The sequence below is a fragment of the Crassostrea angulata genome, chromosome 5 (genome assembly GCF_025612915.1).
Source record: "Crassostrea angulata isolate pt1a10 chromosome 5, ASM2561291v2, whole genome shotgun sequence".
In the NCBI taxonomy this organism is placed as follows: Eukaryota; Metazoa; Mollusca; class Bivalvia; order Ostreida; family Ostreidae; genus Magallana; species Magallana angulata.
In genome coordinates this window covers 25,336,634-25,451,039 of record NC_069115.1, presented here as the reverse complement: position 1 = coordinate 25,451,039, position 114,406 = coordinate 25,336,634, and the positions used below count along the sequence as shown (strand labels likewise).

Sequence of the window (114,406 nt, the reverse complement as noted above, 5' to 3'; positions counted from 1 at the left end):
GGGACTCAACGTTATGCAGGCAGAGATAACCGCACATCTACGCAACTCAACAGGTACCAACGTTAATGCAAGCAGAGGTAACGCAAGCAGGGATGACCTCACACTTGCGCCAACAGCTCAACCTAACGCAGGGAGTGCCGCACACTTGCGCTAGAAAGGCCAGAACACCAGCAGGGATGACCATACACTAGTGCTCCGCCGCAACCACCACCAATACAAGCAGGTATGACCGCACACTTGTATTAATGCAATACAGGGCAGAAATGACCGCACATTCTGTATCGTTGGTTAGAATAACACGAAGATTAGAAAGAGCAGGGATGTCAACACCCTCAATCTCTTCATACCTGTTCAAGTTTAACCCCAAACAGTCGCTCTTTGCAATGCTGTAGACACTGTCGCTATATATGTGACCAGCCTAAAATAATTCATAGTATCTAAAAATTGGAAATCAAAAATAAACAAACTAATCCAGCCTAACCCAAAACTACTTATGCAGAACAACTTATATACATTGAATATTTATTATTGTATAAAAATAATCATCACAATAATTGGTTAACAGTGGATGCATTAATTAAAATAATCAAGAATCAATAAATCAAGGGCAATGACCCAAAACAGTAATACAAAAAGATTCTAATGAAAAAATAGCTGCCTGCTTCAATTTTATAGTCATATCACATGTTGAGTATTGCAGTTCTCAAAAAGATCCTTTACAATTGTTTATATATGGGATATTTAGCTACATCAAACTCTGAACCTTCTTAGGAGGCCGAAGAATTGTCCTGGAGCCAAAGTCTTAACAATTATAAAGAATCATCTTGCTGATTAGTTTCTGAGAAGAAGATTTTTAAAGATTTACTCTTTATTCCTATGTAAAACTTTAACACACACCCCCATGTGGCCTCACCCTACCCCCAGGGGTCATGATTTTCACAACTTTGAATCTACACTACCTGAGGATGCTTCCACACAAGTTTCAGCTTTCCTGGCTGATTAGTTTCTGAGAAGAAGATTTTTAAAGATTTACTCTATATATTCCTATGTAAAACTTTAACACCCCCCCCCCCCAATGTGGCCTCACCCTACCCCCAGGGATCATGATTTTCACAACTTTGAATCTACACTACCTGAGGATGCTTCCACACAAGTTTCAGCTTTCCTGGCTGTTTAGTTTCTGAGAAGAAGATTTTTAAAGATTTACTCTATATATTCCTATGTAAAACTTCGACCCCCCATTGTGGCCCCAACCTAACCCCAGGGATCATGATTTTCATAACTTTGAATCTACACTACCTGAGGATGCTTCCACACAAGTTTCAGCTTTCCTGGCTGATTAGTTTCTGAGAAGAAGATTTTTAAAGATTTATTCTATATATTCCTATGTAAAACTTCGACCCCCCATTGTGGCCTCACCCTACACCGGGGGGTCATGATTTTCACAACTTTTAATCTACACTACCTGAGGATGCTTCCACACAAGTTTCAGCTTTCCTGGCTGATTAGTTTCTGAGAAGAAGATTTTTAAAGATTTACTCTTTATTCCTATGTAAAACTTTAACACACACCCCCATGTGGCCTCACCCTACCCCCAGGGGTCATGATTTTCACAACTTTGAATCTACACTACCTGAGGATGCTTCCACACAAGTTTCAGCTTTCCTGGCTGATTAGTTTCTGAGAAGAAGATTTTTAAAGATTTACTCTATATATTCCTATGTAAAACTTTAACACCCCCCCCCCCCAATGTGGCCTCACCCTACCCCCAGGGATCATGATTTTCACAACTTTGAATCTACACTACCTGAGGATGCTTCCACACAAGTTTCAGCTTTCCTGGCTGTTTAGTTTCTGAGAAGAAGATTTTTAAAGATTTACTCTATATATTCCTATGTAAAACTTCGACCCCCCATTGTGGCCCCAACCTAACCCCAGGGATCATGATTTTCACAACTTTGAATCTACACTACCTGAGGATGCTTCCACACAAGTTTCAGCTTTCCTGGCTGATTAGTTTCTGAGAAGAAGATTTTTAAAGATTTATTCTATATATTCCTATGTAAAACTTCGACCCCCCATTGTGGCCCCACCCTACACCGGGGGGTCATGATTTTCACAACTTTTAATCTACACTACCTGAGGATGCTTCCACACAAGTTTCAGCTTTCCTGGCTGATTAGTTTCTGAGAAGAAGATTTTTAAAGATTTATTCTATATATTCCTATGTAAAACTTCGACCCCCCATTGTGGCCCCACCCTACACCCGGGGGTCATGATTTTCACAACTTTTAATCTACACTACCTGAGGATGCTTCCACACAAGTTTCAGCTTTCCTGGCTGATTAGTTTCTGAGAAGAAGATTTTTAAAGATGTACTCTATATATTCCTATGTAAAACTTCAACCCCCCATTGTGGCCCCACCCTACCCCCGGGGGTCATGAATTTCACAACTTTGAATCTACACTACCTGAGGATGCTTCCACACAAGTTTCAGCTTTCCTGGCTTTCTGGTTCTTGAGAAGAAGGTTTTTGAAAATTTCTCGAAATTTTTCATTAATTTCTAATTATCTCCCCTTGAAAACAAGTGTGACCCTTAATTTTCACAACTTTGAATCCCCTTTGCCTAAGGATGATTTGTGCCAAGTTTGGTTGAAATTGGCCTAGTAGTTCTTGAGAAGATGTTGAAAATGTGAAAAGTTTACGGACAGACAGACAGACGGACGGACAGACGGACAGACGGACGACAGACAAAATGTGATCAGAATAGCTCACTTGAGCTTTCACCTCAGGTGAGCTAAAAAACGACGTTCGCGTTTCTATTCGAAAATTATACGGTTACTAGCTGAAAAAGATGTCCGACACAGTAAGTATTTTTCTTTTAAGATTGAACAAAATGCTCATTTTCTCAAAGATTTTAATTAACCTGCAAACTTGACAACCCTTACGGAACGTAACACACATTTCAACACTAAAATATCCAGCTACCTACATACAAGATGAAGAATTGACTTAAAACTTCGTGAATAACTGTCGTTGATTTCGGCACATGTGCAGTCGAATTAAGTTTTTGGACATGATTGCGCCAAAATCAAAGTTTTTTTTTTAAAATTGAAGCGACTGATTTCTTAATATTTGTACACAGAATAGTTTGATTGCAAGAATTATCCATTTTCTATGTTTGTATAAAAACTATGACGATTTTACTCGATAAGCCGTATGTTACGGCTACTATTAGACAACGACACCGGTTTCTATTGGATATGTGCACTTTCTAACCTCAATGAAATAACATCCATGTATATGCATTGAATCATACAGTTGAAATATGTTATTCTATAGTAACCGTTTAAAAATACGACTTTCGCAACTCTCCGACCTTTCCAACAGAGCTCGAAACCACCTCGAATGTATCACAGGTGCTTGGGGACGGGACCCCCCCCCCCCCCCCCCATATTCCCCCCCCCCCCCAAATTCCCGAGTTATTTTTTTATCAATTATTTTTTTAATTATAAGTTGATGTATGCTGCACTAGAAAAAAAATCACAATTAATGCGAAATAAGCTATGTATAAAAAAATTTGTTTTGCCTCGGACTAGAATGTCGCGACGTCATTGGATGAAAAGCGTCACGTGGCTGCCTTACAAATTTCTTTAAAAGGCAAGCGTCAAAATTTATAGCGCAACATGGCGGACGTAACGTTATTTGAACTGATTTTCTACACAAACGTTTGTTTACATATCAAACTTTAGGTCCTCGACAAAACAAAACCCTTATTAGGTTTGTTACTGACTGTTTAAAGAAATTTGTGGGGTCGGTAAAGTCCATAGAAGGCGAGGCGGAGGTCGGTAAAGTTCATAGAAGGCTCGGCTCCGCCTCGCCTTCTATGGACTTTACCGACCCCACAAATTTCTTTAAACAGTCAGTAACAAACCTAATAAGTAATAATATACCGGTACCACTGGTATATTTTTTATATATAGCTTGTTTCGCGTTAATTTTGAATTTTTAGTGTAGCATACAATACATCAACATATAATTCAAAAAAAATAAATGATGAAAAAATAACTGGGGAATGTGGGGTGAATGTTGTTGTGGGTGGGGGGTTCCCGTCCTCATGCACCTGTGGAATGTATTACATAGTCGTTCATGACACCCCCCCCCCTTTTTATTTATTTTTATAGAATTTGATTTAAATACATTATGTTTTACTATCCGTCGTGATGTGAGCTAGCAGTGCCCGAGAAGTTGAGACTGTTTACCTGTATGACCTACCTATAAATGTACACATTTCATCCTTTATCAATTTTTTACATTTCATGAAAATAATATCGTTCCGCATGAGGTTAGTTAATGTTTGCGCAGTACTTGCCCGCTGACAAAAGAGGCGAAAGGGACGAAAATAAAACGGGAGAATATTTCCCTGTATACAGTAGTACATCATAAATTTTTGCGAGTAACAAAAATTTTAACTTTGCAATTTGGAAATTCTAACTTGCATTTTTTGAGATGTATACCGGTATATATAGTGAATTTTGAACTCTGATACCCATATGATATCAAAAGAAAATCATGTTAAGGTGTTCTGAGACTCTTCCGAATGGGAAAAAGATATCAGATTTTCCAATTACAAATCTCCATTAGAAATCTGTTTTTATTCCTGTGAAAATCTCCCGGTAAAAAAGGGATACCCTCCATAAACAAATATTCAATATTTTTCTTTTAATTGATTTTAAATTTTCTAATTCTCTTTATGTGTAATTTGTAAAAAAAAAAAAAATATGGCTCAAAGGTGAAAGAAACAGTAACTTTGGACAGACTTAATATGTCATAGGTTACTGTGGAATCATGGCTTTTAAGGGTGCATTTCGTAGATTAGAGCTGCATGGTTGAACGCGAATTGGTGGAGTTGAAATCGTTAAAGCACTTGATGCTTCACATTCTGTGTGATGTGTTTTAGATTTTTTAGGCTTGTGCAGCCATAAGTTTGATTTTCTTTTTCTAGCTGGAAAAGAAATTTAAGTTTCATATAGTAGCCGGTACATCGTATTCAGTTTATAGCCGGTGCGAACATATCAGTATTTCAAATAGCAACCGTTACTTTAAAAAATCATTTGATGTCAAATTATTTCGATCAAAATATACTTTCTTGTTTATTTTGTATTACTTAATGAATCAGAATAGATAAATGCTTTTTTTCATAATATAGAACAAACAAACTATGATTTGTAGATGAAAATATCAGCTTAAAACTTGGTTGTAACAGCCTTTTAGTTCGTCACCGACCTAGGAAATTTCTCTATTTCTGGTTATTCATAGGACTATTTTCCAAACTACATTTATAAAATATTATAATAATACCTTACTTGTTCCGTGCACACGGATTATTCAAACACTTACATGGTTTGGGTACATTTTTCGTCAATTTTGTGGCTTGACCCATGCGTTTCGTGCATGCTTTTTTTCAACTAGCAACCGTTCAATTTTCGAATAGAAACACCGAACGCTGTTTTTTTACTGATAGCAGCCGTTTAGGTACTACACCGTGATTCTCTCACCAGAGATCGTGTTTGGCAAATGTTCCATCCCATGTATCCATCAAAATTAAAATCGCTCATTCACGAAACGAATTGGCTCATTTCATTTGTTCAACATTTGTCAAATCTTAACTTCTATGTATACTCTAAATAAGTTACCAATAAAAATATTCGTTCTTTACATAATCATTGAATATCATTTCATTGCAAGTATATATTTTGATGCAAACTATCGCGAACTTGGATCCGCCAAAGCGTGTCTACCACCTTACTCTCATTTTTGCTATTTCGGGCTCGTTTATCGAAAATGAAAGTAAGTATTAGATTAATTCCATATTAATTCCAAGATTATCAGTTAAAATTCAATTATAGCTTACGGACATCATCTCGCACGTGTTGAAATACCACAGGTGTAAGCAGTTACTCTGGTGCATGCATTTTGTAGTTATTTGCAAAATGTCTTAATTTATAAGTATGAATTAGCCAAAAAGGACTAAGTGGAAAGTGTGTGTATTCTCTTAAAAACAGGACTTTTCTTTGATCTGATATGATAGTGACACTTGATCTACTAACATCATTCAATGTCACTGCATACCCTTTGATCAAAGGCATCATGTGGGTGATGTATGAGCCAGATTGGAGCAAAGAAAGAGAAGATATGCTCCAAACAAGGATTTTTCATATCACTCTGCTAAGACCTTCACAATTGACTTTAAAAATTGGTTCAAGGTCACTACACACTCGTTATTCATAAGCTCTGTTTATGTGAAGTATGAGCAAAATAGGGCTAAGTGGAAAGCATATATGCTCTGAATTTTTTTTTTGCTTGGTTCGATATGACCTTGATCCTTAGCCTACAAACTTTATTCAAGGTCACTGAACACCCTTTGACTACAGACACTCTGTGAGTGAAGTACGAGCTAGATTGGACCAAGGCGAGAGAAGACACGCGCTTTAGACAAGATTTTATGTAAAATTCTGCTATGACCTTAACCTTGGACCTACAAACAATATTTAATATCACTGCACACCCTTAAAGGCCGAGAGTGACGTAGAAAATTTTACACCCCTACAGCAATTAAGCCGATATGGCAAGAGGGGCAGGGCTTACTCAGAAGCAGTTTAAATTTAGAACTTGTTATCAGCATTGCTTGCATCCTACACGTGCTCCTTTGTAGCAGACGAAACTGATAAGATTTCAGTGCAGTGATTGTTTAATACACTCTACAATTATACATATTATTTTAAAGAGAAAACAAAAACTTTTAAAGTTTGTTAATTTTTAAATACACAGAGCTCTCAGGACACAAATTTTAATATAGAACAGCCATTTGTCTCTTCCATATCCCCTCTCTATAATGATATGTTGCAGCCTTATAAACCTTTTTTCCCTTTCTACTGCGTGGTGCATTTGGTCTCACTGGATTCCAAACGGAAGTAAAGGCTCTCTCCACATTTTCATTCCAGTGACAGACAGCCAGAAATGATCTTGTTCTGTAGGCTTGGTCACCGAATGCTATCCTCTTATCTTGGAACATATTCATAGTATTATTAAAACTTTCTACATAGTATGTGTCCTTAGCTAAAACATAATCCTCTGGATATTTGTAGAGGTTGGAACCTGTTATGACACCTAGCAGTAATTTTTCTGAGAATTTGTCTGCAATGACCAGTCTTGATGGTTCGTAATTTTTGTCCTTCTTACATCTCGAAGAATGATGACACTCAGAATGGTTATTTTTGTAGTGTTCAACTATGTTCACTAAGAGCTTTTTCAGTTTTTCTGGATTTTGCTCACAGTTTCTTAGTGCCCAGTGGCAGTGGGTTGCAACAGGTTCTATTTTGTCGTAAAGGTGTTCAGACCAATTTTTACCTTTTAAATACGCTGGTCCACTTGAAATTTTTTTCATTTTTTCTTTGATTGGTTTCACTCCGTGCCAGGAATCGTTCTGATTAACCGGGCCTCGCAAATCTTTGACAAATTTGTTAATGGATAGGTTTCTGTCATGAATATGGACGTTGATGGCTATTCCTTGATCTTCTAGATATTTATAAATTCTCTCTGTTCCAATTTTTTCATGTCTCTGTGAGACGATGTCATCTTGTTTTGTCACATTTTCACACTTGATGACTCTGTGTGTCTTTTCACCAATTGCAACCACACTTGAATCTTTTGCGTTTTTACGCCATCCATGTCGGGCATCGGTCATTATGGTGATTCCATCTTCATCCTCACCTTGACATCCTACTTCTCCCCACAGAGCAAGGTCAATGCTTTCCTTATATTCTTCTTCTATTTCAGTGTTGATACTTTGCATACACTTATCTCTATTCTTTTGGTGTATAATGCCAATTTTTGCTCCTTTGACAAATCTGGTATAATGAACGGGTAACATACCACTGCAAGCAAAGCCATGCATCACTCTTCTGTTCACAAGGTATTCATTATTAGGAAGGTAGGGTGAAGAGGACCACAGCAAACTGTGAGTTTTGTTGGAACTGCAGTTGAATCTCACTGCTGCAACATGTCCTTTTTCATTCACTTTTTTACAGGCAAGACTCCCATCACAAACTTTGGCGTGATTTTCCACAACTTTCACTAAACGTTTAAGTGACGTTTCAGCTGTCAAAAATATTTTCTGTTCAGTCCCCTTTTCTGGAACTTGGATGTAGGTGTTAAAATCCAGTGGTTCGTGGTGTGCTTCATTTCTTATTTCAAACTTCTCCAAAACTAGTTTCAATGATTTTTCAATAATATCCGCATTATTTACAGGATGATCTAATTGCCTGACTAATACCTCTCGAACATCATTGAGTAGTCCAAGTATCAAAGTTTTCCTTTCTTCATCTCCAGGAATGGATATTTTAAATGATGGTGGTCGTTTTTTCGTAGTAGCTTCCATGCTCAGAACTTTACAGAGAGAAAATAATTCATGTAATGTTGTGTTTGGGGACCATTATGGAATGTTCCAATTCAACGGACAAGGGGTCAGATTATAAACTTATATTTTTTTGTGGAATCTTTTTAGTGTTTTTCAAGGCCAAAAATTTATTTGTTTAATATCAGATTAGTATTTCCCTTCAAATTTTGTTTTTCAGTAGGAAAACAGAAATAATCACTGGTTTTTCAAATTGATACATGTAAATGTCCCTGGATCATATAATGAAATAGCCCAAAACTGACATCAGTGCGGGAAATCTCTCTCAGGAACTAATGAGGTCCAGACAGGGGTACTTAAATTTAAATGGATAAGTCTACTTTTCAGCAGGTATCTCTTAATATTTAGAATATTTTTCAATATTTCTGATCAATGTCAAAGTGTCAATTTTGATTCCATTTATTTGAAAAATGAGATAAATGTACCAAGTCACAAACCTTGCTGCGCCCCTCTGACATTTGAGGGAGATAGAGGTGTAATGAAGTATTTTCTAAATTTTGCATCAAATTGATAAATCTTCATTTGCAAAAAAAATAAAGATCAAAATATTTACCTATTTATTTTATGAAATTAAATAAATTTAATTATATTTTCTCTTCATTTTTGTTGGTATTACAATGTGTATGAGTATAAACCTCAATCTCAATCTCAGTAAGGCATCTGTACCAGCAAAAGCTGCTAATGGGCATTAAATCACATTGGTTTGGCATTTACCCGCCAAATGTCCTATCTCAACTCTTGAAATTGACATATGGAATGGAAATAAGAAAATGACACAGGCAAAAGAAATAACTTTACAATTAAGTGATGACCAATTGGATAATTTAAGAGGTGTTTTCTATCATTTTGGTTGGGATTTTGATAGTGTGGTTGTTAATGAGAACAGTTCCTCTGTGGATGCTGAAACACAAACAACAGCAATATGTAAACCTGATGAAGTATCTGATAACACTGAGGAAAACCATGAAGATTATGAACCTTTTAAAATTCAACAAGACGAGAACTTTGATGAGTGCCCGCACTGCTTTTGCAAACCATGCATTACTGATGTAGTAAACAAACAACTTTGGTGGGAAGATGAACCCCATCCAGGTCATGCACGTAATAAAAATTTACGTAAAGAAACGTACAAAAGGTTTTGGACTATGATGTACCATCGGAATGTTTGGAACCATCCTACTTATATTCAGAAAAAAATAAGCGCACTTCAGAGAGACCCTAGATATAGAAACTTTGTATATCATCGTAGAGACATCATGCCAAATTGTGTTTTAAAATGTGTCAGAGCTTGGTTTCCAAATCCAGAAAATGTGCCCTACATGGGCCACCTTTGGGAGTGAAGAATAATCAAGTTCAAAGTGATTATTTATATGCCTCCATTAATGTTTTTTAATGTGCTCAAAGGAAGTGTAAATTAATTGTTTTAATTTTGAATGCTTCAAGCATTCTCACATTAAAATATTAAAAGTTGTGTTACAAAATCAATTAAGTTCACAATTTTACTTCATTGAGGTCAACTTTATGATCAATCACCCTATGTTGGTTTCAGCTGCACATGGTTTGTGGGGAGTCCCTCCCGCCAAATGTCAATAAATCAGACACCAAGTCTGGGAACTTGTGAAAGAGGTTCCATAGAGGTTTATGTTATTTACCTCATTTATATACTCTGAAGTTTTTAAACTTTTGCATAGAAATATTTTCTTTATCCAATTTTTTTTTATTAGTTTGTTTAATAATACACGATATAACTATTTTATGATTGTTGTACATGCAATAGTTGCATGTTTATATAACGAGTTTCCTTTTGAATTGCCTCGGTCCCGATAAAGTTCCCTCCAAAATGAAATTATGGCGGAAAAACATCGAAAGGAGTGATTAACATGGAGGATATTGAAGCAATTACAAAGTTATCGACATTTTGATTGGAATATAGAAGAAATGCTGATTAACCAACAAAAGTGATGACTCGCAAGAAAAGTTTGAAGAAATATTTCAGTCATTCCAAGACAGGTCGCGGCTCTGTAATGTTGAGGAATATGTTACGTCTCCATTGTTTACACAGACCCAGCATTACAAATCTGGACAATGCTGTGCCACAGATGGGTTTTTCTGATACTAATATAAATTTTACCCAAGTTAAAGATTGAGTGCCTATATCATTTGCAGTGATGGGATGGTCCACTATTTATACGAAGATTATGACCTGCTAATCCAAAATAATGTGCCGTGCATAGATCATCTATTACTGGAAGTAATCCCAGTGTTTTTGAAAACGATTTTATTCTAAATTATTGTGAATTGTTTGTCTGTGAAAGTTAACAAAGGCCGGCTTTTATATAGTTCAGAGAGAAACTTGATACTATCAGTATGGGAGTAAATCCGCGGGGATAACTATCATTGGAGCATGTGTATGTTCCTCGTGTTCTCTTTATTTATGATCAGCAGAGTGATATCATAGCAATAAACCAATAAAACGGATTATCTTGTGTTACATGTATTTAGTTTTAAGGTAAGATATGCTGTCAGCCATTTTTATGCGTCTATAGCAATGAGCATTTCCGGTAGAAATGTAAACATAATGCCGGTTCTCGCATCTGTCAATCATTCTCAGGAAATTTGAATTTCTTGATCACTTCATAATTTTAAATGAAAATTTCAAAAGAAATATAATATCAATAATTGATTTTTTTCTACCAAAAGATGCCTTTCAGTGGACTTTAGCTCTGTAGCAAAATTTATTTATTGCTTTTTGTTGATTAAAGTTTAAATTCAAGAATGTCTTCTCTGAAGTGAAAGGTGGCAAAGAAAATTGAAATTTCCTCCATTTTCGTGATTGGCTGCTATTTATACCTAAGGTCCGGTCTTTAACCCAAAGGCTCTCTGTGGGTGAAGTATGAACGAGATTAGGCCAAGGGGAGAGAAGATATGCAAAGACTGAACACTTTAGGGCGCATAGCGGGACCCTAATTATTCATATATAAAGAAAACATGTGCAACCCTTAGACTTGTTTCAGTTTAAATTGAAAAGTGGAATGGGGGTCCGTGCCCAGAGTGGCTGCGACTGGAAATGTTTTTGGAAAAAAGAATTCGAAACAGGCAATGTTTTTGGTTCAGAACCCACTGGTATTTTCGTATTTCTATTTTTTAACTCTGTATTTCGTTTGTATGCGTTATAAGTTACAATAGTAATAAAAAGCAAAAATTATTTTTATATTCACATTTTACACGTTTTTGGTGCTTCTCAGGAGATTCGGGAGATGTGTTAAAAATAAATTCTTCCTAAAAAATCTTCAAAATTTTTATCTGTTTTTTGTTTATTGTATTCAATTTTATAAATGATATCGAAAAAAATTCATTATAAGTACATGTATATATACACTGCTTTTTACTAAAATGCGCAAAAACCGTGCGCAATGAAAACTAAAGTCGGCCTCATACACCATACAGTCATAAAATCTTGATTTATTTTGTAATGTTAACTTTCCGCTGTTCCAGTGTGTCAAGCAAATGTAGCTCAGGGAGACTTATATCTAATAGTTTTAAACCAATATCAGTCCTCACAAAATGACAGAAAAAGCAGATGAAATAAATATATATTGTAAAGAATTTTTTATTTCAACAGAGGTACATGTAAACATTAACATATATTAACATAATTTGCATAAATGCAAACTTTATATATTGCACTAAGTTGTATTGAAATAATAATACATAACATAACATAACAAAAACTGTCATATTCGTATTGTTTACACTCAATTCTGGATTGTAGAGTGCAATGTCTATCTTTAAACAGAGCATGTCCTAATAAAACTTGTTAAGGTATTTATTGTAGAACTGGGCCTCCTTCTTACTTGGTTCTATGGGGCCACGGTGACCCACGGAGACATAATGGTGGTAGATATCCTGGTCCTGTTTATTGACAGGGGGAGGTTCCACTCCATAGCTACTGCCTAGCTTAAACACACTCTTTGGAAACCTATAAATCAAACATATAAGTCAATATACATGGTCATTATTTTCTGTTTTAAATGTCGGTGCAATGAAAACTTTTTTTAAAATTAAATGGTGGTTATCACTCAAAGGATAAATTTTTGATATTATACTGTGATTTCTTATCAAACATGACATCATGACTAACATTAGGCAGTTGATTGACGTAGAATGAAAAAGTAAGAAAAAAAATAATTCTGTTGAAGAGTGTGGAGTTGTAAATGTGAAGTTTAATGTGAAGTTTAATGCCATTTTATTTTTTTCAACAAAAAACGTAGTAAAACAAGTGATAAGAATCTCTCATGGTTTGCTATAATATATGATTGTTATCCGACTTGTCACGTTTTTTTTCTATCCCCACGCTAAGGCTCAGGGATAGAAAACACACGACAAGTTGGAAGAAAATTCATATACCTGTACCATTGCAAACCATAAGAGATCCTATATTTCGTTGTCTACAACCTTGTAATACTTACACCAGATTCTCGATAATTTTGCCCCGTGTTACTGCTTTATCTTCTTTTCTTGGAGGGGTTTGACAAACATCACTTATACGCACATACCTGTTTAAAAAGAAATCAATTAGTTTAAACTTGTATTTTAGATCATAAGCAAATATTTTCTTTCAATTAATGTTTAGGTTAACAACCTAATATAACAATACGAATCCAACTGCTAATTTTTAAGTAAAGTATTTTTACTACAGTATTTGCAGTAACTGTTATATTCACAAACTATATAGACATCATTGAGATGGTGACCATTTCAAAGGGCCCTGCTTAAATAATGGAAATTAGGATGAAACGCAATTCAGAAGACTTGCTTAACCTATGAATCAGAAATTTTTCAATTTGCATAGACCTTTGTTCAAACTCATCGCAAACCACTTACATGTAGGCATTTGTTTGGTTTAATCTGAGCAAGATTGAGCTACAGGGAAAGAATTTATGGTCCAAAACTGGATTTTAAGATATCAGTTATGACCATATTTGACCTAAATATATGGTTCATGGTCACTACAAACCCTTTATCTAAATGCTCTGTTAATGTGAACTATGCCCCAGATAGGGCACACTTCAATAGAAAATATATAATCTTGAGAGCATTTTTTTTTAATGTTACCCAAAATGACCTTGACCCTTGACCTAGAAACTTTGTTCAAGGTTACTGCACACCCTTTATCCAATGGCACTCTCTGGGTTAAGTATGAATTAAATTGGGCCAATGAGAGAGTGACAAGTTGTCTCGGATGGACAGATGGACAGAAGTATGGACAGTTGGAGAGACTAATCACTATAGGACAACCGCTGAGCAGGGCCCTTATTAAAATAAGAAATTTTCAATAGCATAAAAATAAGCAAACTAGCATCTGCTGTAAACGTCAAGTTTTGGTTAAATGTTAAAATTGTTCCTTATGTTGAACTAAGTGGCAGTTGAGAAGCCTTCATAGCTCATGAGTTATTGCATAATAGTACTAGTTTTGATTGAAATCATGACATACCTTTCATACATCCATGTGTCTTTGTGATTTGGGGAGTACTTGTGAAGCCCTGGCCCATACATATGACTGACACCACCTTTTTGTTGACTCGCACTCCAGTCTTTACCCTATGGAACACAGAGATATGGAAGACAGCTAATAATATGCTTGTAACACTATCATCTGAACATTGAACAAGCTTGTCTTTGCAAAATAACTTAAAATTAGGTTGGATATGTGAGCTATGAATGTCTATTTTATCTTATGTTAAATGGTTTAAAAAAATTGATCAGACCATTACAAAAATTTTGAGTCTTATATAAACAACAGCACAAAATTAAATGTATCTAAGGATTAAAAGATGACATTTAAAGGGAAGTTGACATCCAATTTGAAATCCCACCATAAGGCATTCTAAACAAAGAGTGTTAAAATTTCAAGCATCTGCTATGAATAGTTGATAAAATATTTTTGACGAAATTGTGTTTGAAAATTTTGGCTAAAAATAAACAAAGTTTTCATTTTACAGAAAGTACAAAAAAATTACCCCCCCCCCCCCCCCAATATGGCTTTCACAAACAAAGATGCATTATTATATCAAGCATCTCTATTTGATAAATGCCAAGAAAAATACAACAGAAAGAATCCTTTGATATGGACACACAGACGAGCACACAAAAAACAACAGTATATCCCCCTCTCCTCTGGAGCGGGGGCATAATAACAGTGATGCTTAATAACAGTTTAAGTCATGAATTTTGTATTTAAGTCTTAATTAACTCTAACATCATCACTGTCAATTTTCAAAGTTTTACCTTTGATTTGACCATGCTAGTTGAATCCTCTGATGTGTCCGATACACTTGTTCCATCCACATCTGAACTTTCACTTTCACTCTCACTAGAGCATGTAGATGTCTGAGATGATGTTGAGTCTTTTCCCGAGATATTGGGATTTGTCTCTTGGCTGAAAAAAAAATCTGTCACATTTAAAGGTTGTAATTTTTAGTCTTGTTATAGAGAATTTTTATTTTTTTCACATATCATCAGTATAATTGAGAAAACTCCACATGGGTTGATGGTGCTTTGATCACTTTAACAACTTTGGTTAAAAGATGAGTGATTGTTAGTCACAGTGTGATGGAGGCAAAGGTAGAGCAAACAAGAGGCCCATGGGGCCACATCGCTCACCTGAGCAACAATGACTTTATATGGGTGTTCAAAGGATATTGTGCCATATGGTCCCTCGGTAGAATAACAAAAAATAAATACTGTTTTAGTGGTGTCGTTATTATTCATTCGTGTCTGAAAAACGATCAAAATTGATGTAGATGTATATATACATATGTAATTCATCGTACAGGGAGGGGGCCCAAGAAAGCAGTTGCAGCATATCATCCTTTTAACTTTTTTGTACAAGTATTGCAGCATATCATCCTTTTAAATTTTTTGTACAAGTATTGAAAGCTGAAATGGTCCGATTTTTTTACTCTTACAATATCAAATAACTTTCCATACAAATCAATTATCTTAGAAAGTTATTAATAGACTTTTGTCAATATACACAAGCAGAATTGGTTTACTTTCAAAGCTAGATAAATTCAAAGTAAAAAAAATAATTTCTCTATGGGCATCCAAAAAAAAACATAACAAGCTGCATCATGTGAATGTTTAGAAAAGGAAACCGTTTGGTTTCGTCCTTCTGAATAATGGGTTTATTCAACCCGCATGTTATGGATTGAGTGTTAACAAAGCAAACTTTAGAATATTAGCGAACAAAATGTACACAGTTTATTTTTGATTTGCAAAAACATCATAACCTTTTAACTCTTTTCCCCTTAGAGGTTAAATTATATCCTTTAACCCTTAATAACGCGTTTTGACGACCCTGGCCATATCCTTAATGACGACTTTTGACGCACCCTATATACAGCTCTTAATTAGACCCCTCAACACCTGTTGTTAATATAAACATTGACTGGTATACAACCTGGCCATGTATACGGATGGTTGTTCACTCATTCTAAATAAAGATATCACGTGATTTACCTGTGTATGGTGGCGTGATGCATTACTACAATAAACAAAGATGGCGGACTACGATGCGGACATCGCACATGTTTTCACTTATTGTTTATAATCAAGTTTAGAGGCAGAATTTTCTAGATTTATTGGTAGTGAGATTGAAAAATGAAAGCCATATGTCAAATTCATGCAAAATTTTGTGGAAAAATCTGTGTAGTTACAGAAAACGGAACACAAGGTGTGCATTACCTGCAACCCCTAAATACACGAATATACCGGTAAATTTGTATTTTTTCAAAACATCAACACACTTATTTAGTTAACATGCTAGATTTATCAAATCCTCTTACACCATTTATCATGTTCATTGAAAAAAACCCGCAAATATAAGTCTGAAAACGATAGACATGAATTGAAAAGTCAGCCATAGGTACATTTAATTATTTACTATCAAAAAACGAATTCCATGATGATTATAGAATCTTTCTATAAAAATTATTAAATAATTATTTGTAATACATACAGTTTTAAATATGTTTATCAAGTATCTGTTGTGAAATTATTCTTAATAAAGCTTTAATGTAGAACACTCAGTTTTATTTTCATATACCTGTTAGCACCTGTATTGCTTTATTAGTGACTTAAATTTTTTTTTTTCCATGAATATTAAAATTTTAATTTATTACAAATCCATTGATATATAATTTTCTATGTGTTTGATTTGCTAAGTCCTGTAATAAGTCTATTCAAAAACACACACCAGCTGTTTTCAGTTCATCTGAAAATGTCTAAGGGTAGCCCAGGGTAGAGTGTTAAGGATATGGCCTATGCGTCAAAAGGTGGCATTAAGGGGCAAAGAGTTAATGATATATAGCATTGTCAAAATCCTAAGGCCAGCATTTTTTGAAATTTCGGTTTACAAACTGGCCGACCAAATTTTATTAAAAAATTGTAATAAAAATAATAGGTCCTGTACTAGCTTATAATTTTATTTTTTCCTCTGACCCAAAATTTTCTTTCTGGTAAAAATAAAAAAAAATGTTGATAGACTCACCTACAAGTCTAAATTATTGTTGTTAATGTATTGATTAAACAGACCGACTTCTTTTCGATCAAGTCACGGGCACTAGAAGTTACCAAAAAAAATTATAGGGCCTACTCCTGTTTGCTTTCGCCCAACCCTACAGTTGAAGACCGTATTAAATTTTGTGATCGGCAAATTTGCCAGAATTTCCTCAAGAAAGAGAAGTTGAAATCTTTTTCTGAGTTCACAATTCCGTAAATTAACCTCATAAGCAACTGGCAAGATAAGTTATACTAAAGTTATACTAAAATTATCATAATTTAATTGTTTGGAAATAGATCCTCTATGAACAGTTGTAAGTGGGTCATAAGGTTGGACTAATAACCCTAAACACACTGAAGCACAGGAGTCCTATGACTGAGGTAAAGAGAAGGAGTTTATTTGTCATTAACCCAACATGATAAGAAACATTTCCTTTTTGAAGGGATAATTACATTAAATAAATTAAATTTTAGATTAAATAAGATCAGCTTTTATTTCTATTTTTTAGTGAAATTTATTGACATTCTTCTAATCCAATTTATATTTCCGTAACAATATTCAAAAATAATCAGCAGTTTTGAATTTGTCAATAGAATTGTTAACTTAATCAAATAAATGATTTCTCATACTTTCCCCTATTTTTTTTGCAAGGAGAAATGAAAACTTAATTTTCTTGGCCTTAATGTAAAATATGTACAATATGTGCTTGTATTAAAAAAAAACCCCTTTTTTATACATGCATATATGCTATATTAAGTTTATGTGAATGCAAATTTGAAACAAAACTAGCACTTGATTTTTGCAATTTATATTTTCCTTTTCATAAGGATGATTAATGCTAATTCACGTTGAATTTGACTCTTCCCATTAGGATGCTTTGTGCCAAATTGGGTTCAAACTGGCCGCGCAGTTTCAGAGTAGAAGTTAAAAATGTAAAAAGTTTACAGACGGACAGACAGATCGATGGACGGGCAGATTGGATCAGAAAAGCTCACTTGAGCTTTCAGCTCAGGTGAGCAAAAAAGGTAGCAATCATCAAGGAAACTGGTTGATCTTTAAAATTTCAGTGTATCCTGATCAGTGCAATTCAACCCTTTCCACTTCCAGCATGCATGTTTACAGAGTATAAGAGGAACAGTAGCAGGATTTTAGGACAATAGGGTTAAAACAAGGTGACTGCTTCATGCGTCTCGAAGGCAAATGCACAGCAGAGCCTGAGTGATCACACATACCCCCGGTGAATACAAGGCCACCCTGAGCTCTGTCTCTTTGACATGCACTAAACCAATGACCTTGACATACACGTATAAACATGCATGCAATTTTAGAGAGCTACAAAAAATGATCTACTCTAGGTTCAGAATACAAAATTGATGGATTAACATAAAATGAAATTTAATATATTAAGTAAATACATGACCTTTATCCTCATCATAACCTTTGCTGCGTTGTCCCCATGGTTAAAATTCATTATGGTGATTATTTGATTTTGACCTCTATTAAAAGACTTTACATGGTGTAATGTTTGTTTGAGGCATGTTATGATCAACCTTTGTACCATGTAGAGATGACGTTCTTTTACAACAAACCAATTTGCCAAAAAAATGTCAGACAGGAGTTTGTGATGGGCAAACTACATGCAATTAATATCTATTCAGTTCAAAATTGCTTTGGATCTGCAAATTTTGCAAAGGTAAAAACTCAGAGAGCATGTTCTGTGGACTTTGAAGTTAGACTGAAATTTGGCTGAGGACAAATAGAACTCACAATACCACTGAGATGAACAGTCCAAGATATACAAGTACTTGTTTTATAGAATAGACAATAAAAAATGATCATATGTTTCCTGCAATTCATGTAACAAAGTTAGCAATGCTGTTGCTGGGGCACCATCATCTATGTCTTTAGTGGCTATTGATAAACATTTACAATTAATCTTTATTAATTGATCTCAACATACAGTAAAAACCATGCATCAAGGTTATACTGTGAATGTTTGTCTAATGATATAAACGTGATAAACACTTAAATTGAATGTATAGTAAAACTTGTTATAGCAAAGTCCTAGGAACCAAAGGATTTACTTCGTTATATCTGTAATTCGTTACATCCGTATAAAGAATTCGTAATAATAAGAATAGCGAATTCACTATATACAGGTTTTCTTTCACTAGACTACAATTTTTGCTGATTGAGTCTTAAAATGAAAATTCATTCTTGTGATACCTATAATAGTCAGATTATGAATTGAAGAATTTGTGAAAACAAATTAATCCAAACTAGTATATCAAATGGTAGTGCAGACTTTTTAATCATTAAGAAATTCGTTATAAAAGTGTTAAATTTCATTATTATTCACCTCCACAGGATTCAAAATCAGTTTGCTATATCCGTAAATTCATTTTAATATCCGAATTCATTATAACCATGATACTTTACAAAGATTTGTTAAGAAGTTTTCTGGGGATTCAAAAAAACTTTGCTATATACGAGATTTCACTATATCCATGTTCGTACTAAACGAGTTTTACTGTACATGTATATATAGGACTAATATATATATTTATGCATATATGTAAAAATATAAGTTATTATGTATCACATGTATATCAAATTAAAATTAATCAAGTACATGATGCTTTCAGACCAGAGAGATCATGTTTTGCATAAATTATCTAATCAATCACATCATTGATTACATCAGTAATGGGAGTTTTGGATTATTTTAGTTGTAAAATATTATGGCATAAAGAATGAAATATTCATAATTTTAATGATTAATTTTATAAACTTATTAATTATTGTTATATAATCATCTATTGTCATTTTCCTGATTATTTCAAACCAAATTTGGTTAAACAATAAAGTCACAAAAGTGGCAGAGTGCAACATACCTATTTGTTATGTGATGTTTTACTGTACACAGATGAAGGGCTCTGGTGGTTCAATTTCGAGCAGATAGAGGTTAATTATTTCATGAATATGCGTGGAATATAATGCTATATGCAGTAATGGTCTATTTTGAAAATTATCAATTATGGATAAAAGTTATTATGTATGACATGTATATCAAAGCAACATAATATTGTTATTTGTTATGACATATCACATAAATTTTTCTCTTAGTTCTATTTGCAGCCATTCAATCTAGCTGCAAGTGCAAATTTCTGAATTATTATTTGGTTAATTAAGCTGCATGACTGTGAACTTTACTAAGCAGGTATTCCAGTATATGTGCATAAAATCAAACAGTAATAACCCATACCTCTGAGTCATGAACAGCATAGTTCTACTACTAACACGACGGTACATGACTGATCTATAAATAGGTTGTAAGAAATAATCCCTGTTTTAAAATCTTAACAAGGATTTAGACAATCAATATTTAGTAAAAGTTTGATGACTTTATTAGCCTGGTCTTCTTTTTCAAGTAAGTTTCTGATTATATAATACATTCTACATGTTTTAATTATAATTATGGCATGTATATTCATATATTAACCCCAATTATCACAAGTCATGTTTGTATAAATCTGTATACATGAAATATTTGTGGATTAAGTAAATGGGCTGGATGTCATAAAGATTTTTGAATCGTCTACCATAAGAAAGCATGACCACTACAAACTAGCTATGAATAACTGTTTTGGAAATGTCATCATTTTAAATACAAAATTGTGGCAGATGAGCAAGTGAAAAAATATCAATATGGCGACCATTAAAATCGTAACAGAAGAAAATTATCTTACTTTTAAACTAAAAAGAAATATTTTTGGGCTGGCAAAAAAGTGGGAAATAATAGTATTTTCCAGGATGGTGGGAAATACTGGTATTTCCAGGGAAATACTGTAAATTTGTATTTCCCAGTAATTCCCAGTTTAGTGAAGTTTCCTAGCACCATTATATTCCCACCAACCCTGCTTTAACATCAGGTGCCTTTGGTCTGATCCTAATTACATGTACATGTAGAATTGAGCACTCAACTCACTGACAGGTAACCCTGAATTTTTAGTTCCTATGTATTAACATCAAATAAATCATAGATATGTGACACAACATTATCTCAGTCAGTGCTAATAAGTGATATTAATGGAAGCTTTCATAAATCTTTGGTAGCAAAACAACAAAGAATGCATTTCATTCCAAAACAGAAAAGCTATACAAACTCGAAAGGAGATAGTACCTGTTAACATCCTTGTTGGACTCTGAAGGAACTCTCAGGGTGAAGGGACTGTCAATCTTGGCCGTTTTAGGTTTGTAATCCCTGGAGAAAAGTTTTAAAATGATATCAAGTTAATGAAATCTATGAAAAAATCTGTGATAAACACAAAAGTCCTAGAATTTAACCAAATCTGTAACAAGTTTGTAAACTTAAGACACGCTGTACAGTCTTGGGATTATCTTATATGTTTATAGTTAAAAGTTGATAGGGTTTGACTTATTTGAAAGTTTTTGAGATTCAAGGAGAGTTGGGTGTTATAACAGGATCCTGACTCTGTACTTTCAGTCAGCTCCAGAATGAGGTACTTACTGAGTTTACAGAACTTTAGGTATTTTACAAGGATTGATAACCTACTTCTACAATTCATATTACCATTTTGCATCTTGCAGGGTGAGAAACTTACTGAGATTACAAAACTTAGATTAATTCACAAGGATTGATAAACAAATCCAACTTGTTAAAACATCTAGCATTGGCAAGGATGAGGTACTTACCTGACGGAGTGAGACATGGTGTAGGAGAAGAGTTCATGGATGGAGGTCATTTCACTTGATCTGTAGTACTCATCATAGCTATCCAAACACTCCTCTCTGCCCTTCATTGGAACAACGCTGCTGTCTGACTTCTTCTTTTCTGAGTAAAAATGCTAACAAGTGTTTAAGGTCTTCTTATTCAGATAGGTCAACTCGTTTTAATTCAATATTGTATTCAAGCTGTTTTACCAAACAAAAGAAACAAATATGTTTTCTGAGATAAAAGTATTTCAAAAATAGATTGCAAACAAGATGTGTAGCCCTTCACTTGTGCATTAAGGCTGTCCAAAGTTCATTCTATGTTTAACTTCAGCTGTAAAATACAAAACCTTTGAGGGAAGGTAATAAGTAGTTCTAATTAATTCAATTTTGAACAAATACTGCAAGTATTCAAGTACCATGTAGACCACCAAAAAGTAAAATCAAACTGGAGAAAATGATATAAAAAACATATGGTTTATATTATCTCCTTAACCAACCCTCACAGGTTACATTAAACACTGAATTAAATGTAACACAAATTTCTACCTTCTTCATATGGCAGGGGCAGAGATCTGTATACAGGAACCTCCCACCACTGGCTGCAACTAAATACAGGGATAGGAATTAATGCTGAGTTCTGAGCTTTCGTCTCAAAAAGTAAATACCGTTACAGTATTATTATAAAGTCTCATGACTGTATAGTACATACTTGTGTAACATGCACCCACCAAAATGTTGAAAAAAACCCCACTGCCATATCTGTGTATATTATGCATCGTAAAAATGAAGAAATGGAATGAAAGATTAATATTTACAGTAAAACTCGGTTATAGCGAAGTCTAAGGGTCCAATGGAATTACTTTGTTATATCCGTAATTTGTTATATCCGTATTACGAATTGGTACATGTATAATATCTATAGCGAATTCACTATATACATGTTTTCATTAACCAGACTATAAATTTCGCTGAGGCTTAAAATAAAAAGTCATTACTTTGATACCTTTAATAATCAGATTGTGAATTGAAAAAATTATATGAAAAAAAATTCATTCAAACTATTTTATTAATTGGTAGTGCATACTTTTTTAAACTGGGACTCAAAATCAGTTCGCTATATACGTAAATTCGTTATATCCGAATTCGTTATAACCGTAAAAATTTGCAAAGATTTGTTAAGATTTTCACCGGGGAGTCCAAAAAAGTTCGATAAATTCGAAAATTCGCTATATCCGTGTTCGTACTAAACGAGTTTTACTGTAAATACAATCATGGTAATTTAACTCAAATCAGCTATTTTTTCTCACACATTCTGCAGACATATAATGCATATGATATTATGATATAATTTCATATTTAATATTCCAGATATAACAGAAGTGCTAATTTTCTTTTGGAGAATTGATTGAGAGATTGGGGAGAGGAGAGAAAGAAAAAAAGTGTCCAGTAAGAACTGGATTCCAAATGTTCCATGTCCAATGAGTATCAAAAATCTCATTTTCACCATTTATTATAAAAAAAAAAATAAGAAAATTCTGTCTTTCAAAGAAGAGGTTTAAAGATGACACTTCATAAGAAACACTTTACTGTGTAAATATAGTATTTCAACCAAAGAAAAATTATATTTAGGATATCTTTGCTTTTATCCAGCAAATGTTAAAATTTTCTAGGAATGATTGAACCCAATCACAAACCCACAGCGTATGTTCTATGGTTTCCTGTTCTCTGTGACAAAAAATACACATTTTGGAGTTTACTTTTTTAATTCAATTTGAATAAAATGAGTTTCTTGCTCAAATTTTGTTAATAATTCTGTATTGGAACCATTGAAACTTACAGTTTTTTGTTATTGTGAAAGGTAGTTTATGGATTATTTTCCACTTCATGTCCTATATAATTATCTAATAATTCGTTCCCCCTTGTTTTTACCCGTCGTCCCAGACTCTGAGGTATTTCTGTTTAAAATAATTTATATCTGATGTAAAAGCCTTCGGGCTTGCAGTCTACCTGCAGCCGTGAAGGCTGCTAATATCAATATGTGCACAAAGGTTACAAAACAGTTACTATTGTCTATAGCAAATATCTTCTTTAACCAAGAGTGTCTTACATGCAGATGATGTATCATAACTGATGCTTCTAGCATTCAATATTAACACAACCAAGTACCTAAATCGGAGATGTTCTAACACAGCCCTGACATTTCTGTTGTGGAGGTAGAAGTCTGTGGGCAGTTCCCAGATGTTAGGTTTTCCCTCTGCCGGCAAAAACAGACCAAGGAAGATGTTTGTAGCTATTTGTTTTTCCAGATCTGGAAGTTCACATTTTAAATTTTCAAACCACATACAAATTTTCAAAGCTATACAACATACTGTAAACATAGTTCATTTGGCTGTGTCTTCTATTTAGTGTTTTTGGCGGATTGCGGCTTCCGCTAAATCAAGTACATTGCTAAATGCCATGTATATAATTATGTATAAAAATAGTCACATTCAGGAATACGCTTACTAAAATCCACGCCAAATTGTTCAAAAACTATTTTCCTCCAATTCTTCTTCACACCAAATATAATACATTTACAACATGTACAGCACTAGAAACATGTCTATATTAATCACATGAATAATTTAAACTACCACATGTAATTTTTTATTTGTAAACAGCGAGTTGAGAACTAGTGATGATTAATATCCATTAGCATTAAGTATTTTATTCAATTCGAGAAGTGCATTTTATCCACATTCAATAAATATATGCAATCAGAAGCTGTTAAGAAAAATTGAATAAATGATTTAAAGTAAGTTGAATTTAGTTGAATAAATTCAACTCAGTGGGACAATCTGTCATAAAATTACATTCTTTTTGTACTACATCACGATTATGTACATAACATGTTCTTCGTATTTTGTGCATTTGTCACCTCTCTGGTTAATTTTGCAAACCACCAGATGCATATTATACAAATAAAATAAATTACTGTGGTTTCATCAATATTCGTTGAATACCAATTTTCGTGGATTTTGTTGTTAAGTTGATCCATGAAATTAAATGTTCATTGAAGTTCAATTACAACTGACATTTTGTATTGATAGGATCATTGGCCACGAAATTACGTATCCTTGAAACTGTGGTTTTCAGAAAATCTACGAAAATTGGTACCCACGAAAATTAATGAAACCACAGTATATACTTTTTATTTTGAAATTCATAGAAAAATTACCATAGAAATATTGAACTTCCATTCATTTTTTACTTTTGTGCAATACCTGAGAAAGTGTTGCTATAGTATCGAGACAGTGTGTGCATTATGTCAATGGAATGTGCAGTCCAGGGGGCAATTTTTCTGTAGCCTTCAATTCTGTGTACGAGTTGAGAGCCTCCATATTGTAATGCAATAGTGTCTCCATGTGCCTCATACAAGTGTTCAAGCATTCTAGAAAGATTATCAGGTATGTAAGTTGCTACACTGTAACAGACTGAGTACAGCCCCTTAAAAATGCTCTCTCACTATTTTGTTTCTGCTCACTGTGGATTAATGGTTTAAAAAAAATTTGTGCTTACTGTAAGTTTCGAGTTCACATTCATGCTTTGTGTTTACTCATTGTTTAACAAATAGCATTTACAAGTTACCAAATTGAAGATTACCAATCATAATTTAATTTGCATTGTTTACTAACCACACTCATGTTTACAATATGAACAATACTAGCTAAACACATGAAAGGAACATTCAGCAAACCCATTGATGTGGCTTTTACCGTGGCCTACCGTTACATCAAAAGACTGACAACCAGAAAGTGTTGAGTGATATGACAAGGAAACAAGCCTTGTGCCTCATGTTGATGCCCAAGTCAATCATTCATAATTATCCAATCACAGAAGATCAAATCGTATAAAAGTCTAGTAGTTAATTTTACAACAATTAACATTCATTATGATTTCAACCAAAAATCTAACATTCACCGATCATCTATTAATCAAAACAAATTTTTAAAAACAAAATCTAATATTCACTGAATAACAGATCCTTGAAAATTTGAGCTAAGATATGCATGTATATTTTGTATGAAAAAAAGTGTACAGAAATATCAATGTCATACTTGAGACAGTCTGTGTCAAACTCCAGGTCAGGACTGGAAATCACCCCAAGGGCAAACAGCTGTTAACAAAAAAAATAAGATGCAGATTCAAATCATCTACAACAATACTTTAGATCTAGAATTGCCTTTAACAATAATATATTTACATTTTCCAGTGTCTTTGCCTGTGATAACACTATGTATTGATTTGGACTATACAACTCATAATGGCAAACTGAGGCGCCAGCGGGGTTTGGTTATTCATATTTAATATATAATCGTACGATGGTTCAAAATTATATAGATATAAGTAATAAGGAATCATTCTTTGAATATTATGGGGTGATAAATTCGGTCGGGGCGTGATCAAATCTATCATAAAGCCCTTCGGGCTTTATTGGATTTGATCACACCCCGACCAAAATTATCACCTCATAATACTCAAAGAATGATTCCTTATTCCTTAAATAATTAAGGATGCCAACACCAAAGGAGCAAGGAATGTTATCTTATGCTATAACAATTTACATCCACTAGGACTCCTGAACACACTTATTTTTCAATGAGAAGACTCAATATAATTCATATGAAATACATAATTCAGCTCATGTCTGGTCAATCAACTGACCATCAACTAACAAGTAGGAGACAGTAGGCCATAAAATAGAAATACAAAACTATACACATACGTTAACAAAGTCATAATGAAACCGATATTACATACCTGATGCCCCAGGGCACATCTGCCTATAGCAAACTGTGCAGTGTTGGTCCTGTCCAGACAGTCCACACAGTTTGTACGGACCACCCCCGTCTGTAAACACCCCCACTCAGTCTTATGACCCTGGAAGCCCTTATACCTACAAATTAAAGCAGTTATCTTCTTTCACTTCTTCTATTCCAATTTGCCAAAGAGACAAATTCAAATACATAAACCATTGAAAAAAAGACTGGATTATCTTCAAGATATCTTTTTGACCATGAATTTACTTACTAGGGACTCTCTACTTACTCAGGTGCATCCCAGAATTCTTTGCTGATATGCCTTGGCATGTGGACATAGAAGCCTGTCTGTTTGACACACTTCTTAGCTATCTGAGACAACCTTACCAACACATTCTTTGTTTTGCTGGAAAAAAAAGACAGTCACTGTAATCTATTGAATATTTCTTTGCTAAATTTTGCAGTGAATATCATCTCCAATAAAAAGAATTAAATCCCAAAAATTTGTTTATTTAATGTTATCTTTTAAAATTACAAATAATACGTGTACATATTTTAATCTGAAATGAAAATATTTACAAATATTAGCAGAAAAATATAGTTATATAGTTCTTGTACCTTTTACTGATATGTGCCATGTCAAAGCCCATGTATCTGATCCTGTGTTCCGGCGGTAAAAACTGATTGAGGTAGGACACAGTAGCTTTATACTCATCAGTCAGTATACTCTCATGTCTCCTTCTCTCCCTCCTCTACAATTCAATGTATGGTTGTAACAGTAAACATAAAGTAGTTGAAGTTCACTGTCAATGGTTTTCTGGTGGGATCATGTGACTGTAAGTACCTTTACAAGGTTCAGTATGATGACCGGTGAGCCGTAGCGAGCCAGCACCTGGTTGAAGTGGAGACCAGCCGCCCCTGCGTAAGGATCGCTCTGGTCCACTAGATAAAATGACGAATTTGTAATTAATATGATGCTGTGTGTATTTAATATTCAGCAGTGACCAGCACAATAAGGGTTACAGTATCTGTACAAAAACAGTTGTTATCTATGATCTACCAAAATATTCAACCAGAGTATCCCAAATAAGAATAGCAAAGGAGTAAATTTCTTCACTAAAAAATGCTAAAAAAGAGGAACAAATTTTTATACAAACTCTATCAATTCACTTTAAATGAACCCTACCAACTTGTTCGTATCTCCATAGTTACAAGTCTGGGTTTTGAGTCTTTTAAATACAAATGTAAAATCTAATGTGAGCAATACAAAATTATCTTTACATACACATAATGGGAGGCTTGGGAACCATCTTAGTGACATCTTGTGACCAGTACAAAGGAATGGAGCCCCTCATCTGGACGAAAGAAGTGACGCTGGTCCTCTCCAGAAAGGTGACCGAGCTGTCAATCACAATCTGCTCTGTCTCCACTTCGTTGGCCACATGACCCTGTCAAAGAAAAGACAGACCATGCAATTTATCTCCAGTCCTATGATACACATAATTATGAACCCTGTACTTACCTGGCATACATATTCGTTATCAGTTACTGGTGATTAAAAGGACGCAAAGACTATGATTTTTTCATTCAATATAATTATTCAATTTCTCATATTCAACATTTTTTTTACAAATTGTCACACTCTCTTCAACACCTGTATCCAAAACATAGGTAATCACAAATTACAAGGCTCATCGAGATGGGGCATCACCTTAATGAGACCACCTTTATCATATTACACTTATATGAAAATCATAGTTACTGATCTTGGATATTCATGGATACTGTAGTGTGGCTCGACACAATGTCATATATCATGTTAAAAATTGTTTGATAATCAAACAATAAATTCATACGTAATTGTAATTAAAAATTTTAATCATTAAAGAACATGTAACATAAAATATGATATTGCATCCTATTATACTATACAATATTGTGTCATATGATATATCATATGATACAATATAATTCTGTAATATAGTTATAATGAAACAATACGATATTGTTATATATGGTATTGTATCAAGATATGATATTGTATCATAATATATGATATGGTATTGTATCATGTTATATATAATTGTATTTCATCATATAAATAAATACAATATCATAATATAATACTATATAGTATCATATGTTACAATAATATGTAAACGGTGTGACCGTTGGACCGAGTGCAGATTTAACATAGTACAGTTTGATAAGTGTACAACAATTTATTTGAAACGCACACAGTGGGATCCACCTACTTAAATAATTAGCCAAAGTTAAACTAAACGTCGTGTCTTAGTCTACATTATGAGGTCATGTCTCGTACGTAAAACATACAAGTTTTGTCTTCGGAAACAGCCGAAGAGAGTTACATGATTCCAACAAAAATTTATTTTCTTCTTTCATTGTCTATCAATTTAATTCATATGTTGACTACCAGTAATAAAAATTGAATACTTTATTCAGTATCTAAAAGATCAGTTCTTTGATGCTAATGTTTTTATTTTCCATTTTCCAAATTGATAAAATATACAATAGAACTATAGTCGTGTTTCTTGATTGAAGCACTATTCAAACTATTCAAAATGAGATTGATCAACCCAATATATTTCCATAGTGAGTCAGTAACTAACCTAATAAGTAATAGTAAGATATAATACCATGATATTGTATTATATGATAATGTTTTGTTTGATAGTGTATCATAATAGTACTATTATCTATTAAACATGTGACCAGTTCCAAGAAACTAAACCTCCTCCTGCATCTGAAACCTAAGGCTCTAATTCAGCATCCTTATCTGTGGAGTGAATCAGATTCATTAGAATCTATGCAAGTTTGGTGAAGTTAGGACCAGTAATAACTAAAATATAATCATCAGAGGGCACCTGCACCAAAACCTTCAACCAGCTTTAAAAACATTCACTTCAATCAGCATCTGAAACCTATGGCTCAAATTCAACATTCAAGCCTGTCAAGTGTATCAGTATCATAAGATGCACCATCCATGCAAGTTTGGTGATGTTATTAGGACCAGTAGTAATTTAGGAACGGCTATCAAAGGGCACCTGTATCAAAAACTTTAACCTGCTCCAAAAACCTAAACCTTCTCCAGCATCTGAAATTCATCACCCAAATTCAGCATCTAACTCTTTCAAGTTCATAAGTAGGTTCAGAAGCATCATCCATGCAAGTTTGGTGAAGATAATGCAAGTAATAACTTAGATAAAGGACCTGCAACAAAAACCTCAACTAGGTCCGGACGCCGATGCCCACATCGGGGGTAAAGTTTAACCTCACCCCAACTTCCTCTTGGTGAGCTAAAAAGTTAATAATGCTTTAAAATTCAAAATACTTTTTAATGATTTAAATGATATTCCCCATTATAATTGACATTGGATAGTAGAAAGTTAGTGGCAGAAACAACAATAGCTCTGACAATATGACATCTTTCTTCTCAGATGAGCTAATTAATAAAACAAGAGGCGAATTGGCCTCAACGGTCACCTGTGTACCTTAGCCCATATACAAACTTGTCAAAGAGGCTCAATCAACATAATTATATGCATTTAATTTGAGTTTCATTTTGGAGTAGAAAAATTATATTAAGGTGGATCTCTACACCAAATAAGTGTAGGAGATTTTTGTTGCATGCATTTGTTACCAATACTAGGCACAGTATTCAACAATAATAGACCTCAAAATACAATACACTATTTTCTAGAGAATTTTTAAAATATCAGTCTGGTTCCAGATAACCCCTTATTTATCAAATTTTTAAACACTTCTGTTTTAAAATTCTTATGAAAGTGAAATGTTATTAAGTTTAGAAATGAAAAACAAAAAAATCATGAATGAAGTTTGTATGATTTTTATTGGAATCCACATAAATCTGAAACTAAAATATAAAAAAATTCTTTTAAGGCAAACTGCTGGACAAAATCCCACAAAAACCTGAAAATATAAACAATATTCGTTGGTGAATGGGATGAAGAAAAGAAATTGAATGAAATTGAAAAAGTAAAGGAAATACTTCATTATTGCAAAAATCTTGGTATAAAAGATCCTGTTTAAGAGTTGTCTTTCTTTATTTTACATGGTCTCAAATATCTTGGGATCAATTTTTTAATTAATAAAAATCTCGAAGAAAAATTAAAAAAGGAACAAGTATATGCTAAATAGGTAGATATAAGATAAGTAGTGCTTATGATAATGTTTGAAGCTGAAAAATTATATTATTGATGAATGCATTATATATATTTAACTCTTGAGAACAAAATATTAGTAGTTTAAAATTATATTATAAATTGCCTTTTACTTTTTTATATACAATAGCAATTATAAACAACAACCATATGCATATTAATACATACATTAGATGTCCATAGTGATACACATGCATGTGTGGAAATGAAAAACATGCTCCTTTTCAGAATTCTGTCTTTCCCTCATTTGGCTTGCAAATCCGGGCTTCCACTGCTATGGCTACCTAGCTGTATCTATTTTAATCAAAATACATTAGTTTAATGTCAAAGTTTCAGTGAAAGTCTTTTACTGCAAATGTTTTTTTTTAATTTGGGAAGTTAATTAGGATCAATTCAAGAGATCGTACTACGGTACTTTCGTTTTATATTCATCATACATATACAGTTCAAATGAAAATTTGACATCTGCTTACCTATATCGATAATCCGCCACATATGTATGATCGTCTGTTGCAGATGACATGACAAAAATGTATTGCCAATAGCAGCAGAGCAGGGAAACGGTATATTATTTAGATTCCACGTTTTCCGTACAAAACAGCTGATAATCAATGTTAGTTAAAAGCTTTAAACAGAAAGAAAATTGACACATTTTCTAAGCGTTTTGGTGATTCATTCCTATCTCATCTCCTTAGTTAGAAGAGTTCAATTAATCGGTGTATAGCTATTTTGTACCACGACATAATGTTATCAATCCGGAACACAATGGCGTTTCGAACGGAAGTCAGACATGTTGTGACGATGTAGCCTTCCACCTTAATAGTGTAATATCAACCACCTTCCTTCCTGAAATCTTTCACAAATGACTATAAAACCTATATTTAAGCTAAAAACTTAATTAATGTCATAATAAAGTGTAGGACCTAAAGTGAAGCCCTAGGGCTTGAACCCTTGACCCAGGGGCCATGAATTTCAAAATTTTAGCAAAGGGATTCATGGACATCATAATCATGCATTCAGTGTTTTCCTCACATGTGTGGGAGTAGAGAACAATATTTTTGAAAATTTGGCTTTTTTTGCATATTTTGCCCTGCCTGTGGCCCCCCAGGGTGGTAGAGCCATGAATTTCAAAATTTAGATTCCTCTTACAATAGAGATTATTCACACCAAAAATGGTAACAATTGGCAATGTATTTTCAAGAAATTAAAAAATTAATGTAAAATTGTTAATGCACAACACACGAAGCACACCACATGACGACGGACAAAGACCAACTGCAATAGGTCACCTAAGCGACTTAGGTGACCTAAAAAGCAAAATGCAATTACGTCAGAGTTAGCTCCTCGCTTTAGAAATCGGGTCCCAGCAAATTTATTTGATCTTCTGGCAATAAGGGTCAGATATACTGATTTTCCATAGACATTTATGTCTACAATATGTTAAGAAATCAAATGTCTTTAAACAGAAAACACTTCCAAGAAAAAAACTTTTATCAGAAAAGCTTGTTTATTTGAATATTTTTAATCCTAACTTTGTGGCATACCCGTAACTCAAATCTAGGACATTTATCATACTGAGTGAAGGTTTAATCTGATTCTAGGTACAGGTGAAACAAAAAAGTAAGTGTAGTATGTATATGTGTAGTTCAAATGAACATAACCATGATATTTCTATTGATTCACAACTCCGCTGTTCTTTTTTTAATAGCCTAAACCATCTCTTTCTTATTTAATGAACAGCTCTGAGCATTTGCCCAAACACAGTTGTGAAATTTATCACCCTATTTTAAATTCCCCCTTAAAATCTTGGGGGAAAATATACATTCTGAAAAATCACAGTTCTTTAATTTTGTACTACAAATTGTCACTAATCATTATGAAATCAAATAAACTTTGTTAGTACATGTACATTGTATATATGTGTATACTTATGTAATTATAACAGAACATCAATTAGACTTGTACCTCTGCACCTGTACATGTAAACACATGGGTAACCTGTTCACTGTAATGTCAAAAGGATACTCTTCTGGTCAACAAATCCATGGATAAGAAAAAGCAGCCAGTCCGGATGAACCACTTCCCGACATTTCTGAAGGAGATAGGAATTCCAGACAAATTTATCTGCCGGTTTAGTTCTCACTCCATAAAATGGCGCAGCTGTAATATTAAAGTCTACTTTATATTGTTTGTTATTGCTGTTAAATAAATGAAATCAAACACTATTAATATCAATATTGAATGTAGTTCACATTTTCACTTAATTTCTATACTTACATGTCTGACGGCCAGTGGATAATGTAGGCATCATGTTGTATTGCAAACGATGTGTTAGGTTGTAACTGTAACTGGAACAAATAGCCAAATATCCTGTTATATACAATGAACAAGGCAGATGCTCATCTAACATCAACACAGAAACATAATTATTCACCATAATTATACTGTAGAATTATTAGAATTCATGGTGACTCAATTTTCGTGGTATTCCTGGGTAGCCCTCCCCTACAAATTTACATCCTCAACAAAAACAAATTTAGAAAGAGTTATCTTTCTTACTGAAACTGAAAACTGACACATCCACGAAGTTACATGTGTACATCCCCATGAATAAGCAAAAAACTCAGAATCCACGAAAATTGGTTCCAACAAATAAAATGTGGTAGCTGCACTAACCTGAAGTAGAAATTGTCCGACATGTCCACACTTTGAAACATTTTCACATACCTGAAAAGAAGTAGGAATAATCTGAATCTCTCTTCTTAAAATCATTTAAATACAGTAATAAATTACAATTATTCAATTTAAATCCACGGAAAGACACCTAAGATGGCATCTTATGTTGAAAATGGAATAATAAAACTCTAAAGATCCTTTCAATGGTAACTGCAATACTATTATTTTGCAAGGCAAATTGATAAGTTTAGGCAAAGTTTTAGTCAGTAGATACCATATACGGGGAAATATTCGTCCTCGTTTTATTTTCACCCCTTTCGTCCTAGTTGTAAGTGGGCAAATTTGAGACTGGGCAAATTCCAATGCCTCAAATTATCTTTCCTTAAACACAACAGTCACTGTTTCTGGGCGAATTCAAGTTGGGCGAAACTGCAAGTGTAGTAGGGCGAAAATTACACAAGGCAAAAATAACCCTGTATGCAGTAATTAAATGACTTATCTAGATGAAACAACTGACATTTACCGCTGTTTATTTTGAAATTTCTTAAACTATGTTATTTTGCCCTGCAATAGAGCAGTACCACAATTACCGTGAAGGGTCAATACTTACGATCAACATGATTACTAATCTATTGATATGAATGTGCACATTTTCATCATATACACAATCATACATGTACCACAACTGAACTATAGAGCTCGTTTCAAAATGTCGCTGATTTTCCCTCTTGGTGAAGTCTTGTTTTTGTCAGCAGCTCGCCAAATCCAGACGCCCGTCGCTTCGCCAGCATAAAGACATCCTGCTGAAACTCCCACGCAGTACAACCGCATTAGAGCTGGCTGGGTCGCTTTGCCAGCATCAATGAAATGTAACTATCTTAATGATACATGTAATTCTTTATGACTTTTGATAGGAGGACTGTTCAGTATTTATTCACATAGATAGATATATATTGCATGCATATATGAATGCTTTTACTGACAAATTTTTATTGATTCCTGAACACCATAGGTCACAGAATATTGACAATTTTATCGATACATTAACTTCCTTACTTTGTTAAGTTCTTACCGGTATTTATTTCATGACAATAGCTTAATCTTATTTTCCTAAATTACTTATTGAAAGATTGTGTTCAATAATAAAAAAGCGTAAGTAAACAATCTGATTTTGTTGTTGCAGAAACATTGTCCATTTTCTTAGAAAAAACTTGCACTTTTACCAGCCTGTTGATGATTACTTGTTTTTATGTTTCTTTACACCGTTAACTCCCCCGTGTGAAATGTTAATGCCACAAACCATGCACTTGGCATAAAAAATACCCGCCATATCGTTATACAGTCATATTTAACAATATATTCTTTTTTATAGTTTTGATTCCACTGTGCCCTCTTTTTTTAGGGGGAGTATTATTATTTTCACTGGTTTCCTTTCGAAGTTCCAGACGACTTACACGTTTTGGTGGTTTACTATAAAACATTTTGACATGAATGCGATTGCAAAAATCGGCCTCCAAAAGGTGAAGTGAGATACGAGTAAGTGCTGTTGAGATTATGACTATATTTATTATAACAGTAAAACTGTACACGGCCGGATATGAAAATTCCGGTATTCCAAACTATTATGGAAAATAAGCAAAATCGGAGGAATAAAAAGAAAAATTTATTTTAGACGCTAATTTTGTAAGCCTTACGTCAAATTGTAAGGGTTGGCAGCTCTGCAAGACCTAAGATGTTACAGCATACCTTACACACAAGTATGTAGTTCACTAATCTGTATGGGGTTCAGGGGTCAACCCAGAAAGATGTTGATATTAAATAGTTCATTCTTATTAGCATAATCGGCTGCAACTATAAATAATAACATGAAATATTAAGAAAAAAAAGAAACTTTTTAAAAAAATCTGGCACATCATTTTTGATGAAATAGCGATGTTTCAACCACATGGATTGTTGTGGCGGGGGCATGTCTTTGATGCTGGCAAAGCAACCGGCCGACTAAGTCTAGCGAGCTGCTGACATAAACTTTGATTCTCACCAAGTGGGAAAATCGACAGTAATTTGAAACGTGGTCTATCTTACAACTTGTTATGAATGGTATAAATGTACCATATAGTGACTTACATTACCATCTGATGAAAAATATACAGTGTATTTTGTTACACCTTGTTAAGATGGTTCACCAACTTACCTGCTTTCTTCATGGTGGGCTTGTCGCACAGTATCATTTGGAATATACATCATTGTGGTGTCTTCTATCTTGTAAACAACATGGGGCCCAATGAGGGCAACTTTTCGTCTCTTTGTGATTAAAATCACATAGTAACCCTCCAAGAATCTTACAAATCCTGAAATAGAGAAAACCATTTAAAAACCAAAGAATGAACAAACCTATTTTCAATACCTCCTGACCAAGAAATACATGTATATCCTGAAGTTTTTGATAATGATATTAACATGGAGATACACATTTCCCTTTTTTGCAATTCATCTGCAGAAAAATAACCCAAATTAATTATCATAGGTACAAAGAATTCAAAATGAGTATCATTTAAATGCAGTTATATTTTGAAAACATGCGATAAGTCCTTACAATACCATGGAATGGTCAGATTTTGAGGGGCAATATTTAGGATCTTGCATGTACCGCAAATAAATATCATGGACATCAACTTATTATCATTTATTTCACAGTTATAAATTCAAATTACCATAAGTGGACCAACTGTATTATATATGATGAATTACAGCAAACAATTCATTAAAGAGACAATGGGGCGCACCTTATTAAAAAAACCAATTTGAAAAAAAATTCCGATTGAGTTTGGTATTTTTTTACTACTCACAAATGTATAAACTTTCAGAAAATTAAAAATTTCTCCATGAACTCAATCTAATTATTTCATTAAAATTAACAATTTTCGGTATGTATAACCATGATAACCCATAAATATTAACATCACAATGTGTTATGGGGTTTGGCCTTCAAAACTATTGTGCAAGCGTATTTACTAAAATCAAAACCATGCAGGGTTTGCGAATATTCTCCTTGACAGGTTTGTGTATAGAAATATGTCTTCATTCTTTACTTCTCCCAGGTAATAATTGTTCATAGACTTTAAAATAACCAGAATTATCATTTTGTAAGCATGTTTTTTGCTTTTTTATCACAGGAAATGCTATAACCTAAACTCATTTTGTAAGTGAGGCCCCTTTAGGGGTTATTTGACATATTTATGTCAGTTCATTTTAAAATAAACTGAAATTGGTAAACCATTTGAAAAATATCGAGAAAGTGATTATTTCTTTTTTCCTAGTGTTTGAAAAAATCCATCCAACCAACCGCCTGACTGGGTGTGTTAAAATCTAGCATATTGACCCCCCCCCCCGTTCCAACACCTATGTATTGTTTGAGATTATCAGTCATGCATGAAATGATGTCCGCTTAGTTTTCTGAAACATTTCAAACACTGGTTAAAATTGTAGCAAAGCTTACAATAAGATCTTACAAACCTGCTATGCCAAATGCAGACACAGTCTTCATGAGAGCAGAGTCGAGTTTTTTGCTCTCTGGCGTTAGGTTCCCCGACTGGATCATGGTCAGAAGGTTTCTAACTTCTTGTTTGTTGTACTCAACCTGCACGTATAAAATAATAGAACACAGTCTAATACAATTACTCAAACTGTTTCCAGAGAAATAACAGAAAATATCAACTACCAACTTCTGAACACAGTCTAACAAAATCACAAATTTTTGTCTTCCCAATGAAATTTATTTGTTTCCAAGCATTTGAGCTTGTGTTTTCAAGATATCAAAATTATATACATGTAATTATTAAGTTAATCCCCATATCTTTCCATCAAAACAGTTAGATGAATGAATTATGACAAAACCACTTTCAGTTATAAACATGGACATGTTTAAATAGAAAATCCTTTCAGTTTGGCAAACAACTGATGAAATACACGCAGTATAATGCTTAAACTGGTCATAGAATTATCATGAGTTATGTAAAACACCTGTGAGAGGGCAACTAAACAATTTTTAATTAACATTACCTAAAGCTGAGCAATTGATGAGCATAAAATGAATGATATCGTTGTAGAAGTGTTCATATAGCTATTTCAAAACTCAAAAAGAATTCAGTCAAGAAATGTTATGACAGCATTTACAGAAAAAAATGCATATAATAACTAACAAAGAGCACATATGGTAAGCTCACAGTCATTGACAAAGGGCTATATGCATATGAACATGGTCAAAGTGATAAATGATTTTAAAAAAATCACTGAGAAGGGGGTAATTTTGAATAGTTTTTTAAGATTTTTTTTTTATCTACCAAACTTTTAGTAAAAAAAAATATTCATAACAAACAGAATCCTGATTTTCGTTTGTATTTTCTGTCCTTCAATTTGTGTGCTGTTATGTTGTTATATATTTTACTGCCACCTGATGAAATTATGATGGTCACTAGGGCATTAAGCCATGTATGTATAGTACACACATCCTCCATGTTTTAATGATCACTTTGTAAACAAAGCATCGGTTCTGTTTAAAAGCTTGGTTGAGCTGCAAGAAGAAAGGCATCTTGTTGGAACAAAAAATTGTGTTTAAACACTTCTTGACACCTCCAACATGATAAAATTTCAGACAATGGAGAACACTGACATAGATTTCAACAAATTCCTTGCAAGTGCAGTATAAGGTTTTTTGGAGATAAAATTAATCTTACCTTTTCATCATGAATGACAAGCTCCCTTGGTTCGGTTCTATCTATCTTTAAAACTCGATACCTGCTCTCCGTAGAATTGGAGCCTACTATATAGAATCTCTACAAGTATAACAACATACACATGGATTTAGTGAGAGGACATAAGGAAATCAGAAGTTCTGATGAAATTTTATCAATTATACTCAGAGGTCATAATTTCATTACACTGTATAAAAAGCATCTTGAGATTATGTATTGATAAACCTTTAACATTTGTTTTCCTTTTCTAAGAGCCTGGGACAGCCACTCATCAATCAGTGTACCAATCGCGCACATCTTATTCAAAGAGATTCCTGCTGGTGTGCATACTATGTAATTGTTAATCATACAAGGGGTAGGGGTCATTACATTACGAGTATACTTATTAAAACAATACAAATCAATATTTTTTAAATGTTGAAAAAAAAATTAATTTGTCATTTATAATCATTTCCCCTTTCGCAAGCTTCGGCTTGCCTGCTAACAACTTACTCTGTGTAACTATGATGTACGTGTAGGTGTACCTGAGATCCTGGTTAGTCAGTGTATTTTTATCCTAAAAAATTGTGTTTCTGTTTAATACCCGTTTCTCTGATTGGTCAAAAAAAAGAGGTCACACAAGTTCAAAAATGAGTACTCTCACTAGATGGCGCAACCATTGACCCGCATATACATTGTCTGTTCGGTCAAGGGTTTATGTAGAGCGGAGCGGATCAATAACCCTTGACATGGGAAGATGAAAAGAACCATGCATGTATAGTATGCCTAGATTTGGTTCACTATTTCATAGAAATATTATTTAGCGACATATATTGATCAATGGACATACAGCAAAATGCAGGCAAATCACATTAACTTTATTTATAAAATTTCCACAATAAGTATTTTCTTCTTCATTTGTCAGTTAATTGAAATGTACACTACTTCTGGTATATTATCAAACTCGATCCGCCCCTATATATTCGATCACAAATGATAGCTCTTGGCACAGGTGCTTGAGGACAGGACCAACCATCCCCTTTTCATTCCCCCACCCCCAAGTATCTAGGCCCCTGATACTTTAATTCTCTCTACGAATGTCAGACATGTCGGCCCTACGACACCTCGGCCCAACGACATTTCGGCCCCAGGACACCTCGGCCCAGACGGGTCGGCCCAAAATTTGAGACACCTCGGCTCACGTAAAAGACATCTCGGTTCAAGCAAAATTAAAACAAAAATATTTGATTTAAATGTTAAATGTAAATATAACATATCAAAGACGTGTAAATGAAATTGAATTAATAAAACAATGAGACCATTAAGTTCTAATTGTTAGCAAGCAAGAAAGTAAAATTAAGAAAATGACGACATTTTCGACAACGACAGTGACACTAATAGTTAAACAAACAAGAGGATGCAGCACTTTCTTTTTGAGTCGCAAACGCGTGTCACGGGTGACAATGAAGATTTAATTACGAGCAGTTAATTATAAGACAATCTAATCACCGAAGTCCATATATATCCTTTCAATGATTACCACCCCATATCAGATTTACAAAATTGTCAGAGAAACAACACATCATGACATTTAATTTCATTATTACGCAAAATATTTTTATTGTGTCCACTTTCTGGTCAATCTTTGTAGATTTAATAAATTTATGAAAATATCTAAATATCTAAAAATCCTAGATTTAACACTAATATATATTTCAAGTGTGTCATCAATTCCTGAACTTTCCGATCTACAAAATTCACATATTCTATTATTATTGTTGTGAAAAAAGTTAAGTAATAAGATTTCGACAACCTTAAAGTCATTAAATTTCTATTGGCTGTTGACGAAAAAAAAATGAGACGCGTGACCATCCAATGAAACAAATACACAGAGTTTGATTGACAGGTTTAGTCATACATGTATGCAAGTGTGACCCGATGTCCGAAGTTATGCGCGCTTATTGTACATATCGATGTTAATTTAAAAACAATAGACATGACCTTTTCACTCAAAGTTGATTTAGGTTTGTTTCTATCTAACCTTCCACATAAAAAATATTTTATTCATTAATGTTGTGTAATAACGATATACTAATCATTCAGTGTTGATTAAATAAATATGATCATACTAATTTTAAATATAATGATCATGTGCGCGTCTTGTACAAACATTTTGATGCTAAATATCATCTGACAATTTTATCACATTTAGCACCAATTCAATATTTAATGTCGTGGTCATTATCTTCAAGAAAGAGATAAAAAGTAGAACCTAAAGATTCATTGGGCCGAGGTGTCTTTTACATGGGCCGACGTGTCAATAAATTTGGGCCGACCCGTCTGGGCCGAGGTGTCAAACGCCCTTGGCCGAGGTGTCGTTGGGCCGAGATGTCCGTCTACCCTCTCTACATCATACCGAGCGCAGCGAGAGGCGGGCGAAGCCCGCCTCGCGAAGCGAGGATTAATGGTAACACGTATATATAAGAAAATCAGTGAAAAATGAAAGTTGAATCAGGGGTACTAAGGCCAAAAAAAATTTCTTCCAACCCTGGGCGCCGCCATGTTGGCAGCCATTTTGTTTTTAAAAAGTTAGTTCGATCATTGATTGACTGGTACTTATCGATGTTTATTGCCCATAAACTCGATTAAATAAGTTCCAGTGTTTCAAAAGAAGGTAATTTGAATTAAAAGAAATTAAAAAGGAATCCAGATAAGTTTCAATAGTGCTTCAATCAAGACACACGACTTGTTCTATGTATGTCTTATCAAATTATCAGATGGAAAACAAAAACATCAACGTCAAGGACCTGATCTTTTAGATACTGAATAAAGTATTCAATTTTATTACATTGGCATTCATATGAATTAAATTGACGAACAATGAAAGAAGAAATAAAAAAAAAATTCGGAATCACGTAACTCTCTTCGGCTATTTCCGAAGACAAAACTTGAACGTTTTACGTCTGAAATATGACGTCATAATGTAGACTGAGCACGCGACCTTTAGTTTAACTTTGACGAATGATTTGAGTAGGCAACCATATGCTGGCGAATCCTACTGTGTGCGTTTTAAATAGATTTTATTATACAAAAATCAAACTGCACTGTGTTAAATCTGCGCTCGGTCCAACGGTCACACCGTTTACATATTACAAAGAGAAGGTCTGATTTTTTTAGTGTTTCTTTTAAATCATTTCGTGCAAAGATTGTATAAATTAGTTTAAGCATCAAAATCTGAGGGCTTGCGAAGAGAAGTGGATGTAGGCTATGCCTGTCAACTTCTCAAAAGAGAAGATGTTTTAACTATTTTTGCTATGGGTTGCTTTTACAAAACTACACAGTACAAATATATGTTGACAGTTCTTTGCGACTTTTTGTCTGCAAAGCAAAATTGCACAAAGGTAGCTAATAAAACCTATTTCAGGTAGGTAAATTAAGCTATGTAGAGATTGTACAGGTCCTGATTAGAGTGGCCTGCACGCGACGAAACCGCATACTGATTCGTTACCGGTAAAACGACTGTAGATAACTGCAAAACCGATGATTTCAGCTTTTACAATTTCCAATCAATACTTACTGCTTTAGTTTCATATAAAATAACTTTCTGTATGCACGATATGATAGGATATTCCATGATCAGTTGGTTCCTCTTAGGGTTATTTTTTTTCAAAATCGCGAACCCGATAATTATTCAATGTACATTGTATTCTCTTTTTTATCCTTTTTTGTTAATTTCTACATCTTTTATATAAATATTTATAAAATCTTATGAATAGATATCAATATTATTAATATTCCATAATATGTATTGGTTCACATGTTGCGAAAATATGTGTGTGTTTTTTTTTTTGTTTTTGTTTTTTGAGAGAGAGAGAGAGAGAGAGATTTATTTATTTTATCAAAAAGATGGGGCTGAGTACACCTCTCACTCTCACTGTTGGATGTTAGGGATAGGCAAAAACTAAAATTTATCTTAAAATTGCTTTTCATAAAAAAGTGAGAGTACACTGTATTTAAAAAATACAACGGAATCATTGTTCATATCATAAAATTAAAGTGGCGTCTCCTCAAACCTAAGATGTAGGTAGAAGTGGGTGCTAGTGTGAGGACATACATGTATACACATGTACACGCAAATATCATGAAAATGGGCTAAATTCCAAATCGAACGAATCAAAATCGATCACACAAAATATTGGAGCAGGGGAAACCCAAACTTTCAGTACATCAAAAATCATAGCACATATATAATAATAAAATTTTACATCATTGAATTGGTTCACCATTTTAACAAGACCTTGGACTTTCAGGAGGGCGTAGCTAACTATATTCCTTGCATCTACCAAGTTAAAAAGCGAAATGTGCACCGATTGCGTAGTCTTAGCGAGTCAAAAGCCAGACAAATCTTGTTGATTTCAATTTAGAGCCATGGCTGAGTGGCCAGAAATAAAATAGACAGACCAACGTCTCAGTGCTGTTTGACACAACTACCTTAAGTCCAAGCTCTTGTTAAAATGGTTCCAATGGTACTAAAATGTGTTTCTTGGGGAGGTTCTATAATCTGTTTCTTCTCCTGAAAGCGTCGAGCCGGGGTGATGGCACGTGTACTTCTTGAAAGAATAATTTAACCGTGACCAGGCTGCGCTCAGGTTAATCCGGGTCCGTAGGACAGCTGTCATTTCATTACGATAGAACATTCTATCTAGTGTACCTCAGGGCTGCCTTTGTGGCCGTGAATATTCCTATCATATTCATGGCATATATTTATCTATAGTACATGTATGTCACAAAATATACACCTATAAAATACACCAGATCATTACAATATTCAAAATTTGGGCTATTTTGTGTTGAAAATAAATAAACGGGGAAATTATGAAAAAGGAAAATGTAAATAAAATACCAGAGCCGATTTTTCTAAATTATGGAGTATTACATGTATACAGTTAAGGAGTTTCAATTCACTTCCTTCCGTTGATTATATGCACATGTAAAATCTGATCTATAATTGAACATATAATTATATTCAAATAACGAAATTATAAAAGTTCTCAAACATATGTACATGTAATATGTCCCTTTGTATATTTGGACTTTGTTCACACGCGATAGATGAATTAATTAATACTTTCTATGCCTGAACACAACTGCAGGAAACCTGGCACCTAGCAGTGACCTATCTGGAACCAATTTGACACCAAATACCCGTTACTCCTATTACTCGGGTATCTTTACTATTCCAAGTTGACACCCTGATAGAATTAAGACGAGTATTTATGCTCATTCAATGTGGACGTTCATACATATTTAACGATCCCATGAATAACTAATACATGTATGTCCTATAGCACCTGGCTGTTTTTCTTCTTGTACACAGTGCATGTAACTATATATAGATAGAGAGACAGAGATAGAACGTAGTCTTACGTGAAGGCTTGGTATGTCACGTATACTGTACTTTATTACAACCTAAAGAACAGATTCATGAAATGGCACAGGTGAGTCGTATTCCACAAGATAACAAACCCAAATATTTCTGTTGTTTTGAATTTATATATAAAATATAAAATCTGTAAACCCATTAATTGCAGGTAATTAAGTTTTCTCGTAATTATTCGGTAATCATACATTTATCGAATTAACATTTTTCTATCAAATGAACGAGTATGTGATCTACTGCAATAGTAACGCGAAGAAAAAAAATATATATATTGTTGCATCATATGCAATATATGTACGTTCGTTATTGAAAATGCACCCGATTTTAACGATACTTTGGATAACAAAAGATAATAAAACGTGTTACCAATCAGTCTAATAAATCAATTTATAAAGGAGCAACTTAATTATGTTTTCTCCGAGTTCCATGTAAAGATATCTTATTTCAGTAGTTGGTTATTTTATTAGGGATCGACTTCGAATTCACGGCAGACCGTTTCTGAGGTTGGCACAGACATTGACTTCTTCCAAACTGCATTGCAGATTCAAGTCGAAACGGCCGAGGGCACACCGAACAGAGACATTGGAAAGCCAGAGGAAATTCAGGACAGGCAACAGGATGTTAAAATGTCCTCGATAATATCAACCAAAGCTGTCCAACTAATGAAGGCGGCCAACATCAGTTCCTTTAACACTCGTTCTCATGCAGAAGACGTTCCCTCGGACTTGTTACAAACGCCTGATGCCGAAAGACGTCCTAGCTTGGAGCCTATGATTGATATAACGAAAGCATTTACCGTTAACAAAATCGCCAAAACTTTACTGACCAACCAAAAAACAAGACTACAGAACCTCGAAGAAACCGGGAACTTTACAATCAATATTCCTCTGAAGAAATTTAACCCAAATCTTGTACAGACTCATTTATACCATATACTCAGCATTGCCCTAAAACACGTGCAGTATGAGCCGAATCTTTGCCGCCATTTATCCAAAACGCTCAGCGAAGAAGCGCGGGACGTTGTGAAGGCGCTCAAGTTTCCCAGATACAAGTTTGTGTCCGTTGTTACTATCGGACAGCTGAAGAATGCCTCTATAAAACTGTGTAGTAGATCTGTTTGGAGCTGCACGACTGATAGCTATGCTTGCGCAGAGTACAGAAATAGCTCTCTGTATGCTGTTGCCATGATTTTTGCAGGCTTTTTAGATTAACAATTAATTATATCATTACATATATGATCAAATCTGTATAGTTCTTACACACTAATAATCAATCCCATACTGAACTCAAATGTTATTTCAGTCTATGTATTTTGAGATTTCGAGACACATTTATGTGTTTTGAGTAAATTTAATGGTTCGTGTAAAATGTTATTCAGTCCCAATAAAATACCGAATGTTGCCGAGAAATGACCCTAAAAATAAAAACTACGTGATTGAATACATGCAACCCATTTCAGCGAAGGTGAGAAGTTGAATTAAAAAGAATGAAGAAAAAATCAATCGAGAAGGTCCGGTTTACATAAGAATTTTCAATTCATTTTCGCCAACTGAAGGATGTGTTTTTAAAAAATGATTAATATACGGTACAAAATAGGTGGAAAAATAATCGTTTAGCAAATACACATGTACCCCCTTCCGCGTATTATAAGCTATCCAAATCCCATAACATTGTGTTTATAAATACCCATTCACAACTTAAGGTGGTTTGGGACATTTTCATGTTGTGACGCACTTCTAATCGAAATAAACAATAAAATCGAGTATGATTTTATAAGAGTTTTCATTGCAAAAAATTGTAGCAATAACAGCGTAAGCGTAAACTACGGATCTGTTCATGTAAGTCACGAGTTCGAATTCCACTGGAGCTTTAATATATTTCACCCTTTCCAAAAATTTTAAAAATATATTTTTTGGTTAAATGTTGTAAAATTTGAAAATAATGAAGTTAATATCGACAGGTGTTTCATACCACTTTAATTTATTCTAATGAATGCTTATTAGATACCGGGAAATGAAAATTAGAGTATGTCTGAGATTTTAGAAATTTCTTGCTGAAAAAATAAAAAATAATTTAGGCTACAGTAAATTGCAATTATTCTTCCCGGGAATGGATAGAACTTTAGTATACATAGCTAGCTAAAGATAAAAGAAAGTTAAAAATAAAACCTGCTCCCTTTAGAAGAGGGGGTCTATAGTGGGCCAGGCTTTCCTTGGGAAGAGGTGGGGGGGGGGGGATGGTCGATTTGTCTTTCCTAGAATGGAATACTTTTTTCGGGAGATATTTTCAACAATGATCAAGCAGATCGATAGTTTGAGTTAAAATTTATGTTTTCTATTGAACCATAAAACAAGGCCAGAATTACTAATATACATGTACTTCAAAAAATGCCTAGGCGAAAAATTGTATGTATATGTCAGCAAATACATGTGACCTTGGATGACGGACATTCCTCCCTCATGTAAATACAGTACGTCCTATACTCACTGAGCGGTGTTTGCGTGATGGCCAAGGTAAATTGAACATTGGTTTTACTCTTTCAGACAAGGAGTTTGCCTCATCATTTATATATTTGTTTTCCTTCGATCCATTTTGCACGACTGATAGCAGAGTGCCACATTAACCACTTTACTGAAATCGTTAACAGCATAGTTTCATCAACAATTCATAAGAACACGCATGAATGTGTCAATAGACGCAGATCAAACACAAAACGGTATCAACAAACACCACAGGGTGACAAAATTAGAACTATACTTGATATGTATAAGTTAAGCAAAAGGTAACAACATTTATTAAAATTTGATAAAAATGTAAAATGACAATTTTCATACATAGAACAAAACACTTCTCTTTCAACGTTTCGAATTCCGAGATAAATGAAATATTACAATGATATTATTGTAAATATTTAAACAATAAAATGCTCACTTTGGTGATTCATGAATCACCAAAGTGAGCATTTTATTGTTTATATTAACATCTTTATTTTAAATTGAGCGTAAAAAGTAAGTAAAATTCACTAAATTACTGTTAATGTACATAAGCTTGTACGTTAGCTAAAAGAAACAGCCAAATCGTCTCCAGTGAGACTTTGAGTCTGACATCATCATGGTTAGTTCGTGCAGTCCGTGATTTTTCTTAGGTAGTTGTAGGTCTCGACCAATCGATAAACAGGGTGTGTCAAATTCAATCCTGTCACTTTCTTGTCAGTTTCAGCCGCCGTAGATTTCGACCAATCGATAAATGGCGTGTAGATTTCAGTCTGGCTGTTTCTATGAAGCTATGAATTAACTATAAGTTTCCGTAAGAAATAGAGGGAAAAATACTTGGTGGGTGTAAATATATATATACATTAAAATTCTTTGTTATACTTTCATGTTAAATACTGAAATCTGATTGGTTAAGACGCAGTTAATAATATCTACTATTACCCTCAGCGTTAGCAACGCACTTGGCAACGGGTAACATTATAAAATATTACATGCGCGAAAATTATGCGCGTACGGTTCGCTGTAGAATTCACGTTATTCCTATATAAAAGCAGTAAAATTTTCTTAAAAATTTTAAAAAAGACATTCAGTATAACAAAATAAATAGTGCCTGTTTGGGAGGATAACAGTTGAAATTGACACCCCTCGAAAACCATTGTCAACCTCCGCTTCGCGTCGGTTGACAATGGTTTTCTCGGGGTGTCAATTTCAACTGTTACCCTCCCAAACAGGCACTATTTATATAATATTATGTTAGAAAAGATATTATTTAATATGAAAAAGTTTTCTAAAAAAGTAAAAAGCAATCATGGCTAGTAAAACAGTAAATTAAGTCCTCGAAGTCTTTAAAAAAGTTTAAGTAACGTTTTAACAAATGAACGACAATTGTAAGTATAAAAAATGTAATTAAAAATAACAGTGCAACTTATTAAAATAATTTGGCTACACTAGCAAGCACAAACTGTTTATTTGACACCAGTTAAACCTCACTCGATTGAACATCGGACATGTCCAAGTCAATCCCTCTGTTTTTCATGTAATCTCGAAAAGAAAGCATGGACACTTCCTCCTCCTCCAATTTCTGAATTCCATACGTCGCCATGTCGTCTGCTGAAGCAGGAGAGGCAGCCGACGATGTGTATGACGTCACACTAAGTCTGGGCCTTGAAAACTGCCCAGGAATGGCGTCCGTGATAACACAGTTACAGTGACCTGTTTGTTGTAAAGGAGAAACACACGTCTTTTGTTGCATTTTTGATAATGGATAACGACTTTTGTCTAAAGACTTTTCCTCCACAATTACCGGATGAGGGAACTGTCTTCTTTTATACAGATCGCTGTACCCTATCTTTAGGGTAGGTGGAGACTTGTGAATGGTACAACTGTTACTATTATTAAAAGGAATTTCGTCAATTTGAACGAGATGCCCATTTTCTATAAGTTTTTCGGATTCATCGTTATAGTCTTTCAATTTTGAATCAAATGATTCACTGGAATATTTAATAGATGTGCCGGCAGCATATGAATCATCTGTTCGTTTAATAGGAAGAGGCTCACGTTTGTTTAACGGATGCAACGACTCAGATTTAAAAGGGACTTCAGCCGATACATTCTCATGAACAAGAAGATTTGAAAAATTATTCATTGGGAAATAGAAATCTTCCCCCTTGCGGTCTCCCTCCAATGACGAGTCATACCCTCCCAATAAAGGGCTCCGATCGGAATGCCTCGGAGACAATCTATACACCCCTCTATGATCAGTAGAATCCGATACAGGTAAGGACAAGAAAATTTCATCACTGTTGATTGAGCCATTTGACTCGTGACAAACATTTCCGGCCCTTCTCCGTCGAATGGACGAGCGGTAGAGGAGGTTGTCGTACAGGTCGGCGTCCGTCTGACAGCCACAGTCCTGCTTACACTGTCTCCTTCTCTTCTCACTCCCACTTCGTGACTCCTCTTTCGAGCTAATGGTGGACAATCGATCGTTCTCGTCCCCGGAGTCCGAGTTGGAGTTATCTTTCTTGTTCCATGGAAACTTCTGATTGGTTGGGACCTGAATGTGCATCGAGTTTTCCCGATTCAGCTTTATGTTTGGTGGTAGTGAAGCGGTTTCCTTTCTATTGTTAATTGTATGCTTTTGACCAAGTTTTAATTTACCAAAAGAAAACTTCTTTCGGTGTGGAAATCCTATTCCCTTCTCAAATGGCATCTTGTCTCTGAAATAAGAAATCGATAACATATAGTATTTGCAGTATAACAACACTTAAATTGCAGAACTGAATGTATATATATATATATCATGAATTGTCATAAAACACAGTTTTTATCAGATTCATTGATAGAAATATGGTTTCAATAAGATAAGAAAATTCCACTTTGACGAATGATTATAAAAGTTGAAGGTTTATGTTATTCATAACTGCATATCTGTAAGGGAACACCTTTATATAGGTCGAACTATTCTACACGATTTTCACGACATTGATTGGTGATTACTGCAGACCATATTGTCAAAGTATGGTGTCATTCATCAGCTGTGTGAGATACCGGTGTCGACAACCTAAATACTCGGACATCAAAATAACGACCACTTACCATAAGCTAACATTAAAGAGAAACGCGATAACGTCATTGGCATATAGATTTCTGGAGATACTGACCATAAACACCAAATCTTTTGACACGTTTATTTCCTCATTGGGATCGTATCATATCGACTCCGCGCTTGTTTATGGGTTGCTGTTGAGATACAGGAGTTCTTTACATCTATTTATGGAAGTTAATGAAAAAGTACTTTTTGTTGGCAAAATAAAACTTGTTTTGTCTTAGATCTATTTGCACGGCTCTTGCTTGGACTCTTTTCTTTCAACTTACTTTCCAAAATCGTTTCCGCTCTCTGAATGATAGGACACTGAGCCTATGTGGCAGCGCACATCTTTGGACGTGGTAAACGCACTCCTCGTGTTCTTCTCTGGGGCGCAGACGATAACATATACTTTTGGGAAAAACAACAGCACCAATGCTACAGTGGCACTAAGAAAAATGCAAATGGACATAGTCAGTATCATTGGCTCACTGCCAAAATAATACGCAAAGAACCCTAACCAAATGACGCAGGTTGTGTACATGGTAAAACCTATAAATTTCGCTTCGTTGAAATTTTCCGGCAAGTTTCTGGTCTTAATAGCGTAAAGAGTGCACATAAATATTAGCATCAGATCGAAACCAAATGGGACCGCAATGCCCATCGTTGTAGTGTTGCAGATGAGTCTCACGCGTTTTACAGTTGGATAGTCCAGCATTGAATCAGCGGGCTCAATAATTAACATCACAGTAATAATGGCACACTCTATTCCCACGACAATACAAGTAATGATAACTTGGGCTGACGCGCTCATAAACCGAGGCTTCTTAGTGATTATCTTTTTGGTTCCTTCTAAAATTCTGGCGATTCTGTTTGTTTTTGTCACTAATGATCCATAGATTAAGGAAAAAGACAAACCAGGTAGGATTCTTGAAAAATAACAAGTGACGATTGTAGGTTTTGCCAAAAGAACAAAGTTCGATGAGTAAGCCATAATGATTCCTAACATGATGATATACATCAACTCCCTTGTTGATGCTTTCACTACAGGAGTGTCGTGGTGACGTAAAAATATGACTCCAATCCACAAGGTGGCAAAAATACCGCAACAGGAAACCGCCACCACAATCACAGCCTCGTTGTCGTACCAACTCAGGTACTCTATGTTGATCTCCTTGCAAGCTGTAGTAAAAATAACACAAGGTATTCAGTAAATGAAAAAAATGTAACGAAATACTACATTGACATGCATAGTTTATTGAGACTGTTTGATTCAAGAACAAAATCCATTGTTACTAAGTGTTACATGTACTATCAATCCCTATGGTAAGTAAACTTTAAGCTGTTACTACGTACTTTTTACATGTACCTATGCTTAAATAATTACGAAGGAAAATTTAATAAAACATACACTGTAACACAGTTGATTATGTGGCGTTTATCTAGTTTCAAATTTCATGTTTTTCGAATCAGTAATTAGAATAGTGATAATAAGAAAAACAAATTTGAGACTCAAAAGAGACTCAGTATTCATTTCCTTTGATCCAAGAATTGATATATCATGATGCTAAGATCTTAAATACAGTTTCTTGAGTCTCATTAACGTATCGACTATTCGCATTATGCCAAATCATCACAATTATTCATGAAATGGCGACATTAGAGGACATAACATTGACACTGTTTGCCGCCAACGAATGGTCCTTAACAAGTAGAGTGACGCTTAATTAAACATTCTTATCACAGAAAGGGGCGAATACGATTTTTATTAATTTATAGTCTCAAAATATAATCATATTAGTCATATTTTGCAATTATGTTATAATATTTCTTAAACCTAATGTAACATAAGTAATCAGAGTATAATCTCAATCGTAAACCAGTGCTGGCCGTATCATTTATATTAACAAAAGCTAGTGTAATATATTGCGAATATGGTCATCTTATTAGACTTTTCATATTTACAATATTTAAAGCTACATGTATGCACGCCATATTTTGCGTCAGTTTTGAATGACGGGGAAAATGCATTTTAACAGTCATACACTTGACGTTATTGATACACACGTATATCAGATAGGTATTGCATGTTGTAGGCCTAGTATCATATGGTGTTTTTTTTATCTGTGTCTTTGAATTAATTTGCTTAATATCACTGCTCCAGTATTTTTGCTATTTTTACCCGAGGTACTTTAAAAAATATAAGAAATAAAGATAAAAGTGGATGTCGTTGAAAAAATGCAAATACTACCTAATGTCTGTCTCCTGTTTACCACAAATAACGAACTAGCCGTAACATTTGGTCAATCCATAGATATAACTTTACAGAAAAGCACTTGAAGTATATGTTCGGTGTGTATATACATGTATTAGTATATATTGTATATTTATATGGATCAAAGAAAGGCTATATTTTTCAATTATAGCAAAAGTCTCATTTTTCCATGCAATGTACATGTAGGTTTCATTGACTAGGGACGGTACCTGTCAACTCCTCATTCGGCCACCAGCCAATGGCGCACGCCTTACACGTGTTGGAATCCATCATGATCTCGTTCTCTTTGCAAGGAATACACGTCCAGCAGCACTTGGTCTGATCGTCCAGCTTCTAGATAACAGAGAAAACCTGGGACATTGATACTCAACACTATCTGGATATTCGATATTTATTATTTAATCATTTTTAATACAGCAGCTATTATTGCATGTTCAATTTTTATATCTCGGACTTGCATTTGTAACACATGTAACAAAAAATTTGTTCTGATTAAATAAACTGTATACATTGTATATAGGTACGAGAAAAGACCTAGAAACAACTCAGACATACACGTGTGTCTTTAACCTTGCCTGATGCATTTTACCTATTTCTTATTTCATTTTAAAAGCAATGTTCTTTATATAATGGCTTATATATACAGTCATCACATGCACATGTAGTAGCAGTTGACCGTATTAGTAATTTTATTATACAAAATTCTACAATTCAACTTTTGTTCCAACAACGAATACGAAAGTCTCCATCAAGAGATTAATACGATGGCAATATATTTTTAACACGATTAGGATAATTCATTAACAATTAAAAAAAGACACATCCCCCAGTAACATTCCTTCTAAAACTGAAAATAAATCCGTTTATACAAGGTATTAATAACAAGTAAATTAAATTGATATGTGATTTGTATCACAAAAAAATATTAGTAAATCAATTAGCCAAATGACGAAGGCGTACTGAAGCAATTGAAAACCACTAATAGTACCTAATGTATTTGTTTCGAAAAGGAAAATTCAGGTTAATTTGTTATCAAATTATATGATGGTTATTGTTTTATTCTGCATTGCAAAATGCAAAAAAAAACCTCGGCATTTACCAGTGGATCCTTTTTTTCAGTCCTACATGTGTCGGTACTAGCTGTACCACGATGTTAAATTTGACTATACATATCAAAGAACAACATCACGGACTTATATCGTACTCGTTGTAACTGTAAAGTTCAACATTAGATATACGACATCGCTTGTAGTTCAAGTGAATGATAAACTTTGATTATACTATATATATATATATACACATGTTTTATACAAATGATTGCTGACAATGTATTCTAAATAGGTATCTAAATAATGCGGACTGTACAGGCTATACTACACAGTTATTACATGCACTGGTACACATGTACCCGCGGCAGTAGTTACCCAATAAGCTTTTGCTATACAAATATACCACATATACCAAACAGTGGGTTTTTTTTTAGTCTATACATCATGGCATGGTTTTGAGTTCCATTTTCATACTTTGGAAATCTTATGCATTGTTTATGCTGTAAAGTTTATCTACAAGTTGTTCATGTAAATGATGTACACATATTGCCTGGTCTATCAATAATATATGCAAATTTATTAAGTGCACATTATTTAAATAATTCTCTGAAATGCATCATGTGATCGGTCTAAACAGTCACATGACAGGGCGAACGAACATAACTTCGGATGCCTTAAATTAGGAAAATAAGGAGAACAGGCACATCCAGTATCTATATTATACCAGAAAAACTAGTTGAACTACATTAAACTTAAATTTTATTCAACACGAGTTATAAAATAAAGAAACAAGTAATTTAACATAGTTGGGTACATAACTACATATTTAGATATTTGCTTTCCTAGAGTTGGCAATCTTGTAGGAACAAAATATATTTTCTATCGACGTATTTTGTATGCAAATTAAGTCCCCATAATTTGGTATACATATTTACCATGTATGCAAGTGAACAACACATATTGATTACTGTACAGTGTACCTATGATGTATGCAAATGGAGTGCATGTACCACACAGCGAGGAACTTACGTACTTTGACTGAGCCTTTTGTGCATGGATCACTACACACAGACTCCACTTCACTGCCAAATCCACTGGACGGCCAGTAGATGAGGGATTCATTCATAGAGAGCTGACCAGTCTCCCAACTCCCTACTCTGACGTATTTGTACGTCACGTTTCCCGCCTCGTCCTTTATTTTTTGAAAATTCATGATATCATACCTGAAGAACAAAAATGAAGTTTAGAGTTAATTCGTAAACTCATATATGTGTTTCGTATAGAACATTATATCATTTGGAGGATATATTGCAGTCGCATTCCTCAGTATCGTTTAACTATGACGATGAATGAATTCTTCAATCTAAAAACTTTGACGTAAATATGTGAAGCTTATCTATGCATATATTCGAGTACCTTAATACCGAAAATAAATAATTAAATATTTTTCTAAAGATCTTTCTTTCCTAACAATTTTCTTCTTGTTTCTTTTGCTGGTAAAAACATCATTAAAATTTGATGTCAATTTGAATTGATAAATAGTAAGTTAAATTCCTATCCTATATCCTAGAACTGATCAGGTATGTATGATCGCCAAGACACGTTTGAAAAAAAGGTTCAATTTAAACGTTTGCCAAAAGTGAGCAAAACAAATAAGAATCGTTTAAACAGGAGCTTTAGCCTTTGGTGGTTGTTCCAAACAGCAATGTGACGTTGTTTCATTGCTCCTTGGAATCAACAAGATTGTCTGGCTTTTGAGCTAAGACTACGCAATCTGCGCATATTTCACTTGAAACAAGCGTCATTTTTAACTTGTTTTAATGCAAGAAAAAGATAGTTACATCCTATCGAAAGTCTAAGGCCTTGTTAAATTGGTTTTAAACGTGGAACAAGTCACTGAATATTCTTGCCTTTTAATTAGAAATATTCTAAAACAATTCCAGTTCTTTTAACTTTCATTCTGTTAGGCTCTATTTCAGATTGACAAATCCATTGCGGCCCGAAACCCTTCATCGGCTAGCATTATGACATTTTTACTTGCAAAATTATGCTCGCTAGTCATGTTTTAAGTAACATATAAGCTGGCATAGCTTATGTAATTATATGTTTAAATTTCATCGGAAAAAAATGAATTGTGATATCCTACCTTGCTGGCGGATCACCATTGGCGTCATAGTGTAGTTCATAATTACTATAGGTGGTTAAAGAAACGTTCAGCAGGTAGTCCAGGTAAAGGTCTCCTTTCACTGGGAGCATCTCAGGGCAAAGTCCCTTATTACTGCCGCAGATATTCACCTGCATATTGTGCAAAGCATGCGCCATTGTGTATACGGCGTTTATAACGAAACCAAGTTTGGAGTCCTGTACATACTCCCGTTCCCGTCGTGTTTCTTTACCTGATGAAATAGACAACGGCTATAGATAAAACAGGTCAATTCCTGTAATGAATAATGATAACTACAAGTTTTCATGTTTAAATATATTTTAGACAAATTTTAAGTGAGTCAAAAGACAAATAATGTAAATCAATTGTTGTTTAACACAAATAAATATTTAAATTTAAAAAAAATGAAAATTGCATCGAATAAAAAACTACATGTATACAATGAAAATACAACAATGTATTTCATGACAAAAACATTTATTATGTAAGTATAAAAGTATTAAGTCCTTTAATAATAACATTTTAAAGATTTTTTTGATAAAGATAAATAAAGATATTTAGTAAAAATCAAATTAACCTGTACACTTCTTGAAGCCTTTCTCCTGTACTGAGTTATCATTAAATGTACAGTCGTACGTCTTAGCCCAGAACTCCTTGAACCAGGGATTTCGGCTGTTTGTGTACGGGTTCAAATTGTTGAAATATTCGTCAAAGTCTGCAATTTTTGGCGATGTCAGTTTTATTGACATCCCTCCAGCTACGTTTTCCTCGTTTCCTCTGACGACGTCGGGTCTGTCATTCCAACCATCACTACAACGAATAAAATGGGCTACAATACTTGCATGCACTACCAGGAATTTAAATCTGAACGTCATTGCGCGTTGTAAATTTTATTGTACGATTAATTGCATAACCATTATGTACTTTTGAAAAAAAAACCATTCAATCATATTTTATCGATCTGAATAAAGATTTTTCCCGACAAAGTTTTTGGCGCGATATTTTTAGCCGCGGAAACGCACTTAGTAACATCTTTTATGGCTGTTCCATCAATTATTCATACCCGACAAAGAGGGCAAATGTATACATACCTTGGCACTGGCATAATTATCCGACACAGTGTTAAGGAATCATTATGAATAAATTTTCTTTTAGTAATCGAAGTGTACTTCCGGTTAAAATTCTTAAAAAGTATATATAAAGAAAAGCGTTATTTGAATCACTTTGTAACTTTATAAATGTTTTAATCTCTAGATTAAAAAGCATTTGAATTTTTTTTTAGTAATATATACATGTAATTAAAGATTTAAATGAAACTATAGTCACTGCAATGCGAGTCACAATACGTGCGCAAATAGTTAAAGCCGGGTGCCTCATACGGACACAACTGTGATCGGTCGAAGTAATTTTGGAAAAAAATTGTAGTCTGTAGAAAATCATTTAAAACTACAAAAAAAACCCCAAAAAACAAAAAACGAACCAAAAACACAATTTAGGCCGAGAAATTGCAGATGATTAATATAATGAATTGCGGGTGTGGATTCGACACCATCCCGATAAACGACGAAAGTTTTGAAAAACTGACGGGAAAATATATACCATGAGTGTTAACAAAAAATAAAGAACCCCCCCCCCCCCCAAAAAAAAAATACCACTGTCCCAATCAATCACCCCTCAAAAAGGACGAACGTAGAATACACAAGTACATATACAAGTATATGTTAACACCATGGATAATAGAATACCTTCCAACAACCAGAAAATGGTTTTTGGCGCCCGGAACCATTGTGGTGGCGTTGTACAGAGACCGCACGGTCTCGCCATCACAGAAGCAGATGACCACCCTGGCTCGTTGTTTTTTCATCAGTGTTTTGATTATTTCTGTATGTTCTTCATCCGTGGCTCCTCTTGCTATTTTTGCAGATTTCGCGATGCACACCCCTGCATCATCAGCAAGCTTTATAAATGATTCGATGCCCCTTTGTCCATAATTTCCTGTTAATGAAGATTTTATTTTTTACATTTGGTTTTTACAAGTGATTGCAAAAACCAATGTTGGGTAAACATACAAATGTACTGCTCGCACGGTTAACGAGGCCCACAGGCCTTGATGGTCACCTGAGTACCATAGCCATTAGACTGACATGTCAGAGACAGTCTCTTGTTTGCATTTTAAGCTTTATTTTGAAGTCTAAACTCTAATCTAAGACTCCTCTGGCTTTACCCCGCTTTTCTCATTTGATGTTTTAAAAAGATTCATGCATGAAAATTGGACGGGGGGGGGGGGGGGGGGGGGGCTCAAGAGTCGGAGGAATCTCGATTTATCTCCCATGACTGTGATAGTACAGAAGAAAGTATTACTAAATCAATACATTTTCATTATGTGGCCTAGGACTTGAACCCGTCTCCAAGTGTTATGAATTTCACAATTTAGGCAGGGGGCTTAATGGACACCATTACCATGCATTTAGTTTTCCTTAAATATATATTGGAATAGAAAAGAAGATTTTGTAAGATTCCATACATTTTTCCTATATGGCCATACTGACCTTACCCTAGGGCCTAAAGCCCTGACCCAAGGGTAATGAATTTCAAAATTCAGAATTTCAAAATATTGGTACAGAGCTTCATGGACATCATAGCTTTTAGTTTTTCCCCACATGTATGGAAGAAGAAAATGAGATTTTTAAAAAATTTGGCTTTTTTCATATATTGGTTATGTAGTTTTTAAAAAAAAGTTAAAAATGTGAAATTGATGATAACAAACGACGCACTGCGCACCACGACGGACTAAGACCGACTGCAATAGGTCACCTGCGTGACTCCTGTGACCCAAAAATCGATCGAAACTTATGGTGTGTATATGTGTTTATGGAAATATTTCAGTATTCATCAACAAAGTAATCTTACAACCCATTCTTTCTGAATGCGTGGTTGTGTGATTATTTATAAACGATTAAAAACTAACAATTTTTTTTTCAAATACGAGTATTTGGATTCAGTCTACATGTAACACCAGTGCCGTTTGTGGGCTACTATTTCCAAAACTTTCTTGCAATAAATTCTCTAAATACCTTGAAACATATCTATAATATAAATGATGATTTGTACCCCCCCCCCCCCCACACACACAATTCAATGATTCTAGGAAATTTCAGGATGAATGATAGACCGAAGTGTAAGCACCGCTTTATTACAGTAGTGACATGTCTATCCATTAGCGAGTGCTAATGGACAACAAATTGATATAGCTTCAGCAACACCAAACACTGTCCTAGTCAGGCTATTAAAGTATATTAAGCAGAGTGTTCAGCTACCGAGTGTTGTACAGGAAACTACACAGTGGCGCCTATATATAGGCAAGTATCCTACATGAAAATGACGCAGAAGTTGTCAAATTTTCAAAAATGTAATAGTGATTTCGTAGTCTGTGCTTTGTCTGAAAAATTGGGCGATCAAATTAATATACATCTATAACAATTTCATATGTTTAAAATCTATTAAACTTTGGTAATCGAAAGCCTTAGAATTACAGGAATACAAAACCATCTATGGTTTCTGTATGCTGGGTACCGAGAACCAGACATAACGAGCAGATTATACACAATCCATGAAAGAATTATTGTTATGAGATGCATGCAGTGTTAATTATTTTCATTCGGTGTACATATTTGCCCTTCTGTTAGCATTAGAAATCTATGACATCAACATGTTCAAATTTCAATAAAACACACGGCATACATGTGAGCACAGGTATTTCATCACAATAGTTTTATATATTGGATAGTTTTATTATTGTACGATTAACGTCAAAATAATCTTAACTAAATACAAAACGGTGTCAACACCGCTAAACTAGGAACGCACGATTTCCAATAAGGCTTTCAATTTCTATTCTAATCATCAATTATACGCCATTTAAACACAGATCTCAAATATTGACAAAGGGTTAAATATTTACGACCGTTTTTGATGAGTACAGAATACATGTAGTACAGAGAGCCAAACAAGATGATTCACGCATTGAATGCAGTATGTCTGCATCTTGCTGAAGAAAGCACGATATATTCGTTCAGTGATCTTTAGAAATTAATTCCATCTACATATTTAACGACTCATTTGGTGTTTAGCTCTCATTAGAACTATATGTGTCGCAGGGTCTTGTATGAATAAATAACGCTGGTACTGATTTCAGCTACATGTATTCACTGCTTCTTTATTTTGAGGATTGTATATTATCAAATAAAACCTATAAGTACAAACACTCGAGTTCACACTCACAATTCATATGCAACATCGCACGGTAATTTAGAATATTTGAATAAAATGAATTAAAAGTAATTTACAATTAATATATTTCAATTACAAGGTAAACGGAAGCTTACCAGGTATCCAGAACTATGAGTTAACAAAATATATGAAATATCTTGTACAGGTAAGGTAAAGATACACTTCACTGTGTCTACCATGAAGGTAAAAGTCGTGGGGGTTGGGGAATTGGCGGGATTTTCGCTATTTATAGTGAGTTAGTAAAGTCATGCATATTAATGAATTCAGTCGTAAATTTCTATTGGTCAGCTGTAATATAGTAGTAAAGAATAAACACGTGGTCAACATACACCTGTAAACAAAATCCTCACGTGACTAACCCAAAACTCATTCATACGTTCACTCATTCATCTCTTATACAAGCTCCATTGGCAATGCGCGCCAAATGTAAATACGCAAAATATAAAACAATATATGACAACTGCGACATATGTTAAACATAATTTTTCACGTTCAGTATCCCCGTTTCCCGCTTTGGAACCATATGAACACCTTAAAGCAAGGTACAGGCAGCTGTAAAGGCTTTACGAAAACCAGACATTTTTAAACTTTGTTCTTTATATACCAGTTCCTATTGGTATAAAAACTGTGCTTTATTAATTGTAAAAATCTATTGAACAGGGTTATATTGGGTTCGTAAAAGTAGAATATATTGACGGGTTTATTGTAATATGAACAATAAAATACATTTGTACTACTAATATGTGATAAGATTATAAAGAGAAAATGAGGCGCAGCATTATTTTTGGTTCCGGTATTGCTTATAAATAATAGAGATTCAGAGCCAGGCCGGCCATTAAGACGTATTGGGGACCGCGGACGCTGCCAGTTCTATGCCGAGACAGATTTGTCTACCAGATTCTTCCCTGTCAACTATGTATAGAAAAGACGAACTCGTAAAACAAATCAATAAAAGGATTCCCAGAAACTTTAGCTACAGTTTTTCTGCATTATAGCTCAACATATTCAAGGCAAATTACAAAACATTCATTCCAATATATAATACAGTTCTGTGTGAATAAAACAGTAACAATACAGCAGTCAGTCTGGTATTCGTGTGCGACCACATTATGGAAAAATCGTGAAAATTACTTACATCGGTATGATTACAATTAAAACCATAAATATACAATATAAACTGAAGCACTGATGGATCCAACTATTACCTTGATGAAAACAGAGCATGGTTGAATTTCTTTTTTAAGACTATTTTTAAAAACAAATGTATTCTCTTGTGAGCACACTGAGTTTCTACTGTCTTTATTAGATCTTATCCGTCATAATCAACCAATACTCACATATTCTTCTTTCTGACACTCACATTTCCGGCCGGTGTCTTTCTAGAAATGGGTTCTGTAAATACTTTACCGGTGTCGGCCGCTGCAGATGTTACATTGTACAGGGAAAGGGTTTTATACGAAAGACGAATAGGGCCACTTAAAAAAATATTTTTATCTCGTAATCACGAGATAAGATCTCGTTATTACGAGTTAATCATCTCGTTATTACGAGAAAAGATCTCGTTATTACGAGTTAATCATCTCGTTATTACGAGTTAATCATCTCGTTATTACGAGTTAATCATCTCGTTATTACGAGAAAAGATCTCGTAATTACGAGAAAAGATCTCGTTATTACGAGTTAATCATCTCGTTATTACGAGTTAATTATCTCGTTATTACGAGTTAATTATCTCGTTTTAACGAGAAAAGATCTCATAATTACGAGAAAAGATCTCGTTATTACGAGTTAATTATCTCGTTATTACGAGTTAATTATCTCGTTATTACGAGAAAAGGTCTCGTAATTACGAGAAAAGATCTCGTTATTACGAGTTAATTATCTCGTTATTACGAGAAAAGATTTATTTAAAATGTCGCGTTTCATTATTCTAATCTTTTTATGTAAAACTACTGCAATGTCATACTTAGCATAATCATCGTTTAAAAGCGTACGCATAATTTGATATAAAATCGGATCAAGCAGTTTTAAAGAAATTTTAGAAGAAGTAGCAAAGCAGATTGATTAATAAATTCATCGAACTGTTTATCAATTATTAAGAAGGATACGTGTAATTTGTTTTCAGACTCCAAAATGTTAGTATACAAAATCAATTATTTTCAATATACATGTAGGTTGTGTATAAACATATAAAACACTAATTCGGGTAAATCGTGTATATCCATATCCATGACTAAAACTATAAAGTCATAAAAGTTATCTGTAACTTTTACGACTATAGGACTACCTGGTATATTTACTTCGTAGTGGGATTATAATATATATAAGTTAAATAGTAAAATTACATGAAGTTCTTTCCTTTCATTCATATAAGATAAAATGTGAAATCCAATTATTGATATCTAGAAATTAATGACAAATGATCGTTGTTATTTTAAAATATTAATCAAAATTGAATAAACGTTTCTTGAATGAAAAAGACTGAAAGGGTTATCCAGTCGAATTCTTTTCAGAAACGCATCATTTTATGTAGATCTTTTCTCGTAATAACGAGAAAATTATCTCGTAATAACGAGATCTTTTCTCGTAATTACGAGATCTTTTCTCGTAATAATGAGATCTTTTTTCGTAATAACGAGATAATTTACTCGTAATAACGAGATCTTTTCTCGTAATTACAAGATCTTTTCTCGTAATTAAGATAATTTACTCGTAATAACGAGATCTTTTCTCGTAATTACGAGAAAACTAACTCGTAATAACGAGATCTTTTCTCGTAATAACGAGATAATTTACTCGTAATAGAGAGATCTTTTCTCGTAATTACGATATCTTTTCTCGTAATTACGAGAAAACTAACTCGTAATAACGAGATAATTTACTCGTAATAGCGAGATCTTTTCTCGTAATTACGAGATAATTAACTCGCAATAACGAGATCTTTTCTCGTAATAACGAGATAATTTACTCGTAATAACGAGATCTTTTCTCGTTATTACGAGATAAAAATATTTTTTTATGTGGCCCTAATCGGCTTTCGTAGTTTTATTATTATCTAACTATCTATTAATTATCACTTTGGACACTAAAAGATGTCGGGAATTTGCTTCTGAGTCAATGTATCTCAAGATCTCCAGAATAAAATAAATAGTGTTTGATAATATTCTTGAAAATATGTGCATGTAACAGCACATTTGGTGTGCTTTTGATCGATGTAATTCAGTCCCTAAATGATATAATTAAAACGGCTTAAAACAATCATCCAATCACTTCCTGGCCCACTATTATCGAACATTAAGGATTAATCAAAACAACTCTTATTGTTCATAAAAACTGCAATGATCTTTAACAAACATGCAGTGACAATGAAGTGGAAAAAAAAACTCAGAAGGACGGACAGCATATAGCACTGTGCCAGGTTGGCATGATGGAAACTTGGACATTTTAAATTTAGGATTTCAGTATAAAGACAGTATGTGCGTATTGATTATAATATTAGGAATGCATTCATTGTAGTACTTCATTCGACATCCAGTTTCCCAGATTTACCAATTTTTCTGCAAAGTGTGACCATTTTGAAGAGAGAGAGAGAGAGAGAGAGAGAGAGAGAGAGAGAGAGAGAGAGAGAGAGAGAGTTTACGTGTGGATGAATTGGATTAGAATTGGTTCAGATTAATTATCTGATTACATATTGTTTAAAGTTGTTTAAATTTATCCCAGTCAACATCGGTGATATTTCACATACAAGAACATCAGGTAACAACAGCAGTGTCTGGGAAAGCCTCAGTCCTTATCTCTGCTTATGAAATACGCTGTTCTACGTACTATAAGCTTATGTGTAGCTTTATGTAAGCTTAAGAGGGGTCATCTAGTTTCTATCATCTAAGGTATGTACGTGTTTATGTTTAACGAACGTAAAGTACGCTAGGATATAATTATCTTCCACCGATAAAGTTGTCCCCCTTGGGAGCGAGTAGCGATCCAAATCAAACACTCCACTATATTGATCGTTCTACATCGGGATTAGTATCGACTTGTAATAGGCTTCAGTTTGTACAGGTAATTGTTCAACAGACATCAGATTATCTATTAACGGTAACACCTGAATGGTCAATGAGGTTATTCTATTTTTAGCCATCTTGACTTTTGTGCTTTTCAACCAAAGATTTCTGAGTTATCTATGGATTAAAGACATCAAAGTACACATTGATTTATTTGAAAGGGCGCTTGATTCATCAATGAATAAAAACATACAGAAAACAAACTTGTGAAGATATACTGGTGTGTGTACCTTCCTGTGGTTATCATTTTCATACGATAAGTTTTCCAACAGTCAACTTTTTTCTCAACTAAAGAATGCTATTTTTTTTCCTCAAAATTATTCATTTGATAGTTTTCGTCTTAACAATCTTGATTGTGTATTAAGTAGTGGCATAGTCTATTTCTGGAGAGACAACCAATTGTAAATTTTAAGTAAATAGGATTGTTCATGATTGTATTTGAAAAAGTCCGAGTCCCGTATTTACGCCATCATACAGCTTTTGATCTTATCCCAGGAGGCTATATTTCACCCACATTGCATGTTTCAGACTCTTTGGTCTCTCTTGAGGGGATTAAGAATCAACTCCAGTTACATTCAGCTTTAATCATATCTAGATGAATTCCTTTTCCGTATATGATAACTTTATTGCAATATTGCCAAAATAGTACTTTGCTTTTTTTTGGAATTTGTTTAAAAAAGCAATGAAATAGTTATACTGACGGTCATGTGAGCATGAATAGTTGAAATCAGGGTTCCTGGGAAAAAGCAGGAATAATTAAACCTAAATTCGTAGGTACATGTACATGTATTAGTATACTGTTAGTTGTAGTCGAGTCGGTAGAGAGTCGCTATATGGTCCAGTTTTTGTACGTGTAGTATGGTACATTGTATAATTGTGAAACATGAAGTCAACACGCTTAATCAATAGAATATAAGCACATATAGTTCAAAATTGTCACTTATTTTACAAGAAAAAATCATCAACGCTGATGTTTTGGGATTCTAAGGTTTTCGGGTTTCTTTCTTACCAATAAACATTAAAGAAAATGGAGGAATAAGGTTATATAACGATGGATGAGATACTAAGTAAGACTAGTATTTCTTTTAAGAGAATGATGCGCATGAAATGTTTTTATGTAATGCCAAAAGCAAAACATGCATCAAATAAGATAAATCGCACTGTTTTGTAACTTTCCGAAATAGGAAGGAACGAATTAACTTTACGTTTATTAGGCGGCGATCAGTTTTTGGAGCGCAGTTCGCTAAATTCGCAGTTCAAAATTTATAATTCATATTTGGGGCCTGAAATTTTTAGAGTCACCAACTAGTGTTAACCACTACCACCATGAAAATATGGTGAAGTGGTCAAAAACCGATTGTCTTATTAGGCGAAGTATCATTTATGTAACTGTATTAATGTTTAAATCTTAAGTCAAATTCATCAAAATAATTTTCCTTAAGTATTAATTATATATTTACACGAAGCTGTCCTGCATAGTTAAGTAAGTAGCACAAATATATGCGTAATATATGCGCAAATAGTGAGGTTTACCGAATGCCTCACACGGACACAACTGTCACTGACCAAAGCCGATCACAAAAAAATATCAACTTATCTAATCATTCTTTTATGAATTCGTTCCAGGCGATGTATATTCGACAAAACATCGATTTGTAACACTTCCATGGGTTCAATACTTGTACTATATTAATTCGAATCGTGGTCTTCAAATGGTGCCATCTTTTAAAACTCCAATCCTTTTTATTTTATAGTGTATACTCTATTTTTGTCATACTAGTCTAATTCAGGACTATTGAAAAACTCACCAATTTCAATCAACGAACACTTTGAATAAAGACCCACTAATTATTAGAAATATAACTTTGTGTTTCAATAATTGTACGTTTTATGGATATAATAGATGTCTGTAAACCGCAATAGCATATTAATAAACCACTCAATTGTGAATTACATTGCTCAGTGGTTGGAGCACTAAACCTTGGATAACATTATAAAACAGGGCTTTCTATGATGAGAGATCGATATCACAAATTTTAAGAACTTAAGGGTATTTTTTTTTAAAAAAATTCTTCGTATTTGTTAAAATATTCAAACTCTGACTATAATTAAAAACTTTGCTTTTGCAAGATATTATTTCATAATAAAAAACAAATCTAAATTAAGAAAATATCATTTGAAATTGTAATTTACGATTATAAAGAAATGGATATTTGCGCAATTATCTAATACGGTTAATCCTCTTGTAAGCATTTAGAAACAACAATATTAAAAAGACGTCCACTGTCAGTATTGAACAAATTTGTATTTCTCAAATGACCATCAAATAGACCTCAATAATTTTATTGATATGATCAGCAAGGGATTTTACTTGTCTAAGAAACTAAGTCCTTTATTTGACGTAACTTAGAGATGCCTATCAATATATTGTCCAAGGATGGAAAAGACACGCATTGACTTTATTTTTTTTGCAATGCTAAGACTATTTAAAAGATAAGGTTGGTTGCCTAGTCAGTGTATTATGAGTTGCCATAAATACATATATTCCAAAAACAGCAAAGACAAGTGGAGTCTTTGCCGTCGCAATTATTCATGCGACATTCGCATTGAAATCAATGCGTGTTTCTTGAAAACCAAACACTTCATTGCTCTTTTTTTTAATAGTGAAAACACAAGAGCTTTGTTTCGATTAATTTCATATGGTTGATTATAATGGGCTCGGAAAGGACTGGACACCCCCCCCCCCCAAAAAAAAAATGGAAGTGTTTTTTTGCTGTTTTTAAATACCATATACGGACTGAATTTTATTTACCGAGAGCACATCAAATATGCTGTTAAATATTTTAAGAAAATTATTAAACCAAAATTAAACCAAACACTATTGGTTTGGAGATACATTAATCATGACTAAGTAATATTTTCGCGGCACCCTTCAGTATCTGCCACTGTAGGTAGGTGATAAGTATAATAATAAAACCCTTTCCCTGTACATTGTAACATCTGCGGCGGCCGACACCGGTAAAGTATTTACAGAACCCAGTTCTAGAAAGACACCGGCCGGAAATGTGAGTGTCAGAAAGAGGAATATGTGAGTATTGGTTGATTATGATGGACAAGATCTAATAAAGACAGTAGAAACTCAGTGTGATCACAAGAGAATACATTTGTTATTAGTTTTAGCCGTTCACTAGTGCTTGGTGTTCTCGTCTCGTGTATCTGCTATAAAAAAGTTATTAACTAAGATTCCTATTGGACATTTTAGCGAACTTTTTTTTTAATATTTTAACAAGTCTAAAGCTTGTGTACATACATATAAATCTAGCAGTTTATTGAAATTAAAACTAGATCAGCTATTGGATGTTTCTTTATTTACATCCTGCTCTAGCATAGCCATACGAAATAAACGAATATCTCTTTGGTCGACTCAAAACACAATTGATATATGCATGGTAATTATCTTATTTTCGTTTCAATTTCTAACAATGCGAAGGCTGTAAATCTCTGCGTGCACAAAAGAAAACGAGGAAATTAGCTTTCTGCTTCATCATAAAACACCCTTGCCGTGAGAACAAGGTATTGTTCAAAACAATCAGTCGTGATTTCGTGGTCCCCAAAACAAGTAGGCCAAGCCAAGGAGGAACGAGAGAGAGGCACGCCCCAGGGCCAACCAACCAGCGTTATATGGAGTGTTGTCCATTGTGCGCAAATATTTTAATGACGTAGTACTTAGACCTATAATCAATTTTTGCACATCATCAAATTAAAGTCTTTTATAATATTCGCAACAGTTCCTATTTTATCTAACACATATCGTAATGTAATATACCGGTGTTACATAACAGTTCACAGAGGCTTATGAGAGTCTAATTTAAAGGGATGCATGTATGTGAATTATTCCTATTTAATTTCTAATGTATCTTCAATGATTCAGACAAATTTTGACTGACCACAGCGGGCCAACTGATTCGCTTAGACTTACAATAACAACATAACTAAAGGATGTCTTTTACACAATATCGCTGTTATCATTGCCATTAAAGATATTCGTGCGCAAATGAAGGGATGTGTTTTTCATTGTTATAAACTTTCTGCACTAACAGTTTACAACTTAACTCAATCAAAGAGCAATGAAGATAATTTGTCAGTGTATTATTCTAAGTGTTTTACAGTATAAGTCCTTTTTGTTTCAACTTATGAACGCACAAACTTGTTCTAGAAAGTAAACAAGAAATCTACGCGAAAGCGTATGGTTTGGGTCGACCACGATATCGATTGTTTCACATGCTTTAATGAATCGCCGTTTCATTAATACCGATTAATAATTCGTAGCATTTGTCAAGAGGTTTTATTATTTCCATAAAGCTTATCATAATGACAAATCTTTAATTTGGTTTCCGACATCAAAACAATAACCTTAAACTAAGGAAAAAGATACCATTTTTCGAGTCAATCCAAATGGGTAAACCCAATAAAACCCGGAGGGCTTTATGATAGATTTGATCACGCCCGGTCGTATTTGAACACCTCATTATATCCAGAAAAGGATTCCTTATTACTTATATTTATATTAATATTTTCACCAATGGTTCAGTCATTTAATTCATAATATTTTTACGTTTTTTTTTTTTCATTTCGTATAACTATGCAAACCCCGCTTGCGCCCTACAATACGTCATTTTCGGTTTTGGTGAAACGTATCAGACTATACGTTAACTACACATGTATTTGATTCGCGTTGTTATCATCGACAAAGTAAATATAACTGCATGAAACCTTACATGTACTTATGTATGCTTAAGACAGCTTGAATATTATTATATTATGCTTACACTTTGGTGAAGTAAAACGGTGAAAATTTATTATATTAATTCCTAGAGGATTTTTCTAAACTTGTGAAACATTTGTGTATGGCTTTTTTAAACTTCCTTGATGAAAAATAGTTTTCTCCATAGTTTTCCTGTTCGACCAAATTGCCTTTTTGTTTTGCAACAGTGTCTTGTCTCCAGACAAATCAAGTTTCGTGGAAATATGATTACTGTGGGAATGAAAGTCATTAAAGTGCGGATTATTGCTCGTCCGCAGGTGCTGCGAGTGCATATAATTATGTAATTTAGTTAGGAGAGAGAGAGAGAGAGAGAGAGAGAGAGAGAGAAAAGAGAGAGAGAGATCACTCTGCTATATTCAAAGAATGTTCAATTCATTGTTTTACATGTACAAAATTGAGGAAACCACGGGGTTCTCGATTATTTTGGTTCTATGCCCTCAATATGGTATCTTCTTTTCTAAACGAGTTCTGTTATATCTTGAAGAAAAAAAATATTACTGATATTTATTATAATATCAAATCTATAATGTTATTATGAAGTAACATGTTATATGTAAAATCGAAGGATATTGAAGATTTTGAGCTAAATTCGATGAAAATAACCACTAAAAAAATACGAAAGACAACAAAGAGTTCAAAGTTGTACTCTGCTGGGATCGAATTTCAATCTTTAAACTCTCTAACACTCCTACCGCTGTGCATGAGACCAAAATACATAGAATATAGAATACGACCCATTCAGTACAAAACACGGCACCGTGACACTTGTAAGAAAGAGAATGGTGCGCATACGGCATACAGTGTTTTTAAATCACTACAAACAAGTAGCTTGATATTGATCAGGTTTCCGAGTTGATAAAAATTCAAAGATATAATTTCTCCTAAAATATCTGTAATAACTGAATGTTAAGAATATCAAAATTGCCATCAAAATTTGCAGTATAAGCACAACTAGCTTCAAGTAAACATGTAGGGTAAAGTTTTAATTGGCCAACATATTTAAATCAGTCTAAAATCTATAGCTAACTAACGCGCGTTATTCAATTTTTCTACACAGCCTTGTTGTGTTAAAGGACCAACGACATCCAAAACTAAGCATTCAACGCTACATTTAAGTATACATGTACATGTACCATTTCAATACATATGTAAACAACGACGAGAGTTAAATTTGTTAACAACACAATGAATTTCAAACTCTGTATCTTGCTTGTAACCCGATATTGGAGTTTCGAATTTTAACGAGGCACTAAAATATTCTACATGTAAATTATATGTCTTACGGTGCTACCGTTGTGGCGAGTGAAGCAAGAATTACACATACCTTGCATCATTGTTAACTTCGTTTTATACAGTTATCAACTAACATTAAAGAATACGAGAGAGAGAGAGAGAGAGAGAGAGAGAGAGAGAGAGAGAGAGAGAGAGAGTTATACGATTTCTAAGTTTAAAAAAAAAATCTTACAAAATACATAGATTTGCTTTCACCTAAAACCGTTCTTTACTTTTGGAGAGACTTGATCAGTTTGTAAAATGTAATTTATGTTTATTTGGTCAAAATTGTTAACGTTAAATACAGTATTACTTTCCTTGTACCTTGTTGTTAACTGTACATACGTTGTATGCCCCTGGTCCCTGTTTGTAGGTGTGTAATTTCCCATTTTCCAATTTAATGGATTGACAATATGCAATATCTGTACATATTTTTCAACTGTTTATTTTTTCTCTTTATTGTTTTTTATTTAGTTCAAAATGAACTTTTAAAAAAAAATCTTCCCTACTTATACTTACTGTACATGCATGCAAAATTAGCTTAAAATTGGATCGATATGACGGTAAAGTATGGCAATTGCTAGTATAAATAAATATAATCTCCCTATCAAAAAAAAAAATCAAAAACATCATCTAAAGCAGGTATCACAGTCTATACTGAAACAGCTAGTACACGCATTACAGATGTTTGACCACCTCTAAATTTATCACGGGAAATGTAGCGCTATATTACTGTGACGCCATACGTTAAAATCTAGAATCATTTGAGAATGGAAAAAAATTTCTTGTGCGGTACTCAAAACGTGTATTTAAAAGGCACCGTGTATTACAAGTTAAATGTTAGCCATTTTTGGCATAGCACCATGGGAGAAAACATTAGAGAGCATTATGGGACGTAGACAAAAAAAAATTTCTTGATGAATCTGCAGGTTTAGCTCGTTCTTTTTCCCGCACGCATTGGTTCTTAGAGCTCGCTTCACTCACCGGTGCTTGGCGCCGGCGAGCTGCGCTCGCTATTAAAAATCAAAATTAAATTGATATGAGCGCAAATCGTGTCTAGGTGCCTTTAATTCTCTTTTGAATCAAAACATGCCTATTTCAAAGAAGAAGAAGGAAAGAAGAAGCTGGCAAAGCAGTGACGTGTTCAATCAAAGTATCTCTCTCACCCTATGCCTGGCAGAAATTGAGTACATTGTATTGTAATACTTATGTCCTTCTTTCTTTGTAACAAATCAGTAAATATGTCGATTAAGTAATTATACTATATGTATAATGTCTCTATGATAAGTAAAATTAGTGCATACAGACAAAGCAATACATGTCTTCATTTTTTATTAACCAAAGGAGCCATGTGGCTTATAGGTATATAGTAGTAATACACACAATTAACAGGAGAATGGCGGAGGGTTCTACATGGTATATACATGTACTTAATGAATGACATAACATAAAAAAACAATTAGGTTATCATAACCGCTTGCCTCTCTGTTAACACCCATTAAGCCATGCACATATAATACCAATAACCATACCGTACCCACGACATTGTGAAGTCAACAGGAATTACCGTTAGATGTACGTAAGAAAACTCCCTAACGTTGAACTATTGAGTATTTTATTCTATATGTTAGTTAGTAAAAAAAAAACAGGCTTCATCAGAGGCAGCGTAGAATTATGAATTCAAAGCGTAACTTATTTAAGTTAATTTAGTGGGAAATGTTATGATGAAGTTTTGATACGACTGGCTATAGATTTGATACACACATCCAAACCAAATACCGTTTAACTATTCATCCCCCAAATCCCCGCTTTTGGTGCGTTCACGATCCAAAGTAAGATTTGGTTTACCTTTGTCTATTATTTCCTGGTAGTTTTATGTTCAGAAATGTATTTATTAAACTCTCTACGCTTCAACTATTGGACCCTTGGTTAATTACAGCGATTGTTTTCTTCTGGGAAATTAGTTTTAACAGTTTGATAATCACAATAAACCGGGTAACTATAGCCTCCTTTGTTAAAATAGATCGATGAACACGTTATTTTTATCTATGTAGTGACAGCTGATGAAAATAAATAAAGAAATCAATATAGAAAGCACGAATTCTCCTAATTAATTTAATATTTAATCAGTTTTAGCGGAAAATATTGATTTCTATTTAAATTGCTATCACAATCGACATGTACGGCGTCGGTCATTTATAAGCAGAGAGCGCCGAGCTGTGTTCTGGGCTGATAGCTCGCGCCATTTATCACTTACTGCTTGTTCTGACCCATATTAATCAAGATTTTAATTGCAAATATAAACAGTTCATGCCCTAAATCATAATTATCAATAACGATAGAGGAATAAAAAAAACCTCTCTGGCGATCGCTCTTCGGCTTAATTTTGGGTTTATAAATAAATCATGGTCCACAAAATATATTTTGATTTAAATTTCAACACCGATATCAATCTATTTGACATCATTACTTCATGAAAAATGATTGGTTTTCATATATTAGGGCTGGAATAGTTAGATCTATTTCCTTGAAACTCACTTTGCCATCAATGATCGTTAATACATGTATTTCAATAAATTTTGACTCTAGTGTATCTCTATCTTGTCTTATTGAGTGGAGCTTGTGCTGTCGTCGACAGAGGAGTTTGAATGGCCTACTCAGGTTCAAACCCCTGTACATCAGAGGGAACCGCTCACGGGAAGCTAGAGACACTGGCTGTGGTGCTTCACGAGTACTGTGTCATTGTCGGAGATATATTGTGTCATATTGTCAGTTTTATATTTGAACCCAACCAGATAGTTAATGCAAATTTACATTATGATTTGTGTTTCAAAACAGTTTGATATTACAGGTCATCATTGGTCATAGTTAAGTACAACATTTATTTTGAAACAATTAAATCTCGTCTTTTAACTTTTTACGCCCGTTTGACACCGCATTTATACGTATAAAAATGCCTCGAGAGAACTCTAGTGTCTCGGTCTAGTTACATCAGATCTTTATTTTACATTTTCAATTTCATTTAAAATATCTTTAGAGCTTGTTAGAGAAAATGCATATTTCATATTTTGGGAAGGTGGGTACCAAGAGAAAAAACATAATTATATAGGTTGTAACATTATGAAATTTCTTAATAATATTTAATGAAATGTAAATAAAAAATATGACCTGCATTTTTAAAGGAGTGCGATAATTTCTCTTCTTGTTTTTGCGGTTTTAAAGGCGCTCCTGTTTTAACTCCCACTGTCGTGAAATTTGACACACAATAATGTCGATCGAATCTCAAGATCCGTTTTTCGGATTGTAGGAGCACATAAACATGTACCATTTAAGTAATATATTGGAGAAAAATGCAGTTTTTCCTGACAAGGAACCATCTACAGAATCGAAATGTTTCGTGAATTTACAAACTATAATATTTTGAACAAAATTTGTCATATATTTTGTCAAAATTGCCGAGTTTTTTTGTTTTTGTTTGTTTGTTTTTTTAAATCAATAATTGAAAAATCTGCTTGAAAAGTGAGGCTTGTTTTTCCAATAAAACGATCTGAGCTATGATTCTCTCTAGCATCACAATATAAGAATTTTGAGAGCAGACATGTCCATTTTTTTCCATTTTCAAGAATAAATGTAGAGTTTGTTTGCAAACTCAATCCCATATCTGATAAAGATCTGTTTAAAAAAAATCGATCGAGAAGTTCCGAGAAACTACAGAGCACGTCTAATAAATCAAGCTAGCCCTCCCAAAACGCCTCCTCAGTTTTAGATACTACGGTATTCCCTTTTGTTTGCATTTTGTATTCAAGTGTCAACTCTATTTAAATTGTAAAATTCACGGAAGTAACATGCATAAAGATAAGCAGTAAAAAAGAGATATACAACCGCTAACCGCTTTATCAAATTATCAAAAACTGAAACTGAACTGTAATGAAAAAAAAAACACCCAGAGAGAGAGAGAGAGAGAGAGAGAGAGAGAGAGAGAGAGGGAGAGAGACAGAGACAGAGACAGAGAGCTTACCATCTGTGTGTACTGTTGAGATATACGTCCAGTTGAATTGGAGCACTATGTCTAACAAGGCTTGCGCCTGAAACATGTCTGAAGGAACCACTCTCATAAAATACTTGTACAAGTTTTTATCACTTAGCTCCATGCTGGTAGCAGAGTAACCTATCTGGGGTAGCTTGAAGATCTGCAGTAGGTTTTGGACCTGGATGGTGTTCTGACTGGTGCCCGGTCCAATCAGACCAACTATCGGCTTACGATTCTCCGTTTTACATCCGTCGGTTGTATTCTTAGATTCCGATTCATCCAGACTTGCAATAGAGTCTTTAATGAAATCTATGCTTTGTTCCAAACAGATTGGAGAATACCAGCAAGAGTCTCGAATGTCATACCCTAGAGTAATGTTAGGTAGAAGAGAACTATCGTTATTAATTTCTTCTAGTGTGCGGAGAAAAATTTCTACCCGATGTATTCCGTACTGTTCCCAAACCTCGCCACAAGTACGGGTATATCCGGTCAAGTCTTTCGGACCTTTGTGCACCGGAAATAACGCCCCTATCACTAGATCTCCCTCTGGATCAGACCGCGCAATTCTTCGTTTTTCAGCAAAAACCGACATAACGAATAAAAGCAGAGAACACCGAAAAATGTCCATTTTTATCAAGCATGGCATAATGCCGTGTAGAGTTTTCAATAACCTTCTCAATCTGTCAGTTTAATGCCGAAAAAGTTGATTCATTATCAATAAACTTCCAATTTATCTCACATTTTGTCCGCAAACTATCGAATCATTCACTTTTCCTCTTTATGTTTGAAGAAGTCTAGTGCAATAAAATAAAAACAACTCCGGGAAGACTCGTTTGTTTTTCTTGCCCCGTGCATAAGCTGCTATGTCCGTAAAGGCGATATTAGACAAGTAAGACATCAAGCGCTCCCGATTTCAGAAGTCGATATCCACTGACACTTGCTTCTCGGAATAATCAGAAGTCACATTATCGACAACATTTTGTGATCTCACGAGACAGAAGAGTTCCAATGTCAATCGAAAACACAATCTAAACTGTCTATAATGAATTACAGTTGCTGAGAGTGTCTCACTTTCTCCAAGTCATGCTTAGCACTTTAAGTTCTTACACATTTAAAACCACTGCAGCACATACACTACAAATGTTTGCACATACTTATTCATATTAAGCAGTCACGCCGTGAGAAGTGGTTAAAATTTTGTCGTGTGACGTATAGGAAACATGAATTAGAAATTGTACGTGGAAAGACCGAGTGGTGCGTGACGTGACAAAGTGCATCGAGTCTTCACGCTGAAATTCTGTAAAATTTATGAACCTACTCCATCAGACTATGAAAGTATATATCACGCTCGATTTCATAGTATGAAATCCTTGTTGCAAGCACAGTCTACACAATTTACAAACACTTACTTTGTCTTCATTCTTTGTTTTCTTATAAAGTGTTTATTTGTATCAGATGATTTAATTTGGATTCATTATAAATCATCTTACTAGTATTTACATATTTGTAAATCACATCGTACGCACATCTATCTTGTAATTCATTTTGAGTTCAGCATTATTTATAGATTGTTTTGTGACATTTTCTCTTATATTATCATTTACAAAGAGGTCTGATCGGTACTGTAGTTTAACGTATTAAAAAAACAAAAACCAAAACTACCAGTACTTATTGTTCAAAAACACCGCAATCAAAACATGCCAAAGTTTATCATGTTTTATTTGAAAAAAGGAACTTTGCTTTTATCAAAAAATAAAATAGCTCTCTAGAATATTTATCCCTATCAACAAATGAGTAAAAAGTGAGTAAATGAATTTTTAATAAATTTTTTATTTTAATTATTGTTTTAATTATTTATGAACGATGAATTTTAAATTTTATTTATATTATGAATGTATTTTGATAGCCGGAAGAACCTGGAGGTTGCAATAAATCTCTTTTATAAGTGGGATTGCTATGATACTGAGTGTACCAAAACAAAGCCAGTGTGTGGTTCGCTGACAAAAATAATTCTTGAAAGACGCCAAAAGTGGGGTCCATGCATATATAAGAAGACACCTAGTTGTTGTATTAGTCGTATTGATATCTACACGTATAATGAAATCTTCAATACGGGGTATCGATCAGACATATCATGATGATGCACTTTTTTAAATGTACAGAGCATGTTCACCCAGTCAATACCTATCGATATCTTAGGAAATACTGCAAATCTACACACGTGTAAATGTGAACACCTGTATATATGTTCCAATAAAACTCTAACAAGAGGCCCATGGGGCCACATCGCTCACCTTAGCAACAATGGCTTTATATGGGTGTTCAAAGGATATTGTGCCATATGGCCCCACGGTAGAAAAACAAAAAAAGAATACCATAAAATAAACTGTATCCAAATTTTACACTTATTTTCCTACACTTAATCTTTGACATTGTAATCCTATGGAATATCATTTTTACCAAAAATAAGATCCTATGCGAGATATAAAACTAAATTTTTGGTACAGGTACACTCTTTACTTCCAGGTTTTTTTTTTTACATGTATTTTAGTTCTGCCCCCTCACTTTATAAAACGATCAAATTATATATGAGAATATGCATAAAGGTACATATTCATCTTCAACTACATTGTACTAGCTAGTTATTGTATTTTATTTAAAAAAAATCCCTATAAGTGAAAGAGGAAAATTGTACCTTAAAGCAATCAAATTAAAAACATTCAAAAATTTAATTGGTCTTCCCCATTATAATTGATTGTTGTTACTAGGCGTGAACTCGTGCTATGTTTTATAACCTTACTCACTTGATCGATGAATGCACTCGAATGAAAAATGTTGTCATGTGATATGTTAAAGAGCTTTTACATATATAATCAATGCATAGGCGTCGGAACTGGGTGAAGGGGTAGGGGGTCTCCTCCCCCCTCCCCCCCAGCTTTTTTTTGCAAAGCTAGACATAGCCGTACTCAAAATCTTTTTTTGCTTGTCAAGATTTCTGATAAGGTCTACCCCCCCCCCCCCACCCACCCCTCTCAATGAGCCTCAGACTGCAATGTATTGACAGGCATATCGCTCTATTTTACTAAGGCCCACCCTTTATTCAAAATCAACATTTACAAATGGCTACAAATCAAGATGTTTTTTCGCTGTAAGTTTTTCTTAAGAATAGTGATAATACATTTATCCCGGTAACCGTAATGTTAAACTGTTTTAAAGAGGTCTTTTTTTTTAATTGTGTCTGAAAAACCAACAAAGGTGGTGTAGATTCATCGTATAAGGAGGGGGCCCCAAAACGTTGTTACTGCATATCATCCTTTTAATTTTTCTGTACAAGTATTTAACGTTTAGTGAGACATTTCTAGTGATAAATCAAAATATCAGCGTCAATTGTAGAATTATAAGCAAGATACAGAACTCACAATTCTGTTTGGTTTGAGTAAAATTTTTCTTCACAAGAGTTAATTAAGACCAGAATAGCTCACTTGAGCTTTCAGCTCAGGTGAGCTAAAAACCTTTATCATATATAGAAAGACAACATCATTGGAATCGCATTCATTGATTTAGAAGTTTATTCACCCAATTGCTATCTGACTACATATTTTTAGCGATGTGGAAAGAACGATAACTGTTTGCAAACATTTCGCCCTTTTCTTAAGGTTCATAACTTTGAGATAACTTTCTTTGTAGAACATTAAAAGTTCTCGTTAGTAAGTTTGGTTTCTGAAAATTACAAATAATCATATGATGCATTTGAAGAATGCTGAGTGTTGCAGCAGCAGACAGAATTGCCAGTTCGTGAAATACACACATCTACATGCCCTTTAAAAGTTCTTTCAATATCATATGTCTTAAGTGTGACATGAAATGATGTTTGATACTTTGCTAACCTTTGTTTCAAACAGTGTCATTCCGAAAATACAACAAATACAATTTCATTATAAGGTTTCTCTTTTCATTTACTAGGTACATCATTCAGAAGAATTGGCCAAGATGATCTATTTACTGAGAAAAGGTCATGCATGAGTACCTAAATGAAAATTCATATTATCTGCTGTATCTTTGTTTTTTGTTATTAAGTGCAAAAAGCTTTCACCGATCATTTCTTCACATCGTCTTTGGCAGGTTTTTGAACGATTGTAATATTTTCTTATGTGCTAATTTAAGAAAAATGTAAACTTGAAATTATAAAATGGTACTCTTAAGTATTTTTTCGAGTACCACGAGATTTGGTGCAGAGCAAAGCGAGGGTCCAAATCGAATGGCGAGGGAAACGTGCAACATCCTTAATAAAAGGTTTACAAAAGGTTAGCTTTTTAAAAAGCTAAGAAAGTCAGCCAGCGGAATATTAAAATTTGTGGTCAAAGTCAAAATAATATATTAAGCTATTACAATACAATATAATCAGAATTTTCGGGTGCTCATTAACGTAGTTTGTACAGTTTTATGACCGTAGGCGAGAAAACAAGCGTGTAATAACGGTGTAGCTTATTTTCTACAGGAAATGTGCGGTGCTATCTTAATTAATTGTAACTACAAAGTATATCCTCTCCAATCTCACTAAGAGTGGGCGATATTATTACTTATTAGGTTAGTTACTGACGTAGTGAGTCAGTAACTTATCTAATAAGTGTTTTGTTTTCCCGAGGACTATCAAGCGACATATTTATTCACGTCAAATAGCGATGATCTACGCAAAGCCATGTACAAGATGCCTAACACCTCGTCCAATTTAACTCATTTAAACTCTTCAAAATTTTCAATCTCACCTTTCAAATACTCTTTAAAAATCTTTGCTTCACTTATGTTCACTTACAATGTTTTGTTGATATTCAATTTTAAAAGTTTTCTCCCTTTCCTCTGCAGAGATTTAAGCAAATTTCGACGCTGCCATTTTGTTCTGCTCCAGACATGAAATAATGTGACGTCAATATCCTAAGGGCAACTACTCTAATTTTAAAGAATTTTAAAGGACAACTACTCCAAATACTTTAAGAACTTACAGCATGCGGTTTATGTATTCAATACTATGAAATGTCGAAATGAGTAAGGGAAGCGTCGGCCAATAACGGCCATATTGCCTCATATTATTTCTCACCGAAGAAAGAGGCAATCACGTGCTATGTCTAAACCAATGAAAGTGTGACATTTCAGTCCAAGGGAAAACAAATATATAAATTATGCTGACTGTGGACCGTCGTCATGGTGGCTGCGAACGATATCCATGGACAGTATTCCAAAACAGAAGTGCGCAGTTTGACACAGAAACTGATCAGTTTCATAACTTATTCGACTGTCAAATTCCTTCCCACAATTCCAATTTACGCAAGCGCATTTGAAGTAATTAGTCATCCCGCGGGCTGACTAATGAGAAATTAAACTTTTTGTGATGTTATGTGTATTTCTCAATGACTTTGCGTAAGTTATCATGAGTTCAAGATTGTCTTTAAGTAATTTAAGAAGTACAATTTTCTCCAAGCTTAGTCTAGTAATGATGTTTGTCGCATGATTCTACTCTAATGACCGACAATCTCTCTATTGTATATCACTGATGCTTGCACGGTTCTTTCTGAATGTAAAGTGTTGATTGGTTAATCATTGGACCAATCAATGGGCATTTTAACTAAGGTCAACTGAGCCATTTACAAAGAACATGCAAAATCTTTGCTCTGTTAGGTTAGTCTCTTATCTAAGTTTTGATGAATGAATGAATGAATCTATTTCAGAACAGTGTAACTTTAAGACAGAAAATTTAATATGAAAATAAAAATCTTTTCATTGCCATTTTGTGTACTGCTTGAAGTTTAATATAGTGTAACTGTTTATCTGATTAGTCTCTACGAATCAACTCCTGATAAGTTTAATCATTCAGCCAAAAAAATATTGGTGGTTACACGGTTGCTTCGGTGTGCGTGTCTTCGAGTAACACCCCGTACTTGTAATATTTTTTCTCCTGACAAATTTATTTGTTACCAAAATTGTTGACCAAGTGAGTAGTATTCAAATCCTTTATAAGTTTCATTTTCAAGCTGACATGTCCTTTTCCACAGAGGATAAGAAAATAAAGAAATCGTTCATATTTTTCCATGATGATCGAGAAAAGGATGGGAACAAGCTTTTGCATCTCATGATTATTAAATGTTTTGTCAGCTTTTAAGTAAATATCATTCTCTTTTACAAATTATGTATCGTCGGTTTAAGGGCTGCTAATTTTCTGTGATATTTTTTTGTTACAATGCCCATTTATAGCTCTCTCCATTCGTCTATACACTGGAATATAATTAATTGTATTTTATTGAAAAAGTGAGGCGGGATGGGAAAAATAATGACAGACCAGACAAGGATTCGAACTCAGGCCCCCTGAATCTCCAGTAAGGTGCTCTACCGGAATTCGACACGTCTGACCGTCACGTTCCTCTTCCCCCTTAAATGATCTTCGCACTCGAAGATCACTCCAGTCTTTTCCCTGGAGTTTTTTCTTTTTTGATTATATATATATATATATTTCTATTCAAAAAAGTTTAGAAATCATAACGGAAACACCTTGTTGTAAACTTAGACACAAATATCTATTCTTGCTCTATGCTATGAAAATAGCATATTGAGTATAGCATAGTGTAGAACTAAAATAAGATGATGGGGGTTTTATTTAGTCTAAAGTATAATTACATGTAGTGATTATCAGTCAGTTATAATTTACAAGAAAAGAAGAAATTGTTGTCAACGATTTTACCAAAGCAATTTTTTGTTTAATAAAAACAGAAAAGAAGTTTAAAATTTTTAATCTGTTATTCCTCATAACTACAATATTTTGAAGTACATTCAATCCATCCAGCTCAACCAATAATTATAGGTCCTCCATTTTCTGCCCTAGATATGCAAAAAAAAAAAATGAATGCAATAATTATTTTAACCCACCTCCATTATTTTATATTATGATTGGAATCATCTCGTTATAATAAGACATTTTACACAATTTGTTACTAACAATACATTTATTAATTTTGCGAAGGATCTTAAAACCAACGATTCGAGATTCTGGTAAACGTACTAGAATACACTAAAAATAATCTGTACTCACTCTTTCTTACAGATAAATCCCCACTTATGGTTACAGTTTTCGTCATTCCAACGGAAACCGTGACGAGCGGTCAAGGTCATACATTCAAAGCCAACTCCTTGGTACGGTTCGTTTGGTGCCCAGTCAGTAAACTTTACAGGTTGCTGACTACTAATCCAAAGCCAATGTCCTTCTTCGAAAGCGTCAGTTGCCCCAACCCAAAAATCAGCTGCCAAAAAAATCTATATCATTAAGTTATGTCCATTTGAAAGTTCCTAATTTAAATTCACTATCTACCATTAATACATAAATGCCTTGTGCAACAGTAATTATCAACGACATGCACTATGAACATTGACAAAAACGAATGGTGAGGAAGTGATGTCAAGAAAGGGTAGTAAAGGACTGCGCAATTCATTTACATTCACGTAGAGAGAATCACTGCATTTTAAGTGTTATTTTTTCTAAATTCCACTGTTTTGTCTAAGTCAGAACTGTAAATGTGGTTTTTTTTTTATTAAGAAATACACATATAAGGAAGAAACTATCTTTTGGAAGATTGTTTGAAAGAACTGTCCCTTTCAGGCTATATAAAATCTCTATAGAAGAAGGGCTCTAAAACATTTAAATGTTAAAGTTCATTTAAATATATATATATATATATATATAAATATATATATATATATATATATATATATATAAAGCACAGAGATATTCACCTTTTTGGAGCTCCACCTCCGCCCCGGCCGGGGCTTGAACTCACGACCTCTGGAACCCATTCTCCTAGCAGTGAGCGGCCACCGCACTAACCACTGGGCCATCTAGGCAAGACAAAAATCTTGCTTTCGATGACGAAGGGAAACTAGCGCGCTGGTCGCTCACTACACGGTCGTTTGAGATACAGGTGGAATGCAGTTAAACGACAATTTGAGAGGATCGGGACGATACACATTGCATAGATATATACAAATAATAAGCACAGACATTGCAATAACTCTCAAATTGACATATACCTGCCCATAGTGAATGATAAAGATATACATAAAGCACAGAGATATTCACCTTTTTGGAGCTCCACCTCCGCCCCGGCCGGGGCTTGAACTCACGACCTCTGGAACCCATTCTCCTAGCAGTGAGCGGCCACCGCACTAACCACTGGGCCATCTAGGCAAGACAAAAATCTTGCTTTCGATGACGAAGGGAAACTAGCGCGCTGGTCGCTCACTACACGGTCGTTTGAGATACAGGTGGAATGCAGTTAAACGACAATTTGAGAGGATCGGGACGATACACATTGCATAGATATATACAAATAATAAGCACAGACATTGCAATAACTCTCAAATTGACATATACCTGCCCATAGTGAATGATAAAGATATACATAAAGCACAGAGATATTCACCTTTTTGGAGCTCCACCTCCGCCCCGGCCGGGGCTTGAACTCACGACCTCTGGAACCCATTCTCCTAGCAGTGATCGGCCACCGCACTAACCACTGGGCCATCTAGGCAAGACAAAAATCTTGCTTTCGATGACGAAGGGAAACTAGCGCGCTGGTCGCTCACTACACGGTCGTTTGAGATACAGGTGGAATGCAGTTAAACGACAATTTGAGAGGATCGGGACGATACACATTGCATAGATATATACAAATAATAAGCACAGACATTGCAATAATATATATATATATATATATATATATATATATATATATATATATATATATATATATATATATATATATATAAATACTAGTATTACATGTAAAAGAATTGAAATTTGTCTTCATTAAATGACGGTTAACAGCAAATACAAGTCATGTTCAAACACTAAAGGTGGACCTGATGGGTTATAATTTGTTGACAACTTTTTATAAGTTTTGCTAAAATGTAAACACGGAAGGATAAAGATAGTGAGGTTCAATTAGTGTTTTGCTCTATCGTCGTGCTATACACCTCTGTACGTAAAAATGTCACAAACACAATGTGAAACCAATCACATGCGCTAAAGAGTTTCGTATGTGTGATGGGATGTGGTTGAAATTTAGCATTTAAAGATATTCTAAAGTTGAAAAAAAACATCCTCGCCTGACACCTTGTTGGACGGGAAACTAGCTTGATTTGGTTAACAACAACACTTTTGGCATTATGATGAAAGTAATCAATAAATTTCCGTTTTTCCTCTTAAACCAAACTTATGCAATTTAGAAAAGAAATATATTGTATCCTTTACATACAGAATTTACATACAGAATCTAGCTATAAGCTTGTTTATATAAACTTATGTAACTGTTACTGCCAATTATAAATATATGATATAAAAGTAAAAAAAAAGTAGAATAGCGTTACTGCGGAGCTATAATGGACGTCTAATGACCCCCTCGAGCTGACATCCGTGCAAACGAGAGATATTAATATAAGTTGTAGAACTTGCTTGTCAATCGTTGTAAAAAAAAATAAGGTTAAGGTTGTGGACGTCTAATTCAACAAACAAGTAAACTTAAACAACTTAAACGAGTAAACAAACTTGTAAACAAGTAAAATGTATTGTGATATAAATTTTATTGCGTTTCTTTGCATTTTGATTATTTAAAAAAATAATAAGACTCTGTCCATATGTATGTGAGAAGATTTTTTTGTGCTGGAAAAAATTTGATCGTTTTTAAATTTCCAATACTTTGGTTCAGAAAAACAACCGGTTTGCGGCCGTTCATTTGACCTGGCATCAATGGTTTTCTTGTTCAATATATCATGGAAATCAATTAGATATCTATCTGGAAACCTGGTATTTTTTGTAAATGTTAAATTAAATCTAGATATATATAGAAAAGATACTATTATTTTAACGTTTTTGACTTTTCCGTGGAAACACGTTTGATACCATGCCGGAGAATTGTATAACCTTAAGCTCGACAACAAAACATGCTGCGACTCCAGTGAAGACGATGAGGGTGTAGATACAGGTTTTAACCTGCAATGCCAGTTTTTGACGATGTTATATTATTTTTACAATATTTATATGATTTTATCTGTAATGTCAGTCAATGTATCTGACGATCATTATCAGTGTAAAAACTCATATAGGATGTTTAAAAACGGGTCAGGAAAAAAAATTATTTACAGATTACAGAAAAATACAGAGATTTATATTGTTTTAAATGTATCGTTTATCCCTTTCATATTTTTTTTGAAAAATCCAATAAATATCAAATTTTTTTGCATACCATTTTTATGATTATGAAGAAGATAGTTTTTCAAGAAATTGTTCTCTTCGTTCGTCTGGATCTCAACAATTTGTGCATCAACGTCGCGACAAAAGGTCTGAAATAGATGAGAATTAAATGCTTTGAACACATACATTCATTTCTTATGGACAATCTTCTTTATGACTATTCTTGAGTGTATATATTAAATAACATACCACTGCTTCCATCCAGTCCGACAACAGTCCGGTAATGAATGAGTAGCAGCTCAGACCATGATGAATCCAATATGGAGGACAAGCATTTGAAGGTTCTGGTTGTGCTTGTACATGAATTAGCCCACTGAAGAGAACTTCAACAACAAAGTGATAGATTTTATGTTAATTGTACATGTAAGATTCCTCCATGAATACACTAGTCTACCATACTCATATCACGATGACATATCTATTTGACCTATGAGTGCCGCTAAATACTTGTAGGACTATCACAGAAAGACCTAGCGACGCAAAATCCGAGTATTCAAGCTTGGTAACAAAATTCATTTGATTTTACAACATTGCTACGTTCTTTAATGAAAGGAAACAACAGATAAATAATTCAAAAATAATTTACAGTAAAATATTTGTGAGAATAAAAAAAGCAAAAGAAAATTATTAAATAAAGATCTAGGCAGAAATACTGTGGAATCCTTAAAATTCGTGTTGGCCAATTTTTATGGATTGCTTAAAATTTACAGCTTCGACGGAACGTATTTCTTGTTTTTCTTTTACCTACAGAAGGAAATATGACTTTAAATTCAAATTTATGAATTCGCGGCGGATGTTAATTCGTGGGTGTGGGATACCCACGAATTCCACGAAAATTGAGCCAGCACGAAATCTAATGATTTCACAGTATTTACATTCCACACATTTTTTGCTTGTAAAGTGTGTCGAAAGCTACAGCAGTTTTTTAAACACTGTAACACACACGCGGTACGAAGAGTTTGACGTCATTGCAACGTCACAAGCGAAAATCAAATATAAACCTACCCTTAGGATGAAATATGAATTTTAAGGGATAAATCACATTTGCAGACAAGACTAAGTTTTAAAAATGAAAAATAATTATTTATTTTTCGAAAGATACAGTCTCATAACTGCAGCGATGTGTGCATACATATTTTCATAACGCGCTAAAGCTCAATTTGTATTCATTTGTATGCCGCTATGAGACTGTATATTTTAAACAATAATGATTCAATGCTTAAGTATATGCAAATGATTATTTATAAAACTGCTATATATTCCAAAATCACTTTTTCAAAAATAACTAAAGCTTCAAAATTGTGTGCTAAATTATTTCTGCTTATTGAAATATATTAATGATTATCAAGTAATCTATAATATTTCATAACTTTTATTTTTTTTATTATTATTTTTAAATGTCTGTTCCACGGTATCTTAACTGAACTGTCCGTGGGATAAGTTTGGTCTCGGACATTCTGTACAAAGATAAGATTAAGAGTTGAATAATATTCAGAGATAAGGTCGTGTTTGGCAATTGAAACTGTTACAGTGTACCATCCCCTGTTACAGTGTACCACCCCCTGTTCACTTTGTCAAACGATTCAAATAAATACGTGAAACATATTAAACTACGAAAAGTATACATTCCTAATCAAATGCAATGAATCAATTTCCGCATAAAACCGCGGGAGTGTCCCTAGCGGATTTGTAAAATATCGTTACTATTTCTATGACAGTTGAAAACTATAAGATTATAGATAAAAAATGAGTTACGCATAAAATGAGAAATTTACAGCATATATACAACCAGTTTATGCAAGGCGTTACTGCAGAACTTAAGGTAGTGTGATGACAGGGTCTGCCATCTATTAGCTATAGCGGTAAATTAAGAAATGTTTTAATAGAGAACACATGATATAAGCAAAAAATGGAAGCATAAATGACTGAATGCTTACCACAAACTACAAAACCCGTCCAATTGTTTTTGCTCATGCTTTGAGTGGAGATGATACCTGATCAGCCTTATATATATCAAAAGTCCTTGTAGAATGACGTGAATATAAACAAGATATGAATCTTCCTGGTCAATGTCTCTAAGGTAACAGACATATTTAGAATATTATCAGTGTTGGAGTGAATTATTTATCAAAAAATCGCTTCAGATTCAAGAAACTTTACGTAACACAAGACCAATAATATTATTACTGATAAAAAATCGCTGAAAAGGTCAAGCTGTACGGAATAAGTGAATTATTTTAACACCCCGAACTAATAAATTAATACACAGTGTTTCAATAAATTATTTTAAATTTTAAACTGATGGGGAATGGAATATACCATTTTATCTCATACGTGTGGTGTATATTACCCGTGTGATAAACCTTTGCTATATCACACGGGTGCTGCTATATCAAATACTTCCGGTCGGAACTACTTTTGACACAGCCCCTCGCTTAAACGAGTGACCTATTTTCGAAGATTTGCTAGTACTTTCAACATAACTATATCTACTACAAAAATTAATTTAAAATTGATTTTGTCAAAGATTTAAATTACAAATATGAAGGAAAACACATAACTGCGTAGCACAGGCGTCGGAACCGGGGGGCTATTGTGAGTTGGGGAGGGGGGGGGGGCTGAGGTTAGCGCCCCCCCCACCTTTTTTGCAAAGTTATTCATAACCGTAGCCACAAGACCCTTTTTTCTTGTTTGTCAAGATTTTTTTATAAATTTAGCCCACTTCCAACTTTCAATTTGCTTTGTGAAGTTTATAAAACTACACTGAATTACGTTAACTATCAAGGAGTTCATCCTGACGACGCGATGAAAACAGAGCGTTCTGGTTGTGTTTATATACAAAAACTTACCGAAATAATGTTTCTTAAAACTTTTATTCCATCACCAGTAAGCATCCTTATTCACTATTTTCAATTTCGAATCATAAGGCTAGCCTAGTGTTTGTGTTATAAAACATCAACAACTGTTCCTCGTTCGAGTCAATTCACACTAACGAGCATTCGCAACTTTGTGTATGTAAACAAACTTGATTATTCAAGTCTTATAATCGAAATTTCCATTAAATCAAGTGAATAAGCTCTAAGAAAAATTATTTAGAGCTAAAAAATTATTTTAAGGTTTATTTCAGTGAAACTTTACATTAAAACAGTTAGATTTATCTCAGGAATGACGTACTAAATTGTATTGCGCAAGGTCACAATAGCCGCATAACACAACGTTGCATCATCGTTTTTATCTTTGAAAAAAAAAACAATTCGGGTCACATAAGGGACTGTCTCAAAAGCTTCATAATATAAATCAAATTGTATGAGATAAATAGAACATCTATAATTGTGTGATTTTATATTTGATTTATCCAACTCGTTGAAATGGTTATATTCGCTCGGCAAGCCTCGCGAATATATACACCATTTCAACTCGTTGGATAAAGCAAATATAAAATCACACAATATAGATATCCTCTATGTAAAGAATAGTCATGAGTTTTCCTGTGCACTACATATAACATACGTAATGGTACATTGTTGAATAATTCAGAAAATTAGTATTGTCAGTTTGTCAGCGATTACATATCTTTAAAAAATTACTTTAATTATGTTTAATTATTATGACCCACTCATTGTTCAAACAATATCACTACCCAATTTAGCTGTAGCTTTTCTCCTTCCTTCCATTTATTGCCCAAGGAAAAGAAAGGGTTTACTAATTAAAACGTACCCAGATATCTTCTTTGCTGCATTCTTTTAATGGAATAATGATTAATTGTCACACCGTCACATACTCATTTTTAATTAAAAAAAGAAAAAAAAAAAAAAAAAGAAAAAGGACCCCTGAAATATTAATTAAGAGGTCATTTAGCTTCAAACCTCTATAAAAGGGACACAGTACATGAGTTTATATGTCACCTAGAAATGCTTTTTAATATAATTACGGGCCGCCAGAAGGCGGTCCGTTATTTGATACACATTTAGATATTGCAACTGCGTTTCTGCGGGATAGTTTTTTTTAAAAGAATTAATATTATGCTTAATAATCTATTCGGAAAATTTTGGAGTTTTTCATTTTTTTCAAATTGGTATACAGGACATACTAAAGACCTAAAATACTAAAGACCTGAATGACATGAAATGTTTTGAATTCCCATGTTTTGCGTCAAATAAAATGACTTTGCGTGTATATATATTATATTTCCATGTGAGATGTGGTGGGAAAATATCAGGAAATGACATCCATATCAATAACTTAAAATATGAAAGACCTGAAAATTTGAATTGACCTGAAAATTTGACTCAAATGATGATTCATACGTGCCGTTATATTTTTGCGGCCCATTTGACGCTTGCGTCAAAATGATTTCTTGTGTTTTTTGTTTCATCAAAATTTTTCCTGCCTCTGTTAATTGGCAAATATTTTCAAAAAGTCTGTTAAAAAGGGTCATGGTTAAAGAAAAGTTAACGAAATATGAAGGAATCTGGAAATGATGAAAAAAAAACATGGTAAATGTATTTAAATTATTTCGCTCTCCAGTAATAGAAAAGAAAATGTTCAAATTTATATAAAAGACAAACACCGCTTGAACATATTGTAATTCTTTATTCACCATTATTGATTGAGAAAAGTTTTGTTTGAAGACGAAAATCTAGCACATTTATCCAATGATTATGGTTCCTTCATTTAGAGCCCTGTAACAAAAATGAAGGTTCGTAATTAATTTTTTGATCCTGTTGGTAAAAATGATATGTTATAAAGACATATGTTCCAAAATGTGAAGTGGCTAGTTAAAAGGTAAAGATGAAAGCAAGTTTTTTCCTTATAGCCCTTGATTTTCACACCAAATAATCCGAATCATCAATACCTCTCGTATTATTTTTTCTTGGACATGCCTGTTTCTGTTGACTTGTTTGTATTTAATGACCTTGATATATTTTTGGTTGGAAGGACTTGTGATATGAATGATAGAGTTTGTTCTTGCGGCAACATGTTCAAATTAAAACACAAGAAAAAGACCGCTTGAAAAATATTGTAATTCTTTATTCACAACAATTGATTGAGAAAAGTTTTGTTTGAAGACGAAAATTTAGCACATTTATCCAACGATTATGGTTCCTTCATTTAGAGCCCTGTAACAAAAATCAAGGTTTGTAATTACTTCTTTTATCTTGTTGGTAAAATTGATATGTTATATAGGTATCTGTTCCAAAATGTTAAGTGCCTACATAAGCGGTAAAGGAAAAGTAAAGTATGTTCTTATATACTAGTAGCCGTTGAGTTTTCACACCAAATAATCCGAATGATAAATACCTCTCGTTTTATATTTTTAAAGACATGCCTGTGTCTTGTGACTTGTTTGTATTTTATGACCTTGATATATATATATATATATATATATATATATATATATATATATATATATATATATATATATATATATATATATATATATATATATGAGAAGACCCACAATAAGATGCTGCTATACTACTCACTCTTTCTTACAAATATATCCCCACTTATGGTTACAATCTTCGTCATTCCAACGGAAACCTTGACGAGCGGTCAAGGTCAAACATTCAAAGCCAACACCTTGGTACGGTTCGTTTGGTGCCCAGTCAGTAAACTTTACGGGTTGTTGACTGTTTGTCCAGAGCCAATGGCCTTCTTGACGTTTATCAGTGGCGCCAACCCAGATGTCGACTACAAGATTATACAAGGTTGTACTGAATTTGTACACAGTTTACCGATACAAAGATCCTTTTTGATTTTCAAACACTTTATACATGTATTTTATTTTTTAAATTTGCCAAAGGTTAATATAATTGTTTTATAATGAATACTTTTATTGTAAACACAACAGATCAAAAATGCCATTTTTCAAACCAGTTGTATGATTGTGAAGAAGACTATTTTTCAAGTATGTGTTTTCTTCCGCCGTCTCAATCTCAATGATTTCCGCACTGACAGTTTGACAATAGTTCTAAAACGAACATGAAATTGTCATAGTAACTGTAACATATTAATGAGAATCACTCGTGATTTGCATTATATTAAATTTAATTAAATTAATCATAACAAAACAGATTAAAGGGTTAAGTGTCTTGTCTGTTACTTGGATACATACAACTGCATCTCTCCAGTTCAACATCGGTCCAGTAACAATCAAATAGCAGTTGGAACCATGGTGTTTCCAATGAGACGGACAGATACCCGCCTGTTTAACTTGTGCTTGGATAACCCCAATACAAAGGACTGAAACAATGAGGGTGAATTAGAATTCCTTTGTTCGATGACAATTCAAGTCATTTTACTACGCAACTACGCAGAATTATTTTTCCTGAAGTACATTGTTTGTAAACATGGAATGAGCTCCATTTACATATTAACCAAAAATTTTGACCCTTTATATAGCTTGTAAAATTGACATTCTAAAAGTAAATTATTCAAAATGAAAAAAATCCAAATATGGACATTCAAACTGGAGATATAAATTTTTTTTATATTTTGAGATAAAATCATATATAATTTTCCTTAAAATAAAGAACCTTTTTCATTCATTGATGAAATAAAATACAAATGTAATCAGAACAATGCTTACCACAAACTACAAAACCCAGACAGCTACTTCTAATCATAGTGTATGTGAATGTGAATGCCTGCTACGTCTGATATCGCTTTAGATACCATAGATAGTCCTTACAGAATGACGAACACGTAAACAATACACACTTCCGTCTGGTCTGTACAAGATTTTAATCTCGATATAAAATACCTACTTTATAAATGAAAATTATTTTACAGTATATCTTTAATCTACATTTATCGTAAAATCAACTGTAATTATCTGTCGGTTATGTCCATAACCTACATTGCTCACCTGAGAAACAATGATCAGTTTTATTCAGTGAGATATAGAGATCATGCAAATATAGGCAAATAAATATTAATGAAATTATTAAAAGGTAGAAGGAAAGATATAATTTGTACCATATTATACTAGATAGAAGAAATTCTAATTTGGTATCTGTTCATCGCAAATATAATCCTCAAGTTAATTTCTTAGGAACTTTCAACTTTTGTTGACCACTCAGTCACCTTCCAGTTGATTCAAATTGTTCATGATTATTTTGTGTAAGCTAGTTTGTTTCCCCTTCCTACCCGCCTAACGTTATACGTATAAAATGCGATGTAGAATTAAATTAGGAAACTTCATTCTTACTTTTATTTAAGGAACGAATTTAATTTTGACGTATGTTATACGATATAACATAACTTGGGGCAGTTTATGCTTTATAAACCGCAAAGTTCCATGTATAATTTTTAATTTATTGTTTAAATCTATTTTAAAATTAAAAAGGAAATAAATTATCTGATACAAATTTATATTATTCAAATGAAAAGAGATAAACTCAATCATATTAAATTTATTCACATTGATATACACATGTATGTGTTCATGTACGGTTTACATGTAAAAAAAAAAAAAAAAAGTAGTTCTGGCTAGATGTTGTCAAGTGGGTGTGTCCGCATACCAAGTAATGTTATACAATATAATACATGTCCCTCCATCTGTATCAGCCAATCAAATGAAGCGTTATAACCAAAATTAAATAATTAAATCATGAAATGAATTCATAAATGGTTAAACATAAAAATGGAACACGTACATGCTTTTTAAAAGGGGAGTTCCCATTGAAGTTAAAAACTGCCTCCTTAAAACAAAAACTAATTTGAAGCTAACATTAAGAGTCAGAAACTTCTTGAAAACTGCCATTTCCGAGTTTTGTTTTAAAGAGTCATATTTTTTTAAAAATCTAACTTTTTGGTATTAAAATATGATTACCTAAGTAAAAGAAGGATGACTGTGTTTAATTTCTTCACTTCTCATCGTATTTAGTTTTGATGGGTGTTTGCTTAGGTTGGGTGAATGACCATTTCGTTTAAGTTGGAACTCTGGAATGGTTGGTATTTTTATATAATTTTGTTTCTATTGCTAATGGCGTAATGTCCTAGTGCTGTTTATATTACCTATATTTTAAAGAATTTTTTATATTAATTTTCTTCACAGTGAACTTATTTTTACAGAGGTTATCTCTCTTCTCAGAGGGACCTTCCACCTTAGATAAGTAATTATATTGGCAGAATGTATATCATATTTGAAAATCATTAATGTGGGATAAGTTTTCCAAGTATATATCGTCGCAGAGTCCCAACTGATGAACCGTTCATGTACCATTGTAAACAGAATAAAGAATATTTTTCATACAAGCGTATTTATTCAATTTTATTTTTTAATTATTCAAATAGTATGTCAATTTAATACTAAACCAAATTAGAAATAAGAAATTATTTCTTTGTCTCAATAATAATTTTTAAACACCCATGGTAGACTCCATTTACATCTATTTTGGAGTTTTCCAAATAAAATTGGACATCGGACGGTTGCCTTTACTTCAGGTTGCAGTTTTCCTTAGCATGTTTTGATTTTTTTAATTCCAAAACATGTTTTGATTTTTTTTATAGAATACCACTCGGTTCATTGTAAGGTAAACATTCCATATGACATGTGAACTGCATCATTTTAAGAACTCATCATATGGCATGCAATTACAAGTATTTGATTAGCTACACCTTACATGAATGCTAAATGCCATAACAGCACTTGCAAAATTAATAAACACTACATTTTTAAACGATTAAATGATAGCCTATTTTATTCGTTAATAATATCTCATCATGATGATAAAAAAAATACCTAAGTTCAACATTTTTGATATGTATAAAATTAATCCGCAAAACATCAATTTCCTTTCTTGAAAACTGTAGAAGGAGTTATCCGTAACTTAGGGGTACCCTATATGAAATATTCTGCAAGAAAATGACTTGGTTCAACACATTTGTTTTTCATAGATTATAAAAAAAAAATCAAAATTCAAAATAATATGCACATTTCTGATAAAGGTACAACTGATCTGCGAAACATCAACTTCGTATCTTAAAAACTGTAGGTGGAGTTGTCCATACAATAAGGGGACCTTTTTGGCAGCCGCGCGCCCGCTCACCCACCCGTCATTTTCACCATTACAATAACCGGATTTTTCCTTTGGAAAACCCGGTTAGTAAAACATAAAAGGTGACTTTATAATGTATGTTTTTCTCCCTATATAATCAAATGTCAGCAGACAACGAACATTCTGTGAATGAATGAACAAACTAATCTACAAGTTGAACAAAACCAGTAAACTTTAATTCACATTTATTTATTTATTTGTTTGTCAGTTCTGAATTAGACCTTCCTAAAATAATTGACTCATGTCTGAAACGAAAATAAATATGAAATTATATGTATGAATATAAAGTTATTAACTCTCTCTCTCTCTCTCTCTCTCTCTCTCTCTCTCTCTCTCTCTCTCTGTCTTTCTCTCTCTGATTCAAGCCTTTAGGGTGTACCTACTCTTTCTCGCAAATGAAGTCATAACTCTTTGTGCAGAAATCGTCGTTCCAATGGTAATGCTCGTGGTTTGCCATCGCCATGCAGGCAGCCCCGACACCGTTGTTGGGTTCCCCGGGATTCCACCCATTGTAATCTAACGGGTCCTGTGTTGACATCCAAACCCAGTTACCCTCTTTCATTGCATCTGTTCCTCCGATCCAAAAATGTTCTTAAACAAAAGTTATTTAAATGCAAAATAAAATAAGATAAATCCGCAAAAGTAGCTAGAATTTCCAATGCCAATGAACTTTATTCTCAATAAACTGTATTTACAGTGTAGGGAAAATATATACATATTACATTGTGAAGAAGGATTAGTACATTCACAAAGAGAGCTAACTCTCTCAATAATTGTATATATTTATAAATTTGCAATTCTTGGTAAGTTGGGTTTTGATATATTAAACAATACTTCAAATTTTAAAACATTTGGGTTTGATATAGAATATTTTAGTAAATACATGTTTCTAACATCTGTTATACAAATATCAGAACAGTTGAACAAATAATGGAATAAATCTCCAATTTCATTCCAAATACATAATTTACATTGACAGATTGAATCATCTTCCTGTCTCAGTGGATAGTTTAGAATTACCAGTTCTAAAAATACAATATTTGTTTGCAAATTCAAAAAAGTTTCATCAAAAGCCAATGATTTGTTATACAGTCTGTAATTTATACTTTTGGTGAATTTTGTACATCACTGTTCATGATTGTTTGAACTGACCTACTAAAAAAATATGTTGCGAAATTTCATTTTTAACAAAGAAATATTTATAGAATGTTCATGCCATGAATAGGACGATCCACAATCATCTAAAAGTTCTTTACAGACTAAGAACGTATATATTTGGATCAATATTGACAATATAGACCCATTCATAAAATAATTACACATCATTAACCAAACCTGATGTATGGCTTGCTAACAAATGGGCTCTCAAAAAATTGTCTTCATCGGCACTTTCAATTTCCACAAGCTTTGCATTTGCATTTCGACAAAATGCCTGCAATAGAAAACACAATCTTATACTAGTCTACAATGAATGTAAACAAGTTCCTTCTGTAAGTGTAAAGTATCAGAGGGTTAACACGCCACTGTTTAATATGAAGTTCTATGGTACTGTAAAATCAGTGTAACACATATAATTCAAGAAACATGACACGTAGAATTGTTTTATCATATTTTTCATGTACATGTATTTATACTTGTTTATGCAATGCATCCCACAAAGGGATACTGTATACAGGGTTATTTTCGCCCTTATTCACTTGCAAACGGTTTCGCCCGTCTTGAATTCGCCTAGACACGTTGTGTTTAAAGAGAGATAATTTGAGTCATTGGAATTCGTCTAATCTTGAATTTGCCGGCGGACAAGAAGGACGAAAAGGGCGAAAATAAAACGGGGTTGAATATTTCTCTGTATACAGTACTATGATTATAATAAAATATAATCGATTAATATAAAATTATACTTGTAATCCGTGTAACCTAACCTACCAAATAAAGCATTCTTCACTTTCATATATGATATATCTTTAAGATATTATGAAAGCTATAATTTATTGATAGGCTGCAATTTTTATAATTTTATTAAGCTGTCATGTTGTAAATTTTGAAATCCCCGGTTGGCAGTAAACACAAAATTTACAACATGACAATTTTTTTTGTATTTACTGCCACCCGATAAATTTAAGATTTACACCAAGACATTGCTGCAAATAATGCCGTTTGATAAGTATTCATTCATCCAAAAATATAATGATGCATCGGATGAAAAAAATATCAAGTTGTTTCATCAAAAAGAATATGTTGGTACATTCAATTTTTACTTGAAGACAGTAATGTTATTTTTTTCAAGGCCTCTAAATAGCAATTTGCACCAAAAAATATAATTTACAAAAGTTTATAAAATTTTTAAGCAGATAAATTAATTACATGTTTCATGGTTTCTAAAGTGAAGATTCCAAAATTGCCACGTTTTTAAAAAATCTCGTCTCGACTCACACACGTTTGGGAAAAATAATCACATGAATCATGACATGACATGATGTCCCTGATACCCTATAACAAAATTGAGAAATTCATGGTCCGGGATAGACCATAAGGTGACACCAAAGTAGCCACATAGTGAAAGTGATAAAAATTCTTGATTTTTTTTTTCTCTACTCTAATATTTATTATGATATTCATGACGGTTTGTTCCCGTTTTGAACACATTTGAAAATTAGGTATAGAAAAAATGTGTGCGAAACGGGAATTTGACCAGGTGAGATAATTGCTTAATTGCTATAGTCTATATCAAAGTTCCTGTGAGGGCTATTAAAAATAAAATAAATAAAACATATCTACTCCCAATTGATATGTCCATTTATTTTATGGTATAATATAAATTGCATAAAAGCACATTTACTTGCATGTTCTTGAATTTAATTTCAAACTTCAGTCTGGTTATGAACAATTTTATTAATTTATTTAAACAATTAAACTTAAGTACACTTAAGGAAGTACATGTGCATGTTACAAGATGGAAGAGAAATTATATTTTAATATTCAATTATTGCTGACATAAATGGAGGAAATGTGTCTAGTGAAAACTCTGCTAGATATTTCTCATTTATGCTTTGGCTTGAATAATCGAAGAAAATAGACAAACTGTATGATGATCAGGCACGTAGCATCAGGATGGAGGGGGGGGGGAGGGGATTGCCCCCCCCCCTTTTTTGCACAGCAAAGATTTTTCTTAAATTTACATACAGTGTACAAAAAATTGAATTAACATGGAGTTGCCCCCCCCCACCCACTTTTATATGGGACCATGTAAAAAAATGAATTGAAAATAAGGAAATAATCAGTGAAATTGAAGTTAAAGGCATACTACTCCCCACGGATTAGGATTTACAGAATTTTGGAAAGTAACCTTTTCCCCTTTTTTTTCTTTCTTTTTTTGCTTGTCAAGATTTTTTCAATGGGTCTGGTCCCCTCACTTTCAAAAACGATGCTACGTGGCTGATGATATGATGATAAATCGTCAATTTTATGATGGATGCTTCAAAAACTGTAAATATATTTTCACAAAACCTATTAAATGTAGACCTAATTCATGCATGTTCAACCTTCTGCAGATTGAAGTATATCGAATCAATATTAAGATTATTATTTCTGTGACCCGCAATATATACTAAAGCGGTGACGTCATAAGAACTTATCGAATCAATATTAAAATTATTATTTTTGTCGGATATTTTTGTGTTTCATGTATTTAGCAACTATTTTGATAAATCAGAAAGTGACCCGCAATATAAAGCGGTGATGTCATAAGATGTCAACGCCGCTACTTCAAAGATTGAAATATTTTTTGATAAAGGTTTGTTTCCTTTCATAATATTCTTTCTGTTGATACCAATCAACTAATTATAAACATGCGTTTTACATATTTTGCAACCAAGTTGTAAAAAGAGACACGGAGTCCCCCATCATCTTCACAACATCTTGTGAACATGATCAGTGAGTGGAGATCTTAGACTAAACATATCGTTATCTTTATTTTATAAAATGAAAAAATGGTGATAGTTATTAGACCTAAAACACAACAAAATATCTATATTCTCGTAAAGGTGCTGATAAAACACAGGCAAAAATCCAGGTAAAAATCTTTGACCGAGAGCAGACTATAATTGCTATCACAATACAATTTACACCTACTGTTCTATACCCAATTATCAAATGTGTGCAAAACGGGAACACACCTTCATGACCCACAAAAAGGGAAGATAAAGTGAATGCATGGTAATAATATCCAAGCCTTCTACCGAATTTGTGAGATCCGTGATCCATGAACCAGGTGTTCAGGCCCTTTGGTAGGGCAAATATGGTCACTGAGTGAAATGTAAAAAAAAAAATATCTTATTTTCTGTATTCTAACAGTCATGGGAGATAAACGAAATTAGTTATCATAATATTGCGCATCTTTCTTAATTATGAAATTTACTGCCATTGACATGACGACACATATGGCCATGTATTACACATGTTTTTTGTTAAGTAACTTAAGTCACTCATGTACAACATATTTGTCGTTTGTTAAAAATTTTACATTTTTAACTTTACCTTAAAAGCAACCAGGTGAATTGTCTTTTGGCCTAATTAAATGAAATATGTGTTCTATTTTCGGCAATGTACTTTAATTTTCTTGTACAATGTATCTTAGAGCACTAAACCATATGCATGATGTGTACATTTTATTAATGAAACTTTAATATTATAAACGATTGGCGATTCAAGGTCTGCAGGCATCTATGTACCAAAAGTATACAATTTGGAGCCTTGAGCTAGGATATATTAAATAATCAGAGATTCTTCTGATACTTCAAATCCCGCCTCCATCCATTTCTATGAATTGGTGGTGCAAACATCAAATGACAAAAACGAGGGTAACAGTTAGAGGAGTCTCGATTAGGTTTTAGACTTAAAATTGAAGCTTCAAATGCAAACGGGAGACTTCATGACAGGTTCATGTTTAGAAAGGCTTTGGTACTGAGGTGACCGCCAAGACCTCTTAGCCTCTTGTATTATTTAGAATCGGTTTCAAGAAGAAATCCTACATTTTAAAATTTAATATTACTATTATTTTGACATCATATTAATATTACTAATTTTTAAACAAATTTTTTTGGCTTGACTCTTTCTCCACATTGTTTCTCTTGATTACTTTATAGAAATATGAATTTGAAAGTATATATATATATATATATATATATATATATATATATATATATATATATATATATATATATATATATATATATATATATATATATATCTTTATGTCAAATAGGCTATAAAATTGTTAATATCGTTTTTACAAGAACATTTTTTACAGCTAATTATGTGCTGACAAAATCTAGTCTAGTTTGAACAATTCAAATATGACGTTTATTACGGCAAAATCTATACTACTATATTAAAATAATAGACTCGAGTTTTTGAGCTTAAATATCGATAAATCGGAAGAGTATTGTCTTTTGTTTTATATATTTTAAACATCATTGGTACTTGAAGATTACCAATTTGTTTTTATTTTTTCTCAATCAAGCTTCGTTAATTGATAATCAACGAAAATTTCTCAAAAAATTCCGGAAATCATCTGAATTTTTTGGATTTTACAATCTTGCGCATGCGCATTACATTCACACTAAACCACGGGAAGCTCTGTTTGCATGGATAAATTTGGAAAAAATAAAACAAATGAGTGTTAATTTTCATGGGAAATTTTTTCTGTTCATCAAAGAAAATACGGGAGATAACTCTAACACAATGCATTTATTTAAAAAAATCCCGAGAGTTTCGAGACATGGTGTGTAAAGAACGTTGTTAAAATATGTTGAAATCTGCAATTCTGGAATTAAACTTTTCGTGAAAGGTATTTACAGCTTCAATATGGTTTGTTGAGAACAATTTGACTGTTATTTTCAATGCAACTTTATTAATTTTCTCCATAGACATAAATAAAATGTTATCTATGTCTCTACTTTCTCCAAAATTGTTTAGGAGCGATTCTGCAATTTTCTGCGACATTACGGGGATATGGGAGGCATTTTAACTGGTGAAGGCCTTTCCCGGCCTAGACACAGTTAGATTATTCCAACTCAGCAGAGTGTAGTGAAATTAATAGCTTGAGCATTATTGTAGGCTTGAAGTTTGGTTATGCAAATGTCAACAATATACGGTGTTTCGATGTATCTTTTTTGTAAATGCCAGATATCATAAATGCAATGTCAACCCGTGCGTGCACGGGTCAAAGTCTAGTAGCATTTAATTTAATACAAGCATGTGTTTTTTTCATTGTTGTTTAACCTAACCTTACCCCGGCGTCAATCCAGGAGGACTTAATGGTGGTGATGAAGGCATAGCACGAGTTTCCATGTGACACCCAGTTACCAGCGCAGTGTGTCTGTGCCTCGGCATTTACACACAAAAACACTGCTGTAAATAAACCAAAAAAAAAAAAAACGTAATTGAGGTGATAAACGTAGAATGTATAGATAGATACTGGCTGAAAATTTGTGAAAATCTGTATTAACTGAAGCCATATTGCCATAAACACAAATGCTTAATGTGTACATGTACCGGTGTTGTGTATAGCACCAGTTCCCCGATAATAATAGCTTTTCCTGCCGAAAAACTGCTATATAGTTACCGTATACTCCCCACTAGAAGGACTTCTCCTTACTTTGTGATTCAGTTTTTTTAGAAGTATATTTATGGAATGCCAATCGGATTTAAAATCTCTATCAACGTTTAGTACATCTACTGCATACATTTGTCGACTAATTATACCGGTATTTCTAAATCTGGATCATTTGGAAAACAGAGAACTGAACTGACCTGATGTAATTTTGTGATAAATTGATAAATGCGTAAGGTACCTGCATGTTATGCATTTAAACGAAAAGAGTTTGTAAATTAAAAATGCCTGTAGAATTCTAACATCAACAAATCCCGCCGTCCATTTTTCCGTCTATCAGATCGTGCAATCTTGTTCAGACCGTATGCTTTCTTTGCTCTGGAGAATCATTGAAAATATTCATGTCATAACAAAGATCGCTTGCGACTTGATTTGTTTTTTCTCTGATGTGTGTACAATAATCAAGCAGTACATTCTGCTTTTCAATCAAATTAAGTATCCTCAGATTGTGCTCGGTACATTGTATAATTGTCTTTCCATTTACATTGTACACGTACATTTAAGTATAATGCACGTTGCCTAGGTCAGAAAAGAACGTCCTTTTATCCATATTAATTTACCTGATATTTGATGTAAATTTTGTGCAGTTTAATGTTTTGCAGGTTTGCGGTTTTTTTAAAAGAACAAAAATGTATCTTTATGTTTTCGTCTTTACAAAATTTTGATAAAATTGGTGTTATATTTGAAGAAGAGAAATTTGCAAAATTTTAATGCAAACACGCATACAGAAGTCATAACAAATCAAAACAATTTCATAAAGTATACAACAACAGACACAAAAGCGCACTCGAAACAGGAAATTTCAAAAATAAATTATTTATCATCCCTCTCGTCTCTAATAAAATTGCGTGTTTTTATTTCATGACAATGAAATCAATGTTCTAAAATGCTCATTTTTTTTTTAAAGAATGGTTTTTTGTCCTGTTTGCTAAGGCATAATATTCAAAATTGTGTATTTCAAAATCACGTTGCAAATTAAGCAGAATTAATAAGACAAACAAGATATCCGTAGGATAACCTGACTATAAAAGAGGGGAACGCTACTGCATAGCCAGCTTTCCGTGAGGGAAGATCTACTATATATAGTCAGTTTTCATGGATGGGGCTGTTATATAGTAATTTTTCCACGGGGAAGGGCACCATACAACACCGGCATCTCTCTCTCTCATTCATAACCTTCTAAGTACACATATGTACACAAAATTTAACCGATATCTGACGTTACAATGTACCTACACGCATCTTCATAAAGTTAAAGTTAAACTGCATGATCTGTGAACTGATCTCTGTGAATCACAGTATTTAAAAAAAATATTCGTTGTTAGAATTCTATTTAGGTATGTGCAATAACGAGTAGTTCTTTTTGGAGAGTTCATGATAAATGGTTTACTTTTGAAGATAAATATCAATTTTAATATAAAAGAAACGTTTGAAATATCTAAAAGAAAAATGCACTGAACGATTTACCTACTAATCCAATTCGAAACATCACCATCTTCGTCAAATGTCCTATCATTCTATCTATGTCATCACACAGCTGTCGTTATCAGGAATCCACCAAGATTATATCGGGCGATAATTGTGTATGGTTTATATTAAATTCTTATCTAAACTAGATATTATTCAAGTAATTATATATACTAGTATAATATGTATATAAAAATCACGCCTAATATATATTTTATCTCTTAATGGTTTGCAAGATTTTTATATTCGAAATTAATTTTCTTAGTCTATATAAAAATGTATCCAAGTGACAATGATTAAAGATAGATAGTTTTTGACTATTTCTTTTTAAAAGTTGAAATAACTAAACGAGAAACATACAGGTACATGTACATTTACATGGAAGCAAAAAGCATCGCAATAATATGTAACAGATATCTTACATTATAAAAAAAACCCAAAATATCAGAGACTTAAGAAAACTTTATTTGCTGTAAAAACTTCATGTTTCAATAAAGCAAATTTGTATAATTTGCAATTGAAAAATGGACATAGGGAGCTGACTTATGAATATAAACTGAACCAAAGTTCTAAATGTTCATCCAGTTTAATGCATTTCCTGTACGAAATGGGTATAGTCCACTAATACATTTTCCATAACCGGTAATGTTCAGGCACGTAGCATCGTTTTTGAAAGTGGGGGGGGGGGGGGCCGGACTCACCCAAAAAATCTTGACAAGCAAAAAAAAAAAAAAAGAAAAAAAAAAAAGGAAATTGGGGGGCTGGGATAGTATATAATTTCAATGTCATTCCTTATTTCCTTATTTTCATATCAATTATTAACATACTCCTAAAAAAGTGGGGGGGGGGCCAACTCTATGATAATTAAATTTTTTATATGTAAATTTTAAAAACTTTGTTGCTGCGAGAAAAAGTGGGGGGGGGGGGGGCAGGCCCCCCCCCCCCCTGGCCCCCTCTGATGCTACGTGCCTGATGTTAACATAATGTCACACAGAATTCTCCCTAATTTTCGTTCAGCAACGAGTGATCCCTCAAACTGAAGCTACACAAGTTGTCCATCTTCGGTCCGAGTTTCGTGGTTTGATGTCAGATTCGTTTTCCCGCAAAATCCGTCTGTTTACGTCAACCACTGAAAAAGAAAGTGAAAGTAGTAATCTCCTGCCTATCAGTGAAGCATCAAATAACACAAAATAGTTCCATACACTTTCAGGTTAAATCACATTTTGCTTAATATACTTACAGGAAAAATGATCCTCACTTACAAGTATGATGTTCATAATAATACATAGCTTCATTATTTTTTTATGTAGTCTGCTAATTAAGGAACTTTCAATTCTAATGGCACTTCTTTGTTGTCCTACCGATTCTAAAAATAGTTGAAGGGATAAACCCAAATCATCGTCGGACACCCACAGGTGACCGCGTCTTTTACTTATCACCGGGTAATAAGTAAAAGACGCGATCCCCCGTTGGTATCCGACGATGGTATGAAATAAGCACATTTTTTGTACAAACGAAAGTGACGTTGTACTTAAAAAATTAACATCTTTTAGGGACAGTGATGTGTCATAATCCCTGAAAGTTTTATGTAAATCCGTTGAAAACTTTTTGAGATATTAAGCTTTAAAAAAGTCAGAAAAATAAAGAAAAAGAATAATAATAATAATAACTAGAGCAAAGCTCGTTGCAAAGCAACGAGTGGGTCTTCCGTTAATGTCGGAAGTAAAGCTGAAAGTTCCTGTAAGAAGCAGAGCTCTTAAACCAGTAACAAGAGAAAGTAAAATAAAAAGATGAAAAAATCGAATAATTCCTGGTACGACTTAACAAAAAACGAATGATTTTAAGTACGACTTAACAAAAACCTTTGCGATTTTAAGAACAACTTAACAAAAAAAATCCGAATGTGTCTAATTAAGACTTAACAATTATTTTTGGTACGAGTTAATTTTACTATTAACATTGCGCTATTTTTTAAACCAAGGACGCGGAAACAAAATTTCCGGAAAAATCAATTTTTAAACCCCGATATCTCTGTAATGCATCGTCCGATTTTCAAACGGATTTCAGTTTCGTATTCAGCATGACCAACTCTACAAACCTCGTAAACATCTAAAATTAAAAAAAAAATTCGAAAATTCGAAAATTTTAAAATACTTCCGGTTTAGACCGGAAGTGACGGAAACTAAATTCCAGCCTTATGTCCAAATAAAAACGATCAATGCTTCAACACAGAAAATTCGAAGTCTCTATCTTGAAGCGTTTTTGAAAAACGCCCTGGACAAAATCACTTTTTTAAAATTTAAAAATTGACGTAACGTTGAAACGGAAGTGACGTTGTAGTTGAAAATTTAACATCTTTTAGGGACGATGATGTTACATAATCCCTGAAAGTTTCATGTTAATCCGTTGAAAACTTTTTGAGATATTAAGCTTTAAAAAAGTCAGAAAAATAAAGAAAAAGAATAATAATAATAATAATAACTAGAGCAAAGCTCGTTGCAAAGCAACGAGTGGGTCTTCCGTTAATGTCGGAAGTAAAGCTGGAAGTTCCTGTAAGAAGCAGAGCTCTTAAACCAATAAAAAGAGTAACTAATATAAAATATGAAAAAAATCGAATATTCCTGGTACGACTTAACAAAATACGAATGATTTTAAGTACGACTTAACAAAAACCTTTCTGATTTTAAGAACGACTAAACAAAAAAATCCGAATGTGTTCAGGTACGACTTAGCAATTATTTTTGGTACGAGTTAATTTTACTTTGAACATTACGCTATTTTTTAAACCAAGGACGCGGAATCAAAATTTCTGGAAAAATCAATTTTTAAACCCCGATATCTCTAATGCATCGTCCGATTTTGAAACGGCTTTCAGTGTTAGATTAAGCTGAATAAGCTCTACAAAACAGATATTCATTTTTGACTTGATCAAAAAATTCAATTTTTTCGAAAAATTTGATTCACTTCCGGTTTTGACCGGAAGTGACAGATTTTCATTTCGAGCCTTATTACAGAGGTAAAACGACAAAATCATAACCATTGAAAATTTCAAGCCTCTATCTTAACGAGGCCGAGTACAGAACGAGTACGCACGCTTTCGCGCAGCGTTTCATTTGTATTGTGACGTCATTTTTTTGCTTAGTTGACGCCATGGCGTGATAGTTTCAACTGTAGATATTCAGCAAAAATTGTTGAAAATATCTCGTTTGATGCGTAAAAATAATGTTATATTGTGGAACAAACATAAATGTCTCGAAGTATAAGCAATTGGTCGAAAACGTGAAGAGGGTTCAGCAAGCCTAGCCCTCTGTCACGTTTTCTCAACCCGCCTAAATATAGCTTAATTCATACCTTTCAAGACAGTAACCATGTATTTTATATTAATGACCCTTAATATGTGAAGTTATATATTTTTTTATTACTTAAATATGTCTGAATGTTTTAATAATACTATATAGACCACCTTTTTCGCCTTTGTCATATAAAAAATAGCCATTATCTGACGAATCTGGGAAATTGGGCATACAAAAATCAACTTTGATAAGACCCCTGGAACAAACCAGGAGGTAAAAGGTTTTTTTTATTTGACCATTTGATGCCCTTTAGCAATAACTTTAATATGTAGAACAGAAAAAGAAATCCCTAGGGCAGAAGTTTTGAAAAAATGTAAAAAATTTGCAAAATTGATACATTTCAAGCAAAATCCCATAGGGTCCTATGTTAAAGATTAACAAACTTTGAGATGACCCCCTAAACAAACGGCGTGGTAAATGTCTTATTTTTTAATCTTAAAATAATAATTATATCGGTAGAAATTCATGTAAAAAGTTTCATCCAATAATCTAGGGCAGAACAAATTAGACCCGGCCTCGTTAAAGCGTTTTTAGAAACGCTGCGGACAAAATGACTTTTTAATTTTTTTTTTTAAATGACGTAACGTAAAAACGGAAAGGTCGTTTTCAAAGAAACTTTAGGATCTTATATTAGAGGCATAATAGTTGCACATAATCTCTCAAAGTTTCATTTCAATCGGTTATAAAGTTTTTGAGTTATAAAGCCGAAAAGGAGTCAGATACAAAAGATGTCACCTTTGACCTTCCAAACTGTGTGCTTGTTTCACCATCAAATGTCAGAAACTTAGCAATGTAAAGTTTATTATATTTCTGTGAATATTTCCTATGTAAAATTACAATGAATAAACATGCTATTCCATCTAACTTTGAAATAGTTTCTATGCTATCTGTCCATGGTGAATAGTCAACGAAAGTATTCACCGGCAGCATTCGATTTCCCTTTTTTAAACTCGGAACACCTCTGGTATAATCCGATCACAGCATTAAATTCAAAGTCCGATAATTCTAATTTGTTTATCATCAAGAAATTCTGCATGGCCAACAAATTAAGTTTTCTTCAGGATAATAATTAATATATCTATATCTATTTACTGACAGAAAGACAGACTAAGACTGTTGTGTTGTGTGAGGATGACAGACAGTTTATTGTCCCCCTCAACAGCAACTATTTCACTTGGCCTCGCCCATGAAATAGTGGCTGTCTTGGAGGACAATAACCTTGCTATCATCCTCAAACCCAGTGAATAGGTATATAATGTCCCATCCACATAAATTTCGAGTTATATAACCTCCCATTTGTAACTTGCAATTTCACAGTGTAAAGTCAACACAACAGTCTTAGCCGCAAGTTTCACCATTCAATTCTCATATACGTATTAAACATTAGGGGTTTTCATATTGCATACCAATTCCAATAAGGGAGATCCCTCTAATGATGATCATTAAAATTCATTTTATGAATCTTAGCAACACTCATAAGCCTTCAAGTACAGCATCTCTTAAGGTGGCTCAAAACACCTTGAAATATTTTCTCAAATCAGCAGAAAATTACTTGATTATGATAGATATCATAATTGATAAGAAGTGTTAAAGTCAAAAAGGCAAAAAATGTGCAAATTTGGATGAACAATTACATTTTCAAAAATTTAATTCAATAAACACTAACAAAAGCTCCAGGCGGACTAAAACTCAAACGGTTTAGAAACCCAATACTTTAACCATTAAGCTATGACGGTATACAACCCAATCGAACGATATTAAGTGTTCAACAAAACATTCAAATCGCCATCTTGTGAAGTAGTGTCTTAAAAAGTATAAGTCTAGGTGTAGTGATGTACCTTAATTTTACAAAAATATTAACGGGTTCTTTATCCGAATCGTCCCTTGCTACCTTTAACTTAGTACATTTTATGAACAGATGTCTTTGTCTTAGAATAAGAAAGCTAATGCAATTCTGAGAAAAAAGTATACCACATATTGACAATTCCATTGAGGTTTAATAAACATATGGCCATTTAAGTGAACCCACCATTTCCAATTTCTTTTACTCAACACAGGTTTACAGGGTTCTCCATAGTAAAACATCTTTACCTGACCTTTTAGAGGTCAATTGTTGTTCAACCACCTTTAATAAGAAACCTTATTCAATACAACATACATCTACATGATATTATCTTGATAAAAGCTTCACATAACTTAGAAATGCCCTTACATGTATACCCACCCCCTATCTTTTGATTTTCATAAAAAGTCATGGTTTGAAATCTTTTGCCTAATTTTCTGAAACTTGTGGCAATTTCTATGAGTCATTTCTCACACATGTTTGAAAACAATCATCAATGATACTAAAATTTGATCTTTTTATGTTTCTTGAATGATTTGTAGCATTTTAATAAATAAATAGACAAGTATTCCTGCATGTGATTTCTTTTTTCCATGAAAAAAAGTAAGCTAACAATCATATTTATTAAAAATCTAATCTATTCTGGTTTCTTGTCTCTTTTTAACCATGATAAAACAGTAAGATCAACAAGTTCAACATCAGCCTTAAATAAAATTAAATTCAAACACACCCGGGTAGCTGGAGGCGGAGGAGAATTCCATTAAAAATGTTCAAATTTGACATGTTTTTTTCTACTTTTTTTATGCATATATACCTTAAAAGGATGAAAATAGATTGTTTCTTGCTCATTTCAAAAGTAATAATCATTGCTGGTGTTATTCAAAAGTCAAATGTACATTTACATATCCTACATGTAATCTTAATGGAGAAAACTGGAAAGAGTTGGGTGATTTTTCAACTATGTAAACACATCTAAATATCTTTATAAAATAAAAAATGAAGGAAATATAATTGCATACTTTTATTGAAAAACAAATTTTCACAACAATTATACTTCTTTAAACAGCCTTAATTTTGTTTTTCATAATTTCTTATCAAACATGAACAAACCACAATAGGACATGATGCTTTCTTAAAGTTCCATTATTGTTCATGCATTATCCGATTTAATTTGAATTACCGGTAGATAGTCTGTAGAACACAGGGAATATGCATGTGGGTAGAGGTGACAGGTTAACCTCAAGAGCTGAAACCACAAGAATCAACAGGTAAAAGCCATGTGGTAACAAGAGTCTGCTTTAAGCTGAAATGAAAAAAAAAATTAGCTGTGTTAACATACATGTACTTGTAATAGCTGTGTTTTCATTAACATATACATAATATTTTTGGAAAAAATACACTGACCATGCAGTGTTATAAGTATGACATATCCAAATACCGGTATATGACATTAACATTTAGCCAGTACAAAAACAAAATTGTGCATATCAAGTCATAATATCATACCATTAAAATAATTTCTTGGGTATAGACATATCAGATTGGGAGAGAGCGAGAGCAGGAGTGAGAGAGAGAGTTTGTTTTACTTGAAGTGCGACAGCAATGTTTCAATTCATAAACTACAAAGGAATATTACCAATCCAAACATGCAGTGTCAAAATATAAGCTCCTGGTACTTGTATACTATGTTTTGTCAATTCTACTGGGGTTTATTGCGAATAAATTTAGCGAGGGTTTTTTTTTCTTACGAATTACATGTTTTAAAAACAATACTATGTATAATGCGCATAAAAATGAGGGATTAATAATACATGCTCATTTTAAAATTCAATGCACTTTGGATTTCTTTTACAAGATCGAGATATTTTTGTCACAAAATTAAGTTGCCCTCTGACAGTTTCAGTCTTTGCCAAGATTAAAAGAGAGAGAGAGAGAGAGAGAGAGAGAGAGAGAGAGAGAGAGAGAGAGAGAGAGAGAGAGAGAGAGAGAGAGATCTGAGGCACATGCAGTAAAAATTATTTACATGCTATGTAGATGTGATATGCATGTAAAGCTTACCTAAAATGAATCAATATGTATAAAAGATAATCTAATCTCTCAAATTACAATGATTCTGTGAAATACTTATATCTTGAGAAGACTGTTTAATAGATATCATGGAACATTGACCTAAATTCTGAGCTTGATATAATTTGAAATTTGAGACTTTTCATCTCGCACTCTGTTTTACATGCCTGTTACACAAGCAATAACCATATATAACAGAGAGCGAGACAAAAGGTCTAATTTTAATTAGATTGAATATTTACTTTGTCAAATATATTTATTTAATTAAACACAAGCATGAGTTTTTTAATTTAAAAATTAAGTGAAGGCGATATGGTAAAGATCTGCTATATTTAAATATTTAGGGTAAAGTTATCATCATGCAAACATGCACTCTAATTACAACATTCTATTCTTGTGTACCTTAGGACTCCCACCGCTTTTAATTTTAAATTCTTCATGCAATTTACTACTGATATCCTCTCTTCACTTGCCTCGGATAGTCTTTTAAACACCATCACCAGTCCCGTAAATTCATGTGGTCCATTTTGTTTACATGTAAAAATGGCGACTCTCGATCTCGATGTAAATTCAACATACTTGATTTTCCGAGGTCGGTAGCGTGTTCCGGAGAAAGTCTGAGGCAAATAAAGAGTCGATATCAGTAGTAAATTGCATGAAGAATTTAATGGTAGTAATGTTTTCACAGAATTTGCGTATAAATAAGGTAAATCAGTCCAAAACTAGCGCACGTTTTTCTGCGCAATAAATATACATGTACAATTTTTTCAATGGGTGGCCCTGTAGCTCTCCGGTCTGTCAATATTTTTTCCCGGAGAGCTACAGTTCTGCAGCTACCGTGAAAATACACTGGACAGATAATATTCCGAGATTCCGCTGACTCTAACGCCCGCTTTTATATTGTGACGTACTTCAAAAGCGGAGGTAAGAGTCAGAGGAATCTCGGATTAGATTGAAAAGTGCAAATACTTTGAAAAGAAAAAGTCAATACGACATATCCTGTATTGAAACATACCTTTATAATCTGTCATACGTTAGTAGAGCTGAAATTTCCACTATCGACGTCTTGCAGGCCATGCTTCTTTTAAAAATGTAGACATACCGCTATCAGCTGTTTGTTCGCAGTCAAAACATGGCGAGTTGAAATGGGGAATCGTACGATAATTATTTCGATTAAAACTAATAAGACTAATAAAAACTAACAACGTAATTATCGATCGAAATAACGAAATTGTATCGATAAACACTTTAATTAACTATTAAAAAACAGAGTCCGGTTTTATGACCTGCACGAATTGTTTTCAGCAGGAGTTACTTTCAGTGTGAATTTTACACTATTTTTTAAACCAAGAACACGGAATCAAAATTTCCGGAAAAATCAATATTTAAACCCCGATATCTCTGCAATGCATCATCCGACTTGAAAACGAATTTCAGTTTTGTATTAAGCTTTGCAAACTCTACAATATGCATATAATTTTGTGTTTTATATATAGTTTAATTATCAGTACGAATTGTTTTCAGTAGAAATTACTTTCAGTGTGAAATTTGCACTATTTTTAAAACCAAAAACACGGAATCAAAATTTCCGGAAAGATCAATTTTTAAACCCCGATATCTCTTAAATGCATCATCCGATTTGAAAACAAATTTCAGTTTTGCATTTAGCTTTGCAAACTCTACAACATGCATATAATTTTATTATTCGCTCAAAAAAATGAAAATTCCGAAAAATTAGAATCACTTCCGGTTTCGACCGGAAGTGACAAAATAATTTTTTTTGTAAATTTGCCATAAGTAAATCCGCAGATTTACAATCACAGAGAATTTCAAGTCTTTATAAACAACCGTTTACGAGAAAAGTCCTGGACAAAATCACTTTTTGAAATTTTTAAAAATGACGTTACTAGAAAACGGAAGTGACTTAATGACTGAAAGTTTAAAATCTTAAAAGGACAAGTATTTAACATAATCCCTGAAAATTTCTTGCAAATCGGTTGAATAGTTTTTGAGATATAAAGCAAAAAAGAAGTCAGAAGGAAAAACAAGAAGAATAATAATAATAAAAAAAAACAATAGAATAACAAGAGGGTCTTCCGTTGAAAACGGAAGACCCTAAAAAGAAACAATAGAATAACAAGAGGGTCTTCCGTTGGAAACGGAAGACCCTAATAAAAAGAAACAATAGAATAACAAGATGGTCTTCCGTTGGAAACGGAAGACCCTAAATATCAGATCAAAATAACGTTTCCTTTGGATTGCTCTATATAATTTTAAACAATATCGAGGACAAAATAAACAACTTTAAAGTGAGTACAATCTGTCGTAGAAACAATGCAGACACCAACATTCCTACGGTTCTGGTTGGTTTTCAATGATCAGTTGGCCATGTTATAATAAGTATTTTTCTTTTTAAACTATAACCAAAGAGTGACATTTATCAAAAAATATGCCAATCATATTAAGCACGTGTAGAAAAATACCTATTTAATGTTATGACGTTTCTTCACAGGTAATTGATTTCAATCGCAGTTGTCTTATTTTATCTGTCCTATCATATTAAGCACGTGTAGAAAAATACCTGTTTAATGTTATGACGTTTCTTCACAGGTAATTGATTTCAATCGCAGTTGTCTCATTTTATCTGTCCTATTGATGAAATGTAAAATTTCACATTATTTTATTTCGTAATTTTCAAATTAGTCTATTCATCACGGGTAACACATTTCACTTATTTTCCTCATATTTCAGATTATCCAACAATATCAGATCCGCCAAGAAGTGCTCTGTAAAATAAGATAAAATAGTAAATTATATCACTGGTACAGCAAAAGCAAGAACAAAAAAATATAATATTTGGAAAATACAAAAAATGGTAACTCTGGGAATTAAGCATCAAAGTGGTCTCCTGTATTGCAGAAACTTTAGCAGCGATTAGCAAAATTAACAAGCACCGTGTAAATTGATTTTTTCTTAAATCAGTGCATAAATTATATTATAGGTTCAAGAGTATGTCATCTAATTTTGAATGATACACAATTCTTACTCTGTTTCGCAGATATAATTGTACAGTAGGTGACAGTCGGCATCATATATTCCATTGCAGATTTTCATGGGCTCCCAGTTGTGCACAGTTTTCTGAAATGTTGCCGTAAGGTTCATCGTGAGCTCAATCAGGGTAAGTCAGGTTTTTCTGGGTTGAAATCCAGACCCACTGTCCTTCCACAATGAAGTCTGTGCCTCCTATCCAGAAGCTGGATTTAATCTGACGGTCGTCGATTTGTACTGTTATTAACATCAACATATTTTCATAAGCCTTTATGAAAGCTAAATGAATAATTAAAAATTCCGAGACAAATCAATCACAGGGGACCTTCGTTGAAAAATACAAAAATAAGCATTTACAACGAAGCATTTTCAAAATACTAAGATAAATTGTCTTATAAATTTTAAAGCACGGATAAACATGTACAAGAATATAATTTGATACAAAGAAATAGTAGGTAAAACCAAGCTGAGATTTACTAATTCTCTAAAAACAGAAGACGATGTATATATACTAAGAGTTGACAGAATACTCACTATGTAGAATGTTACGTATATGACTCTTTAGGAAGTTGTTTTCCTCCGCGGACTCTATTTCAACTAAGGAGCTCCCACCTAATCGATTACACATCGTCTAAACAAATTAATTCACGAGACATGCATCAAAAATGTACTCATATATCATACATTATTTAGCCGTGTTTAAAGCGAATCAATCATTCAATAAACGTTACTCTTAATTATTGTTACAATAAAACATAATGCTTTGAGATGTTTGAAATATGACCAAATACAAGATAACAAGGAAAAACTGGCTGGAAAACTCCTTCAATACGTCGATTGAAAAAAAATTATTAAATCCCATTACAAACAAATAACAACAACTAAATACAATAATTCCTGTACTGCTTTCAATGGATAAGATACATTGTGAATTTGCAATTGTTAATTACATGCATAAACACTGAGATAGAATTGCAAGGAAAGTACTGACATCGACTTGAAATATGATGGTCTGTTTAACAAAAATCCTAAAACATTAATCAGCGTGTTAAACGGTGTAAACGGTGTAAAACGTATTGTTATACCTATATATTTACATCCAACAAGTATTATTCCCTCTTTTTCTTAAGGAAACTTATAGTTAATTCATAGCTCTATAGAAACAGCCAGACTGAAATCTACACGCCCCGTTTAGCGATTGGTCGAAATCTACAGCGGCTGAAACTGACAAAAAATGGTAGGACAGATATCGACACGCCCTGTTGATCGATTGGTCCAAACCTACAACGACCTAGGAAAAATCACGGACTGCACGAAATAATCATGACGATGTCAGAATCAAAGTCTCACAGGTGACGATTTGGCTGTTTCTTTTAGCTAACGTACTTACGTACATTAACAGTAATTTAGTAAATTTTACTTGCTTTTCATAATCAATTAGCTAAAAGAAAGATGTTAATATAAACAATAAAATGCTTTCTTTGATGATTCATTCGGGTAATGAAGGTAGCGATAATTGCAGAAAAAAATAACATAACCCGCTAACGCGGGTTATGTATTTTTTCTGCAATGTCGCTACCTTCATATCTCGAATGAAACACCAAAGAAAGCATTTTATTGTTTAAATAACTTTCTCGGTTATACGAGATAATTTACTACATGAACGTATTCACTCAATATCATTATTATCGATTTTAACAATGTAATTTAATAACAACATGTATATAGAGATTTTAAATGAACTATTCTGGAATATCTTCCTGCTTTTCTTTATATCTCGGTCCACTTTTGTCTTTCGGTCTGTCCGTCTGTCTGTCTGTCTCTTTCTTTCATTATAGACTTACCGCGGCCTCTGACCGTCTGTCTGTCTCTTTCTTTCAATATGGACTTACCGCGGCCTCTGACCGTCTGTCTGTTTGTCTCTTTCTTTCATTATAGACTTACCGCGGCCTCTGACCGTCTGTATGTCTGTCTGTTTGTCTCTTTCTTTCATTATGGACTTACCGCGGCCTCTGACCGTCTGACTGTCTCTTTCTTTCATTATGGACTTACCGCGGCCTTTGACCGTCTGTATGTCTGTCTGTTTGTCTCTTTCTTTCATTATGGACTTACCGCGGCCTCTGACCGTCTGACTGTCTCTTTCTTTCATTATGGACTTACCGCGGCCTCTGACCGTCTTTATTTCTGTCTGTTTGTCTCTTTCTTTCATTATTGACTTACCGCGGCCTCTGACCGTCTGTATGTCTGTCTGTTTGTCTCTTTCTTTCATTATGGACTTACCGCGGCCTCTGACCGTCTGTCTGTTTGTCTCTTTCTTTCATTATAGACTTACCGCGGCCTCTGACCGTCTGTATGTCTGTCTGTTTGTCTCTTTCTTTCAGTAGGACTTACCGCGGCCTCTGACCGTCTGTCTGTCTTTCTTTCGGGATTATGGGTAGAAAATAGAACCAGGCTAACACACATTTATCTTAATTGGGATCAAGATCCCATGCCCTGAGCCCTTGTAAAAGTTCAAAAGCTCTGAAATTGTAAAGGTGTCAATTAAAAGAACCGAAACAAAGTATTCCATTAAAGAAATGATCGACATGTGATATCAGCTGTCAGCATCATAAATTTAAATAAAATAAATTCATGTTATTGCTAGCGCTCTCGGGCGGTAGCAACTACGTTAGTCATTTTTACTGGAATACGCATGCTCGAATTCATGGTAGGGGATTCTGGGAATACTGTACTACTGTAGATAAACTGTATCTATTCTATTTTGAGAAGTGGACAGGCATAGCCTACATCCACTTCTCTTCGCAAGCCTTAATATTTTGATTCTGGAAAATGTGAAAAAGTCGGAACCAAGACGGTTTACGCTTCGACCCATGTTTCGACTCCAGTTTCCCTGAATTTTCGTAGCAGACCTACTATTTCTACATTTTAAACATTATTGCATCCATATATCATAAAAAAATCAACATTAACCCGCTGTCATATCATTTTCTCAACTTCTACATTCCGGGTTTCACCTCTAAATTAAAATTTCAGTAGAGAGTAAGCACAATGAATGAGCTATGCCATTGCCGATGTGAAGCCCACTCTAAATTTGCAATTCGAATTTGAGACCCCCACCCCAACGAAATTCCAATACACCACTGTGCCCTCCTATTAACAAGCAATCGATTAAGAAAATTAAACCAATGGTTAAGAAATCTATTTTGTGTTTTATGATGGCTACAGCACTAGCTCACCAATCTTTTTAAAAGATAAGCTTGTGTCAAAACTACAGTATGCTTCAAATAGCATAAATTGCGATATTTTGTTTTTTCCGAAATAGTTTAATTAAGCTCTTCGAAGGCGATGCCAGTGTTCTTCCGAATAAAATGTTTTACGTATTTAAAGCAAAACATATGGTGTCCGGATAGGGCCATTTGTATGGTGTCC

General features: G+C 33.6%; 6 protein-coding genes and 1 long non-coding RNA gene across 11 annotated transcripts; 1 reads left to right on the top strand and 6 right to left on the bottom strand.

Moving 5' to 3' along the window:
• Window positions 1-12,067: 12,067 nt before the first annotated feature.
• On the bottom strand, window positions 12,068-41,855 carry LOC128184230 (polyphosphoinositide phosphatase-like). Of its 2 annotated transcripts, XM_052853612.1 has the most exons (24): window positions 41,762-41,855; window positions 38,188-38,286; window positions 36,968-37,091; window positions 35,646-35,802; window positions 33,455-33,505; window positions 33,056-33,126; window positions 32,804-32,938; window positions 32,108-32,208; window positions 27,862-28,024; window positions 27,421-27,518; window positions 27,195-27,328; window positions 26,866-26,982; window positions 26,578-26,713; window positions 25,875-25,933; window positions 25,041-25,207; window positions 23,944-24,085; window positions 22,324-22,382; window positions 21,757-21,895; window positions 21,224-21,304; window positions 20,306-20,359; window positions 14,766-14,916; window positions 13,972-14,078; window positions 12,947-13,033; window positions 12,068-12,456 (listed from the first exon to the last, which is right to left on the bottom strand). In XM_052853612.1, exons 1-24 carry the CDS (start codon window positions 41,816-41,818, stop codon window positions 12,282-12,284), a joined length of 2,664 nt encoding a protein of 887 aa, XP_052709572.1. In that variant the 5' UTR covers window positions 41,819-41,855; the 3' UTR covers window positions 12,068-12,281. The 2 variants fall into 2 exon arrangements, with proteins under 2 accessions (XP_052709572.1, XP_052709573.1); XM_052853613.1 differs by lacking the exon at window positions 20,306-20,359.
• On the bottom strand, window positions 29,175-32,081 carry LOC128184231 (uncharacterized). Its single transcript, XR_008243708.1, has 3 exons — window positions 31,252-32,081; window positions 30,947-31,072; window positions 29,175-30,527 (listed from the first exon to the last, which is right to left on the bottom strand). It is a non-coding gene; the product is annotated as an uncharacterized LOC128184231 (long non-coding RNA).
• A 1,734-nt stretch (window positions 41,856-43,589) lies between the features above and the next one.
• LOC128185096 (uncharacterized) lies at window positions 43,590-45,387 on the top strand. The gene is made up of 2 exons (XM_052854772.1): window positions 43,590-43,682; window positions 44,092-45,387. The coding sequence occupies exons 1-2, from the start codon at window positions 43,674-43,676 to the stop codon at window positions 44,833-44,835; spliced, it is 753 nt and encodes a 250-aa protein (XP_052710732.1). The 5' UTR covers window positions 43,590-43,673; the 3' UTR covers window positions 44,836-45,387.
• Window positions 45,388-47,332: 1,945 nt separating this feature from the next.
• On the bottom strand, window positions 47,333-74,394 carry LOC128184778 (metabotropic glutamate receptor 1-like). Its single transcript, XM_052854364.1, has 8 exons — window positions 73,159-74,394; window positions 56,438-56,687; window positions 55,270-55,502; window positions 54,675-54,924; window positions 53,562-53,751; window positions 51,689-51,812; window positions 49,495-50,386; window positions 47,333-48,836 (listed from the first exon to the last, which is right to left on the bottom strand). The coding sequence occupies exons 1-8, from the start codon at window positions 73,814-73,816 to the stop codon at window positions 47,597-47,599; spliced, it is 3,837 nt and encodes a 1,278-aa protein (XP_052710324.1). The 5' UTR covers window positions 73,817-74,394; the 3' UTR covers window positions 47,333-47,596.
• A 5,539-nt stretch (window positions 74,395-79,933) lies between these two features.
• LOC128184779 (perlucin-like) lies at window positions 79,934-85,553 on the bottom strand. Its single transcript, XM_052854365.1, has 5 exons — window positions 85,399-85,553; window positions 83,651-83,784; window positions 83,454-83,550; window positions 80,249-80,456; window positions 79,934-80,037 (listed from the first exon to the last, which is right to left on the bottom strand). The coding sequence occupies exons 1-5, from the start codon at window positions 85,433-85,435 to the stop codon at window positions 80,004-80,006; spliced, it is 510 nt and encodes a 169-aa protein (XP_052710325.1). The 5' UTR covers window positions 85,436-85,553; the 3' UTR covers window positions 79,934-80,003.
• A 2,481-nt stretch (window positions 85,554-88,034) lies between these two features.
• LOC128184487 (perlucin-like protein) lies at window positions 88,035-90,210 on the bottom strand. 4 transcript variants are annotated; one of them, XM_052853992.1, is made up of 5 exons: window positions 90,054-90,210; window positions 89,580-89,707; window positions 89,339-89,435; window positions 88,948-89,155; window positions 88,035-88,143 (listed from the first exon to the last, which is right to left on the bottom strand). In XM_052853992.1, exons 1-5 carry the CDS (start codon window positions 90,088-90,090, stop codon window positions 88,110-88,112), a joined length of 504 nt encoding a protein of 167 aa, XP_052709952.1. In that variant the 5' UTR covers window positions 90,091-90,210; the 3' UTR covers window positions 88,035-88,109. The 4 variants fall into 4 exon arrangements, with proteins under 4 accessions (XP_052709952.1, XP_052709955.1, XP_052709953.1 ...); XM_052853995.1 differs by having other exon boundaries at window positions 88,958-89,155; XM_052853993.1 differs by lacking the exon at window positions 88,035-88,143 and adding an exon at window positions 88,476-88,581.
• A 2,486-nt stretch (window positions 90,211-92,696) lies between these two features.
• Window positions 92,697-100,773, bottom strand: LOC128184486 (perlucin-like). Its single transcript, XM_052853991.1, has 5 exons — window positions 100,667-100,773; window positions 98,819-98,937; window positions 93,862-93,958; window positions 92,910-93,117; window positions 92,697-92,771 (listed from the first exon to the last, which is right to left on the bottom strand). The coding sequence occupies exons 1-5, from the start codon at window positions 100,713-100,715 to the stop codon at window positions 92,720-92,722; spliced, it is 525 nt and encodes a 174-aa protein (XP_052709951.1). The 5' UTR covers window positions 100,716-100,773; the 3' UTR covers window positions 92,697-92,719.
• Window positions 100,774-114,406: the final 13,633 nt, after the last annotated feature.

Bases quoted from the DNA above. Each gene is read 5' to 3' on its own strand.
- LOC128184487 (XM_052853992.1), bottom strand. From the start codon at position 90,090: ATGATTAGAAGTAGCTGTCTGGGTTTTGTAGTTTGTG. The intron at 89,436-89,579 runs GTATGTATCCAA...TGTTCGTTTTAG, and splicing joins TGAACTGGAGAGATGCAGTT to AACTATTGTCAAACTGTCAG. The intron at 88,144-88,947 runs GTGAGTAGTATA...TTTTTGTTACAG, and splicing joins GGATATATTTGTAAGAAAGA to GGCTCTAAATGAAGGAACCA.
- LOC128184778 (XM_052854364.1), bottom strand. From the start codon at position 73,816: ATGCCATGCTTGATAAAAATGGACATTTTTCGGTGTTCTCTGCTTTTA. The intron at 56,688-73,158 runs GTAAGCTCTCTG...CTTCATTAACAG, and splicing joins CTCAACAGTACACACAGATG to GAAATTATGGACAAAGGGGC. The intron at 48,837-49,494 runs GTAAGTTGAAAG...TTCTTATTTCAG, and splicing joins AGCGGAAACGATTTTGGAAA to AGACAAGATGCCATTTGAGA.
- LOC128184779 (XM_052854365.1), bottom strand. From the start codon at position 85,435: ATGAGCAAAAACAATTGGACGGGTTTTGTAGTTTGTG. The intron at 83,551-83,650 runs GTATGTTATTTA...CATCTATTTCAG, and splicing joins CGGACTGGATGGAAGCAGTG to ACCTTTTGTCGCGACGTTGA. The intron at 80,457-83,453 runs GTATGCAAAAAA...TTTTTTTGGCAG, and splicing joins TCTTCATAATCATAAAAATG to CTGATTTTTGGGTTGGGGCA.
- LOC128184230 (XM_052853612.1), bottom strand. From the start codon at position 41,818: ATGGAATATCCTATCATATCGTGCATACAGAAAGTTATTTTATATGAA. The intron at 32,939-33,055 runs GTAAGTATAGAA...TTAATATTACAG, and splicing joins ATCCACTGGCCGTCAGACAT to CTGCGCCATTTTATGGAGTG. The intron at 27,329-27,420 runs GTACTTACAGTC...ATTGAATTGTAG, and splicing joins TCATACTGAACCTTGTAAAG to AGGAGGGAGAGAAGGAGACA.
- LOC128184486 (XM_052853991.1), bottom strand. From the start codon at position 100,715: ATGATAGGACATTTGACGAAGATGGTGATGTTTCGAATTGGATTAGTA. The intron at 93,959-98,818 runs GTAAGGTTAGGT...TTTCTATTGCAG, and splicing joins CCTCCTGGATTGACGCCGGG to GCATTTTGTCGAAATGCAAA. The intron at 92,772-92,909 runs GTAGGTACACCC...TTTTCGTTTCAG, and splicing joins GACTTCATTTGCGAGAAAGA to ACATGAGTCAATTATTTTAG.